The sequence below is a fragment of the Argiope bruennichi genome, chromosome X2 (genome assembly GCF_947563725.1).
Source record: "Argiope bruennichi chromosome X2, qqArgBrue1.1, whole genome shotgun sequence".
Taxonomy (NCBI): Eukaryota; Metazoa; Arthropoda; class Arachnida; order Araneae; family Araneidae; genus Argiope; species Argiope bruennichi.
In genome coordinates, this window is record NC_079163.1 from 44,851,793 (window position 1) to 44,995,971 (window position 144,179).

The window sequence follows — 144,179 nt, forward strand, 5'->3', positions numbered from 1 at the left end:
ATCGCCGGTGAACGGACGCCAGTGTGACATCGCCTCTTGTACATAAATTCGCCTCCCGGGATGAAGTAAAACGATGTTTAAAATTCGAAAGTGTTTTCTCTGTCTTCAGCTACGATTTTGCCTAAAAATTTATGTTTACATATATATATATATATATATATATATTATTATACCACATTTCTTCATAGCATTCACTAAAATGTTGCGAATACTATGTATACTTCTCGTAACCTCCAGAAAAATAAGATTTTTACTGTATTAAATTTTTTCATTTTTTTTAATAGTCTTGTTCTACTACATTATTCTGTAAGTTTACCATAGAAGGATTTAGGGTTTGAACTTTCCTCACAATTTTTCTATGGGCTAAATTTACTGCTGCATTGCCATTAAATGAATGTATATATTCTTTTGTGTTCATAAAAATAAAGAAGAGACTAATTTGATTTTAGAATAAAAAATAACTAAGTAAGAATCTTATATGATGTACAAATGCATTAAAATTCAATTATAACAAATGGTATTATACAATAAGCGACAAATGAATCGATCTGTTCATGATGAATCTGAGAAATTTTTGTTGATAAATTCTTGAGATTTTACATAAATTAAGAAAGATATTCTTTAGTGACCATAAAGTTTAAACGCTCAGTGACTCTATTATCAGTAATCATATTATTAAAAAAAATGCTTTGTTTCAGTAAAAAATATTATTTTATTAATTGCAGATTAATCATTTACACTTTAATTTAAAGCATAATTTCTACGAGGGGTAACAGAAAATGAGAGAGATACATATCACGCTATAACTGAAGGCCTTTATAATATTATGAGTAAATTATATATCAAAATTTGAAGTTTTAAAATATTTTGCTGAAGAATCTATTAAAGTTGAAATTGCGTAAAATATTTAATGGTACGACCGGAGTTTTATCCCCTCCTTGTCGAAATTTTTAAAAATCGCAAACAACGGCCTTGCGAAATGTTCAAAAGCAAAGAAGCAGATGTTCAATTATAGTGCATAATAAAGATTGCCAGCTTTGGTGCGTTATCGCAACTTGCCGAAGAAGGGGGTTAAACTCCGGTTCAACCTATTTAATTATTAAAATTTAAACGAACATTAAGATTGGCGAACCGGCTGGTCGCCAAAGGCGGCTAGTCTACAATAATCACAATCAAGATTGGTGAATCAAATATATTCGCCAGCGGTATTCAAAAGAGATTCTTAAAAAATTATTAATTTAAAATTTATTGAACAATAAAATAAAATTATTCAGATTACAAGTTTTTATTTAAAACAAAAACTTAAAATGACGTAAGAAGCAGAAAACAAAATAAAACTGCAGATATCAGAAAGAGTGGTGTAGAAAAAACATATTCAAGTCTCCACATGTGTTTAGTAATTGCCTATTTAAATTAAAGATATTGATGCTCTTTTTTCAGAGAGTGATTTTTTCCCAGAAGTGGAGTCATAAAAGGTGGTAAAGGGCCGAATAAACTTAGGTTGAGGACGAATAAAGGGCGGACCTCCCAAACACAAAACATCTGTTGATTTTCTATAAACTTATACACGCGCCGATTTCAATCAGTGGGCGTTTTGAACGTTGCGTTGTTTCATAGTTAACACACTTCGAAAAACAGAGGGGAAAGTATCTGGATGAAATTTCATATGAAATAATATTTTTTTTATGATTTTACATTTTAATTCTTATAGAAAAATTGACATGTTTTGTAGAAAATTGATTTAAAAAAGTTTTTTTTTTCTATGTCATTTAAGAAGGCATTAATTCTCCAAAAAGGAAATTCATTTAATTTAAGAAGTAATTTCAGTTTTTTTCCAAAACAATCTCATGGGTAAACAATAATTTAGTACGGAAATATTTGTACACATAAGAAAGCTAAGAATTACACTCGCGTACATGTGTGCACGAACAAAGTATTTTTGATTCAGATTTATATATATATAATAAATACATTGAATAAAATTATATATATTCATAATAACATATAAAATAATATATATATATATTCAGAATGAAATATCCTCATCTATAATAATTAAAGTCTGAAATCTTTTAAGGAGAAATTATTTGTATTTGTATAATTATTTAAGAAGAGATAATTTAAATTATTTGAGACCAAACAAAATTACCTTTACTTTTTTTAGAGTAGCAATGTCCATTCTTTTTTTCTTTAGAAGCGCACTTCTCAATAAGAAATATTCAGAAAATTTGATATTTGTCTAAGTAATTATGTTTCAGGTATACAGTTTTTTAAATCGGTATGAAATTTTCTCATTTTAAATCAATACATTATAAATTTTATTTTCGTTATGAAATTTTTTTAAGACATTTTTATCGGCTATAAATTTAGAATATAACATTTCAAAGCATTCCATTTGCACAAAATAATTTCTAAATGTCTTATGAATCTAATTTATCATAAAAGAATTTCAAAGTCATTGTTTTGTTTTTAAACTCTCAAAATTTTTATTCATTAATATGCAAAATCCGAATGAATGCCACATTTTTTCCACGCATTGTTTTATAAACGAAATTTTATTTTCTTCCCTTCATTTTAGATTCATTTTGATTTCTTTATGAACAGTACGAAGTAATAGAAATAATTCATATGCTTGAAAATTCACATTTCTTTTAAACTTATAAGCGAAACTAAAAATCATAGAACGTGAAAATTTTATTGCAACAATAGCGCCTTTACTCATATCACTGATCTGAGGCGATTTCAGGTTTTCAAGATGTTCTCTAGGGAATTACAAATCTCTTGACAGTGATTTATCATCAATCATTGATATGCCGTTTCGTCAACTAATTCTATGGGAACTCAAAAGGATCGAACTCGTTGGAAAACGTTCAGCCGATCAGATGAAACATTTGCCAGAAAAAAAATATAAAAAGTAAATTACTCGATATTTTGTGCTTTTTATAATAGCAATCAGGAATGATTTAATTTATTTTTTGTTTAAGGTATAAAAAAAAAAGTTTTAGCTTTCTGTAGTAAAAAAAAATGAAAAAAAAAAAAAAAAAAAAAAAAAACTTTTTTCCTATTAATTTTTTACTAATCATTTTTTGACACTGACTAAATCGGATATTTGAGGGGTAAGAATATTTTAGATGATACTCTTTTTCTGTTGTTAAATTAAATTAAATTACTGACATTTTTTTTTTGTTTGTTTGAATAACTTTCAATTCTTAGTAATCTGCATAGGAACAACAAATATAGACTGTATTAATGTATTTAACTAATCGGATTTTTTGTTAAGTTTTCTGAATATTATACGAGAACCAAATCTGGGAAATACTTATATTATTTAATTTATATACTAAATTAGGATAATTTTATGTGTTATGCGAATCATATACACGTATCGAGATAATTTCCGAAGGGTAGAGTTAACCGGAGGACGTATTGGAGGATCAAGCTAGGTTCCAATTAGTGCCTGTAGATGGCGACAGCAGTCTAAAGCCATCTATAGGCGCTAACAAGAACTATCCCAATTGCAGGATTAGCTATAATAGGGGTTATAAGATTTGGCAAATAAGCACATTTGTGGCGAATTATGCCGATCTTTTTCATTTCCTATTACCCGATTTTGTTTTTTATTTTATTCCGCCAAAACTTGGAATCGTCAAACTGTTTCGTTTCTTTTACTCTTTCTGAAACTTTACTCGTTTCTTTTACACTGTTTCAGAAATTCATCTGATAATTTTTTTATTTTAAATTGATTTTGATGTAAAAAAATTCTTTATTATTATTAAAATGTATTTATTTATTAAGATTTTTTTAAGTCATTTGTTAAAAATTATTATTTATTAAATAACTTATTGAAAATATAAATGTATTTATTTATTATTTTTTATTTATTTTATTATTGTATAATTATTTTTCATTTGAAAGAAAACATCTCCAACAGTCGAAAATAATAGAAATATTTTCATGCGAAATTTGAATAAATAAATGCTTTTATGTTATTGCGATTCGAAATAACATTTGACTGCAAGGACTCTCCATATAATATATATATAAATTTTTTACTATATGCAAATTTTTTTTCTAATAAAAGAGAACGTGCGTGTGTGTATGCAGAGAAGAATACAGTAGACTCCCGATTATCCGCGGGCGGGTTATCCGCGCCTGCCGCACAAAGTTTTTTTTTTTTTTTTTTGACTGATTTTTTCAAAAAGGTGTAGTTTTACAGTTATGCTTTTGTAATTACATAATACATTACAGTATTAAAACAGTACATATGTATTAATTTTTCTGTGCATCCCTGACGCCTCTCGTAAATACAAAGCACTTTTCTGTTTTCATGAACAAAATGCATTTTAGGTTAGTTTTGAGTGATATACTAAAATATTAAGCGTTAGTTAAGCATTTCCTGCTGTTTATTTTACGTTTTATTGTACATAAAACGATTTTTCAAAGTTGGAATGACTGTTTCCTTTTTTGCTATACCCGTTTTTAGCTTTTTTCGGATTATCCACGGCGGCCTCGCCACCCAATTCCGCGGATAATCGGGAGTGTACTGTAAATATGTTTTGGAGGGTAGGAAAGTGTAATGTTTGGTAGAGCAATTTTTTAATTTTTATTATTTAAAAACAGCGAAAAAGTTTGAAGTTTTTCTGCAATAACTTTCGAAAATGTTTCCAAATTAAAAAAAGATTTTAATTCATCTTTAAAATAAAAGTATATTTAGATATATATCTTTTTAAGTATAAAATCTTATGATATTCTTTATTTTAAGAAATTTTGATTTTCAGCAATATCGTAAATGAAAGACAAATCATTTTCATTTTTCAATCAAAGCTGAACGATTTTTCTTTGTTGAAAAATATGAGATAAAATTATTCATACTTTTAATATAATAAAATTTAAAGGGTGGCATGCTATCAATAAATTGCATCTTTCGAGGCAGGTTGTTGGACTTGGCTGGCAATTAGCTATTTCTTAGATAGCTAATTATTAAGAAATCTTGTTTCAAAAATTAAATTAAAATTTTAATAAAAAATTAACAAAATTCCAGCATTTTCTTTATAACTTCGAAATATATCACTGACCAAAAACATTTTAAATTAAAAAAGAATTAGTTTTTCAGTTATCTTTTTTTTTTTAATTCAATATTTTTCTTCTTTGATCTTAGTATTTTTCAAAATACTTTTAAACATATTTTTCAAAAATATTTTTCATTGGTTTAGTAAGCTATACTTCTACATGAGCACATTGCAGTGATATTCAATACAATTTTATGCGCATATTATTGTCATTTTAATTTTTTAAAGATAATATAAAACTAAACAATTAAAATGTACAATCTTGGCTTTCTATAATATTTTGGATGAAGATTCAAATCTACTTTATTATTTTCATTTCTATTATTTATTTTATTTCATTTATTTTAGGTTAACATAAAATTAGAAATTAGGTATAACTGGAGCATCATCTTTTTTTTTTTTTTCCCTAATAAAATACAGTTGATTTTTTTATTTGACCTGCTTTTTATGGCTTTTTTCTATCATTTAATAAAAAGCAATTTTAAAAATGAACTTTCGATTAGTTTTAATATATTTACTTCTTAGCTCAATCATTAAATAAGTCTTCTATCAACTGCAAGATAATTCTTTTCGAAGGTTATGTTAATTATTTATATATTATAGTTTGCTTAAACAGTAATTCTCATAAAAAACTAAGAATTAAAGAAGAATTAAACTAAAATTAAGTATTAAAAAAATAATTCTCAAAAAAATTCTCATAAACAGTATTTTTTATAATAATTTACAACTATATATAACTTGTTATTTTTTTGCAATTCATACATTAATTTAACAAAATTAAATTTATTGCAAATACTTTAATTGACATAATTAAAGTAATACTAAATGTATGATGGACAGACCAGCTGGTCACCGAAAGCAGCTGGTACATCCCTAATTATTTCGATTTCGTTTCCAAAGTATACATCTAACAATAATCATCCTTATAATGTAAATGTGTTTTCAATGTGAAACAAAACAGTCTACTTATATCATTGGGGCTACTTATACCATTACTTATATCATTTATTAAATAGTTAGTTAACATTAGAGCTCATGTTTCTTCTTCGGCTCTAGCCATGTCATACATGGAATACCTGCTTAGTTATGCACCGACTCCTCTTAAAATCCAAAATTAATATTTATTGACTGATTCTGTATTTAGCATTTATGTTCAGCTGCCGGGTATGCGCCTATATTGTCATATTAATGTTGAATGTGTAGCACGGACCTTTAATTGTTCTATAAATTTCTACATATCTTTTCTAATCAACTGCTATTCTTTGAATAATCTACATTTATTCTCTGAAAATGTAATGAACTTGTTTGTATATTATTTGATGAAAATAAGCTGGAATTTATAAACCCCTTCAAACCCATAATGGGATTTATGATATTTGATTTTATCAAGTAAATTCTTCCAATCAGACTTCAAATCTTAAGAAATAAAAAATTCAATTAAATTTGCATCAAAAACTATTGTTATGACTTTTTCAAACGCTATCAATAGAAGGATATTGGAAAACCTATCAGGAAAAATGATAGAAAAAAAAACCATGAAGGAGCCCGAAGTGGAGCAGTTCTCTTAGTTTTCGGAAAGAGGATATCCTACAATGGCAAATTTTCAGGCACTGTGTTTTAATTTTGTTCAATTAAATCCTATTACTCCTTCCAATGATTAATACATTAATCTTATCCGGTATCAATGACATCATGTAATTGATCTTGACCACTTGTTATCTGCTAAGAGAGAACAGATTAAGGAAAAAAATGTCTTTCACGGCAGATCAAAAAGATCCTTATATTTTCTATAGACTACTTATATTCTCTTTTCAAATTTATCACAGAAATTATACAAAAGATAAATATTAAGGTGATTCGAACCTTTAATTCGAAATATCGTAGTATAATAATATTTTAGGTTTCATTTTAATCTATCTTTATATTATTCTTTTCCCTTAATTACAACAGCAATAAAGTAAATAAAAATGGTGTTTAGTATCGACAATATCAAACACATTCTTGAGTATAAGACCAAGAATTAAGCAGGATCGGTCTTTAGTCGATTGCTTCCAATTGGGCGACGTTCATAAGGTCTCTTTCTTATTTCCTGCATACAGGGTTAACTTTTCTTCCGCCTTGCCATGGACCTTAACAAACATAAAAGAATCCTAGTAGTCTTTTTACAAAGGGTATTGTATGTTCGTAACATAAAATTTACAGCTACTTTGTCTATTTAGTAGGGAAGAAAAGGGGGGGGGGGCACGAGAAGGGTATTGGGACCAGACATTTCCGTACGAGTCAAACGTCCAATAAATCATTCTTAGCCCATTGAAAAAAGGACTAAAAACACATAAGCCTGCTGGCAAGAATGTTTAGTGAGAAAATGTATTGGTATTTTAACTAAATTTTGATACTTAAACATAAGGGAAAAGCTTCTGTCTGTACATGTGCTGACTTTACAAACGAGCCTTTTTGACATGTATCAATCAAATTTGGCAAATATTTAGTTTGGTGGGTAAAAATGTGCTTTTCAGAGTGATAAAAATTTTTTTTAATTAATTAAAAATTAAGCGAAATATTGGTCTTTATTCGGGATAACTTTTAAAAAGTTTACAGTAGAAAAATAGTTTTTATAGCATTATAAAATTAATATATATATATATATATATATATATATATATATATATATATATATATATATATATATATATATATATATATATATATATATATATATATATATATATATATATCCTTTTAATGATACCAAATTTGTTTATCATACAATTTTTCTTACAATATTTAATAAATTTTTTGAAATATATTTTAAATGTATTTTGCAACAATATATGTTTCACTGTTGAAAAAAAAAGCTGAAAGCCGTTTTCAATGTTACTACTTATTTTGTATCAGTTTTTTTTTTTTTTTTTTTTTTCCCCATCATTGTTACCAGTTTTTTGTCTATCATTATTTCTATCTTTTTTTAGAATTTACGATTTAGAAGAATTCGGAAAGTTAAAACTCTTCAGCAACGAAAATTAACTTCTTGTCCACTTAACATGCTATTTACTAATGGATCTGTGGCGAAACTTTTCATGAGCAGAAAATAAAAATTTCAAGGCATTTCTTCTTTAAAAAATAATTAGCATTTTATGCATTGGATTCTGGTTCATTATAAAAGTGGTGTTTTCTATAAAATTTGAATAAAGGAATTTTTAAATAAAAGCCTTTTAACTAGGAAATGTGAATTTATGAAATTATTATTCTGCACTGAATTTATTCAAAAACAAGATATTTGTTCTTAATTCGAATTCTCCTGTAATCCTGAAGGGTTATTTTTAAGAATTTTATTTTAACTTTTGCGAGCTCAAATGCTCACAAAAATAAGTATTTTTTTTAAATTTTTAAAACTTTTTTCCTTTATGGTAGATATGGATATTCTATCAACATTTTTCTTTATTAATCACCATTTTAACAAGACGCATTTATCCATATGTCATTAATGGGAACATTTGGAATAATATAGTTTTTTTCGTGAAATAATTTGCAGAAGGGGAAAAAAATCCCATTCGATTTCTTTTTTGAATGAAAATATGATAGTTGAATGCTTTGTGAGGAAATTGAAGAATGCCTTTGGAAATAAAATAAAATTTAAAAAAAACCATGAAAATTTTGAATTTTTGGCTTGTGATAACAGATAAGACGCATTTCAAATTTATATATTCATCTACGGATTCTCTTGACAATTTCAATTTCTTTAGCATTTGTAGAAAGAAAGTTTTCCAACTTGAAATTAATTACGATCATTAAATCATTAATTGTAAAACAAACTTACGATCATTAATGCAGCAAGGACGCTTAAATTGTTGGGCAGTTATATCGATTGGATCTGAAATCAGCTGGATTTCGGATTTATATAAAAAGTTCGCAAAAGGAAATAAAAACAAGACAAATTGCTCCCTAATAATAAACGACAATAATGATCTATGAATTTTCAATTATTTTTTATATAAGTCCTAAAGATTATTTATTTCCGACAATGTTCTTGCATTTCCATTTTCTTTTTGTACCAAATAAAGAATTTTCATAAATCTTTGTTAAGTTACTGAAATAAATAGTATAGTGACCTATTTACTTATTACAAATTTTTGTTCATTTGTTGGCTAGCTTATGTGCATTCATTAATTTAAATTTAAAGCATATGTTTTAAAGTATATATAAATTTACGAGTATGTTTGGTTTATTAATCAGTGTGAAAAACACGTTTTAATCATTTTCTATTTAGCGTTAATTTCTATTTGTGATTTCCATTCTATTGCTGAGTTATATCTATAGCAACATCTTATTTAAGACTAGTCACCGACCAACTGGCTAGCCAAAGTTAATGGCTGATTTTTATTTAAATACTTTACGTAACTGGGTCTTAATAGCTTCTTAAGCAAATTATTTATAAGCTTCAAATTTTGATAGATAGTCTATAATAAATATTATATTAGAAGACTTCTATGATTCTATTTATTTTACTATGCATTTCCCTTATTTTCTGCCAACGCCACTAACCATCGTGGATGCACTTTGATATTTTTAGTCTTTTAACAATACAATCTAATTTCTAACCTAGAGCAAAACAAAAATTGGCATTTTTCTTCATATTAAAATATTTTAAATGTAAATTTTTCAGATTTTTTTTTTTTTTTTTTTTTTTTTTTTTTGCAGAATTAGATAATTATATTGCTTACTTTCCTGAAATCAGCTTTGCCAGTCATAATTTTTGTAAAGAACAGAATAATAATTCGCACAGTAAAACGAAAACTGAACATTTTTTTGCAAATTTAATAATAACTTTGGTGTTCATCAAGAATTCTCATGCTTTTGTATAATTATTCTTGATACGCTTAATATTTGCTCAGAATTCTTAAGATTTTTGCTGGAAAATGGGCCTAAAATATTTTTAGAAAATTGATTAAATATGAAAAAAATATTTATACTGCAAAAAATTACAATCATTGAAAAAAAATTTCTGAATATATAAAAATAACATTTATACTGTAATATTTTCGAAAGTTATCGAGGAAAAAAAACATCAAGAACTTGCCTAATTTTTAATTAATTAAAATTCTAAATGAAATTTTAAAAAATTGCTCCGAAGTGCACATTTTATCCGTCCAACATAGTAAGTGCGTACTAAGTTTGGTAGCTATATGTCTTACGGTTTGATTAATAGAGCGTCAACACCCAGATATACAGACGCACAAACACATATTCATCTTTATTATTAGTAGAGATCGCTCTACTAATAATACGCTTTATTATTAGTAGATAATGCATTTCATGTTTGTAAAGATGAAGTTTTGTTATGGAATTTTTATTTACCCTCTCAAGTGACAGAGTTCAAAATTGCACTACACGTTTGTATTCTCTATGACTATACATAATTTTGCTAGAAATTAACTTGTCAATTTACTTAATTTTTAATTTGACATGAGTAGTGTCATCAGGTACTGAATATGAGAAAAAAACAATTTATTTTTAAATTACATAATGTATATAATCTACACTAATTATAAAGATAAACTTGTGTGTGTTTGTATTGGTACTGTACAGGGTAAATCATTTGATCTATAACAACCAAATTTTGCACATATATTCAGTGCGGAAATTTGAAATTTCGGTGTTTTTTTTTGAATTTTCAGTTAATTAAAATTTGCGAAATTTTGGTGTTTTTGCAATAATTTCTGAAAATATTATAGCAGAAAAACAATTTATACAGCATCTTAAAATTCAAAACATCATCTTTTTAATGATGAAAATTTTTTTGCCATATAATTTTTTTTTTAATTTTTAAAAGTATTTAAGTTTATTTTACAACATTGTATTTTATTACTGAAGAGAAACTGAAACCATTTACATCGTTGCTCCTAATACCTCATCTTAGCCTTTTCCCACTGATATGACCAAGATATGAAGGTTCGGTTTATTTTCCCATGTTGAGTTGACTTAAATATGAGGCATGCTTTTAATATATTTTTAAATATATTTTTTCTATATATATTTTTTTATATTATATAAAAAGAAGTTCGCCCTTTTGTGACCAAAACTGAGTGAATTACTAGTATGACAATTTGAATGCCACTGTTTTATAAAAACGCGGAACTCCATTGACTGCCTCGAAGATACAAAATCAGTATCTTCGAGGCACCCTGAGTTTCCCCAAGATTGATCAATCTAAAATAATTACATTTTTAATTGTCCTAAAATAAGGATATTTAAGGCTTTATAACTCGGTCAGATTTGCCGCAAAGATGGAAACGTTAGATGGTCAAGATTATTTTACTGAATAGGATTCCTAGATGTGAAGGATCGTATAAAATTTAGACTTCATAATCGTTTACAGAAGTACTTTTTTAATTGAAAAAAAAAATATTAAGTCATTTAAATCCTTTAGAAAGCAAAATTGAAAATAAAATTTTATGATGAGGCCAAAGAAAATATTATTGAATAATGTTTTTATTTAATTCATAAAATATTAAAATATTCTGTAATACAAATTAGATATTAATTCTGAACTCATATATTTTTTAAAGACGTGTTTGGTTTTTAAAAATATTTATTGAAGTTTTATCAATTCCGGCTTCAATTTCAAGTTCACATTTTACGGGAGCTCATAGAAAATTAGAGAAAGGCATCGAAGAACGAACAGAATAAGGAAAGGCTTCTATAATAGTATCGGTGATATGTTTATAAAAATTTGAAGCTTAAAAACATTTTGCTTGAGAATCTATTAAGAGAGCAAGTTACATAAAATATTTAATTGAAAAGCAAATGTTAATTCTGGCAAACCAGCTAGTTGCCAAAGGGATATAGTAACAATGATTTAAAAAAATTAAAAAATCAATTAAAATTTTTAAAAATCTACTTTTAATTCACTAATTAGAATATCTTTTAAAGTGTTTTTTTACAAAAGTTATTTTATATCACTGGTAAAAATTGTCTAGAAATAGGTATTATAGAAAATAGTTTCAGATTGGGTCTCGAGTTTTCTAAGACCGACCCTGTAACAAAGGTACTAGAAAGTATTATTATAAAATATTCTTTAAAATATTTTCAAATATTTAATTAAAATATGAAAAGAAATTGCACAGAAATAAAATTGATATCTCTGAATAATTAATATTTTGAATTTTAAGATGTAAAGTAAGGACATCTGGGCAATTAGTGCGGGTCCAGATAAAGCCGCGGTCCAACGGCCGGATGGTCTTCACAGATGTGGTCATAAAACTGTCACCCTTCCTTCGTGGTGCCACCCCCGCCTGTGGCAGCGGACCCACGACCAGAGAAATCTTCAGACGGCACGCGTTCCCCTTTCGACCGCTCAAAACCCTCAGTTTCTTTGACTCACTTCCCCCCCATAGCCCAAACAAATTTTCCGGCTCTTTGATGTTTATCCATCTACCGACATTTTGCGGGAAACTACAGGCGTACCACGGACGAAGGGGGAGTGTGGTCCCCCAGTGGGTTGGATGTCAGATTTATGACCAAATCCGTGAGGTGGCAGGTCGTTGGACCGCCGCTTAAGAAATACTTCTCTGAAAATAAGCTTTCTTTGAGAAACTACATTTAAGCAATTTTATTTTGATGATTAAAATGCTAAAGAAGAAAGGAGGAAATATCAAAATAATGCTTATTAAAATTATTTGATAAAAAAAAAAACCTTCACTTTTAAATAGAATAGTAGATGAATAAAAATTTTACAAGATGCTGCATTCCAGTAGATATCAAATGAAAGAATGACATTAGGTCAACATACAGATATGCAATTGTAATTTCAATCTTACTGAAGAAATATATAGTTGTTCATATATATTTCTATACTTTAACATGGGTTATAAGACAGACTGCCGACTCCAGAAACTGAAAATTTATCAAACATGCTTTAAAGGTTGAAAGCGTGTACTTTGATGCAATGCATCGAAATTTCCAGGTATAATTTTAACTAAACAAAATCTTGATGTTTTCCTCTTATAATTCCCAAAATATATTATTGTACAAAAATGATACTAACACCATTTTCCAAACCTAATATCAAAATCCTTTTATTGATATCAATTTCATTATCATACAATTGTCTTTTTAATATAAATAAACTAAAAAAATTTTCTACAATAATTTCTACAATATAATTTTTACTACTACTACAATACAATACTATTTTTACTATTACTACTATATAATATATACTACTATAATTTTTACAAATATTTCTACAATAATTTTTATTATTGTAATACAATTCATTTCATTAACTACTCAAGTAAAGATGAATTTATTCTTTTGTCATTAGTTTAAACTTGTTTTTTCTGTCACTCAACATTACACGTTTGTTTGTATGCAATATATTAATTACAAAAAAAAAAAAAAAGTATGACAGCAATAATATTATTTGATAACAATAATCTTTGAAAAAAAATGGAATATTATGTTTGCAGTAGTAGCTGAAAAATCTACAAACGAGGATAACAATTCCTTATGACATCTTGAAACAACACAATTTATCGTACCCTTCAAGATATTTTATTTGTTTAATAAAAATGCTTAGGTAAATTAACACAGCCATATTCGAAATTTTGTTAAAATACCATTTTATCATTCAGATTTAGTATTTAAAGCTTCAAAAAATACATTTGGAAATTATGAAATTTTCTTCTGAAGCATTAACAAAGGTTTCTTTTATTCGCAAAATAATTATTTTTCTTCAAAAGTAAAATTTTCTTTTAAAAAAATGCTGTAAAGAAATTTAAGTGTGAGTTGATTAGTGATAGCATTCAGGTATCTAATTTTAAGGATAAATATCCAGAATGGATATCTATTTTTCAATTAATTGTATTCATATAAAAAAAAACTGTATGATCTTATATGCTAATGTTATAAAGAGGCAGAAAAAGTATAAAGATAAAAGAGAGAAAGGGAGGGAAGCATATGAATTTTTTTTATTTTATAATTTTTTTAAAAAATTAATAAAAAAACAAATAATAACACATCATACATTTTACATACTTGATTTAAATTCTTTTTAGTTACAATGAACAATAATGAGATAGACGATTTTTTAAAAAGTAATTTTAACTAAATATAAAAGAAAGATTTTTTTTAAAAAAAATTATATTGGAAAAAAAAGTGAAGGATACTGTTTACAGTTTTTTTCCTCCAAATTTCAGGCTGTGGTTTAAGCATTAATAAGAATCATGTTTTAGAGGTAGAATTTGAATTTTGAGAGGAGTTGCATAGATTATCAGCTTTGATACAATATCTTGAGAATATATTATATCATATATTCCACTTGTAAATGATTGTACTTTCTCTTTGTTCATTAATTTTTTTTTTTTCCTGTCAAGTTCTCTTTATCTCTTTAGAAGTTCCCAATTATATGATACATATCCAAGTTCAACTGCTCTTTCATATGCTAAAAGATTTCTTTTTTCTTCTTTTGTGAATACAATGGCCCAAGAAGTTCTTTCAGTTGCATTTAAAATGTACAAAAAAAAAAATGTTTTAAATGTTTGATTTTTAAAATACTGGTTTCATACAAAGTCCTTCATCAAAACAATGATCAGAACATATTTTGTGATCCTTCTGATATTTTTCCTTCTCTGTCCATCCTTTTTTCTGTAATGAATAAAATCTGTCTTCAGTTGATTGCCATCTATTTTCTTTTATTGATCCAATTGATATATGTAAGTTAAACCACTCAGACAGTTTTAACCTACTTGTGTCATTAGTTTAAAATTTTTACTGAAGGTGAATTGAATCAATACTAAATTATTTTTAGAAATTAGCCTTTCTTCACGTTTTTGTAATGGGGACAATGGAATTTATTTTAAAGTCTCCAAGTTATTAAATTCCTATTGAACAAATGAATTCACAGATAATTTGATTCAGAGATTATGATTATTTTTATTATTGATTCTAAATTGTAAATAATTTTTTTCAATTTAACATAAACAGTGTTAAAATTCATTATTCCATTGTAATTATCATTACTTTAAAACAATAAAAATTATTTCCCATTTTATTTTTCTAAAACATTTTTTTTTTCTATGTCCTCATAGAAATGGTCTTTTTTAATAATTTAGTCAAATCCTTAGTTTAAAAAGATTAAAGTAGGTATATAAACTATATAAGTTTTATAGGTTTTAAGGATTTTCATCATCCTTTATAATTTTTTTTACACAATATCTCAGAAATATTCACCACTCAGTATTTATCCCCTCATTTGAATCAGTTAAAACAATATTAGTATAGCATTTTTTAAGGAGGAGTAAATGTTTCTTATTTTGTAATGGTTTGGTTAACTAATATACATTTGTATATTACAATAATGAATGCTTGTGAAGCAAATCACTTATTTCATGAATTATTATTGAAAATCAAAATGAGAAGAAATTAAGCTTCAAAAAAATAAAAATTTCTTGAGAAAATGTAAGTGTTGCATAAAATATGACTTAAATATTATGCAAAAATTAACAAATGATATTTTACAATTTAATTGAAAATTCTATTAACTAATTTAGAATATACTAATATTTTTATATTAAATTAAAAAATAATTTTTATTTTTTGAAATTAAAAATTACCTTCCAAATTTTCTTTAAAAGTTTTAATTTCTGTGCATTATTATAAAAGTAGAAAATTCATCATCTAGAGCAAATTTATCCAAGATATTAGAATTTTTAATAAAATTTTTCTTTTAAAATATTATTACACCAATCGTATAATTAGAAATAATTTATTCTATTACCTTTTCAAATTTAGTTTGGCTACTTTCAATCAAAATTCTGATTTTTAGCATTAAAAGAAGAATTAAATTGCTGTATGCATAAATAAATGTATTAAGCATTTATGAAAAAAATTAATAAATTAGAATAAGAAATATATGTATTGAAAAAGTACTTTTTAAAATCATGTAATATTAATCAGCTTATGCATATAATTTTTAATTCAATATAAATCTTATTTTAACAAAACAAAAATTAGTTTTTATTAAATAGAAAATATTGAATATTTTGATAATTCCTTTGAGGATTTTTGGTTATCATACTTTCTTAACAGAGAATAAGCCATATTTTATCAAAAACTTAACTAAAATTATATACATCTTTACAATGCATATTTTTACAAGGATGAATTATTCAATTTGAAAACAAATTTTAAAGATTTTTTTCATGCACATTATCAACATTAAAAAAAAAAAAAAGAATGGACAAAACTGCAAGAAAGAGATTACAGATTTTTTATTATTGCAATTTTTAGACCACAAAATATAAATGCTTTATTGCTACTATAAATAGCAAATAACAAAATCAAAGCATGCCTGCAGTTATAAAAAATGTTTTAAATGTTCTATAACACTAATTTATTACCTAATTAGGTAAAAATATATATATAATTTTTAAGAAGCATCATTTAAAAAACACTTTAGCTAATTTTTTAAAAAAACATTTAGCTTTGTACATTAAACAAAATATGAGCATTAAAATTAATAGTATAAAAAAACTAAAATACTTTCCAATGAATACAGTCAAATTGCAAGAAGTAAAATTAAAACTATATCCAATTTGTATTCCGAATAAAGCATCAATTTTAGCTTCCATTAAGAATTTAAATGAAACTTGTAAGTTCATTCCATTACTTTGTGAAAACTTTAAATTTCATTTAACAAACCAATAAAAAATAGAATTTAATTATGAGTTAACATATTAGTTTCTTGCCATTTAATTAATTATAAATAGAAGGCGCCTGTAGAAAATTCAGCTTTCCCAAGTTCCCAGCCACAGTCAACATTCATTTCTAGTGAAAAATTAGATTCATAAAACGTAATTATGTCAAAAAAAATATATTATAACACGGTATTATTCTTTTATTAAGAAAGATTGTGCATAAATAAGGTCTGCCTTCATCATAGATCCGACCGACAGTCCTCCACACGCCACCCTAGACATTCCAAAAATGCGCTTCATTCTTGGCGTGTAAATAAATTTTCACCTTTTGGCGAAAAAAGCTTTTCCGTAAGCAACCATACATCGATTTCCCCATTTCCATCACTACCGGAATGAAATCCGTCCTGCAGTGCTGCTTCCCCCCCCCACTGTTTCTAATGCTTCCCCCCCCCCACTGTTTCTAATGCTTCCCCCCCCCCTTTGAACTTCTAATGGGGGGTTCAAGCGTCCTCCGGTTAACGAGCCTCATTTCCGAAGATTAGTTTGTTCAATCAGAATTGAATTTCTGATCACTTACATAATAATATTCTATATCCCCAGGCTTTTATTTCTTTTACATTTCAAGCAAAACATTTAGATTAATTTTTACAGTTAAAATTGCCACACAAATATCAGACATCTGGAGTTTTATATATTGATTGTAATTGTAATCGTCCGGCATTCAAAAGGCGGCAGCCATTGTACGTGATCCGTTGGTGTATATCGAATTCAAGTTCAGCAAATATTTACTTTGTTAAACATGTTATTCTGCAGTGTTTGAGGAGTGAACAGCACTTTTTAAGAAGTAAGTTAGCCTATATAACAATTACATATCAATTTAATCGTTATGAGCTTTATTTTATTAACTAAATAATTGTTCCACTACAATGACGAATTTTGTGTGTCAAAATTTTTTGTTTATATGCGTATCCTATAATTTATTTAATGTGTAATTGCCTCGTTTCAAGAATTAATTTATCATGCATTTCGTAGAATTACTTACTTATTTAAATTTTTTTTTTTTTCATCTCGTATTTAGACACAATTTCAATTAATTTTATAGAAATCATGTTGGCTGCTTACTGCATAAAAAACATTTTTTTGCAAGAATGGTAGTCGTGAATAAGTACATACACATTATTTTCCGTTCTGTAGAAACAAAAATTTTGCATTTAAATTATTTATTTGCAGTAATGTTCAGTTAGTTGTATTTGGTTTCTTAATTCTTGATGAAATTAAATATTTTACTCGTATATGATTATATTTTTTTATTAGAATCATAGATTTAAAAAGTAGCAATTTCTTCATATTTTACTTACTTCAGAAATTTGGGTCATACATTTCCATTCATATCTAGTGAAGGAATAATTACCTCAGTTGAATTGATTTATTTTCCTGGATACATATTATTCTAATATAATTATGATAATTTTTAGAATTGTTTCAGAAAATAGAGGGACACTTCTTCAACTGTTCTAATTTTGAAAGTTAGTGATATCATAAGCAAATTTTATAGTACGGTTTTTATACCCTCTTTTTTCATATTATGGCTGTCTCACTGTATAGTTGTGGAGAGCATGTAATCATAATCAGGAGGAAACAAGGTAGCACGTGTATCATGACCATCTCAAGGATGGCCATGGTACAAAACAGAGTTTCCTTTGTATGTTATTTACATGACATTCCCATTTTTAAATGTTTAGGCATGCAACAATGTTTGCCTTCTTTTTATAATACTGGTCAGGAAACTTGCTAACCTTTATAATCATTTGATTTTAAGGCACTTGACTTTGATAAAACAAAGTTCTTAATTATTATTATTGATGGATTCTAAGAAAGATTACATTTGGGACTTACTCTTGTTTAAAGATATATTGGTTCTTTACCATAGATCTTACATTGAAGGTGCTAATCTGAGTGACTTTTTTATCATATTTGATTAGTTTTCGTCAAACTTCAATCTGAAAACTACACAAAATTTTCCCATAAAGAATATATATAATGTATGCAATTAGTATTTTTGAAAGTATAATTTCTTTTAACTTTTCTGGAGTACCTTTTTACATAAATGTTAAGAATTGGTTAATATTAATTTGAATGCGAACCGTATAATTTTCCTCGCTAAGGAGAAATCCACATTACACTGAAAATGAAATTGTTATAATAAAAATTTTAACAAACAAAGCTATTTTCTTTACCACACTGCCAAACATACGACTGATGATGTATAAAAATCATTGAGGCATTTAGATTTTGTTACACATTAAAAAGAAAGTATTTATGTATGGATGAATTTCTGTGCATCACCCAAGATGTATTTAAATATCTATTAAGTGAAATTTATCAGTAGCATTTTATTTAAAATATCAGTTTTATTTTAAAAGGACTGAAAAATAAATCATACATCTGTTTAAAAAAACTGGACATTCTCTGTCGGCTGGGAATTGTCATACTAACTCGGCGCAGACAATTTCATTATGTGAATATCAAATTGTTTCATTCATAGAAAAATATTAAATATATGACATTGTTATATCCATATAAGCTTTATATCCATATAAGAGATGTCACATACAGAATTTATTTTGCAGCATTGAATGTCTGAAGAAACCTCTTCAAGTTGATGCCCAAACATGTGAAATTTCAAAAATGAATCAATAAAAAAAGTAATATTGCTTTGTAACATTTCTTTGTTAAGGTTCATCGTCGAACGATTTGTATCGTAACAAAAAAGTTTTGTATTTTATTTCACCTGAAACCTTTATTTTGTGACTTACAGTTAAAGAGCATGAGAAGTAATAATTCCCCCTTCCCTTAATATATAAATTTTGTTGTTAAATTCTCGATTAAAAATATAGAGTAATTTTTTTGTATGTAAGTATAAACCATTTTTAATATGCTATTATTTCAAATAATGTTAAATTGTTGCTTCCTTTCCTTGTTTTTTACACTCTTTAAATTCATATTGCATTATAACTTGTTCATGAGTATTATTAGAGTATTTCCACTTATCTTGTATATACATACAGGGAAAAAAATTATCCAGATTTGAGTGCCAAACTTGCTTATAACAGGGTGCATAGCATTATCAGCAGTTCTTAAAATGTGTGTATTTTTTTATCCAAGTGCTTATATTTTCCTTTTTTTGGGGGGTTCCTGTGTCGGATCTTTCTGTGAATCTGGACGTTAGTGGGAAAGGTTTTATCTCAAATTAGAGAAATATTGATAGAATAAGGAAAATATATCCTTTTCATTTATTCAGCACCCTACCATTTGCTTGTTTTGATTGGGAGAAAAATCCTTTCTTCTAAGAGATGATTTTATGTATTCACATAAAAGCACTAGAAAAAAAAATATACAGTAGACTCCCGATTATCCGCGCCTGCCGCACAAAGGTTTTTTTTTTTTTTTTGACTGATTTCTTTAAAAAGGTGCAGTTTTACAGTTATGCTTTTGTAATTACATAATACATTACAGTATTAAAACAGTACATATGTATTAATTTTTCTGTGTATCCTTGGCGCCTCTCGTAAGTACAAAGCACTTTTCTGTTTTCATTAACAAAATGCATTTTAGGTTAATTTTGAGTGATATACTTAAATATTAAGCGTTAGTTAAACATTTCCTGCTGTTTATTTTACGTTTTATTGTACATAAAATGATTTTTGAAAGTTGGAATGACTGTTTTCTCTTTTGCTATACCCGTTTTTAGCTTTTTTCGGATTATCTGCGATTTTTGTTATCTGCGGCGGCAGCGCCACCCAATTCTGCGGATAATCGAGAGTGTACTGTACATTATGGTTGGTTCTCAAATTTTTAAGATAAGATTAGTCTATGCATCCCTTTTAAGACTGCAAATAAAATTACTAAATGTAGTTAGTTATTGCAGGAGGAAATTTACACTTCCTATCCCAGCTATGATGTATCTTTTTCATTATTGCACTTATAAAAATCAAATACAAAATTTTTGGTCATGCTGTGCTTTCCCATCAATATTGGCATTTTCAGAAATAATGTATCCATCTAAATGAACTGGTAATTTTAAGAAATGTTGATAAAGTCCTTTCTTATTAATCTTATAAAAGTTTACTGAATTTGTTGATATTGATAATTTTATCATTTTTAAGGTTTTGCTGGGGAAAAAACACCATTAGTTTTGGATAGAAGACATTGTGTATATTCAGAAATATGTAATTTTAAAAAAGACATGCTTAAAATTAACAAAACTTTTAATAAAAACTGTACATTGTTATAGAATAGAAAATATTGTATGGTTAGAAAATGTGCGGGTTTTTGTATGTATTCATGCATGTACAAATATGCTTAATTTTTGCAGTAATTTCTCACTAGGTGCCCTGTTATAAATTATAGGATTAATTTAACATTGCACTAGTGAATGTATTAATTTTAGATTTTGTTTCTTTTTAAGAAATATTAAACAAGATAATTAATTTTTTATTTTAAGCCTTTTCATTGAATTTCTTCATCAACCAGGCTAAATTGCTTCATTTATTGGTTTGCATCCTGTCTTAATTGATGGGAAAAATCATAAATGTATGAAAATTAAACTAGTAATTTTTAGCTTATAATAAATATATACCAAACTGAACTACCCATTTTGCTCATTATATTTTTCAGTTGTTTTGAATTAGCAAATTTTTATCACTATTAATAGCACTATTGATGTAATTGGTATATTTAGATATGAGCAATTAAAGAACATTGCTGAACTTATCATTTTTTAAATGTTTTTTTTACTCTTAAATTTGAACAAAACGGAAGATGCAAGACCTTGAACAAAACATTTCATTGTTTCATTAAATGGATGTGTTAAAATTTGAAGTAATAAAAGTTGTTTTATTTCTTAGATATTCATATAAAACAAAAAGTACTGTAAATATGGAAATAAAAATATTATTTGAGGGATGGCCATTAAAATCCGAAGAGGGGTTGAATTAAATTTTTACTAGTGTTGTAATTTTAAAACTTTTTGAAAAGGTGACTTCTGCTATTATATTTTTAATCTGTGAAATATTTGCCTTAGTTATTTGTATTATCTTAGTTATTTGTATTATTGTATTATCTTCATTCTGTATTTTTATTACAATTTTTTGAAGTTGGATATATTCTGAATGGTTGAAGTATAAAAAGTTAACTCTTTTCAACTGTATGCTAATTTTCAGAGAAAAAGAAATTAATGAAATAATAGCTGTATTTTAAAATTTATTATGGAAATAACTAGCTTAAAAGATAAGATTTTTTGTAATATATCGCATGGCGGGAATTTTACATTGTAGTGAGAAAGTAGAAGTTCTTCCTTGCTGCACATCTTTCCACACTTTATCTGGCAAAATTGTTAAATTGCAGATAAATATTTCTCAGAAAAAAAAATGAGGGCCCAGCTCAAAAATTTCTTCCTTGTCTGACTCTTAGTATACAAAATGAAAATGCTTATTATAGCTACATTCAAAAGCAGACTATGAAGTGTCAGTAGTCATACCAATGAAAAATGTGTCTGAAATATGCTAGTAGGGTATATTTATTGCAATTTACTGGCTTTTCCTCAGACTTGTTCTTATATATTCCGAGCAAGAAATAACTTTCCAACATCAGGCACTTTAGAATGCATTCCATTAGTCCAAATCAGATAAAATTTAAGCTACAGATTATTCAAATGATACGCTTAACGTTTATTAAACAAAAAATTTTAACATGAAAATACGCCAATAAGTGGTAATGTAAATACACTTTAAAACATTTATTATGCTTTTTATAAATGTTAAATAACAGACAAAAAAAATGTAGCATTAAAACTACTCAAGATGTCTTTCTTCATATTCAAGAATGTACTCTGATCATAGAACTAATTTGCGACATCTGACTGCATTAAGTCGCTTGGAATTTTAAGAATATAGTGCTAAATTTTGTCCATCAGATCTGGCACAGATACTGATCTTTCACAAACCAACATGTTTTACTCCGCCTTGGACTTTTAGGAAACCTCACAACCAAAGTTGCATGGGGTGAAATCCAGCGAACAGAGAAGCAATGTAATTGGAAAATGATGGCTAATCACTCACGAATATATGAAATACTGTTGTAGTAATTGTTTTCCTGATGATGTGAGGATGTGTATTATCTTACAAAAATAATGTAATAATAATGAATAATGTTTATACATCTTTTTATTTTCTTTGTATTGGTTTTTGTATTTGAATATTATAATTTTTTCATCACTATTTCTATACTTACAGCATTTGTTCATCTTTTTAATAGATAAATTGGGAAGTAAAATGAATAACTATGTTTAAGCATTATGAATTGCTATTAACTTTTTTTTGTTCATTTCTTTATGTTTATATTATATGCAGTAGTATTTCTCATAAAACTGATAGCATATTTTAACTATTTATCTATGTAAGTTTTCGATTATTTGGGCTATAATTGAATTTTATTAAATTATCAAATTAAATAATTTTCAGTATTTATGTGTTGTTGCCTCATGTTACTGCAAGTATATCAAACTGAATTCATCTATGTTTTATTATGTCCCAATTTGTATAAATTCTGGCATTTTATAAAATTGAAATGCCAACTAAATATTTTACTTTAACTGAACTTATAGTCTCCAACAAATCTTTAAAAGCATTAAGCTTTTTAAAAGTATATCATCTTTAATAGTTGCTTTGTTAATAATTTTTAATAAACACTAAAAATTTCTATATACTCAACAAATTTCTCCTTCTAGGGAACGAAAAACACCTTGAAAAAGAACTTAAGAAATAGAAGATATTGACTGATATTTACAAAAGGTAAACTGATGTTTCGTTTGCCATCCATTCAGTGAATTGGACTGAGCCTAGGTTTTGTTTTCATATAAGTTAACACTTACATGAAGCAATTGCTTTTTAAAATTTACACTGTCTCCCTAATGAAAGGGGGGGGGGTATTCATTATTTTGCAACTGTATTATCTACATATGCTTATTAGATTTTTTTAAATATCAATTTATATTTTATTCTAAAAGGAAAAAGTACAGTACACTCCCGATTATCCGCGGAATTGGGTGGCGCGGCCGCCGGGGATAACAAAAATCGCGGATAATACGAAAAAAGCTAAAAACGGGTATAGCAAAAAAGAAAACAGTCCTTCCAACTTTGAAAAATTGTTTTATGTACAATAAAACGTAAAATAAACAGCAGGAAATGTTTAACTAAGGCTTCATATTTTAGTATATCACTCAAAAGTGACCAACCTAAAATGCATTTTGTTAATGAAAACAGAAAAGTGCTTAGTATTTACAAGAGGCGTCAAGGATACACAGAAAAATTAATACATATGTACTGTTTTAATACTGTAATTTATTATGTAATTACAAAAGCGTAACTGTAAAACTGCATCTTTTTAAAAAAATCAGTCAAAAAAAAAAAAAAACTTTGTGCGGCAGGCGCGGATAACCCGCCCGCGGATAATCGGGAGTCTACTGTATAATTTGAAAGATGGCTATTTTCAAATTTATGGCTTCTTCTTCGAATTGGCTCTCATGAATGCCAGATTCTGTTATTTTCCAAATACTATCTATTTAAATTTTAACATAAATAAATTTACACATGCAGAAGTTCTGTTTATAAAGTATGTTTAGAAGAAGAATAACTTGTCAGTTTCTTAAACTGGAAGTATGCCTTAAATTTATTCACTTAATGATGTAAAATATTACTGAGTTCTCTTGTTTCGTTTATTCTATCACAGATATAAAGACAGTAGGCTTCTGACTGAAGATGGCGGCCAAAAAAGATTTCAATATTGGAGATTTAGTTTGGGCAAAGATGAAGTGTTTTCCTTTTTGGCCAGCCAAGATAGTAGAACCTCCTTCAGATACGAAATCTACTCCTAAAAAGGCACGTCGTTACGTATTCTTTTTTGGAAGTCAAAATTATGCATGGATACAGGATGAAAATATTGTACATCATTCTGAAGAAATGCTACAGTCTACTTCCAATAAGAAAAAATCAACCCTTCTAAAATTGGCAATAAAACAAATCACCGAAGATGCACCCAAACAGGCTAAATCGCTGCTCAAAGAAAAGGAATCTCCTGAGAAGTCTCCTGAAGCATCGACAAGTGGTACTCAAAACAAAATTGCTAAAGTACAAAGAAAGAAGGTGAAAACTGAAAGCCAGAAAGTTCGAAAGAAGGTTGTACCTAAACGACGTGATATGGATGAATCAGAATATGAAAGAACATCTCCTCCTCAGAAGTTATCTGAAAGGCCTGCTGAAGATTTCTCTGATTTAATTAATAATACACCTCCTAATTTAAACTATAAGCGTATAGCTGTTATCAGACCATTAGAAGAGCATCCTCCTACTACTACTCCTACTCCTTCTCCTCCTTCTACTCCTTCTCCTAGTTCTACTCCTTCTACTCCTTCTCCTCCTCCTACTACTACTTCTACTTCTACTACTACTATTACTCAAAGTTCTTCTTCAAGAATTAGGAGTCGTGGTTACTTTGAACTTCTGCCACTTCCTATTGTTGATATATATGTACCCAATGAATCCGTAAGAGCAAAAAATGTCATACCATCAAGTAAGGAGATAGGATTTATTGGTCTCGGAATGATGGGTCAAAGGCTTGTTAAAAATCTGCTTATGTGCAATCACAAGGTCACAGTTTGGAATCGAACCCCTGAGAAATGTGTACCTTTTACTAAAATTGGAGCTGAGATTGCGCAGACTCCAAGTGATGTGGTTGAAAAATGTGACATAATTATCTGCTGTGTTTCTGGTCCTTATGCCTCAAAATGCCTGGTTTTTGGAAACTGTGGCATTCTATCAGGTCTTGACAGATCACCACCTGGATCAAAAAGTTATGTTGAAATGACTACATTGGATCCAACTACATCAATAGACATTGCAGAAGCTATCAGCCGTAAAGGTGGAAGATATCTTGAAGCCCCAATCAGTGGATCTAGGAAAATGGCAGAGGATGGAAATCTGTTAATTTTGAGTGCAGGCGATAAAGAAGTTTTTCTCTCTTGTGAGAGTGTTTTTTTTACCTTATCAAAAAATGCATATTATCTTAGTTCTGATATTGGCAGTGGTTCTAAGATGAACCTAATTGTTAGTATGTTAATGGGTGTATCATCTGCTGCCTTGGCAGAATCCATGGCATTTGTTGAGAGTTGCAATCTTTCTCAGATCAACTTCATGGAAATTATAGAACTTGGACCAATATGTTCGCCTCATCTTTTAGAAAAAGGACAAGCCATAATGTCACGTTCCTTTGACACTAATAATACTCTTAAGTATCAGCAAAGAGATATATCTTTGGCTCTTAACCTGGATAATGACCGTGGGCAACCAATGTCAGTCACAACAGCAGCAAATGAAGTGTTCAAACGTGCTACACTTCGAAATTATTCTGACCATGATGTATCTGCTGTTTTCTTGGGAGCTGAGTATTAGTGTCAGTTCATTGTTTTGCTATACTATGCTATATGCCGGAAGGGCAAATATGCTTTTTATCCAAATTCATTGTAAAATATTATAAAAGATTTCATAATCTATTAAATATATCATTCATACAATTTTATTTTCAATTTAATAGTGTCTTTTTATTTTTTAGTCTTAAACTTTTATATTTTCATTTTATCATTATTGCTCATTTTATATTATGAAACCAGAGCAGCTTAATTATTAAATATATTGAATAATAATAAAGCACCTTCTTTCTTAAAATTTGATTTTTTATGTTTATTTAATTTTGATTAAGAATTTACTTACACGGTTTCCAAAATTAGTCCATGCATTGTTCTAATCTGAAGAAAAGACTTTAATTCTTAAGTAATAAATTATCTTATTGCATATAAATATCCCCTCTTCCCCCATTGATCCTGGTAAGGAAAGAACAAAATTGTAATGCAAAATTTGCTTATATTATTCATAGACTATTGCTGTTAATGAATTATGGAAGTTTTTATTTGTGTATTTTCCTTATGAAATGCAAGAATTTTGATGCTTTATGCAGTTTGGGAGTTATGTAGTTGCAAAACCAGTATATTAAAACTTAAAAGAATTGTAATTGAAATTGATAATGAATTTATTTGGATTGCCTGTGAATCTAATGGCTATTTAATCTCTACAGTTGCCATGATCTTTATATTTCATAATTACAAAAGACTAAATATCTCTGCAATCTTCTTGCAGTATAGATTCTGATCAAAATATATTATCACAAATTGTGCATTGAAACCTTGGTAAATAGGCTCATATTTGATTGGTCTTTTTGTCCCATTTTAATGCGATCCAGCTTGTTTGAGATTCTGTCATCAACACTTGAGTCATGATGACTGGGCTGGTTATCTCATTGCTGGCAATTCAAGTTGCATCTAATGAAGTGAGTTTTTGATTGAAGTGAAACTGAAAACATAGGATCAGTGACATGTAATGAAATTTCTTTACTGAAAATCTCAAAAGTTATAAATGGCCATTCATCAGTGTGAACAATATTTTTTATAGGAAATATTAATATATGAATGTTTTGAGAAGCAGTTGGGCCAAACTTATTTGTTTACAGTAATGTTCTTTTGTGCAAGTCAGAATTAGTAAACATTTATCGAATGGATGAAAGCCACATGGGAAAGCTCCCAAAATACTTTAGTTAACAAATTGCTATCAGGCTCTCTACAGTACAGAAGGTAGGAAAAATACTCATTGAAAAACATGGTGAAAAGTATGCCTTTTTATTGCTCTTGTATATTATTGACATTTATTTTTGTTTGCATTTCTTCTTATGTTAATGTTGCATTTTAAAATATGTTGTGGTCATCTTGCATGTTTGTCTATTAAATTATTCATTTTCCATATGAATTTTTTTTCAATCCAATGTAAAGTTTGGATCATGTGTATTTTAATACATTATTGATCTCATGTAGGTCGTTAGTTTTGTCACTCAGTGCATATTAATGTATTTACAGAAATGAAAAGGTATATATGAAATAAAATTATGGAAAAAAAGAAATTAGAGGCATGTTTGTTTTATTTGCAGGTTTTCTTGCATATATGCAAATCAGTTAAATTTTAAATTTCGAAAAATAATAAACCATCTCGCCATGATTTCAGATTATGTTTACATTTATTTCCAAATTTATCTTCCTTTTTCTATAAAAATAATAATGGATTAATGTTTTTAAAATCAATTAGATTCCTGTAAAATTAAATGGATGAAAGCATGCTAAAATGTAGAGTCGAAACGGCGTATACACGTAAATTTATATCGTGATTTTTAGGTGGCATGTACATTTGTTTAGAAACTAATATCTTGTAATCAGCTGACTTTTCAAATTTAATGAAACATTTTAAGTTGTGAAGGTTCTGTGTACTCTGCCTTTCTCTGCAAGAAAAACATTTCTTATGAATACCATAGACAGTACCACATTTTTTTTTTATTTTCAAAGTATACAATATCCATCTGTACATTTTTGCCATTTGAATAGTAAAATAATTGATTATCAATTTGCCAAAAATGCTTCAATTCCCCCCGGTGAAGAAAAGGGAAAATTTGTCTTCCGAACAACGCCGAAGCGAGAGCATGTACTTTTGTTTTCTCTCAGTTTGTTGTGCTTGCGTAGAAGATTTAGAAAATGCCCATGTCTTTATAAATGTTAAAATACAACATGAAAAATCAACTGTTTCTTCAATTGATGCAATTATCGTACACTGATTGTGTATTGTATCCTGGACGTGATATGTTGAAATTTGGAAATTTTTAGGAATGCGCGACAATTTGGAGGAAGAACGGTAAGGAGTTGAAACAAGAGGTGGGCACTATTTTTTTTTTTGTGTGTGTGTGTAATGATTTGGTTTAAAAATGCATATCAATAGAATAAAGAAGGAAAGGATTACGAAATATTTTCACGAAACATCTGACTAAAATAAAACATACCTTAAGTTAAGAAATTTCTGATGAATTCACAAAAGAAACCAAACTTACTGAGCTTGTGAGTTTAAAAGCTCAGCTGACGAAAAAATTAAAGGATTTAATTAGCGTGGATGACATTACAATATTAAATATAGATCTAAACGAAATGACAGGCCAAAGTGAGTTATGCGAAGACTAGAAAGACAAAAAATCGATCTAACATCTAAGCTAGAAAAACAAATAAAAATTTGAGTGATATTCCACAAATAAGGACAAACAGTCCAATTACAAATAACGCGGAAAATGTTATCCCCTTAAGAAATCTAAGTGTTAATTTACCAAAATTAAATATACAATCTGTTCAGGGCGATTGCAGTCAATTTATCGACATTTTGAATTCTTTCGAAGTTGCAATTCATAAAAATGATTCATTAACAAAAATAAACTGAGCAAAATTATGATGCTTCGATACAGTTATTAAAAGAAAGATTTGGCCAAACAGGCATAATCATATCTTCTCACATGCATATGCTTTTATTGACTGAAAAAATAATAACTTGCTCAAATGGAACAGGTTTAAGAAAAATATATGATGCAATAGAAACTCAGAGTTTTGCAATCATTAAATGTAGCTACAGGTACTTATAGTAACTTGTTGTGTCCTGTAAATACTAAAAACGCTATCCGAAGAATTAAATTATAATCGTCAACGTAAAGCAGGTGAATTATTTGATATTACTAATTTAGTAGAATTCATAAGTATTGAAGTAGAATGCAGGATGACTTCGTTATTATTAGCAAATACAAAATTTTCTAATGCAAAAGAATATTCATTTAGATACAGAACTGATCAAGGTTTCAAATATGAATATTCTTCGTATACGAATGCCTTAACTACACACGCAGAATTATTTCAGCATAAATATGAATCAAATCGTAAATTTAATCAAAAGAGAAACTTGTATCCTTCTTCCCGGGACAGACTGAGTAATCAAAATAGCATCTATTGTACTCAAAAATGAGTCATGATCGCTCACTTAGTATTAATGAAAAGAAAGAATCATTAATGGCTAAAGGAAAGTGCTTCATATGTTTTGAAAATCATATTCCGTAAAAAATTGTGTAATAGTAATTGTCAAATTGTAAGCTATGTGGTTCGCTTTCGCTTAATTCTATAATTTGCGAAACACCGCAATCCGTAACCGAAACTAAGAATATTCCCGATCGTGCCGAATTCGTGACTTTCATCCCCAAAGAAAATAATCCCTCTTCTACCAAGATATCTCTTAACACCGAATCAAAAAAGAAAAAATGGCGTCCCTGGGTCAGTGTTATTACATTTTCAGCTTTAGTGAACGGGAGAAGTGGAAGGGCGCGCTTGGTTGAATGTTGGATTCCGGGGCCAATACTAAAACTATATTACTATAGTAAGTTATTCATCTTGAGAGAGGTGGTCGAGGAACTGGAATTGAAAACAGTGAACGAGGAAGTTTTAGCTATTCACACTTTCCGAAGTGAAACTGATGAGCGTCGTGTTTACAATATTGGGGAAATTTCTTTAAGGAATGTGCAACACCCAACTCAGTGTGTTAAAATACAAGCAGTTGTTTTTTGCTCGATTACTTCGGCGAAAATTCATACTCCATAACAGTTTGTTAGAAACATAGCGTTGGAAAAGGGAATTGAGTTAGCAGATTTTAGTACATCTGAGAGAATTGGTTTTGATTGATCCGGATTTTTTTCAGAGATTTTAGGTAAAAGGAATATAAGGATTAGTAAAGATAAAAAACTGTCAGCCAATCGAATTCTTTTTAAAAGATCCCTTTAGTAAAAGATTGATTGTAGCTGATAGTATTTTCGGATATTTACTAATGGAAAAGGATGAGAGAATTGATTGTTAGGGGATATCTGCTAACCATTTAATCGTCGAGAACTTTGATAGGGTATAAAATTTGTGGTTATTAGAAACCATTAGGATAAATCCGGATAAAGAAATGTCTATCAGGTAAAGAAACTTTAAATTCGTTTGAACAAAATACGACGTACAGAAACAAAAGATATGAAATTCGTTTGTATTGGAAATAGGATAGTAAAGCATTAAGCAGTAATTATAAAATTACGAAACGTCGTTTATTCGATTTAAACAAAACATTAAATGAAAACAAAGAATTATTTGCTAAATATGATGGCATCTGTTAAAGATATATATATATAACGGTTAGGGATTCTAAAATATTTAGAATCAGCCGTTTGACATTAGAGTAGCTGCAGTGGAATAATGACAAATAGAAGTCTCCAAATATTGTGTCCGACAAATGAAAGGTTTAAATCAAAGACAATTTACTAAGAGAAAAAAAGAAACGAAACACATGATGAAATATTTACAGTTATGATGAACAACTCGTTAATACATGGATGGTGATTACAGGATCTAAAGCTGGCATTTAACCGCTGTCACACGAACAGAACAGGAAATCTGAACACGACTCTGAAAAACATACAAACATAACGACATATATTTATACCATGTCTAAAATCTTATATTTACATATTAGCTACGGTTATTGGGTTGATTAAATGTCAGATACGATACTGATTGAATAACTATATGTTTGATGTCAAGTGAATGATTTACCCAAACTAATGACGCACAATAGCCGGTTCAAAATGCTTTGCATAATCTATACTTATAATAAAGCTCGATGTGTGTGTTGGCGCTCTACAGGCCAGATCATTTGACATACAGCTACCAAATTTGGTACATGTATACCTTAGAGGTCGGGAATGTGCACCTGGGGTCCCTTTTTTTTGAAATTTTAATTATTAATTAAAAACTAACTTTCCCGCCAAAAAAAAATCTATTTTCCCCACCGCCAACTTTTCCGCCAAAAAAAATCTTCCATTTTCCCCACCGCCAAATTAGTACGGCTTCAGTTTTTTTTTTCTCTCAACAGTAAAGAGGCTAGGGTTAACATTTTTCGGCGGATTATTTCAAACGATTCTGTTTATTTTCTTAATGTTTTATGCATTTAAAATTAAACATTGTTAATTAATCCATGTTTCAGATTCATTCTGAAGTACTTTTGAATTAAAATAACACAGAATAAAGGAAATTAAAAATGTATAATCTGCATAGCGTTACACCAACTGGCGTAGAAAAATTCACGCATTTGCGTTAGCGTAACTGGCGAAGAAAATTCACGCATGCGCATGGCGTTGCCATGACAACCATTATCAACGGATGATTTAAATTATTTTTAGGTTAGTTGCATGCTTTTGTAAGTAAATTGTATTTATGTTAGTTATATATTTTTTTTATATGCTTATAGTTTTAAGTACATCGTTTTTTAAGTAGTTTTTTTAAACCTGTTTTCGACCGATTATTTTAAACGATTCATTTTATTTTCTTAGTGTTTGATGCATTTAAAATTAAACATTATTAATGAATGGATCTGTTCATGATGAATCTGAGAAAATTTTGTTGACAAATTCTTGAGATATTACATAAATTAAGAAAGATATTCTTTAGTGCCCATAAAGTTTAAACGCTCAGTGACTCTATTATCAGGGGGACATATAGGAGCTTCCAATATTATAACATGGAGCTTACAAAATATACATAATATCTCCTGTGATAAAACGACGATGCATCCCTCAAAACGAGCCAACAAAGACCTAGGAGAAACTGGCCGATTACATTTTAACCTCCTTCAAAACGGTATTGGAGTCCCATCGTGCTCTTCGGAAAATATGTACTCGATGAAAGATGGCATCGACGTAGACATTAATTTCCTCTCATCCATATAGGTAGCATCACATGAAAATAGAAAGAAAAAAAATTAGCACAACATATTTACATTCAAAAAATTGTGCCACAAGGCAAAAAATTATGAAAAATTTGCCAATATACAAACTGGATTTTGACATTTTAAATCAAAATTTTATCTAAAAGTTTTGACAAAATACTTATAGCCAAAAGTTTCGTAAAAAGGTCAACAAAATTAATTTTAGTATTTATATACGTTAAAGTGAAAAGTTTTCCTAAAACTAAATTTCTGAGATAATGATATATCAATGTGTGTAGTACGCGAATTTTCTACAGAACATTTAGAGAGCTCAATTCCAGCTTGATTATCTCATAGAAGACAGCTAGTTAAATTAGCTTTTATTATATTATGATTTTCGAATTCCTTTAATATATGTATGATCCACACAAGTTCTTTTGCTGATTCACATAACGATATATATTCACTATCCATGGTGGACAAACTAACACATTTTTGTTTGAAAGTCCTCCAAATTACTGGTGAATGATCAATGAAAAGAATAAGACCTCCAATTGAAATTCGATCATCTCTATTAGCTGCGAAGTCATCGTCACTATAACAATTATATTTATATCATTCCTTTCAGATATTCTTAATTTATAAGTTTTAGTATGAACAATATAGCCAAGCAATTTAAGTCGAGTATTCCAATGTACTAATCCTGGATTACTTTGAAACTGAGATAAGATATTAACGGCATTACAAATGTCAGGTCTCGTCTTACCTGAAATAAACGATAAACATCCCAAAATATTTCTATACGGGAGTTTTGACATTTCCGTACTCTCAGCTTCAGTATTAGGACATTGTGTTTTAGAAAGAACTGTACCAACTGCAATAGGTAATGAAACAACAGGATAGTTATACCTTTTGTATTTATTGCAAACTTTATAAATATATTCCGATTGATGAATGAAAAATTCATCTCCCATTTCTAGAAATTGAATTCCAAGCAAAATACGTGTTTTGCCGACGATTTTGAGATTAAAATGGGTACTTAAACGATTTATTACCTCTTCCATTAAGATGTCGGTTTTTGAAAAATGAATATGTCATCGACATAAAGTAGCAATACAACATTATCCTGATATACATATACAATTTGTCCTATCCAATTTCTTAAAGTTTAAATTTTCTAGTACAGAGTGAATTTCTAAAAACCATTCCCTCCCAGATTGGTGCAAACCATATAATGCTTTATTTAAATTACATACGTGGTCAGGTTTATTAAGGTCAACAAATCCTTGTGGTTGTGTCATAAAAATACCTTCCTGTATTGTGGAATACAAATATGCACACTTAATATCAAGTTGAGAATTTTGCCATTTCTGTTTACATACCAACACAGAAAAACCCATCCTAATAATTAAAAAATTTACCACAGGATTGGAAATTTCATCATAGTGAATACCTTGAATTTGTCTGAAACCCTGAGCCACTAGTCTTAGTTTATATCGCACTATAACACCCTTTTTGTTGCGTTTTATGGTATAAATCCCTCGACAACCTATAACTTTGCCATTTGCAGGTTTTGGAACGAGATCACAAACTATTTCTTTTAAAACACTAATTTCCTCATCCATAGCTTTATACCACTGATCAGCCTGGAGGGTTCTCATAGCTGTATTAAAATTTACTGGGATTTGAACCTCTAGTCAATCTGATACATAGGCCTCTTCCATGTGTACAAATCCTGAATATTTATTTTTTCCAGAAAAGTTAAATAATGATTTTTCATACTTTACAGTATTACTCAATATCTTTATGACCAATGTAGGCTGCTCTCGAACCTTGAACGTAATAATAAATATCAGTTCTAGACTTATCTTTACGTGAAACAGCTTGTCTTTTCCAAATAACTTTATCGGAAATTCGATTGTTATTCGATATTCCCGTTCAGAGATCTGGTTTTGGGGTTCTAGGGATAACCGGTTGTTCAGATTCTTCCTTAGATTCGGTAATGGATTCAGGACTTTATTCGATTGACTTTCTGTTATGGTCCAGCTTAGCTCCACTGCTTTTTGGTTCTTGCACCCTATCATCATCAAAAGATACATTAATAGTTTCTACAATTTTTCTGTCATTAGGTAATCATATGCGACATCCCCGGGTTCTTAATGCATAACCCAACATTATCCCTTTCTTAGCGCTAATATCGAACTTTTTCCTTAGTTGTTTAGGTACACCTAAATAAGCTGTGCATCCAAAAGTCTTTAGATGTTTTACAGATAGTTTACGACCACCATAAAGTTCAAAAGGAGTTAAACTCTGGTTACCATGACATACAGGATTCCAAACATATACATGACATAACAATGCTTCAGCCCATAAAGCCTTAGTCAAACCACTAGTATTAAGCAGAACTTTTATTCCATCTACAGCAGTGTAGTTGTAACGTTCGGTTATTCCATTTTGTTGTGGCGAATATATGTTTGTTCTTTCAGTCTTAATACCCAAATCATCTAAATAGGATTCAAATTCTGCAAGGCAGAACTCAAGACCGTTATTGGTTATTACATTTATGATTTTTGTATTTAGAAATACAATGCATAATCCACGATTTTTTAAATAACAAATAATATTGCTATTGTTATTTTTAAATATGCGTTCCAAATATCTGTTATTTCAATCATATTATTAATTAAAAATTATTACTTAATGTTAAATATAAAATTTATTCATTGTAATTAATACTTAATTTACTAATTTAATTAACGTGTGATCGAATTAATTTATCTGTTTCAGCTTACTTCTTAAATTTTTTTTTCTCAAAACTATTTATTTAATTTATTTATTAGAGTGAAGCATTTTCTGGAAAAGATGAGTTAAAAATATATGTCATTTCTTTAAAATGTTTACTTTAGTCCTATATTCTACCAATAGATGGCGCCAGCAGTAAACAGAGTACATGTAATCAAAGTCAATCATGTCACGAGCAATTAAAAATGATCTGTATGGAATAGTGCATCATCAAATACGAATATCGGTCACTCCCGTAAAGTGGAGCGGTGACTTCGCACTTTCCAGTGAAATCACCGCTCCGATAAATTTCAGTGATATGCAATTCAATGATACGATATGATAATTCCAATAACCGGTCCGTTCACTTTTCAATCCAATCACAGATTTCTTTCGAGAGCTTCCATTGGACAGATCGTATCGATTGTTACTTTCCAGTGAAGTCACCGCTCCGGCAAATTTCAGTGATATCGTATCGATTGTTACTTTCTATCTTGATCCAAAACCTGTAATCGAAATATCACCAGTAAGATCGTATCAAGGATTTGAATCACACCCCTCTTTGAAAAGTATTGATCACTTGTATTTGTGACTTTTTGATATTGGTTACGTAATAACCGCTCTGAAAATATTCGTCATCCCTATTTAGAAACCTTTCTGCCCTTTTCTGATAGTTCGAGAAATGCTTAAATACTTCAGTTTTCTCTTTAATTGGGTACACAGTTACTTTTCTAGAAAAGTCGTTAATGATACTCAAAAAATATCGGTACCCGCTAATAGCAACATCAGGAAAAGGACCACATAAATCCATATGTAACAACTCAAGTAGTTTACTGGATCTAATTTTACCAATAGGTTTGAAAGATTTATGACGCGATTTAACAATCTTGCAGGGTTCATATTTTAAATCCATGTCCTTTAATGCGGGCATTCCGTTTACACTTATGTTCTTAGTATTATGTAGTTTTTGTTAATATGGCGCATTCTATTATGCCAAACAATTAAATTATTTGCATTGAAAGTGGAATAGTTTTAGACTTTTGATTTAATCTTATATACATCTCTATATTGGGAATTTACCTTTACATTTTTATGATCTGGATTCACTTCAATTTGGAGATTTACACAAAAAAGACAATTAACCTTTATGGCTACAAATTGTTTGCGACCATCTTTAGAAAATACAGTGATCTGGCCATTTTTACACGTAAAAGTCGATCCCGCTTTATCAATAAGTGGTCCAGAGAATAGATTACGTCTTAATTTCGGAGAATACAATACATTCAAAAGATTTACAATTTCCAATTCACCTTATTCCAGAATATTATCTTACAGTTCCAGTTCTTTCTATATTAAACGGTACACCTCCAATGGCTAAGGACATAGTTGTTCCTTTCACTGGTCGATAGTTCTGGAGAAGACTTCGGTTTCCACAGAAGTGTGATGTCGCATCTGTGTCAAAAATACATGAGTGTCTTCCCTTCCTTGACTTAAGTTGGAATCTGCTATGAAGCTGCTTCTAGGAACATTTGATTTCCTTGACTTTTTCCTTGTTTGCTGGAAATTTCTTTTGTAGGTCGAATTTGGCTTGCTTTTCGTAGACTTCAAAATATTGATGCTTATATCAGACTGGAAAACGTAGGATTCATGGTCTCTTACGGCTTGCTTCAGTCTTGATTCTTCTGTAATAAGTCTGGGAGAATTTTGTCGAACTTAAATTCCGTGTCATTCCATCTATAGATGTTTTGAACGATACTGTTGAATTCAGGCGGCAGGAAACGGATAAGTTGAAAAGCTTGATACCAAGCACTTATTGGTTTACCAACATCTTTTAGTTGGTCAACTATTCTTCTAATTCGTGGTGCGTAAATCCCAATATCTTCCTGCGGGTTGATTCGGCAGAAAAAAAAAAAAAAAAAAGAAAAAAAAACGTCGGCAAGTCCTATTATTTGAGCACGTGAGTCCGGTTGAAAATGGTCTTCAATGCGTTTCCAGGCTACCACAGGATCCTCTATATTGGCAATTATACACCTGTAATTCTTAGATATGTTCAGGTATATAGCACTGTATGCTTTATCTTTTTTAGAGTAGAAGTCTTTTAATTCCTTACATTTTGTTTCATCGGGTTTAATTTCAGATCCAATCATGATCTGCCAACAATTCCTTTCCACCAACAACACCTTGATATCATCTCGCCATGATGAGTAGTTGTTGGCATCGAGTGTTCTATAGTTCACTCCATCTTTTATAAAGGAACGTCGGCCCGCCGTCACAATAGTCGGTTCTAAGTTTCCTCTATAAATTCCTTTAATTTATTCGTCACCATAAGTTTGACAACATGTAATCTGATTACATCCTTAATTATAGAGTAAGCATTACTAGAGAAATGAGAATGTTAGTAACATCAGCCCATTCAAAATATTGGCTAGTTTGGGGAAAACAGATAGCGAAATAAATTATTGTCAATGGCATAAAGAAAGCTTGATTTCTTGATCTCTTTGTGGGAAAAGAAATTGCTGAAATTAAATATAAAGTTAATGTACTTGATTGACTAGCAAGAAATTTTTCACTAGTAATAAAATATAATGTGTGTGGAAAAGTTATTAGTGAAAATTCGAACGAATTGAAAGGGTTTGAAAAAAAAATTCCTTTAAAAAGAAACACCTTTTTATTTGCATATTTAATAAAAATTAGCATGATTTTTTTATATTGCTAGATTTGTTTACCTTAACCTTCTTTCGAGGAATTGAATTTTTTTTTTTTTTTTTTTTTGAAGTAGCAATATAATAAATTTTTTTCTGTCTCACTTATGTAATCACACTACTATCAGTAATATAAATTAAAATATGCGATGAAAGTCTTTTAGTAAGATTTTTCAAAAGAAATTTATTAAAAAGAAATATTTGTAATAATTTAGTTTTAGTGTTTGTGAAAAAATATTCTGTAATTCATGGTACTATTTGATGTTTGTATAAAATTGTAAACTTACTTAGTTAACCCTCCTGTCGGCGGCTTTCAGATTTCTATACTTACCGAAAGCGGCACGCCTGAATAACAGGTTTACTCTTTAAAATGTCAGGGTTTGGTCAAAAGGATTGCTTTTCCCTTTTTGCGCGAGTTCAGCGCTGCAGGGAGGAAGTGATTAACATATCTCTTGTTGTGAGTGACAGGTGTTGCTTATTGCAGTCTTTCGATTTGTAAGAGCATTTTTCTTTCAGTGTTTAAGAAGAGATTGACAATACATCTATTGAAAATGCAGAAAATGTGATTATTTTTTCAGAGGTTTTTCGATTTCATAAAACTTTACATAAAATTTATGTTAGGAATAAATAATTATCATGTTTAATTTGATAAGAATCTAGTTTTTATAAATTGAAAGTGCTTGTCTAATATTTTTTTCATTGTAATATGTTTCTCAAAATCTTTTATTCCGTAGTACTGTGAAATTATTTCTCGAAATTACGTACAAGCGATTTCATTTTTAAAAAAAATTCTTTCAGCGCATTGCCAATTTATTTTTATATTTTAAAATGCGTGTTTAAAGCATTAATTGCGATAAGTAACACTACGTTACAATTTTGTTTCTTCAGTACTAAAAAAAAAAAAAATATTGTGCAATTAGAGAATTTCGTACGATATCTTACTTTCAGAGATATCGATTTTCGGTATTTATCTGCATAATTAAAATTTTCTAATTAAATATCTTTTTCAATATTTAATTGGCCAATTATTCAGTAATGCTGAAATACCTGGACTATGCAGCTGATGCGTCTTATGACTGCAACGAATAAAAATAACTGTCAAAATATTTCTTTGCAACATCCATGATACAAACAAATTTGGCCTAGAAAATTGACTCAAATAATACAGGTTATTTAGACTTATATTTAACCATTTATAACAGGAACTTTTTAAATACCTCTAAAGAAAGTTCTTACAGAATATTAAGAAATGTTTTAAAATAAATTACAATTTTTAAAAAAATCTCAATTTTAAGTTTTTTAGGTTAGAATCAAAGCTCTCAATATTTTGCTATCGGACAACGACATACTGTGGGGTAAACAAATAATTAAAAAAAATGAATTTAAAAGCTTTGCAAATACAGTTGCATGGATCTTTTTTACTTATTACTTCCCAGTTGCTTTTGGCGACCAACATATATGTCGAGGTTACTGGTCAATATAAATTTTTAATTAAATGTTTTCTTCAGCAAAACATCTTGAAATTTCAAATTTTGATAGTCATATAACTCATACCATTTCAGACGCATTATACCATTTTGTACTACATATTTTTTTTAATTTTCTGTCAGCTCCTCGATAGTAAATCCTTAAAGGGAGTGAATAAACTTCAATTAATGTCAAATCTTTTTTGTTGAAACCAATCAGGCTTATTAAATGTATAAATACAGAGAATAGAATCATTCAGCAATAAAGTTTTATGTATACTGAATATTTCTTTTGAATTTTTGAAATGTCTCAGGTGATCTCTCATATCTCTTATTCAATAAAAATTTCTCTCATTCAACCACAATTCATCTTATTATAATAAGAAAGCAATTTTGACTTGATAAGAACGATCATATACTGTTATACTTTTAATTATATTACAAAATTGAGCAACAATTTTTAAAAATGAATGCAACGTTGAAAAATTTTCTTCACTGCTTAGTTGTAAAATTAAATTGTGGTTCAATTACAACAAATTTCTAAAAGTATATTAAAAGCCAGTTTTAAAAGAAATATACTAATTATGGAAATATAAGCCATGTCTTTGTATCTTCATCTTGAACAGTGAAAAAAAATGTCCTTGATGAAATATGTGTAGCAATATTGTAAACGACTTGAGTTATTTTATAACAGTGAAATATATTGCTGTTAAAACGGCTTAATATATGCTTTTGAATTTATTACAAATAGATAAAAAAAAATTTTGAAGTACAAAACAAATGAATCATTGAAAAGAAAATCTTTTGAATTTTAAAATGATGCAAAAAAATCCTTTTAATCTGTAATAATTTTGAAAGTTATGATGAAAAACACTTCAAAATCTCATTTAATTTTTAATTAATAATTTTTAAATATTTTCAGAAGTAAAAAACCTATTATCTATAGTGCACATTTTAACTTTCTAAGATGTATATTCCACTAGGATATATATATGGAAGCTCTAATAGACGCCACGCACAAACATTCGTCTCTGTTAATAATAAAGATGAACGAGTGTGTGTGTCATTATTTATCTGTTTGTATTGGCGCTCTTCAGACCAGACAGTTTGAAATAGAATTACCACCTACATACTTTGGACAGTGGGAATCATTTCTTTAAAATTTTAATGAACCCTTTCAAGGGGCATGGGAAGTATTTTTCACCATCAAATTCATCAATTTTTGAATAAAGTTATGTAAGTTGGCATAAATTCTTCCGAGTTTTTCAGTAAGGCAGAAATTTAGAATTTCCAATTGTTTATTTCAAATAAAATGAAATGCCTTGATTTATTTCTTAGTTATTAATTTTCAGAATTAGTTAATTTTCAGATTAAATTGATCTAATAAGCTTACTGAATTACTTTTCCTAGACCAATCTCAATTCTAAAAACATTTTACTCCAACATGACTAGAAAAAAAAGGCCCTTCTTTTAATCAATGATACGAAATTTTGTGCCAGGTAATTTTCCTACTTTTAATTAAATTAAAAATATTTTAACATATTTCAAATAATATATTTTATTTTTGAATTGAAACTAAACATTTTCATCGTTATCCTTAAATTTCATTACGGCATTTTCCCATTGATGATGATTTGTTAAAAGGTTAAAAAGATCCATGCTAAAAGCAAAGGGTTAAAAGTATCTTTACTAAAATAAAAATAAACCATGTGGCTGAAGCGAAACCTCCATAATTAGCATGTCAATAAATAAGACACTAAAAGTTCAAGATCTTAATTTTACCTCAAAGAATGAATTTTCTTGGCGATACATTCAAATGTAAAAATAAAATTGAACATTATATAAATTGTGTTGTAATAATTTCGGATTTTATCGCAGATAAATGTTAAAATTTTATGTAATTTTTAATTAACGGAAATTCGAATTAAAATTTCGGAAATTTCATCCCGAGGTGTACATTCACAGTTTCCAAATTATATAAGGGCGAAGTGTGTTCGCTCTAACAGTTTGATCTGGAGATCGCCAATACGAACACTCATCTTCATTATAATTAGAGATATTCGCTACTTAAGCAGAAATATTCGCGAGCAGCCTTCATGTCTGGCAGCCTTGTTCAAACTAGTTCTGTTTTTAAGAGATGAAAATATGAGAATAAAGGTTATTAAAAATAAAGAATTTCAAATTGCTTGAAAGTGGGTGTTTCTGAAATTTTTTTACTCCAGTGATCGAAAATATCTTGTTTTAGTGTTACACTTTTATAGCATGTTAGAATAGATTTTAGAATGGCTTTAGTGCACTTTTGAGCATTTTAATTGCTCCTAAATTGTTTATATTTTGAATATTGCCAAGAGGAATACTGCACAAATTTCGCTTTGTTTTCTTTAACCTTTTTACAATAAAAGCATGTTTAGGATTTTCTTAATGAGTGAGACCCTTCGCAAAAACTTATTAGTGATTTTTAAATTAAAGCCTTTTTCTGTTATGAGTCATCTTTGGGTTTGCTATCCAGTGCACTGAGTACGATAAGGTTCCATTTCCAGAAAATCATGAATTGCTCTTTCCCTTTCTCCTCTTTAGGATATGTTGATGATTATACGAAAATATTGCATGAAATTTCATCTGTGGTTTTTACCATTATTGACATACTTTGTGGTGAAACATTAGGGGACAATCAGTCAAATGCTCTTCTGACATCATTTCGAGCATTTTTCTTGACAAGCCAATATTTATTATGAAATTAAAAGAAGCTCAACATTCTGTAGTAAGGAAAACTAATCATATTTGTCAATAAGTAAATATTAAAAGTATGGCTTTTAAGCTAGTGTGATAAAATATACCGGGTGTCCCATAAATTTGTAAATACTTTAAAAATTCATAAAAATTGAAGGAATGAGTATATTTTAATGCGGTTTTGCGAAATTGTTATTCTCATGAAGGGGGATTTTTTTCATACAAAAAAAAAGCTCAAAAATTTGTCGATAGAGGGCGCTAAACACAAGCAAAACATACAATTCTATGGGAAAAATACTTTTATTTGCATGTAAGCAATTGTTTACATGCGTATCACATCAGTACTACAGTACTTGTTCTATGTGTCCGCCATCACCACAAATAACAGTTTGGAAGCGGGAGACAACACTGGTAACTGCATCATACAGCATATCCGGATGAATGCATGAGATTTCGTGGAGAATGGCTTCCTTTAGCTGCACTAACGAAGTTGGCCTACGGCGGTACACCCGAGACTTAAGGTAACCCCATAGCCAAAAATCAAGGGGTGTTAAATCTGGTGAGCGTGGGAGCCATTCATGTGTAAAGTGACGGCTGATTATCCATTCTTCAGTAAAAGTTCTTCTCAAAAATGCCTTCACTTCAGTGTCGATGTGAGGAGGTGCCCCGTCTTGCATGAATGTCACTGTGTCAAGGGCATCGTGTTCCAATAAGGACGGTATCACTTCCTTCTGTAACATTTCCAAGTGACTTCTTCCATTAACTGAACATGTCTTCCATCCTGCTTTTTTACAGGGCTTTTCAAAGAAAAAACGGCCTACAATAATGGATGCAGTGAAACCACACCAAACAGTAACCCGTAGTGAATGCAGGGGCTTCTCATGTGCCCATATTCTACAGTTATGGGTATTAACTGCTCCATGCAAAGCAAAATGAGCCTCATCTGTCCACAATATTTTCAGCAGCCATCGCGGATCATCTTCAATTTTCGCCAAAGCCCAATTTGAGAATTCCAATCTCTTAGCTGTATTATTTGGTAAGAGCTGATGTAGCGATTGCAATTTGTATGGGTACAATTGCAATACACCATGAAGGATACGGTACACCGAAGTCTTTGGTATACCAGTTATTCGTGGCACTTCTCGTGCGCTACTGACTGCACTTGTAGACTGTTCCCTTAGCGTGTCCATTTGACTAGCGTCTCAATCGCAACGTCTATCCCTATGGGATGGGCGAATCCATCCCAAACCATACTTTCGACAGGTAGGGACGTTTGACCGAGAGGGGCAGCAGGGATAAACGTTGTCTTTTAAATGTTGAGTTGTAGCTCAACGCTTATCCCGCTTCAATTGAATCGTTTTCCGCTGGAGTGGAAGGATGCGTTTTCCAAGCAAGCTGTCGACATATTAGCTTTAAACATATTTTTCAGTGACCTTCATCTTATTCAATGGATATTTAATACAAATACCATTTATTTTACCAAAAGCAATATTTCAGACAATTCATTTTCAGGTGGCTTTTACTTGTTTTCTACTGTTTTTATTATTATTATTACTAATTCTGTTTTTATAGGGTTCTGAATTTCCTGATATTAATGAATCTTGAAATCATTTAAAAGTACATTTGACCCGCCGAATGTTTCCATTAATACATCATCTTCAAAACTGGTAATTTACTGATTTTGAAAAAAATTTAATTGTAATATAACATTCCTTTACAGAAAAATTTCTGAATAATATGGAAACATATTTTTCATTTACATCTAACATGTACTATTTCTGCAGTAAATAAAAAAGATATGCCTATTATATGATTGTATGGATATAATATCTTTATAGTCTGAGAAAAAAAATATTCTGCCAATGGTTATATTTGCCTTTACATTCCCAGAACAGTGTATATCTATTTTTTTTATAATTCCTAAACTTCACATTTCTATTTGTCTTAATATGTTACCATGAACTGAAAAAAAAAATGTATACTGCTATTTTTAAATTTAAAATATGACGTGAGAACATTTCAATTTTGTAATATAAACTAAAATTTGGATTTTTAAACCATAGATAGTCACAAAAGGCATTGACAAATTGAAGCATCTGAAATATATATACTTTAAATAAAATACGCTTCCTGATATAATCTTTCTGTAGAAGTATTTTCTATAATATGATTAGAATGTTGTTAATTCAGAATATAAACTCAAAAAGAATAAATTTGGAATGGATTTAGAATGTTTTCTGATATTTTGCATTTTCTGCAGTCCCAATTTAAAGATATAGCTGGCCAATTTTTTTTCTGAAATAAAAATTTCATTCCCAAAACTATATCGTGTTCTCATATAATAAAAACACAATTTAAGACATTATTTGGGAACTTCATAAGTCTTACATTTATTTTCCATTAGCCAGTTGCAGTTATATAGTTTCTAAAAATAATTATGCTTTGATAAATTCTTTTTAAAAAGAAAAAATCCAAGTAAAATATTGCACACATAGATTCATAGTGTCTCTTTTAGAATGTACTAAGTATTCAAAATCAATTGTAGTATTGGCAATTTGAATCTTGGAACGTTTTTTAACGATAAAATGCGACACATCACATGATTTGTGAGAAGATATACTAGTGTTTAAAATACTTAGGTAAATTTTTCCTTCTTGTTGCTTTCTTTACTTTATTGATCCTGAAACTGTAATTATGGTATCTATGTTTTTCAGTTGTAATATTTTTTTATATTATGCGTTGTTCTCATTCTTAATAAAGTTTACACATTTTGCTTAGCATTTTATATGTAGTTTGTGCATTTAATATGTGTCTATTCATTGCAAAACCCTCTTGATAATGTTAATTCCTTTCATTAAAATTTTACATTGTAAATTAGAGCCAAATATATCAATTCAATAGACAAAAAAAAAAATTCATATTAGTATTTCAATTTAGTTACAGGCTAAATAATTTGCTGTTTTTATTATTTGATTTTTGAAAGTTATATAGTAAAATATTCTACATCCAAAGCATCTCCTATTATGCAATATCAATGTTTGTTGGACTAACTCGGTCAAATATTCATGTATAAATGTTTTTCATTGTTAGTCTTATAAATTATGAGAATTACCTATATAATTCAGTAAATAAATAACCAATTATAGTTATTTTTTTTTAATCACTAACCACTTACCAAAGACATTTTTGGCAGGCATTCAGCTAAGTGTAGCCTTCTGTAACCAATCTGTAAATATTTTTACTATATTCTTTAACACTGTAACATTTCTATATTTTAAGTGAATAAATATTTTTCCTATATCTATAGCACAATTATGAAAATTACATATATAATGCACAATGGTTCCAATGCTAATTGAGAGTATATTATCTATGTTTATCAGCCATTCATATTTTGGTTTCCTTAATGATTTTGAAGTAAACCTAATGAAAACAAATATATTATTTTCTTAACTGCCTCACAAAAATGAGCTGTTATGTAAATATTTAAAACAAGTTTTAATCAAATTACTTTCATTCTGTTTACTTTGTTTCCTTGACTTTGTTTCTAGTGTCCATCCAACTTTATTTTGTGTTTATTATTTTTTTTATTGTAAAACAATAAAATAATATAAAATTATAGAAATATAATATTTCTTCTCATAGAAAATAACATATTTTTATATAAATAATAATAAAAAAATGGAAATAACTATTTTCATTATATTATTTTAATTTGTGTTAAGTTTTTTTTCTGCCACTTAAAGTCAAATAGCACAATAAGTTCTTCAAATGATGAAATATATTTTATGCTTTTGAAAAATTCTTTGTTTCTAATAAAACTACAATGCTATATTTTAATAATTAGATACAATATACCAATGGAGAAACTAAATTGCATTTGAAATTTTTAAAAAATCTGCCTTGAAAAATTTAGATTCATTTGTATATTAAGTAAAAAAAGTATTTCATTTCTTATTCTATATTCAATAAAGATAATAAAAAAAAAGTTGTTTGCTATAGAAAGTTTATAAAATATTATTATTTAAATTTATTAAATTAAAAGTTTCTATAAAATATCTATTAACTATCATCAAATTTATTCAATTCTTGAGAGCTGAAGTTCTACAGATTCACTAGTTTTTAGCATAATTATAATATATAAACCAAAATACAGTTTGTAACATTTAACCAAATAACAGAATTGCAAGTCATCGTGCACAGAATTGTTGTCTGTAGTATTTATGTAAATATCTTTTTTTTTATTGGTTAGATAATGCAGACAAACTCATTTATTGTATCACTTGCATATATATATATATTTAGTATTATTATATTTATCTATTTTATTTTAATACATTATAAAGATAAAAACGGAATCATTTTTTTAATCCACCCCATACATAACTTGCTTCAACGAACGAATAATGAAACATTTAATTATAAAAAAAGTGGAACAAATATATTTATATACTAATAATAAAGTTGAATGTGTGTATTTTGGTGCTCTACAAGCCAAATATTTGACCTACATGTATCAAATGTGACACATATGTAGAATGGTGGATGTGTGCACCTTGGATCGATTTTTTAGAAATTTTAAATAATATTTTAAGCTGAAATTCGCCATTTTTCCATAATTTCTGAAAATATCACTGCACAAACATAAATTTTACATTGTTTGAAATTTTTTTAATTATATCAATTGAATTGTAGAACGAATATTTGCTTTTTTTAAAAATATCCCCCTCCCCACATTTAATGTTACATTATTACCCTGAAATCCAAATCGTTTTCATTTTTTCATCATGTAATTAATCGCATGGTTTTTGCCCATTATTGAAAGTCAAGTAAAGAAGTATTATATTTAATATCTGAGCAATTTATAAAACAAATAGAAAAAGTGAAGTTACAATACCTCAAATTTAGAAGATAGATGAAAGGGTTATTTACATTTTCAACAGTGCCATGATGTCAAGTAACAGTCTCAATCAGAAAAGTTTATGATCACAATACACATAGTAAATAAGAATATTTAAGTAAGTCAGTTAAAATCACAATTTTAATGCTAAACTATTTGATAAGACTCATTGATATGAAGTTATATCTAAACAATTTATCCAAAAACAAATACAACCAATGTTCCTGATGAACAAACTGGTCACCTGATGTGACAAGTATGAATATATATACTATGAAATGCATAACAGAATGATGGAACAGACTATAACAAATATGAAAACAATGTCATGTTTCAATATTGCATAGTATTCTCTTTCATACTAATATTAATCCATTTTCTGTTTGTTTCATTACACAATGTTTTCGTAATAAATATATATTGCGTTTTTATTATATTTAACTTTATTACATACTAAACATTTTACCATTTGTGAGCAATGTCAGTTAGATTACATCTCAAAAAACAATTTGCTTCTGTAGGCTCTTCTAAATTTAGCTTTTAGTTTTCCTTGTTGTGATTCAAGTGAACTTGCTAATTATTATTTCTTTTTATCATGATTTCATATTTGGTAAGGATATCTTTGTATTTTATTTGATAAACAGTAAGATGAGAATCTCATTTTGTCATTGTTTTGTTATTAAAATAGTAGAAACTTTAGTAATGTGTAAACTTGCACTATCATTTCAATAAGATAAGCATTAAGATGAGATGAGATGAGAAAAATTTTGACAAATCAAATAAAACCTTTCTCATCATAAGGATTATATATATTATAGCTATTTCTTTTTATGACTCTTATAATGAAACCAACCAAGATTTTTCAAATAAATTAATAAGTATTGCAATTATTCACAAAAGGAAGATAACACGATTACTTCATTCCCAAACACTGTAAATATGATTTTATGTCACAGAACAACAATCTGAAAAAAATTACCATGAACACATTTATTTACATTTTATAGCTGTATAAAGCTAACAATCGATACATTATATTTTTCCTCACTCTAAAAACTGCCTAGTTATGACATTAACTTATTAAAGTTTAGTCAAAAAATTGTGTAATACAGTGCTATATATTATTTATTTTCTTTAGTAATTCTTAATTTGTTTATATTATACTGTTAAACCAATAAGAATTTGATATTTGACTATATTTCTATTTTTCCAAATGTTATTGCTTAATTCAAAATTAGCTTGTTATTTAATTGTAGAATTTTCAGGATATTATATTCATACTCCTAAACATGAAAAAAATAACTGCTGCATGATTTAGCAGGTAAAATTAATTCTTTCCTAACTATAATTTTTTTGCTCCAATTTTTACTTTTTTTAAATGAATTTTTAAAACTTCACTTTGCCATATTTCAAAAATTTTGTGTAATTAAACTACAGGGTGACCATAAAATAACTTTCCCCATTTGGAGGCATCTACGACTAAATAGAATGAAGCCAAATTCCACTAACCCTCTTTAAAAAAGTTTTCACATGGAGACATATTGGTGCTACTAGAAATAGAACATGTGACATGCTGAACATTCAGGCTTTCTATATTTGTATAATATATTAGTTCAATATCACTTCTTTTTCAGTTATTAACAGGAAAATTTAGTAGTTTCATTTTTTAAAAATAGAGATTTATTCCTTTCCTATATTCAGAATGTCAGTAACAGGCTGCAATATTGTGAATATTCTGAACATCTTTTAAAAGACCATTATATTAATCTTTCAAGAATATTTATATTTTGAAATATACTGAGGAAGTTGCAAGTATGAACATGAAACTCTATATAACATGATTTCTTAATAACTAGAAAAACAAACCTTAATTTAAAGAAAACCAGTATTAAAAAAAAAAAAAAAAAATTATATCCTCCGAAATATTCGCAGGGAGTTACATTTTAATACTTTTATGTAATTGAAAATAATCTTATACTTGTCATAAGAAAATTGAATTTAAATAGTCCTATGTTTAAAAGAAATCACTATAAAATACAATTCTTTGCAACTTTAAATTGCTAACAGACATTATTAAAATGTTATTTTTCAAATAATACTAATTGAACTAATAAAATAACTTCATCAAATGAAAATATTTTAAATATATTTACAATTGTGTCATTTATGTAGGACTAATTTGTTACAAAAGAACTTAAATTATCAATAAAACATGAATTGAAAATAGTTTTATTTCATGCATTAAAAAGGTTCATATTTTTATAGCTCATTTAATGAGATTTATCTGTTAAGTAATAAAACTCAATTTGTTTTATTTATTGAGAAGAGGAAAACAACTTGTGATAATAAAAATTTCAGAAATTTATAATATAGTAAAATAAATCTCACTCAAACATTAATAAAATCAGAATCCTTTTAAGAAAACTGTTTCTTGAATAAAGGCTTGACTTGATATACAATAAATATTACAATATATACCTACTCAACATGCTATGTCTTTTATTACACTATGAACCCCGAGTAGGAAATAAACTTTGTGCTAAAGTTGTTTTTACAGTAAGCACTTTATAAAATTATTTTTCTAAATTTGTGTAAAAGTTATTTAACTTATTTTTTTAAAAATAAAGATGACCTAGATCATTAAGTTTTGGTTATATGTCTTCTACTCACAAAACGTGTTATTTAAATTCAATAAGTTATTTCATTCCTGTTAGTTTATTACCTTTACAAGAATTTAACATGCATTTACTTAAAACTACAAAGCACAAAAGTAATATAATGGCAAAAAAAAATCAAGTATGAAAATGAAATGGTTAATGATTTGCTTTATTTCCATATTACATACTGAAACTTAAATATCAATATCACATTACCTCTTCATTCACAATGTAATTTTATACATTTCTAAAAATTATATACGATCCGTTTATGAAATGCAACACAAGAACAAATTTGTAAACATTTTCAAAGATAAGAAATAGTGATTTAAAAATAGACATTTATAGAGAGGAAAACTATATCCACATTCACATGCTAAAGTAATGACAACGTATTCCCTCGTGATCAATGAAAAACGATTCAAATGAACCGGGATAAGCGTTGAGCTACAACTCAACATTTAAAAGCCAACGTTTATCCCTGCTGCCCCTCTCGGGCAAACGTACCTACCTGTGAAAAGTACGGTTCATGATGGATTCGCCCATCCCATAGGGATTACGTTGCGATTGAGACGCTAGTGTCCATTTGCGAAAAGACACCGAGGGTACGGTCTGTTGTTAAACGAGGTGCAACACTGCGTGGCCGATGACACAAACTTCCAGTTTCTTCGAAACAGCGTACTAGGGAAACAAGTCCAGCAGGAGTGATCGGACCTGAACCTTTCTTCAATCTTTTCTGGGTCCTAAACTTTCGTAAGGCTTCAGCCGCCGATTCATTGCTGACATAAAACAACTTTACCAATAGTGCTTTATCCACTAGTGTCAACATCTTAATACAAATCTTATGCAAACCTTTAGAAATGATGTGTCATTCACTCACTCTACCTTTCATAAGACTTTAATTTGCATATTTGCACTGATTTGCTTGTGTGCAGCGCCCTCTATTGACAAATTCCCTTGAATTATTTGTTTTTCTGTATCAAAAAAAAATCCCTCTTCATGAGAATAATAGTTTCGCAAACCGCATTCAAATATACCCAGTCCTTCAATTTTTATGAATTTTTAAAGTATTTACAAATTTATGGGACACCCAGTATAATGCTGTCAAACTTATGAAGTAAAATACAATTTCATTCTGCAAGAAACTCAAAAAAAAAAAAAGATATAATATACATTAGATACATTAAAAATTTAAAGGTCTAAAATATGTGAAAAAAATTAAGTCAAAGTCTTAAAAAAAGTGGCATCAATTTTACATATACCAACTAGTATATATAAAATACCTCGCCTTGTTTTTCTCCTTATTTTTATCTGTTTTTATCTATGTATGTAGTTGTTTCTACTTACTTCTGTAAGCCTTGTGCTGTACTTTGTGGTGCACAAGGATTGCCTTATAAATTACAAAAAAAAAAAAAAAAAAAAAAAAACTGAATTAAAAACAAAATACTACAGTACTGATATCTATTCCCAAATTAATTTCGTCAAAGTACGCATCTAATTGCCAAAGAGAAAGATAAATAGCCAACAGATTTCCCATGCATATAGTTTGAAGTAGGGTTTGACGGTTTTCAAACCCGGTTTTAAAAAACCGGTTTTTTAAAGTAAATTTGTCACATTCGAAAACCGGTTTTTAAATTAAGAAAACCGGTTTTAAGAATTCATATTATTATGTAAAAATTAATTTTGAACTTATTTGATTTGTTATTCATTCTATGCAACGGGCAGAAAACGCATTTTTTTTTCAACGTTGGAGGTTGCGTTGGCCAGTGCTTGTGCATTGCACATTTGCCCCTCGAATTCGTGTTTTTCATGAACATCCCTTTTCACATTTTTTTCTAGGTGAAACAAAAGTTTGATAAAGTTCATCACTTGCTTCTTGTCGTATGTTTGGTCTATCGGTATGAAGCCGGTGCTAATAGAAACTTCAGCAATTTGACTGACTCGTTTCGAAGAACGTGTGAAAGGAATAAATAATTCCCCGTTTTCTGCTTCTTGATCACAGTATTTAATGATATCATATAAAATTTTCTTCGTACCACTCCTGAAAGCTTTTTTACACCACTTGAACTAGCCATATCAATACGAAATATTCAATTAAAATAAAATGCTGTCAGAAATGACATAACACTCACATACACGTGAAAAAAAGAGAACTAAAAAAGTATCTAATGTGAGAAATCCACGGTCAAATGAGCTCATCATTCCGCGTCTCACCCCTTAATGAAATGAAATTGTCGAAATGTGGTCTCTAGTCACGACAGGTTTGCTTAATATTGTGAAGGTGAAAACTGGAAACAAAAATATAAAGTTGTTATATTTGGTGAAAATAACGTAAGTATTAAGTATGTTTAATTTTTATGTTTTTATTTTCTATTTTACATTTTAAAATTTAAATTTTGTTATATAAATTTCTTCTGTCAAAAATTAGTGTAAAATAAGAAGTTTTGGCTTCTGTTTAATGGAATTTTAAATGAAACACAGGGTGTTAAAATATTCCATATTTTCTTTCCCAACGTTTTAACATAAATTATGTCTTTAGCAAGCATCGGAATTAGATTACAAAATGCTTTTTTTTTTTCAAAATTCCTAGAAAATGTGTAGATAAGATTATTTTAAATTGCATTAATATTAATAGTTAAAATAATAAAATTGTAAAATAAACGTCTAAATTATTTATTCACTAACTTTAATTTCATTTTTAGATAAAAATGAGTAATTTGGAAGTTTGGGATAGTTTCAAAGAGTTCGGGATAGACAAGGCAATCTGAAATCATTTTAATAAAATGTTGAGCTGCAAAGGATCATCTACGAGCAATCTACATAATGATTTGAAAGCAGTTCATAAAATAATTGTTGGAAATAATATAATTGTTTAGTTTCTTGAAGACCCTGAAGAAAAACTTACAAATCCAAAGACACTGAAAGCTGAATTTTTATTATTTGAACAATCGAATAAAAGAACAAAAAACTTTGATTTGTAATTTGATGCCAAACTCAGTAACTAGTGAACGAGTATTTTCAATTTCAGGCATTATTGTGTCCAAAATAAGAACGAGACTTAGCCGCCATTCAGTGGATATTTTATGTTTTTTAAAATCCTATTTTCTTAGGAGAAATTAAAATTAGTGAAAATAATATAAATATTATTTTAAATTTTTGTTTGAGTTTTCGTTATTTTGTGAAAGTAATATGTATATGTAATCTTTAATTTTGTTTTTTATATTTTGACTTTGATATTGATTTCGTTTTTTGTTATTTTATATAAATTAAATTAAAATAAAATAAAAAAAATAGAATAGGGACCTAGGAAAAATTGAATAGAACCTATTCAATTTTGTTTTGACAAAAATTCGAAAACCGGCTAAAACCGGTTTTTTTGGTAATATCGAATTTGAAAACCGGTTTTTCAAAAAGTCGGTTTTTGTATAAACCCTAGTTTGAAGTCATGTGATCTAACAAACCAGTGAGGTTCGACTTATGTTCGGGTGTCTCCTGAGATTGAGGCACCTGTCATCGATCATTCATTGAACGATCCATTGTTTAGCAACCCGTTTTGCATGCTCCTGATTATTGAAAAAAATTTATAGTCCAAACTGATGCGTCGGATGTAGGGATGGGAGTTGTAATGTCTCAATTAAATTCCGAAGGCAAGGAACATCTTATTTTATATCTAAGTAAGAAATTTTCAGACGCGGAAAAGAAATATAGCACTACTGAAAAAGAGTGTGCTAGTATAGTATACGCAATAAAGAAGCTTAAATTTTATTTGGATGGCCAAGCACTTCACTATTGTTACGGACCACAATCCGTTAGTTTGGTTAAAAACCATTGCGGGTAACAACCCTAGATTGATGAGATGGTCATTGGCTTTACAACCATACAACTATACTGTCACACATAAACCGGGCAGTAAGCATCAGAATGCTGATGATTTGAGCCGCTGTGATCTTTAAAAAGGGAAATACAGTGATAATTTTTAATGTGTAAGCGGTATTTTAATGCGAAAATAGTGTTTTAATGTAAATTGTTTTTAAATGTATTTGTATTGTCTAACTACCTCTAAGAAGGGATAGTTGGTTCCACGACCCGGTAGTGACTTTCGTCGAAGACTGGACAAAAGTCCCCTTTCAAAGGTGGGGGGGGGGAGAGTTGTAATGATTCAGCTTCTTCCCTGCTTGACCATGGTGACGTTTCTTTTTCCCACGCTCCATAATTATCATCCAGACAGCAGTATCAGCAATGGCGACGCCCTACCGCAGTGTAAGTGCTTCCAGAAGTGCCAGGTGGTCAACCCCTTTAAAGTAAGGACATCTGGGCAATTAGTGTGAGTCCAGATAAGGGACCACACATGCAGAAAACGGGTATTTGAAACAGATGTAAACCTGCATTCTTTACATTGTGGAGGGTGACTCTTCAACGGATTCCCACGGTCGACGGTAGACCGATGAAGTTGTTGCTGAACGATTATTGGATAACCGGGAGCTAAATGGTCCACTTCATGAGAGTAACCTTGACTTTCCGATATTCGCATTTGATGATGTCAGGGGTGTTTGTGCTCCGGGGAAACCCCGGAATTCCGGGGATTTTGAACTTCGATCCCCGGAATTTCCGGGGATCATCGTTCAAAAGGAAGTAGGAATAATAATGAATTATTTATTTTGATCTGGGTAATTTTGTTTGCTTTTAAAGCAGAAAACGCAAGGTCAGTGTGTGTGGTGAAAACTTTTCCTTTCTTTCTCCAAAGGCAGTGATAATGCGTGAAAAGGGGGAAAAAACTTCTTTTTTGTTCTTTCCTTATTGCAAGTTATGACTCATTCCCCCGGTTCTCTTACATTCTCTTCTGGATTCTTTTCGGCATGTAGGCGCGGCAGAAAAAAAAGGGGGAGACTTCGTTCGACCAGATGTGCGATAACGTGACTCTGGGTTCGAAGGTCTTATCTCTACTGGCGTGGCGCCAATAAGTAGAGAAGGGGGATTTTTCGCCGTATTAGCTATTTGTCATTGATCGCTTCGCAACTTTTTTTTCTCCGCTGTGTAAAATTTTAGTTTCATTTATTGATGCACGTGTAAATTTTTCGTTTCGCTTATTGAAATATTTTTTTATTTATGTACGCAAGAGAATTTCATTTAGAAATTTCAGCATATGAAACAGAAATTACCCCTTAAAAATTCATATCTAATTAGTTTTACAGCATTAGATCCAGAGCTAAGAGGTAAAACCAGTACAATATTAGCTTTTGAAAAATTATCATCTTTTATGTCCCACATTTTTAGTGATAATGAAAAGTCAAAAGTAGAAGCTGAAATAAGGTTATACCAGAGTGATATTGATATCACCAAAGAAATGCTCTACACATCTGATGAAAGTGGAAATCAAGTCAAGTGTACAATTGATAAATATTGGTCTAAAGTTTTTAATTTAAAAGATGATTTTACAAATGATTATAAGTATCCTACATTGGCTAAATTGGTCAAAGCCTGCCTTAGCTGCTTCCATGGCCCATTAGTGGAAAGTGCATTCAACTTAATGGATACACTTGTCACTGACTATAGAACCTCTCTTAAGATTGATTCCCTAGATGCAGTGCAGACTATTAAATATGATTTAATGGCTTCTAAAGAAACCTCATGTGAAAAATATCAGAAAATAAAAAAAAGCAGCAGAAATTAGATAATTTTTTTTAAAAGAATTAATTCAGGTAATTTAAAATATTTGCATAAAATGTAGTAGTTTATATGTTTAAAAATTTATGGTTATTAATTTTGCAAAAAAAGTAATTCATTGAACTTTTATAATTAGGTCATTCAATACTTCATAATTGTAATTTTTCATTTCTCCCCCCCCCCCCTTCTTGAAACTCCAAAATGCCGGTAGTAAGTCCGTAAAAGTTTCAGGGGATTTTTTGGGGTCCCACAAACACCCCTGTGATGTACTATTCCATACAAATCCTTTTTAATTGCCTGTGACTTGACTTTGCATATATTCCATTTACTGCTGGCGCCATCTATTGGTAAAATATAGAACTAAAGTAAGCAATTTAAGTAAATGACATATATATTTAATTCAAATTTTTCAGAAAATGGTTTACTCCAATAAAGGAATTAAATAAATAGTTTTGAAAAAAAATTAAATTTAAGAAGTAAGCTGAAATATATAAATTAATTCAATCACTGGTTACTTAATTTAGTAAATTAAGTATTAATTACAATTAATAAATTTTATATTTAATATTAAGTAATAATTTTTAATTAATAAGATGATTGAAATAACAGATGTTTGGAACAAATATTTAAAAATAACAATAGCGAAATTATTTGGTATTCAAAAAATCGTGGATTATGCATCTCTAGGTTCGACTTGTGTTCGGGTGACTCCTGAGATTGAGGCACCTGTCATCGATCATTCATTGAACGATCCATTGTTTAGCAACCGGTTTGGTGAATACGGCCTATCTTTATTTTTTGTATCTTATTTCCGATTGCCACAATCGCGCACTAAATACAAATTTTATCAAAAAATAAATAAAGGTAACGTTATTTATATGACATGCATAATACCCATTCGTAAAATATTCGACATCCTTACATTATGCATCTCTAGGTTAGAGGGGGTTAAAATTCACCCTACGGTTCTAAATATGCACAGACGGTCACATTTGCACTTCAACCAATCACATGTACAATAACTTTACACATACACGTATCGAGATAATTTCCGATACGTGTATAATCACTTACATAATAATATTCTACATCCCCAAACTTTCATTTCTTTTACATTTCAAACAAACCGCAGATAAATTTTTTACAGTTAAAATTGCCACACAAATATCAAACACCTACCGTTTAGCACATTAATTATAACCGTAAACATCCGGCATTTAGAAAGCAAGAGCCATTTTTCATTATTTTGCGTATGTCAAATTAAAGTTCAGCAAATTTTTAGTTTGTTAAACATGTTATTCAGCACTTTTTCACAAGTAAGTTAGCTTATGTAACAATTACATATCAATTTAATCGTTATGAGCTTTATTTTATTAACTAAAGAGTTGTTCCATTACAATAACTTGAATTTTTTTGTCGAAACTTTTTTGTTTGAAAGCATGTCTTAATTTTATTTAAAGTGTTATTTCCTCATTTCAAGAATTAATTTATCATTCATTTCGTCGAATTAGTTGCTTATTTTAATTTTTTTCCATCTCTTATTTAGACACACATTAATTATTTTTATAGGAATTATGTTGGCGGCGTACAGCGTAGGAAAACGTTTTTTTGCAAGAAATCGCATATATATAATTCTCATCTTATGTTTAATGAATAAAAAGTTTATCTCTGCTTCATCAATGTTAGCTATGTTTTTCAGTGTAAAGAAAAGTATTCATGCTTTATTTATTTTTAGAGATGATGCAGAATTTAATTCATGATAATTTTATCCACTTCAGGAAATAAATGCTTGCTAAAATGTATCTGTTCTGTATTTGTCTTTTAGAATTTTGAAAAGAAAATGTGCTTATTCCTTCTTTTAAATTGGGTGGAATTGGTTACTTAATTTTGGTGGGTTTAAATTTTCTTGACAGTCATGAATAAATATATACACATTATTTTCCTATCTGTAGAAACTAAAATTTTATATTTAAATTATTTATTTGCAGTAATGTTCAATTAGTTCAATTTGATTTCTTAATTCTTGATGAAATTAGATCTTTGAATCATATATGATTATATATATATTTTTTATTTACAAGCAGAGATTTAAAAAGTAGCAATTTTGTCATATATTACTTACTTCAGAAATTTGGGTCTTTAATTTCTATTCATATTCAGTGAAGGAATACTTTCCACAGTTGAATGCATTTATATTCTTGGATATTATTATTCTAATATAATTAATTATGATAATTTCTAGAATATATGCCTTTTGTTGTTGTTTTCCATTGTTGTTTCAGAAAATAGAGGGACACTTAAAAGATTCTATCAGCTGTTCTATTTTTGAAAGTTAATGATATCATAAGCAAATTTTATAGTAGGGTTTTATACCCTCTTTTTTCGTATTATGGTTGTCTCACTATATAGATGTGGAGAGCATATAATCGTAATCAAGGGAAACAAGGGCGCCCTTCTATCATGACCATCTCAAGAATGTCCATGGTACAAGACAGAGTTTCCTTTGTATGTTATTACTGAACATTCCCATTTCTAAATGTTAGGCATGCAACAATGCTTGTCTTCTTTTTATAATACTGGTCAAGAAACTTGCTAACCTTTTTATTCATTTGATTATAAAACACCTTACTTTGACAGTTATATTAAAACAAAGTTATTAATTATTGTTATTGATGAATTCTAAGAAAGGATTATATTTCAAACTTACTATTGTTTGAAGATATATTGGTTCTGTACCATAGATCTTACATTGAAGGTGCTAATCTTTACAAATCTGAGTGACTTTTTTGTCATATTTGATTAGTTTTCGTCTAACTTCTGTCTGAACACTACAGAAAAATTTCCCATAAAGAACATATATAATATATGCTATTTATTAAAACATCCAGCTTATATGGCACCTACTAATTACATTTTTTTAGCTGTTTTGAAAGTATGATTTATTTTAACTTTTCCGGAGTACCTTTCTACATAAATAGTAATAATTAGTTAAAATAATTATTTTTTAATCTGTGTTACGTAAGCATGTTGCCCCGCCTCTCACTTGTAACGCCCTCTAGCGGTATATGCAAAAACTGATGAGCCTTTGTAACATCATCGACGTAACAGCACGCCGAAAGGCAAAGCTCAAACCAACTCCCAAAAGCGGAGAAACAATAAAATCTTTAAATTACAAAAAAGGTCCGTCATCATTATTGAACCTCTCCAATGTGAACCGTATAATTTTTCCCGCTTAGGAGAAATCTACATTATACTGGAAATGAAATTAATATTATAATAAAAACTTACAAATTTTAACAAACAAAACTATTTTCTTTACCACACTGCCAAACATACAACTGATGATGTATAAAAATCATTGATGCATTTAGATTTTCTGTTACACATTAAAAAGAAAGTATTCATATATAGATGAATTTCTATGCATCACCCAAGATGTATTTAAATATCTATTAAGTGAAATTTCTCAGTAGCATTTTATTTAAAATATCAGTTTTATTTTTAAAAGGACTGAAAAATAAGTCATACATCTGTCTAAAAAAACTGGGCATTCTCTGACGCCCGGGAATTTTTATACTAACCTGGTGCAGACAATTTAATTACGTGAATATCAAATCATTTCGGTCATAGAAAAATATTAAATATATGACATTGATTATGGCTTTATATCCATTTAAGGGTTATCACATATGGAATTTATTTTGCAACATTGAATGTCTGTAGAAACCTCTTCTAATTGATACCCAAATATAAGAAATTTCAAATTTGAATAAATAAAAAAAGTAATCTTGCTTTGTAACATTTTTTTGTTAAGGTTAATCATCGATTGATTTGTAACATAACAAAAAGTTTTATATTTTATTTTACCTGAATCCTTAATTTTGTGTGACTTAAAAAGAGCATGAGAGGTAATAAATCCCTTTTCCCTTAATACATAAATTTTGTGTTTCTAAATTCTCGATCATAAATAAAGAGAAAATTTTTTGTATGTCAGTATAAACTTTTTCTAATATGCTATTATTTCAAATAATGTTACATTGTTGCTTCCTTTCCATGCTTTTTACACTTTAAAATCATATTGCATTATAACTAGTACATGAGTGCTATTTGAGCATTTCCCTCGTATCATGATTGTACATACAGGGAAACACAAGGAAATTTGAGTGGCAACCCTGTTTATAACAGGATGCTTAGTATTATTACGAGTTTATGAAAAGTGCTTATTTTTTATCCAAATGCTTATATTTTCCTTCTGATGTGGTGGAGGAATCCCTTATGCTAGATTTACCCGATTATAGACTGCTTTTTCTTTTCTATATCGAATCTTTCTGGGAATCTGGACTTTAGTGGAAAAGGTATCATTTCAAGTTAGAGAAATACTGATAGAATAGGGAAAATATATCTGTTTCATTCATTGTGCTCCCCACTATTTGCTTGTATGGACTGGGAGAAAAATCCTTTCCTGTGAGAGATAATTTTATATATTCACATAAAAGCACTAGTTTTGATTTTTAGCAGCGAATCGGTGTTTTTCTACACATGATTCCTTATTTGTGGAGCATTTATTACTTATAAGAGAGAAAGAAATGTGATAACCAGAAAATTGAAACTTTCGGTTTCGCCCAATCTTTCTGATTCATACCTCTGAATAAAAATTTTTTGAAGGGTCTATGAACAGAATAACACAAAAATATTTCTTAATACCAAATTTGCAGATTTATTTCAAATTTTGAAAGAAATCCATTTCCATTGTTTATTTATTTATATCTGTTTATCCAAGTACAACTTCAAAGCACTAACTACACAGGTAATATTAAGCGCACAATTTTAGCATCTAATGAATCATTTATCAGTCTTTATGTTCGCATGCATGTAAATACCATAACAGAGAAACACTGTAATTTGAAATAAATGAAATTTGATAAGTAATCTTCTTTTTAAAAATTGTAGCGCTATCGTAAATTTGGGGTTCAGTTGGCTGACGAAAATATTATGAAGCATATTTGTTGCTCCCCCTCTTTTCTTGTTTTTTTTAATACTATACTAGACCTCTGAAAATAAAATATGTTTGTACTCTTGACTTTCATAGCCTTGCCTAAGGTCCCTACTTTTTATGCTGGAAGGAGAGGTAATGATATCTTTCTTAGAAAGTATGCAATGAAGTATTGGACATTTTCAGCTGATTTATATGTGCTACAGAGCGTATTAAACCATTTTTTTAAAATGTGTCTGAGTCATTACCCACCTAGAATGAAATTGGCTTTTTATGTATGTGATATTTATAAATTAATAAAACTATCATTGTATACTTTAAAAGAAAGTTTAGGGAAGAAAATTTATGTGTTAAAATTTTTTTCAGTAAATTGCTAATGTCAGTGTCATTTTTTAATTAGTGTAAAATTCATAAGAGAATGCAGGAATAAGAGGGAACAAATTATTGCAAGTCATACATTTCACAAAAGAAATATCCAACAGTTATATGCTTTTTTATTGGGATTGTTCATTAACTTATTTAAAAATGCCTTGGAATACATAATGAATTTATCTGTAGTAATTTTTGCAATGATAAGAATTTATGTTTTAGCAATTTTTCTTTACACAGTTTTGATTTTAATGTCTAGAATGAACTAGCTATTTTAACGTTTAATTGAACGATCATAAATAATAATAATGAAAACTAGAGTTTAAAACATTATTTTCATTCTTTCTCATGAAAAATCATCTGTTAAACGAGAATTCAGCTTTAATAAAAGTATTGATTTGGAAAGTTTGAATGAAAAAGATTTTGCAACAATGAGTCTCATGACTATATAAAGCAGTCTGGCAGAATCCACTCAGTAGTCATTAATAAAAAAAAGTTGAGAATTTTAGAAATTCAGCCCATTTAAAATGTTGTTTATTTTTGTGGATGGTAAAAGAAATAGTCAGTGGCATGAAGTTAGAATCTGATTTCTTGATCTCTTTATGATGAAAGAAATTTCTCTTATAAAAGGAAATTGTTCAAATTGAATATAAAGTTATTTCACTTGTTTGGCAAGCTAGAAACATTTAACTACTAAAAAATTCTAATGAGATGAGAAAAATTAATTTCATAAAATTTTCTTGAATTTTATATTATAGTTTTGTTTACTTATGTTCTTAACCTTTTTTCGAGGAATTGGAATATTAATCGGGTAGGAATATAACTTTTTTTTTAACCTAATGGAATTACACAACTGTTAATAGTATGATTCAAGACATGTGATGACAGTCATTTAATAAAATTTTACGAATGAGATTTACACTGACAAATGCTTTAAATATCTCAAAGTATGCAAAAAAATATATTTGATAATTACTGGTAATACTCTTTGTTTATATTTCTATAAAATTATACATTTACTTACTCAATACCTAACTTAATGAATTTCATCAAACACATAGTCATATATATAGTTGCAAAAAAAAAAAAAAAAAAAAAAAGGTATATTATGGTGGGTTCTTAATTTTTTAAGATAAGATTAGTCTATGCATCCTGTTTAAGACTGCAAATAAAATTACTAAATATAGTGAGGTTTTGCAGGAGGAAATTTACACTTTCAATCCCAGCTATGTTGAATCTTATTTATTGTTGCACATATAAGAATCAAATATAAATTTTTTTGTCATGTTGTGCTTTTCCATCAATATTGGCATTTTCAGAAATAATGTATTCATCTAAATGAACTGGTAATTTAAAGAAATGTTGAAAAAGATTACAGGCCTTTCTTATTAATATTATAACAGTTGACAATTTTTTGGTATTGAGAATTTTACCATTTTTATGTGGTTTTGCTGGCAAACAAAACAAAACAAAAAAAAACCCCATTAGTTTTAGATAGAAGACATTGTGTATATTCAGAAATATAGAAATTTAAAGAATACGTATTTAAAATTAAAAAACTTTTCAATAAAAACTATGCATTATTATAAAATAGAAAACATTCTATGGTTAGAAAATATGCAGGATTATGTATGTATTCATGCATTTACAAATATGCTTAATTTTTGCAGTAATTTATCACTAATTGCCCTGTTACATATTACAGGATTAATTTAACATTCTAATGGTGGATGTATTTATTTTAGATTTTCTCTGCTGAACTTATCATTTTTTTAATGTTTTTCTATTCCTAAATTTGAACAAAATAGAAGATGCAGGACCTTGTACAAAAAATATGTAACATTTCATTGTTTGATTAAATGGATGTGTTGAGATTTGAAGTAATAAAAATTGTTTTATTCTTTAGAAATTAACATAACACAAAATGTACTGTAAGTATGGAAATAAAAATGTTATTTGAGGGATGGTCATCAAAATCCAAAGAGGGGTTGAATTAAATTTTTTATCTGAATGCTTAAAATTAAAGTATTCAACTATATGCTAATTTTCAGAGAAAAAGAAATTAATGGCTGCATATTAAAATTTATTAAGCATGGAAATAACTAGCATGAAAAATAGGATTTTTTTTTTTTTTTTTTTTTTTGTAATTTATCACATGGTGGGAATTTTCCATTGTGGTGAGAAAGTAGAAGTTCTTCCTTGCTGCACATCTTTCTACACTTTATCTGGCAAAATTGTTAAATTGCGGATAAATATTTCTCAGAAAAAAAAAATGAGGACCCAAGTCCCAAATTTCTTCCTCGTCTGACTCTTAATACACAAAATGAAAATGCTTGCTATAGCTACATTCAAAAGCAGACTATGATATGTCGGTAGTCATACCAATGAAAGATCTGTTTAAAATGTGTCTGAAATATTCCACAAAATTCCATTAACATTAAAGAAATATTTGCTTAAATATGCTGGTAAGGTATATTTATAATTTTCTGGCTTTTCCTAGTACTTGTTCTCTTATATACCAAGCAAGAAATAACTTTCCCACAACAGGGACTCTAGAATGCATTCCATTAGTCCAAATCAGATAAAATTTGACCTACAGATTATTCAAATGATACACTTAATGTTTATTAAACAAAAAAATTTACATGAAAATCTGCCAATAAGTGGTAATATAAATACACTTTTAAACATTTAATATGCTTTTTATAAATGTTAAATAACAGACAAAAAAAATGTAGCATTAAAACTACTCAATATGTCTTCCTTCATGTTCAACAATGTGCTCTGATCATAGAACTATATTTGCCACATCTGACTGGAATAAGTCTCTTGGTATTTTAAGAACATAGTGCCAAATTTTGTCCATCAGATCTAGCACAGATGTTGGTCTTTCACGGACCAACATGTTTTAGTCCACCATGGTCTTTTAGGAAACTTCACAAACAAAAGTTGCTCGGAGTGATATCCAGCGAACAATGAAGCCATATAATTGGAAAATGATGGCTAATCACTCACGAATCTGTGAAATGCTGTTGTAGTAATTGTTTCCCTGATGATGTGAGGATGTGTATTATCTTACAAAAAATAATGTAATAATAAATAATGTTTATACATCTTTTTATTTTCTTTGTCTTGGTTTTTGTATTTGAATATTATAATTATTTCATGGCTATTTCTATACTTACAGCATTTGTTCATCTTTTTAATAGATAAATTGGGAAGTAAAATGAATAACTATGTTTAAGCATTATGAATTGCAACTAACCTTTTTTTGTTCATTCCTTTATGTTTATATTATATGCAGTAGTATTTCTAATAAAACTGATAGAATATTTTAACTATTTATCTATGTAAGTATTAGATTATTTGGGCTATAATTGAATTTTATTAAATTATCAAATTAAATAGTTTTCAGTATTTATGTGTTGTTGCCTCATGTTACTGCAAGTATATCAAACTGAATTCATCTATGTTGTATTATGTCTCAATTTGTATAAATTCTAGCATTTTATAAAATTGAAATGCCAAGTAAATATTTTACTTTAACTGAACTTATAGTTTCCAGCAAATCTTTAAAAACAATAAGCTTTTTAAAAGTATATCATCTTTAATAATTGATTTGTTAATAGTTTTCAATAAACACTAAGAATTTCTATATACTCAACAAATTTCTCCTTCTAGGGAAGCCTATCGCCTTGAAAAGAAACTTAAGAAATAGAAGATATAGACTGATATTTACAAAAGGTAAATTTGATTTTTTATTTGGCATACTTTCAGTGAATAGGACTGAGCCTAGTTTTTGTTTTCATATAAGTTAAAACTTATATGGAGCAATTGCTTTTTAAAATTTACACTGTCTCCCTAATGAAAGGAGGGAGTGTGATTCATTATTTTGCAACTGTATTATCTACATATGCAGTTAAAATTATAATTGGTAGATGTGGAATGCTTTTGAATTTTCTTTATGTAAATTGTTAGATTTTATTTAATAGAAATTTATATTTTATTCTAAAAGGAATTAGTATAATTTCAAGGATGGCTAATTTCAACTTCATGGCTTCTTCTTCGAATTGGCTCTCATGAATGCCAGATTCTCTTTATTTTTCAAATGCTAGCTATTTATATTTTAACATAAATAAATTTACACATGCAGAAGTTCAGTTTATAAAGTTTTTTTTATAAGAAGAGTGACTTGCAAGTTCCTTAAACTGGAAGTATGCCTTAAACTTATTTACTTAATGTTGTAAAACATTATTGACTTGGTTTGTTTTGTTTGTTCAATCATAGATTTAAAGACAGCAGGCTTCTAACTGAAGATGGCAGCCAAAAAAGATTTCAGTATTGGAGATCTAGTTTGGGCAAAGATGAAGTGTTTTCCTTTTTGGCCAGCCAAGATAGTAGAACCTCCTACAAATGCAAAATCTACTTCTAGAAAGGCACGCCATTATGTATTCTTTTTCGGAAGTGAAAATTATGCATGGATACAGGATAAATTTATTGTACATCATTCTGAAGAAATGCTACAGTGTGCTTCCAGTAAGAAAAAATCAGCCCATTTAATTATAGCAATAGAGAAAATGGCCGAAGAAACTCCCAAACAGGCTAAATCGCTGCTCAAAGAAAAGGAATCTCCTGAGAAGTCTCCTGAAGCATCGACAAGTGGTACTCAAAACAAAATTGCTAAAGTACAAAGAGAGGAAGGGAAAACTGAAAGCCAGAAAGTTCGAAAGAAGGTTGTACCTAAACGACGTGCTATGGATGAATCAGAATATGACAGAACATCTCCTCCTCAGAAGTTATCTAAAAGGCCTACTGAAGATTTCTCTGAATTAATTAATAAAACACCTAATAATCCTATGGCTGTTATCAGACAATTAGATGAGCACCCTCTCCCTCCTACTCCTCCTCCTCCTCCTATTTATACTTTTTCAGAAATTACCTTGCGTAATAACTTTGACCATCAGCAAGATCCTACTTTTGATATAGATGCATCCAATAAAGCCTTATATGCAAAAGAAGTCCAAGCAATGGATAAGAAGATAGGATTTATTGGTCTCGGAATGATGGGTAAAAGGTTTGTTAAAAATCTCCTCGACTCAAGACACAAAGTCACAGTTTGGAATCGAACCCCTGAGAAATGTGTACCTTTTATTAACATTGGAGCTGAGTTTGCACAGACACCAAGTGATTTGGTGGAAAAATGTGACATAATTTTCTGCTGTGTTTCTGGTCCTGAGGCCTCAAAAAGCGTGGTTTTTGGAAGCTATGGCATTGTGACAGGTCTTGAAAAATCGCAACCTGGATCAAAATGTTATGTTGAAATGACTACATTGGATCCAACTACATCAATTGACATTGGAAAAGCTATCACTTATAAAGGTGGAAGATATCTTGAAGCTCCATTTAGGGGATCTAGGAAAACTGCAGAAGATGGAAGTCTGGTAATATTGGCTGCAGGCGATATTTACCTTTTTAACACTTGTTCGAGTTGCATTCACGCCATGGCAAAATTGGGATATTTTCTTGGCAGTGAAGTTGGCCTTGCTTCTAAGATGAACCTAGCTGTTAGTTCGTTCATTGGTGTGTCATCTGTTGCCTTGGCAGAAGCCATGGCACTGGTTAAGTGTTGCAATCTTTCTCAGGCCATCTTCTTAGACATTTTAGGTTGTTCAGGAATGTGTTCACGTCTTCTTATGGAAAAAGGAGAAGCCATAATGTCACGTTTCTTTGAAACTAATATTTCTCTTAATTATCAGCAAAGACATATGACTTTGGCTCTTAGCCTGGATAATGACCGTGGACCAATGTCAGTCACGACAGCAGCAAATGAAGTGTTCAAACGTGCTAAACTTCGAAATTATTCTGACCATGATGTATCTGCTGTTTGCATGGGAACTGAGTATTAGTGTCAGTTCATTGTTTTGCTATACTATGCTATATGCCAGAAGGGCAAATATGCTTTTTATCTAAATTCATTGTAAAATATTACAAAAGATTTCATAATCCATAAAAGATATCATTCATACAATTTTATTTTCAATTTAATAGTGTCTTTTTATTGTTTAGTCTTAAACTTTTATATTTTCATTTTATCATCATTGCTCATTTTATATTATGAAACCAGAGCAGCTTAATTATTAAATATATTGAATAATAATAAAGCACCTTCTTTCTTAAAATTTTATTTTTTATGTTTATTTAATTTTGATTAAGAATTTACTTACACGGTTTCCAAAATTAGTCCATGCATTGTTCTAATCTGAAGAAAAGACTTTAATTCTTAAGTAATAAATTATCTTAATGCATATAAATATCCCCTCTTCCCCCATTGATCCTGGTAAGGAAAGAATAAAATTGTAATGCAAAATTTGCTTATATTATTCATAGACTATTGCTGTTAATGAATTATGGAAGTTTTTATTTGTGTATTTTCCTTATGAAATGCAAGAATTTTGATGCTTTATGCAGTTTGGGAGCTATGTAGTTGCAAAACCAGTATGTTAAAACTTAAAAGATTTGTCAGAATTGTAATTGAAATTGATAATGAATTTATTTAGATTGCCTGTCAATCTAATGGCTATTTAATCTCTACAGTTGCCATGATCTTTATATTTCATAATTAGAAAAGACTAAATATCTCTGCAATCTTCTTGCAGTATAGATTCTGATCAAAATATATTTTCACAAATTGTACATTGAAACCTTGGTAAATAGGCTCATATAGGATATTTGATTGGTCTTTTTGTCCCATTTTAATGTGATCCAGCTTGTTTGAGATTCTCTCATCAACACTTGAGTCATGATGACTGGGCTGGTAATCTCTTTGCTGGCAATTCAAGTTGCATCTAATGAAGTGAGTTTTTGATTGAAGTGAAACTGAAAACATAGGATCAGTGACATGTAATGAAATTTCTTTACTGAAAATCTCAAAAGTTATAAATGGCCATTCATCAGTGTGAACAATATTTTTTATAGGAAATATTAATATATGAATGTTTTGAGAAGCAGTTGGACCAAACTTATTTGTTTACAGTAATGTTGTTTTGTGCAAGTCAGAATTAGTAAACATTTATCGAATGGATGAAAGCCACATGGGAAAGCTCCCAAAATACTTTAGTTAACAAATTGCTATCAGGCTCTCTACAGTACAGAAGGTAGGAAAAATACTCATTGAAAAACATGGTGAAAAGTATGCCTATTTATTGCTCCTGTATATTATTGATATTTATTTTTGTTTGCATTTCTTTTTATGTTAATGTTGCATTTTAAAATATGTTGTGGTCATCTTTCATGTTTGTCTATTAAATTATTCATTTTCCATATGAATTTTTTAAAATCCAATGTAAAGTTTGGATCATGTGTATTTTAATACATTATTGATCTCATGTAGGTCGTTAGTTTTGTCACTCAGTGCATATTAATGTATTTACAGAAATGAAAAGGTACATATGAAATAAAATTATGGAAAAAAAAATTACATGCATGTTTGTTTTATTTGCAGGTTTTCCTGCATATATGCAAATCAGTTAAATTTTAAATTTCGAAAAATAATAAACCATCTCGCCATGATTTCAGATTATGTTTACATTTATTTCCAAATTTATCTTCCTTTTTCTATAAAATTAATAATGGATTAATGTTTTTAAAATCAATTAGATTCCTGTAAAATTAAATGGATGAAAGCATGCTAAAATGTAGAGTCGAAACGGTGTATACACGTAAATTTATATCGTGATTTTTAGGTGGCATGTACATTTGTTTAAAAACTGATATCTTGTAATCAGCTGACTTTTAAAATTTAATTAAACTTTTTAAGGTCCCAGAATGCTTTAGTTGACAAATTGCTAAAGTATGCCTGTTTATTGCTCCTGTAGATTATTGACATTTTTTTTTTTTTTTTTTGTTTATGTTAATGTTGCATTTTCAAATATGTTGTAGTCATCTTGCATATTTGTCTATTAAATATTTCATTTCCCAGATGAATTTTTTCACACCCAAAGTAATCTTTGGACTCCTGTTTTTAGACCATGTGTATCTTAATACATTATTTATGTCATGTAGGTCGTTAGTTTTGTCAGTGCATATTAATGTATTTACAGAAATAAAAAGGTACATATGAAATAAAATTATGGAAAAGAAGAAATTAGTTGCATGTTTGTTTTATTTGAAAGTTTTCCTGCATATGTACAAATCAGTTAAATTTTAAATTTCGGAAAATCATAAACCATCTCACCATGATTTCACGTTCTGTTTACATTTGTCTTCAAATTTATCTTTCTTTCTCTATAAAAATGATAATGGATTAATGTTTTTAAAATCAATTAGATTCCTGCAAAATTAGGTGGTTTTTCGGATATTTACTAATGGGAAAGGATGAGAGAATTGATTGTAAGGAGATATCTGCTAACCATTTAATCGTCGAGAGCTTTGATAGGGTAAAAAATTTGTGGTTATTAGAAACGATTAGGATAAATCCGGATAAAGAAGTGTCTCTATCAGATAAGGAAACTTTAAAATCGTTTGAACAAAATATGATGTATACAAGCAAAAGATTTGAAACTCGTTTGTTATGGAAGGGTAGTAGGGCATTAAGCAGTAATTATAAATTGCAAAACGTCGTTTATTCAGTTTAAACAAAATATTAGATAAAAACAAAGAATTATTTGTTAAATATTGTGCCATCATTATGGAACACTTAAGGGGAGGTATTGTAGAACGTGTATATTTGACTTTTGACCAAAATATGAACACAAGTTATTTTCTTAAACATCATGTTGTAGAGTGTGAACGGAAGGATAGTAAAAGGTTAGGACTGTCTTTGATGCATCATCAGAGGGAAAGTGCCCGTTATCGTTAAATGATTGTTTAGAGAGTGGATTGAACTTAATTCTGATTTATTTGAAATCTTGTTACAGTTCAGGTTGCACAAAGTTACATTCTGTGAAGATATTCAGCGCGCTTTTTTAAAAGTAGGGATCACCGAGGAAGACAGGCAAATTCTGAAATTCTTGTGGATAAAAGGGGATTGTCCTAATCTCGGTCTCAGCCCTCATAATATTGAAACATTCCAATATAATAGAGTCACCTCTGGCGTGAAATGTAGCATATTCTTACTTGCCGCAGTCATTAGACTGCATTTAGAAGAGTCCGAAAGTGAATATGAAGAAGCTTGTAAAATTTTGTAAGTTTAATTATTGTAATTGTAAATTTAAGGAGTAGATAAGAGATTTGAAAAGAGGTAAGAATGTTTCAAAGAAAAGTAAACTGTCAACTTTAAATGTATTTATGAAGGAAAATGATGTTCTCAGAGTGGGAAGCAGGTTAAAAAATTCCGAATTCAATGTTTATTTAAAATATCCTATTGTACTACCATTAAATCATATTTTAACTTACAATATTTTAGTGCATCATTGTAAGAAATATTTACATTTGGGAGCACAGACTTTGTAGTATGAAGTACGTCAGATATTCTGATTAATCAATGGCAAACATAATTGTAAGAAAGTTATATTTCATTGCATTACTTGTGTGAAAAACAAACCTGTTTTAATATCCCAATTAATGCGTGATCTACCAGCTGATCTTGTAACTCCTCTCCTGTATTCAATAATTCTGGTATTGACTTGGCTGGCCCGTTGTTCAAAAATTAGGAGAAAGATATATTGAACAAAATTTATGTCGTAATTTACGTGTGCTTATTTACTGAAGCTTTACATCTCGATTTTGTAACTGATCAAACATCTGACTGTTTTATCGCAAGTTTAAAGCGTTTCTTTGGAAATAGAGCAAAAAGTGCAAAAATTCTTACTAACAATTCCAGAACATTTGTCTTTGCAATCAAAGGAATTGAAAGGCTATATAAACTTGTCAACTCTCCTGATCCTGAATTTTTAGTTTCTACCTAAATCACCGAATTTTGGAGGTATTTGGGAAGCCGGTGTAAAATCCTTTAAATTCCACTTAAAACGTGTTCTTGGCAGTCAAAAACTAACCCTTGAAGAATGTGTAACACTTTTGGCTGAAATTAAAGGCGTCCTAAATTCTAGACCCCTTACTCCGCTATCTCCAGAATTCGATGATTTTGTTACATAGTTGTTTTTTGATTAGCAGACCAATTAATGGAATTCCCGAACCATTATAAGTTGATATAAATGAAAATAGATTGGCAAAAAATTACAACTTTGTTCTTCAAAAAAATTAAAACAGTTCGTTGAATAAGATTCTTTATTTGATGAGTTTCTTTAAATTTTTAAGCAATGCGATATATTGTCGCGTGCAGGCTTATACTTTTAAATAATGCTTCAACTAACATTTTTTATTTTCATTTTGCTCCTAACTACGGAACTGGCTCTTTTATAACTTCACGAATTTGTTTTCTTATTTATGGAAACTTGAAATTGGTAAAGCATTTTTATTTCTTCTTAAAATATATAATCATATTTTTCTGCAATTTTTAAAAGCTAAAGTAAGAATATATATATTAGCAGCAGGCATTATATACAAGCAGGGGTGACGAGCAACACACACAACACAGAAAGGAATGAGGGAAAAGCGGTTGAACATTTTTATCCCCGGTCTTATATAACCAGAGATTTTGGATAGGGAAAATATTTCTTCATAGTGCTAATATATAATGAGATTTCGTTAGGGATTTTCGCTACACGCGCCGACAAGGCAGGGGAAACACAGGGAGGTTTTAAAAAGAATGTGCTTACTGGACATTTTTCTAGCCTTCACGCGGAGTGTGGGAAAGTTAGGCTTTTAGCCGATTCACCAATTTTACAAAGCTTCTCTTGAATTAATTAAATATAGAAAGTGGATCAAGAAATTAGAGAATATTTTAGAATAAAGTTACTATGGGCTAAATAAATTAAGATAAAATCTTCGAAATTAATTAAATTGAAATTAAAGTTTAAAATATCATTATATATATATATATATATATATATATATATATATATATATATATATATATATATATATATATATATATATATTAGTTAAAAAGCATGTTTTTATTAAATTTTCGGAATGCGAAAACGTTTAAAAAAGTTCTTTACTAAACTTTAGAAGTAAGAAGCGATGAAACAATTTTTTTTATAATCTGAACATTTCTGAATGTTGCTATTCTTTTCTATTAAAATATCGATTTAAGAAATTCATTTAGAACATGGAATCGTACTGCCGTCAATTTCATGACAATTTTGCCAATATTATGATGTTAGCCATTCCGAAATGCTTAGCTTTTAGGTTTATAAGGCTCCAACTAAAATTTCTAAATATAATTTCTAAGTTAGTACAGGAGGAAATTTAAACTTTTTATCCCAGCTGTGTGAAACCTTATTTGTTACATATATGAAAATCAAATACAAACTTTTCGGTCATGCTGTGCTTGTACATGATGTATCCATCTAAATAAACTGATCGTTTGTTAATTTTAAGAAATACTGAAAAAAAATCATATTTTTATTGTTAATCCTTTAAAAGTTGATTTAATTTTATTTATTTATAGTGTTTAATTTTTATAATCGTTTTTGTTTCCGTCAAAAACCAAAATGTCATCATTTGTCTTACATTAGAAGATGTTGTGCAAATACGGAAATAAATTTTAAAATTTAAAAAATACACATTTAAAATTAGTTTTAAAAAAAATTCAATAAAAGCTATGCATTACTATAAAATAGAAAATATCATATGCTTAGAAAATATGCAGGTTTTCATATGTGTACATGTGCAGAAGTGTTTATTTATTTTTTTGGCTAAGAAGATTACAATTTTGTTTCTCACTACGCACACTGTGTATTCATTCTGACTTTCCTGTTAATATAGCCAATAATGAAACACAATTACCTTGTTGAGGACACGTGTGTTAATGTTCTTGGAGGACCTTAATACAAATCTACTTGCCGGTCATTATGCTTTGAAATTGTTTTATTTTCTCTCTTTCAAATCATAACTGCACATATTTTGTACTTATTTTATTATATAATAAATATCAGAATATAATGAAACATGAGTGGCAAACATAAAAGTGTGATATTAAATATTAACATTAATAAATTTCATTGAAAAATTTTAGATTACATTTTTTTTTTGTATGTGTGTGTTATAAAATAGAGCCAATATTTTAATTTGTTATATAAGTTAAAAATACATTTTTCATCTATTACTTAGAAAATAATTTAAGTAGAATATTAATTTTAAAAAAATTAACTTGTGAAGATCGAGATTAAAAAATTTTAATACTTGACAGTTTGCTTGGTAATTTATATGTGGTTCTTTAAAAAAGAAAAATTAAAATGGTAGAATAATTCTGAATAATGAACACTTACTTTTCAGTTTCTGAAAAGAAATGATGCGTTGTTTTTTTTCATGGCCATGAAAAATTCTAAAATTTATTGATGTAACATGCATGCTCAATGCCTCATGTTATTTATAAACTATTTATATATATATCTAAAAAAAACATCTAAAATGTCCATGATTTTTCTATTGAAAATTCTTTGATAAATTTGGATGTATCAGTATTATTTATACATTCTCTATTTATTAGCACTTCGATAATTTTTAACTTGCTGAATATTAACTAAAAGTGCAATTTTTTAATAATTTCCTCTCTTTTCAAGACAGAATGAATCTATCTCTGAAGTATTAAAGACATAATTAAGTCCAGAATATTGTTTGATAGGATATTCAATGTATAAATATCTTGTCAATCATGTAAAATATGTGCTAGTCAACAAAATCAAAATGAAAGAATATTTTATTTTGCAGTAAATACATACTTTCTTACATGCTGCCAATATATATCCATGCTAATTCATGGATAAACATGCCTTTATTTGCATATTTATCCATTTTTGGCAATTTACTTTAAATGCAAAAAAAGATCAAATGTTTATAGGTAAGTAAATACAAATAATTAAATGTTTAATTTTTTAAAACATTTTTCATAATTAGTTTAGTTTTTGAAAACAAAGACCTGAAGTATTGTTTAGATTTATTATGTTTTATATATTAATATTAAAATCTTTGCATGAATAACAAATGCAAACTGTGTTTAAAATATTTAATTTATGCTTATGAATAAATAAATAAGAAAGCCAATTAAGAAATATTTTTGACAGTTAATGCATTTTATTTAATAAGATAATGAATATAGAACCAAAAGATCTGTCTGATGAAATATTTACTGTGAAATATTATTCAACAGCAACGTATTTTTTTTAAATGTAACCAGAATAAAAGAATACATATAACATTAAAAAAACATGTTTTTCCATTTTTTTGGCAATTTACTTTAAATGCTATCAAGGATAAAATGTTTTCGAAGTTAATATAAATTATTAAATATTTAATGTTTTAAAACATATTTCTCAATTAGTTTTGTTTTTGAAAATATAAAGAGCTGAAAAACGTAAAAATCTAGCTGTGTATGTAATAAATAACTCAAAATATATTTTCATCAAATATAGTATTTTATTGGAAATATGAAAATTTAAACTGATTTTTGTTCTTTTTATTTTAAAATTATGTTGAAGATTTCACATCGTCATTTTAGATAACATTCTTAAAGAAATAAAAAAAAAAAAAAGAGATTCAATATTTAATTTTTGTAGGTGATATGTATATTTTTTTATTTGGTGAAGTATTTTTTAAGTTTAAATACTTTTATACATTTGTATTAAAATCTTTAATTTATGTCAATAAATACATTAGAATACCAATTTAAAAATATTTTTGACAGAGTTGCTGCACTTTATTTGATAAAACTACGAGTAAAGTGTCTAACTTTTGTAAAATTTATACATTTTGTTTCTGAAATAAAGTAAGTTTATTAATTGTGAAAAAGTTGCCTGTTAAACTTTTTACTGTCAAATATTATTCAACGGCATTTTCTTTTTTAAATATAACTTTTGTGATGGACAGAATTGTGACCATTTCCCACTGTAAAAAATTTAAAAAGAAAAGAAAAGTTTAAAATTGCAGTTTTTTAATGAAAGCAAATAAAAAAAATCTAAGTTTATTTTTCAAATTACTGCATTGTAAACTTTGAACAACATGTCTTCTAAAATGATTTGTAACTTCAGCACACTGCACAATTTCACACGTTTATATAATTAAGTTGTGTATTTCATCTTACTGCTTTTCTTTTTCTTTACGTTGCGGTTTCGGATCTTTCAATGTTTAACGGGTTTAATAAAATCGAAGATCATTGGAAAAGGTTTTATTTCTGCTTAGGTAAATACTGATATAATGAGGAAAATATATCCTTTTCATTTACTTGACTCTTCTTTCACCTCCCTTAGCTTGTCTTATATAAGGAGGGGGGGGGGGAGAAATCTCCTTTTTTTTTTTTCTTTCTTTTTTTTTTTTTTTTGAGAATTTTATCTATTTATGTAAAACAACGCGTGATGATTTTCAGCAGTAACTTCAGTGCATCATTGTATTTCTATATGTGATTACTCGCTGTCGAGCATTTATTAGTTATATTTCAACATCATTTAGTAGCTCGCCATTACTGAATTATTTAAGTAGTTTTACTTCAATTAATATTTATGAAAAATGTAAAACTTTTTAACAATATGCCAGAGAATGTGTATTTCATTTATTATGAAGTTCCATAAATGAATACACTGAATGGTTCAAGAAATCCAAAAATAAAAGTAAAGCAAAATGTTTGATGCTCTAAAGTTACTTATAAGTCTTTTGCACCTCTTGCTAAAAGATACCAAAAATAAATTAATACCTATAAATTCTTTTTTACACGAATTATTCAAACATAGAGAATTTTGATGCCAAAAAATTCAAAAATGCCAATGGTTTTCCATGATTCAAACCTGTGAATAATACATTTTTGAAATTGTCTGTTTCTGAACGCGATTGCTGAAAAATGCTCAATACCAAATTTGCAGATTTCTGCCAAATTTTTGACAAAATCCATTTTTTTTTATGAAGGTTTTTTTTTTTCTTCTTTCCCCGCTGCTATTTGGTTTGCCCGAGCGCAAGTGAACGGGATAACTCCAAAACGCATATCCCTACATTGGTTAAATTTAACACAGAATTTTAGCATCTAAAGTATAGATCCATATCAATATTTTGAACCAAATCCGTCAACAAATTGATCATTTGTCGGTCTGTATGTTGACATGCATATAAACAATGTTAAAAAAACGCAGCAATTTAGATAAATGAAATTTGGTATGCGTCTTGTTTCAAAAAATTGACACTGTCATAAATTATTTAATTGGCGGATCTAAAAGTTTCGGAGCATAATCAATTGTTCCCCCTTATTATATTGCGATTCTAAAAATAAAAATCTGTGTATTTGTGGCATTCACGGCCATGTTTAAAACACCTAATTATTATGCCAGAGTGATGAGCGAAAATTAGGAAGTAATTTGAGAAACATTTTCAACTGGGTTCACATGTGCTGCAGAACGTATCAAGCCATTTGTTCAAATGTATCGGATCGACGATCCACTTTTGTCTTTTTATGCATCTGATATACATAAATTTGTGTGTGTGCATTAAACATACACATTTTTTAAGCAGAGTCGTGGCCGAAGAGAGAGAAGACACTTTCAATTTTGTAAACTTCGTTTTTACCCCATCCCGGCAGGTTTATTTTATGTACAAGAAGCGAGGACGAACTGTCGTTCGTTCACAAGCGATATAAGAGCAGAACATTGAAAAGAGCAAAGAGCGACAGAACTACAATATTTTTCCCAAATATTATATACCATGAGATTCCGATAGGGATTTCTTTACACGTGTCGATTTAGGTAAGGTAAAATAGGTATCTTTAAAAAGAATTGCTTGGCTTGACAGTTTTCTATCCTTGCACTCGGTTGTTGTTGTTGTGTGGTTTATTGGCGCAAGAGCCATTTTTGGCTATACTGCGCCAAGCTTACGTTATAATCAGAACAGACATTTAAACCAACACGATTTTAAAAGTTAGTGTAATTAAAACCATTTAAAAATTTCGATACATATATTATAAAACAATTTTAATGAAAGACAATGTAATTAATGTAAATGCAAAATAATCATGTAATGAAGACGTATTTTACATAAAAGGAAAAACTAACAGACGAAAAAGGTGTTAAATACAGTTGATAAAACGAATAGCTCTTAAAAATTTAAAAATATTTGGGTGGTATTTCTCACTCACCAGGTCTTGCAAGTTAAGAGAAGACGAGTTGAAAAAATTATGACGATGAGCATTAAAATCAGGACATTCAATTAAAATATGTTTCACACTAAAAGCAATATGACAAATGGGGCAAATTAGCACCCTTTCACCCAAGACTGGCATCCTTTCACCAAGACCCCTTTCACTCGGAGCGGACTAAGTTAAGATAAAAATTAATTTAGATTTAGAGATATCATTATATATATCTTCTACAAGCAAATCTGACCGAATTACGAAGTTTTGAATATCCCTATTTATTTCGGAATTTTTCATAATTTTGTGGTTTTTGGTATCGTAAACATCCATCATATCAACGGGCAACGCTTGCGGGTATTGCTAGTCTTTCAACATTTTTTTGTTTGCTAACAAATCAGTGTAAGAAGAATTAAACTATTCTCGCGATCTCTTAATAATCCTAAAACTAGTGAAAAATTTAAAATTTTAAAGTAGACCATTTTTATTCTCTGAAAGAAATTATTAAAAATGACATTTTCATAATGTGCTTTCCTTACTCTTTAGTTATTGAAAATTAAATTACTGACTTGTGGATTTCATTTAATGTTATTTTCTCTTTGAGGTATTTCAACTTTTAATACGCAACACATTTCATACTTCATATTATAAAAAGAAACTGAATTCTTATTCAACTTTTAACACGCAACACATTTCTTACTTCATGTTATAAAAAAAATAACAATAGGACGATTCGGAAATTTCGTTTTCTGACAGAGTGACTAGTATTGTTGATTCTCGGTTTCGGAACCTCTCTACGCTTTTGCGCATGCGTCAGGTGGTGTCTATTTTGTCAAAAAAGGAATGATAAAAGGAGATGTTTATATTTATCTGTAGAATGAATTATTCGAGGAATTAAGAGGCGAAATAACGTCTTATCTCTCCGCTTACCACTCCTTGGCATTCGAGTCGAGTGAGTTTGGGATGTTGAAGTGAGAGGACGTGCCTTGCCTCAGCTAAGATCTTGACCAGACCACCCTGATTTCTGCCAACCCTACAGCGATAGCTCGGCCCGACTCGTCCTTTTTAGGATCAGTTATGGAAGGGCCAAAGGACTTAGAGATGATGGAAGAAAGTGATGACGAAATACCAAAGGAACTTCCCCCCGAAATTAAAGAAATCATGAGGATTGATAAGAACCTCCAGGCCAAAATAGACGAGATCCTGGACCAGATGGACATGAACAGAAATATCGAGGATAAAGATGAAGGCGCCCTGCAGCCGATACTACCTACTGACAAGCCTGACGACTAACCTGGGTGAGTGGTATTCACTTATGTTGAGCATCCCCCCTAGTGCCCATGATAAAGATTTCTTTAACTTTAAATGCGAGGAAATTAAAAATAGATTAAGAAAAAATGAAATAAATGGAGCAGAGCTATTTAGAAGACTCAAAATGAATACTGGAAAAACTGATACTACCCCAAAAACCAAAAATTTGACCCAGTGCAGACAGCCCTCTAGAAGCGCAATTAAGATACCAGCTGCAGGCGGTAAAAATAACACAGAATTAAATGCTACTACCCCTACGGGGGCAGATAAAAAAGTAGAGGAGGAAATTAATATTGTAAAAGAGGTAGTTTATGTAAAAAATAAAAGTGAAGATGATGAGTTCCAACTCCCTAAAAGGAAAAGAAGCCAAAAAGCAAATAAAGAATTTCCCCCAAATAAAAAACCAGCTGCAATCGAGCCAGTGAAAACACAAAATAAATACGAAGCACTAATTAATTTAAAAAATAGTGATGATCCAACTACAGGAATGAGTAGTCAACCAGTAATTCCGCCTATTATGCTACGCAGAACGGCGGATTACAAAGAATTGATCAAAAGGCTAAACACTGTGCACAAAATCAATTGACAGGCAAAGGTGGCCGGCGAATTTATAAAAATATTTGTAGAAACATCCGACGACATCAGAAAACTAACCAAATATTTGGATGATTTAGATAAAGAGTAGTTTGTAATCGCGAACAGGACAGAGAAACCCATAAAAGTAGTGATAAAAGGTTTACCTGTTAACACCGAGTGCGAGGAAATCAAACAAGAATTAACAGAAAAAGGATTCCAAGTTGATAAAGTAAATCAACTTAAAAGATTTAAGACCAGGGACCCCCTCCCCATTTTTCAAATTCACTTATTTAAATCAAACAATATTCAGGAAATATACAAACTAAATGACCTAATGTATTTTATAATCAGAGTCGAAAGATACGTAACAAAACAAAATCACCAGTGCTTTAATTGCCAGTTATGGAACCATGGCTCTAAGGGCTGCAAGCTTAAACCCAAATGCGTTATCTGCGCAGAAAGCCACATATCCAGAGACTGCCTTAAAAGGGGAAAAGAAACAGAGGTCAAATGTGCCAATTGCGGAGGGTCCCACACCGCGAAATATATAGAGGATGCCCCAAATACCCAAAAGTAGCTCAAACAAAACAACCCGGCCAGGAACAAGCTACGCAGAAAACAAAAATTCACCCCCAACCAGATCGCAAAAGCGAGGCAACCCCCCTCCCCCCCAGGAGACGGGACCCAAGAATGTAAACAAACAGATGGCAGAGGAAGAATCGACCTTTACTCCTAAGGGAAATTTGCAGGAAGTCTTGGCGCTAGCCGCAGAACTAACTCAATAAGATAATTTCTGTCATAACTGTTTTTCCAGGAACCATTGCAGCAATGCAACAAAAAGAAAATGTTTCGGAAAAACTGATGATCCTCGCCGAGGCACTCAAATCCCCATCAACTAATAATTAAAATCCTTAAACCTTGACCCCGCTTCCCCAACCGCCAATGTGATTACCTTACCTGCCGATAGCCAATTAATACTATAGGACAAATAAAAAAATCTACTCCTAGAATTATTTAATCCTTTTTTTTTTTTTTTTTTCTAATTCCCGTTAAGTTATTTCCCAAGTTTTAACTACATTTAAACCTATCTGAAGGTTTTATAAAACCCTAAAAATGTTAATTATGCTCAATATTCATGCTCAGCATAAGTTGTTTGTTACTCATTCATCATTTCAGTTGAGCGGAAGATTAAAGGCCACAGAGCCTAGGCGCTTCCCAACAATCCCCCATATCATTGGCACTGGCCACTCCTTGGCGAAGTGCAATCATCGAAAAGAAAAATGCTCGTCTCGGAATCTTGAAATAAACAGTGCTATTGTCGAAAAATCACGAGGGAAAAATTACGTGAATTTATGTAGCATTCAAAATATATCATACGATTTTAAAAGTGATATATATATATTGGATCCGGAAAATAAGGTTATTTGTTAAAGTTGAATTTCAATTTGCATGGTATGATGAAACATGAAAACCTTACAGGGGGGGGATACTTTTATTAACTGCTAAGTAGTTGCTGTAAATTTAAATATATAATATGTATGCAATAAACTCGATTTATCCACGTTCTTAAAATTATTTTTTAATCGCATAAATTTAAACCACCTCTGAATTGTGCGTGTTTTTTTTTTTTGTTTTTTTTTTCACTTTTCTTAGAGTACATCTAGAATAAAGAGTATATCAGTCAAATTTAAGGCAACTTTCTTTTTAAAACCATATAAGCTCTGAATACATTTCCACGCCTTATGTATCTTGTTATCTCATTGCTTTGCTCAGCGTATCGTTCACTGATCATGAATAAACAAAGAAATTCTTTATAATTACTAAAAATTAAAGTCTTTCTTTAACAAGGAGGGAAAAAAAGGAAGATGTGATTTCCAGTTAATTCATGGTCTACAGCTTTTCCAGTAACGACACTACATATATATTAGATACTATTTAGTACCGTGTTTTCCAGTTTTAAAACTAGCTTCAAACAAGAATTGCTTTCTTTCTTCTTTTCTTATTTAAAGTGTTTTCCTTTGTTATAGATTTCTTTTTCGCACTAATTCTTAAAAAAAAAAAAAAAAAAAAAAAAAAAAAAAAGCAGGTAAATGCCTAAAAATGCGAATAACTTAAATATTTCCCCATGAAAATCTTTATTATCGATGTCTTGCAAGAAAAAAAAATTATAATCGGAAAACTGTAATTACTTAATGTAAAAAATTACTCAATTAATGTATTATTTTTTCAACCTTTTGCAAATATCTTCTCCGTTTAATTTGCGTGTGAGCTCTCGAGATATTTCGTTTTTAATAACGGCGCGATATACAGGTCAGCCTCAAAGAATGAGTCCTTACAGTAATCGACGGACGGCTGGCTAGGTGGCACAGAAATCGCCCTTATTACTTATTAATGAATGGCAACAATCAAGTGTAAATAATCCATCGCTTCACTGCGTCATTGTACGCTTTTACCTGCATTGAATTCAACGTTTCGAATAGAGCGGCAAAATATTATTAAAAATGCTATGGGAAAGGTTCGCCTTGTTACCAAAAATTCTATTCAATCGGTAGTAAGAACATATACCACGAAAGGCTTCAAGCAGAACATTTAATCTAACCCAAAAGTAAGCTTACTCGTCTCCAGATAGTTAATAACTATGACTGAACTACGAAAATTGATATTCGTACTTTTCAAAACAATTATCTTACAAAAATTATCTTTTTGTGTTAAGACTCAAAAATTATTTTTCTAAAGATAGCAATCCATTTTTTTTTAGTTTTCCCCCCTTAATTTTAATATTTTTAAATTAAACTTAAAATGCTATGTGTAATGTATGGTTATGATAGAATTCAAGTTTATCCATGAAAACATTCAGTCACGTGTTTTTTCCGATCATTAACATCGTAGTAATATTTTCACTTTTTTTATTTCATAATACGTACACTTTTTTTTATTTCTGTAAGCTTATTCAATTGAATATGTTTTTCAGTCGCATCAATAGCTTAGTAAATTTTTTTAAAAAAATCATTTTTATTTTAATCATATAACATTATAACAACATTTCAAGCCAATAATCTGTGCAAAGAAACTGGTCGTCAAACACTGCCAGTTTAATATATTTCATCAACACACATCGTATAGAAGGGGCACTCTCTTCATATATTTGTATTAATAACAAATGTCACTCCATACAAAATACCTTCATGCATTAGATTACGACTGTCTGTATTCAAACCTAATTTTATAAAATTGAAACTCAAAAGATTGAATTTAACATGTTTTGGATTTGAATAATAGATTTTCATGGCTGACAGTTATTTCAGTGCTGTATTCATCAATTAGAACGTGAACTCATACTCGGACCCTTAGAGACTTCTTCCCTAATAAGAGTATTGTTCCCCCTCCGCCCCAAAGGAAAAAAAAAAAAAAAAAAAGCTTTATCCTTCATTAGGTCGTGAACGCAATGAGCGCTCAGATTTTTATTTTCAGAGAACCACACGAGTATTTTGTCCTTCATAATCAGAGCTGCCACGCTACCGGAAGAACCTGGGAAACCGGTAAACACAGGGAATTTAAAAAGTAGACTAAAATAACAGGAAAATTTGAAAATTTTCATTGAAACAGCGAAAATTCTGAGAATTTTATGCTTATTTATTTTTTTCCCATCCAAAGAATGCCGATCTCTAAAGATTGCAAGAATAAAAGATCGTGGTCATCCCTTCCAAAAATGAAACAATACCATTCGCGATTGTGTACTGCGGAAATTTGCACACCTTTTCTACTTTCTCTCACTTTTTTCTGTATAGACCAGTCCAGTTTCGATTAGTGAGATAGTTGTTCTTTTTCCATAAGATTCTCCAATTGCAACTAATGAGCATGCGCGAGACTTCTGTAACTGTGTGAAAGATTAGAATACATTTCTCTGGAGGGAATAGCAACATTCAATCTGCGGACGCATAGCGGTGGTATTTAATCACTCACACGTGAGTTTATTGAATGATTAGCTTATCATTTGAGAAATTGTGAGCCTATTCAGAGTATATTATTTAAAACTGTTAGCTACTCAAAATCCTAATTTAATATGAATTTACGAATAAAAAAATCAATCCTGATTTTTCTGGAAGGATTCGAGAAGTTTCGCAAAATCTATTTATTGCATACTCCTCGAGTTGTTAGAAAATAAGTAGCCGAAGAGTCAAAAGAAAGAACTCGAAAAGAGGTTGGTCGGTTGAAAGAGCCGGTACTTTTGAGTATTGAGTAGTTTTGTACTGTTATTTCTGAAACAAAAGAGTTTGCTCCTTTTCCCTATGTTTTATTAGAAGTTCTGTTTTCAGCTGGTGTTAGATATAGTGCATTTAAGTCAGATGAGACCTGTACGTTTTTTTTTTCTTTTTTTCTACTGTTTCGAAACTTAGGAAAGCTGAGCTATACAAAGGTTTCTGTAGTGGAAGAAAATGATATTTGCTATTCTGTAAACGTGATGCAATCCTCAATTTCTGAAAAATTCTTCTCGAGTGGAAAATCCACAAATGAACTGATTTTACGTCTTGGGCAAAATGAATACGAAGAAATTAATATTGTAATGTCAAATGCCGATTCTAAATTAAGAATTCCCCAAATGAACCCTTTTACACTACAAGTTTGCATTAAAGAAAAAATCAACAGTCATGCAAACATACAAAACATGAAATTTAATCGCAAGGGAAAAATCATGTTTACAACCTAGGATCCTGTTTGTGCAGCCCAATTACTTAATCTAGTCCTCCGGGCGACTAATTTTTCTGAGTATGGCTTCTCTAAAATTTATCTCTGTTCAACAAAAGATTACTTAAAAAAAAAAAAAAAAAAAAAAAAAAAAAAAAAAAAAACATCAGCTTCATGCTAGAGAGTGTTTGAAAAAGAAACTGACATTTTCCCCTCCCTTCCTTCCCAATTGTGGGGGAGGGGGTGCAGTGGGATCAATTCACGCTCACGTGACAAGTACCAAACAAACCACTTTTGTTCAATTTTCAACCGTTCTGTGCATATCGAGTTGTCTGCTGATAACGTTGATGAAAGCGTTGAAGTTCAATGTTACGCTAGCCGAATAATTATTAAAAACTTTTGATTTTTTTAAAAGAAATTAATATTTTGAAATATATATTTCTCCAAATTTTCGCCGTGGTGAGAATGGGTTTCTTAACAATCTGATTATCTTATCTTACTGAGTGACAACTTCTCTTCCCCACTCTTCTCTTTCCAACTTTCTTCGCACATTAGCTATATGTAGTTCCAAACTAAACTCTTATCCGAATTAGAGTTTAATCTTTTTTTTTTTTCTTTTTTTCTATATTTTCACAAAATTCACCCTATGTCACATATTATCTTTTCATTAATAATATTGTATAAAAACAAACAAAAAAAAACATTTAGAAATATTAACGCTCTAAAATTATGCTTCAGATTTACACTTTTTCTGTAAAATTTATAAGTAATATTTAATGCAAATAAATAATTTTTTTCGAACGTGTTATTAATTTTCAAAATCTGTGTGACCTATATTTTATTTTTCTGTTCTAGAGCATTAATTTAAGACATCTTTTGTGCTGAAAAGTGAAAATTTTACATCTTATGATGAAACCTTACCAATTTATGCCTTTGTCATTTTATAGAAGAGAATATACCTTGATCATTCTTTGACAAACTTTTTAAAAAAGTATATTCAAGTTTTTTAAATAAAGAAAGTGTCACATATGTAATGAAAAAAGTTGACATGTTTCTCTATTTTTTATGTTACCCTTTTGCTAGATTAAAAACAGTCAGTGCAGAGCTCAACATTCCAAAATTGACTGTGTAGAGAATATTTCAACTTTAATAAGTGGCATTCATACAGAATACAAGATCGCTGTCTAAAATCAAACAAATAGGCCCTTTCTTATGCAAAATCAAAACTTTCTTTTCTGAAAAATGTTGTTTGGAAAGACGAATGTCGCTTAGATCTAGATAGAAACATTAATTAAAAAATTTTTTTTTTTGGAAAAGTGAAAATAATTCTTCGTGAAAGAAATTCATCATCACTCGCAGTTTTCTGTTCATATGTTACATGCTGCTTTTTTTAGAAGTTCTTTAGTTGGTCCTATTTTCTACAAAATATATACTTATGGTACCGATAGATTCAGTTAATTTTTATTGGAATTATATCTGAACTAAGAACTGAATTAATTTTATCAGTGGATATTTGATAAATCTTTGCTAACTAACTCACAAAGGCCAGTCTTTATATCGATCACATATGCCCAAGTATTATTAAGGTAATGCAATTCTGTATAAGTGTCAAAGGTGTTAATTTGGAACAAATTTTTAAGCACTTTAATTAATAGAATACCAGGATATTTTTTTAAAAAAAATTAATGAAAGTTAATCAATATGTTATATGCTTTAGTAAAGGAATGATAGAATTTAAGCCGCTTGAAATTAAGTAACAAAACATGATAAATCCTTTGAAAGTAAATTTTATTGCCCACAGTTTAGTACTTTATAATTTTATTCAAATACTTTAAAGATAAGGTTATGTTATTCTTTTTTTTGGGGGGGGGGTAGTTCCTTCAAAAGAAGCTTAAATGGGAATTAAAATTATTTTCTGAATCTGATGTTCAGATCAAGAAGTCTATATTAGCTCTCAGAAAGCAGTTATAATCATTAATTGGAATTGGAAAAAACTGAAGCAAAAAGATAATAATTAATATAAAAAGACACCAAAAAATAGAAAAACTAAGGCTGTGTGCTTTTATATCTTGAGGAGCAAACGAATAAAAAGAGAAATGCTACAGTTCATAAAATATCAAACTTGAGTTCTGATTTTATATGCTGATATGAACTTGAAAATCAAAACCTATTTTGCATTATTGAGCTTAAAGAAATTAGCGATGTAATTTGAGGAGCCATTTTCTTTAATTGAACCGATGAAGCAATTTTAATAAACTATGTTTTATTCTACTTTAAAGTGTATTTCTCCGGAAGTTTATTCCATTTTTAAAGGAAAATAAACTACAAAAATGTAATGCTTCTGCTTTATTCAAATTATTGTAGTTTTCTGTTTGTTTTACAATTTTTAAAACCAGTAATTGAATATTTCAAATCTCATTCGACATAACAATCGTTTTATCGCAAATCCATTACAGAACAGAACGCCGTTTCATACCCCCGTATCCGTGACCATTCTGGTCACTGAACGGTTTGGTGGGCATGTTACGGGAATTTTATCTAATTAACAAAATATTTACAGTAGGAAAACGAAACAAAACTATTTACAGAATTTACAATTTTATAAGAAATTATATTGAGATGAGACCGTTTACATAATTTTTCAACTTAGAAATATAATTTGTAGTAATAAACTTAGAAATATAATGCTCAGAGATAAAATGTGTTAAAATATACGTATAATCTGTGTTCACTTATTTTTTATGAAATAGTAGATCATAATGCAGTTAAAAAAAATCAGGTGGAAAACTATTTGAGAAATGGAAATGAAGAGAATCTCTGTTTGATTGAAATGTGTGACAGGAGACTGCGGTGCTTGTTTTTTCCCTTAGTCTTTTTTGGTATGAGACTCGGTGTTGAGAGCTATGGAGGCAAGAATAGGTCTCTATTTTCACTTATAAATTTGATTATACTGTGGATTTTTTGCCTGGAAAGGAAGTTGCTGGCGACTCTTTTCAGCCATTCCTGTTCATGGCTTGGTGATGGTTTTTCCATATGCCAGGAGATTGTAAGGATGCATTCCGTAGCATAATGAAGTGCGGTGCCTATCCCACCACAACTGCACTGGTCACTCTCAGACAGATTGAACCTTTTGAGGTAGGCAGGAAAAGGGCCGTGTTCTGAGAAGAAAATAGTATCCTCTCTGATCCAGTTAGTGGGATTAAGGTTGACTGAAGGCAGGATATTAAAAAAATTTCTGCCTGTGACACCATTGCTCCAATATTCTTGCCATTCCTTAAGCATGTCTTTCCGCAGGAGGGCTTTTATATGTGGTTTAGGAAGCTTTGTTTGCATTTAAAATTGCCCATTTTGCGTTGCGTCCTTTGCCAGTTGATCTGCTTTTTCATTGCTTTAACTCATGAAACTTTTACTGTTGGTTTTGAGAGCAGGACACCAAAAATTTCTCTTGCTGTTTGATTTGTGCTCTTTGGATTTGAACATGCCATGATACTAGCTCTATTGTCGACATGTATTTTAAAAGTATTGTTGTTTGAAAACTGAGATGTGTATTTTACTGCTTCATGAAGTGCGGTGAGTTCAGCTTCGAAAACAGTATTGTTGTCATTCAATTTGACAGACCAGTGGTAGGACCAGGAATCATTGAACAGAACACAAAACGCAGCTCCAACTCCACGTTCTGTTTTTGAGCCATCTGTGAAGATATTGATTGATATTGTTTATTTGAGATAAATTTATTCCTTCATTTTCCAATGAGATTTGGTTGGGATTGAGATGTTGTGAAGGGTGAGTAGAACAACCAGTTGCTTTCTTCTCAAGCTCTTCTGGTTGTATCTCTGTTATATTATGCGGAAGATGGATTCTTAGGCGATATATTGTCGTTAGTCTGGCTTCAAACTGTAATTGCATTTGCAGGGGTGGAATGCCGAGAATGGTTTGTAGCGCTGCTGTTGGAGTTGTGCGGTAAGCACCTGAAATATAGAGAAGAAATTGTCTCTGAATGGTGGAGAGTTTCCTCTTCATTCTATATGTTGGGTTTAGACACCACGCTGATGAACCATGAGCGAGCATTCTCTCAACTACTGTCTTGTAAAGAACTCTTTTGTGTTTCTGAGAGATTCCCCATGTGCTGCCAGCAATTCTTTTGAGGTTTTGGTGCATTTTAATGGCCTTTTCTCCTTGTTTTTCTATGTGTTCTAGCCAGTTTAATTGGTCATCAACGTGGACTCCTAGATATTTAATAGATTTGTTTCTCTTAATGATGTCTCCATTCTATATGATTCTGGGGCCTCTCGCCATTTTGTTGAATAAAATATGGGTTATTTTTTTCCGTGGAGATGGAAAGTTGATTATTTGAGCACCAGGAGTTAAATTTGGCTATTGCAAGTTCAGTTTCTCTTTCCAGGCTATTTTTTGTGTCCGCTTCGATAGCCAGTACAAAATCATCTGCAAAGGTTTGGATATGTACATTTTCTGACCAGACTTGCTTGAGAATTTCGTTGGCTACGAGATTCCATAGAGCGGGACCACTGCATGATCCTTGAGGGCAGCCTTGTTTCTGATCTTTCATGACCCTACCTTCTGGTGTCATTAGGGTCACTTTCCTAGTTTGGAGGAGACTGAAAGAGACGATTGATGTTTAAAGGACAGGGACTTTCATCCAGACTCTTGAGAATTTCTTTGTGTTGCAAGTTGTCAAAGGCTCCTTTTATATCAATAGAGAGCACTAAGACATGCTTGCCCTCTCTTCTTGCAGCTTGAATTTTGTTTATCAGCTCATGGATGGTTGTGTCTACTGATTTACCTTCCCTAAACCTATGTTGACGCTCGCTGAGGCTATTAGTGGTCTCAAGATGGTAAGTTAACCTTTGGGTCATCAATTTCTCTAGCACCTTCCCGATTGTTGGCAGGAGAGAAATGGGTCGATATGAAGATGCCAGTCTCTGATCTTTTCCTTGTTTTTGGAATAAAATAATATTTCCTGTTTTCAAGAAATCTGGGAAGCAACTTAATTCTAGGCACTTATTAAAGAGAGTTGGGAAGATATTATGAACGCGCTTGTGTATAATTTTAAGAAGGAGGTTGTCAATTCCATCAATACCGGGTGCTTTACCTGACGGGGCTGTCTATAATCATTGAAATTTCTTGGAGGGAAAATGGAAGATCAAGTGACTGCGTTGAAGTGTTTAACTTATAATTAGTTGAAATAGCAGGAGATGGGAAAATCTGGTCCAAGATGGTTTGCGCTGCTTCTTTCAGACTTCCTTTTGGGCCACTGTTTATCAGGTATGGGATTTGTGATGGGAAAACAGATTTCCGGAAGGCGGCTTTGTAATGCTTTCCATATGGGTTGGAGGCTGAACTGCAGAAATTTCTCCAGCCCATATTTTTTGCTTATTTAATATGTTTTTTTGTACTCTGTTTTCTCTTTCTTGAAGATCTGGTATCACCACTGCTTTTCAATTTCTGGTGCCCTCTGTGCTCTCTTTCTTAGTGCTCTAACTTTCTTTTTATGAATTTCTAATTTCTTTGTCCACCAGTTTTGGTTTCGTTAACAAAAGCTGTTTTTTGATCTTAAAGGTTTTGTTGCAGGCATTAATAATAGAGTTTTGAAGAACTATTGCAGCGTCATTTAGCTCTCTGGAATTTCTTGCTGTTGCTGTTTTATTTTCTAGATAATAAATATCTTTACCAAGTATATTGAGAAATCTAGGATGATTCCCATGGCGTGTCTTATATCTTTTGTAGAACAATAGGTTTGTAGGTTAGCTATAGTGGATGCTATTGTTGTTTGTATATATCTATGGTCACTTAAGGAAATATCATCCAGAACCTCCCAGTTAATGGAAGAGTCTATAATTGATTGGGAACATAAGGTCAGATCTGGCCAGCCAATGCTGTTATTTCTTTGGAAAGTTGGTGGGGCATCTATTTAAGATGTATAAATTATTTTCTAAGATAAAATCCAAGACTTCATTGCCTCTATTGTCATTGGATCTGTACCCCCAAAGGGTGTTGTGTCCATTGAGATCAGTACCGATGATAATCTTTTCCTCCGGGAGGCTGGTAATGATCTCTTGGATTTCTTGGAGAGTTGTGCTGACATCTTGTGCTGGTGAGGAGTAGGCAGAAATTATTGTGATGGGATATGAGGATGCTTGAATTTTTACAGCTACCAGGTTGACTTTTGTTGCCAATAGAGCACGTTTTATTTGGGCTGAAGGGATGAGAATTGCAGCTTTCTGGTTAGTGGAACTAAACGTTTTCCATGATTTTGGAATTCCAGGGATTTCGTTGTTATAGTGGTATTGTTTTTGCACTAGCATGATATCCGGTTTAATCGTGCTTGTTGTCAAATGAAGCTGGTTGGTGGATGCTTTAGCTCTAGCTAAATTTATTTGGAGTATTTTTAGTGGGTCTTGAGTAGAGACTGTCGCGATGTTAAAGGGAAAAGAAGAATTTTCAAAATTAATACGGTCCATGCTAATAATAGTCCCTTGATTTTTTATAAGCTGCTACCTCTTTTTGGTAACAGGAGCATTGATTGTCGATGGCTTTGTGCCTCACGTTGAAGTTAGTACCTCTCAATCTGTTGCTTTCGGAACAGTTAATGCAGTTGGAATCCTCACTTCTGCAGCTTCTGCTGTGGTGTCTATAACTACAACAACCACAAAAAGGCGTAGTGAACTTGCATTCTTTTGAAAAGGCTGTGTGGCCATAGGCTTGACAAGTCGAGCACCTCTTGACATGAAAGAATTCCTTCATCTGGTACATGGAGCAGTTTATAGGAATCTTTGAAAGTTGTTTAAACGTAGGGAGAATCTCCCCGGGAGCTTCCAGAACCCAATGGCTTGTTCCTTCTCTGCGACCTTTTGAATCGGAGTCGCAGATCCTCCTGCATATTAGTGTAAGCTTTCAACGCCGTTTGGACATCTTTATTTGTAGTGTCATTGGGCAGATCGTATATTATTAGGCTTGGTAATCTTTTTCCTGGCAATCTTACAGTTATATTCTTTTAAAGAGAATCATTAGATTCTATTTTCTTCTTCAATTGATCAAATTCCTGCTCCTTGTCACATACAATAGCCTTTATTTTGAAGTTTTCTCACCGCCCTAATTTTGAAATTGGGCCCGTCCTCCTTCAATTCTTCTCTTAGAATTGATTCAATAGTTTTGTCGTTTTCTTCTGTTGGATAAAGGGGTATTGTTGGTTTCTTTTTTCTATTTTTTAATTTAGCCACCTCTGCATAGGAAGGCTTCTTTATGGCATTTGTTGATAACTGCTTATCTCGATGTAATTTTTCCTTTTCTTTTCTATATTCCTCCTTTTCCTTTATATGCGTTAGGGAAATTGTTGCCTGGGTTGCCACTTCTATACCTTTTCCCTTTTTATTGATTATTGAGATTCTATCCTACAGAAGGTCTAGGATTTGGTTAGCTTCCATTTTAATCGATGCTGGCAAATGAGAGCGCATGCCATCTGATGGGAGACTGTTTATTAAACCGCGGAGTCTCTGAAAAAGTTCTTTCATTGGAATACTTTTATCACCAGTTGGAATATCTTTTATAATATTTGATGTTGTTGGAGATATAGAAGTAGAGGATTCGGTTCTTCTAAGTGGTAATAAACCGATATCAGCATCAGGTGGAGGGTCTAACATCATAGAAGGTAACTCATCTGTTATTGCTTCCATTATTATTGCTTGGAAATATATGGATTTTTGAAGTAAAAGAGGAAAAAACAAAAAATAAGAGCTGGTAAAATAATTGATGCAAAATCTATTCAGAAAAGGCTACTGGGGCAGTTATTCCCCTTTTATCCGACCAAGTGTGTGCCGTGCAATACAGGTCTATGAACCGTCTTAGTGCAACTATTATGTAATTAAAAATGTACTAGTTTCCGGAAAAGAAATTTCATCTTACTCATTGGTTACAAGCAAATATATCTTTTCTAGATTATCCTTTCCCTTTGGGGAATTTAAAACTGCGAAAAAGAGAAGGAAAACGCTTCCAGGCCACGAATGAGGAATTAAAAAAGACAGATAATTTACTACCAAATCCTATTTCTGCCGTTACCTTGAATTATATCTTGCTTTCCCCTTTTTCCCTTTTCTCCACCCTTACCCCTTTAATTTTAAGAATTTTGATATGGCGATGAATTCAATAGCATTAAAAACCCATTATTGTGGAAACTGATTAGGAATGGAAAAAAAAAATTGCATGAAATATTTAAATATAATTGTGTTAATGTATTATTATAGCTAATGGCTAAAAAAATAGAAAAACTCAAGTTTAAGAGATTTAAAAAATAATACGGAAGGTCATAAAAAGATGAATGATAATGATAAATCTTAACAAAAAAAAAACTTTAAGAACTTTTGGTAATAAGAAAACTTAACTTTGATAATATGGCAAAAAAAAAAAAAAAAAAAAAAAAAAAAATCTTAGTTGAAAACTTAGATAAATTTTAATAAAATGTTGATTGGATTTGGATTTCTGGCGCAAGATCCTAATATAGAATATGCTGCGCCGAAGCAGTTTAAAATTTTCACAGCAAGATAAAAAGTAGTTTATCGTTGCAAAAAGTGTAACTGACAGTGTTCAAATTAGTCAAAAGTTAAGGTAAGAAGGTATTAAAACTATAAGTTAAATTTCATGGATGATATCAACATCTTTAATGTATGAAAAAATGTTTGGATGATGCGTCTCACCCAATAAAGAATCTAAGGTAAAATTGTTGGACTTAAAATGCTTGCAACGAAGATCAGTAAAACTTGCGCATTCTATTAAAATGTGACGAATTGTTAAAATATCTCCACAATTAAAAGATACTGGTGGTGGCTCGGCAAAAAGTAAAAATCTATGTGTCAAGCGAGTGTGACCAATGCGTAGTCGGGATAAAATTACATCATAGCGTCTGCATTTGATATTTATATAAATAAAAACTACATTTATCATGCAAAATGATCGTACTTAAAAAGAAAGTGGAGAAAATTGATTTGTAAACCCATATGTAAATTAAGTTGTAAATAAATAAATAAATAAAAAGAGCTTTCTTAAATATGCGTACTCATGCATGTAACATTTTAAAAAGGGGGGGGGTGTAATTACTTTCTGCTACTAATATCATCATAATTTCCTGGCTCAACTGAATGAAAGATTTCTTGCGCTTTGGCTGGGTTATTTATAATTAAATGGTATTTAAGAAAGTTATAATTGCCAATTTACTTATAATTAGAAAAATTGTTAGAAATTTGTTGTGAAAAAAGAGCGAATATTTCTTTAAAAGCAACTTAAAAAGAAATTAGTTTATCAATTTATTTATTTTTACAAAAATTATTTAAACAAATTTCTTGCCTTAGAAGAAGTGTTAAATATTTTTAGTATTTTGCTCCTTTCCGCCACTTTGCCTCTCTTTTATATACATACATATAATATACATGCATACATATACATGCATACATATACATATACATGCATATATATATATATATACATACATACATATATATACACACAGACATACATATATACATATATAAATATATATAGACGCACACATACATATATACACATACACACACACATACATATATACACATACACACACACATACATATATACATATACATATACACACACACATACATATATACATATACACACACATACATACAGATATACACATGATCAAGGAGAGAAAAGTAAGACGATTAATGGATTTAAAAAGAAATTGGATAACATAAGTACTATAAATGAATAAAAAATAAAGTAAGGTAAGAGCGACAAACATTAAAATTGAGCTAAGGCAGAAAGGTGCAGTCTATAAGAAGGTGAAAAAAAAAAACTACTACTAATAATAATAATAATAAAAAATAAATAAAAAAAAGAGCGCATTCCCAGAGTTTGTCATTCTTTGACCTTGATTTCCACCCTATTAGATATTTCTCTGTTAATTTTTTCCCCTCTCCCTTCTCTTTTCTTATACTTGTTCGAAAAACCGTTAGGGGTATAAGAATCCGTTGGCACTCATCTAAACAACTAGTATAACACGATCGTTGTCTAGACAGATTTAGAATGGAAGAGAGAGAGAGAAAAAAAAAGGTGTTTCAGAGGCAAGGATATGAAAGAAAGAAAATGATACGTGACTAGTATTTTCTTTCACTCGTAGGTTACGTTAAGCGGCGGTCCAACGACCTGCCACCTCACGGATTTGGTCATAAATATGACATCCGACCCACAGGGGGACCACACTCCCCCGTCGCCCGTGGTACGCCTGTAGCTTCCAGCAAAATGTCGGTAGATGGATAAACATCAAAGAACCGGAAAATTTGTTTGGGCTATGGGGGGGGGAGTCAAAGAAACTGAGGGTTTTGAGCGGTCGAAAGGGGAACGCGTGCCGTCTGAAGATTTCTCTGGTCGTGGGTCCGCTGCCACAGGCGGGGGTGGCACCACGAAGGAAGGGTGACAGTTTTATGACTACATCTGTGAAAATCCTCTGGTCGTGGGTCCGCGGCTTAAAGGTGGGTTCAGACGAGGCTTATTATTGCGCGCAATAGAAGGTCACGCCTACTTCAGGAAAATCACGTGACTGCAACGGGACAATGGCAAATGGTTGTCCCGTCGGGACAACTATTAGCCATTGTCCCATCAACGTTGTCTCAACTGTTCACACGGGGACAATAGAGGGACAACAGTAGAAAGACAACGATTGCGCGCAATAAAAAGCCTCGTGTGAACCCACCTTTAGAGAGAAGTCATCGCCCCTCTCCCCCAAAAATAAAACAAACAAAGAGAAAGTTGTAAACAGCGCGGTAGTGTCCCCTGCGCTCCCTCATCACTATGAGAGGAGAATAGAAGGGGAAAGAAAGGAAGGAAATGTGTTTAAGTACCATGCAGGTGGTATCTGGTCAAAAGAGGGAGTCGCTCTCATTCAGCTGAATGGCGATCGATAAATTTCCCCCTTTCCGCTCAAGTGTCAAGCTACCACATTATAAACTTTATCTTTGCATGTAAGATTTGGCGATTTTACAATGTACGCCAAATGGTAATCAACTCACTATGAATGAGAAAGATACTCCTTGTCTCTGATAACGAAACGAAACTTCCTGGAGAAAAATGCTGATGTCCCTTACAACGTTTCAAACGAGTGTTGAATATAATAAATATAAAGTGTGAGAAATTTGCTTTAAAAATGTATTTATTAAAAGGAATACGTTTATAATTTTCCCACACGGAAGACATTTATAAAAATTATAATTCTGATGTGCATAATACAAGTTTAATCTAATAAAATGAATTATAATTTTTAGTTTTATGAGGATTTAATCTTTATATCTCTTACGGTTTAACTTTATTGAACAAAATGAAAAAAAAATACATAGAAAGGTATTCTATGTATTTTTAATTCAAAAATTCAAATTTAAATTTAAATTTAAATGGAAAAAAATTAAATTCAAATTTAAATATTCTTTAATTCAATTTAAATTCAAATTTAAATGGATATCAATAATGTTTAGTTATTTCTATATGTATGTATGCTTTTATGTATATACATTCCACAAACTGATACTTGAAATGAGCTAATGTATTTTTTATGTTAAAGCTGTTCAAATAAGATGTTTTTTTTTGTTTTTTTTTTTTTTTTGCAAAAAAAAATAAGCTTTTTGGCTGGCTAAAATAAATGATAGAAATCATATAAATAACTTTAAAAACAGCTGCTGGTTAATTCTCAGGAGAAAAAAAAAAACATTTTCTATTAGAAAATGTTGATAATTACTGAAATTCCTTCAAATCTGAAATATATTACTTCATTTTCTAGCTTATTTTACTGTCACATTTAACTATACATAATCCAATGTACCGCAAACGACATTTAAATGCAACATCTAAACGTGCTACATTAAAACGCTTAATTCTCAAATACAGTATCATGAGCTTAAATTTTATTCGCAAGTAATGTAGTAGCAAATTTCTGCCTATTTTCTTAAAAGCGCTGCCAATGATTTATTACTAATTTTCAATTTGTCTTAAATCTATGCACGAAAGAAAGCTAAAAATAAAATATATTACTTTATATTTTATTCGTTCTTTTGTTTTTTTCGCCCCTGAATTTCTTGCCAAAAGTATAGATTTATATCGATTGGACCTTTATCGTAATCAAAATTGAAATTACTATGGTAAATATTTAAATATTAGGCCTTGAGATAAAAACTAATTTCACAACTATGTAAACATGGTTTCTAAAGTCACTTTTTTTTTTTTTTTAAATATTGCATCTAAACATATTTCGAATTACAAAATTTCATTAAATAAGATAGGCAATTGTACAAAAATTGCAAAAATTAAATTTTTTTATATCCATCATAATTTCAAGAGTGAATTAGTATATATTTATTCTTATTTTCATCTATACAAAGTTTCACATTTCTATCTAGAACATTTGTAGGGATATGCTTAGTTTTAAATTTCGAAGGACTGGCCACAAATGTGGAAAAAAGCGTTTATTTCGGAATGCAATTAGTACATCATCAAATCATTATGGCTTTAAAAAAATCTGATAATAACGTTGTTCATTTTCACTCTTCGGCAGTTGCACTATCGTCTTAAGAAGGGAAGAGAAACTTGGGGAACTGAACATTTAAACCAGCGGTTCTTAACCTATGGGTCGCGACCCAAAATTGGGTCGCGCTGAGTCGAACCAAAAAAGTTAGTAATACACCAAATTTCAGACATTTTAGAAATGACGACTTGAATAAATATCAACAATCGAAAATGAATGTATTCAAGCACAAGGTTCTCATTAAAACTGTATGACTTGCATTTTAAATTTAAAAGACTTAACATATGTATTGATATTTCTTTTTTTTTTCTTTTTCTTTTTTTTTTTTTTAGGAATAAGTTAAAATGTCAATTATTTTCAAAAAGTTATAAATATATTTTAATTTGGTCAATAAAAATTATTAAAAACACTTGATTATTAATTAAATTTTCCTTGGATCGAAAAGTACTTTTGTTTATCTTTATTATTAAAAAAATAAATAAAAAATTTGTAAGTTAAAAAAAATAATCGTCGTAGGATTGAAGATTTTTTTTATATATATTTCTCAAATTTGGGGCGCGGCTTAAAAAGGTTAAGAACCACTGATTTAAACCATCTCAGAGACTTACTGGAATACTCAGCAAGGAAAACATTGTTTTTGTTGTAATGCAAAATCAAAACTTTTTTTTTCTGAAAAATGTTATTTGGAGAGACGAATGTTGCTTTAATCTAGATAGAAACATTAATTTGAAAAAATTTCACGTTTGGAAAAGTGAAGACAATTTTTCGTGCAAGAAATTCATCATCACTCGCAGTTTTCTGTTCATATGTTACAACTGCCGTTTTTAGAAGTCCTTGAGTTGGTCTCATTTTCTACAAAAGTATATTGTATGGTAACGATAAATTCAGTTAATTTTTATTGGGATTATATCTGAACTAAGAAATGAATTAACTTTATCTATGGATATTTGATAAATCTTTGCTGACTAACTCAAAAAGCCAGTCCTCATGTCACATGAACTCAATCACATATGCTCAAGCATTATTAAGTTAATGTAATTCTGCATAGGTGTTGAAGGTGATAATTTGGAACCAATTTTTAAGCACTTTAATTATTAGAATATCATTCTATTTTTTTAAAAAAATGTAATGAAAGTTAATAAATGTTATGTTTTATCAAAGGAAAGATAGAATTTCAACCGTTTGAAATTAAGCATGTTATATCCTTTGAGAGTAAATTTTATTGACCACAGTTTAGTACATATTATAGTATAATTTTATTCAAATACTTTAAAGATAAGGTTAGGTTATTTTTTTGGGGGGGCGGGGGGGGAGGTCCTCCAAAAAGGGCTTAAATTGAAATTAAAATTATTTCCTGAATTTAAAGAGGTCTATCGTAGCCCTCAGAAAGCAGTTATAAACATTATCATTAATTGAAATTGGAAAAGACTAAAGCAAAAAGATAATAATTAATATAAAAACCCACCAATCAATAGAAAAATTAAGGCTGTATTCTTTTATATCTTGAGGAACAAACGAATAAAAAAGGAAATGATATCGTTCATAAAATACCAAACTTGAGTTCAGATTTTATATGCTGATATGAGTTTGAAAATCAAAACCTATTTTCCATTATTGAGCTTAAAAAAATTAGTGATGTAATTTGTGGAATCATTTTCTTTAATTGATCCGATGAAACAATTTTAATAGGCTATATATTTTTTCTACATTAAAGCGTATTTCTCAGTGTTTATTACATTTTTAAAAGTAAATAAACTACAAAAAATTTACTGTTTTTCCTTTATTGAAATTATTTTTCTGTCAGATTTCATTAAAAACTATTTTGGTGATTCAAATATGACAAACTTCCCTTATTTCTACTATTTTGAAAATACTCCTATTAAAGTAAGCAATATCAAACTAATTTTTTTTCTTAACCAATAAATTTAATTACGAAGGAAACAAAATCTATAAAATGATGTGGAACGCACTAATCATTCTATTTACTGGCCAATTACATTAGATTTTTTGTTGTTGTTGTTAACTGATATAATTGTATCGCTAAAACCTGAATTTGAAGTCAAAACTTATGTCTTGTCGTAGCCTAAAAATTCAATTCCCTGTGTATTAAATATCCTATTCTATCCAAGATATAGTATTCAAATTTCGTATGTGAAAATGTCCTCTTTAGGCATCTATTTTCTTTATCGTTTTTGTAAAATATAATTATTTATCAGATATAAGACATTTCTTTGCGTAAAAGCAGAATTGATTTTGTAAATAGAATTTACATGATTTAAAATATTTTTTTAAAAGAATATTTAGCAAAAAAGGGAGTTGAAATAAACAAAAGTAGGTTTTTCCAAATTAATGTATTGAAAGAAAAAGAATTCTTGAAATCTATAATATAAAACTGGCAGATAATTGGCAGAATCCCATGATCAAATTAATCCACTTATGTACAGTTTTTTTTTTACTTAAATTTCTTTTCCATTACGAATCTAATTTCAATAAATGTTAAGACAATTTTACTTTATGACATAAAACATGAGTACTATTGAGATTAAAAAACATAAAATGACATAAAAGCTAAAGAGATTAATAATTTTTTTGGCACTTTTATATCTACAGCAATTATTATTCTAAAAATTTGATATATCTATAGTTTTTAGAGCCATGTTTTCAAACATTATTTCTAATTTCTTTCGGTTATATTACAAATATTTGACTAATTAACAATTATTATAAAAATTTGCTTTTCTAAAATTATGTATCTATAGTTTTTAGCGACAATTTTTCAAAGATATTTCATTCTTTTTTACTATATTACAATCGGGGTAGATATTAAATGAATTTTTTTCAATATTTAGTATAAATTATAGCTTTGCATCGTATAATATCCAAAAAATCAAATAGTTCGAAAGGAGCGGTTATAAATGCAATAATTATTTTATTTTCATTGCTAAACATTTCAAATATTGATAATTTGGACATTTTCTTCTCATACGTTTATATGAAGGGGGAAAAAAACTTTGTTTTATTTTCCGCTGAAGACAATTTTATTGAACTTACATAGATTGTTATAGAATTATTCTATTTATAAGAAAGTCTCTATATTAAAAATATTTTCTACAACTGAAATATTTACGGACTATTTTAAGAATGAAATTCTTTTTAAAAAACGTGAATGCTGTACAAATTTAGAATTTACGAAGAAATAAATATTATAATTTTATGTTGATCATTTTAGAATCATTAAAATATAATATCTGTCAAATATTTTAGCAAATGAGCGTTAGTAATAAATATTAGAGAAATGCGTTTACTTAAGTTTCGTCATCATCTTTTATCATAATCTTTAAAATATTTTTTACAATACTTCAACATTTGAAAATGGTTATGCTATATATTAATAAAAAACGTATAGTAAAGTATATGCAAATAGTTTATTATGAAAATGCTATTATTCGAATATGTAACACAAATCAAGTAAATTATTTGAATTCAACAATTTTTGAAATACAACAAAATATTATCTATCATACTGCTACTTAAATGCCATTTTAAGCAATGATGGTAAGTTAAAAAATTAATACAAGGAAAAGTAAGAATTAATAACAAATACATGAAAAATAATTCATAGTACCTAAAAGTATTATATTTTTTTAAGTTTACACTTGCTTAGTTTTTTCAATTACATTATTTGTTGCTTTAAAATACTTTTACAACAATTTTGTTGCATTTGCAAGGGTTACAAGGCAGCTCTTTAAATCCTTATCAATAGAATATTTCAATACTGTTCGCATTAGTCTATTATCAAGATTTATATATTTTTCCGCTCTGTGTTTTCCCTCTAAATTTAATTCTTTCCGTGCTGCTAAAAAGTCACTGTACTCAGCTTCCCTTTTTAAGAAGCGAATCAGCTCCTCTATTTTTGGGTGTGATTTCTCAATAAACAAGTTTATTTTGTTGTGCCATCCTTCTATTGCATTATTTGTTCGATGAAGTCTGTTGTAATGATTCCACATGTCAACAGTAATAGTGGAATTTTCAAACCATTGGTCAACAAAATAGTTATAAAATTTTGTTAAAAGACAATGTTGAGGACTGTCTTCCATGATTTTTATCCATGTGTCATCTAAATCTTCTTCTGGTAGAAAAGCCAAAGCAGCACACATGCGGACATGGAGTCTAATTTCTGCATTGGATTTGTAAACTTCCGCCAAGCCGATATTTTGAACTTGTCTTCATAAGCATTGGTTGAAATGAAAATTGCAACCTTTTATTTCTAGCGTAGGAAATACAATTTTCGGGCCTCTTATAGCAGCAGTTTCAAAATCCGTAGTCAAACACTGAGGATTCCAGTTATATCCTTTTAAAATACTGAACAGTTTTTCGTAAGTAGTTTGTTTTTTATCAGGGAGAAGAGCGAAAATAATTGGAATGATATTAATTTCTTCTAAATTACTTCCAATATCTGCGTGTAAAGAGTAGACCTGCAGAAATTGCTTAGGGCAGGTTTTAAATGTTCCGTCTGAATAGAATTTTTTACATTTTTGAAGAATGTTTTTGCCTTTTGTAGTCCCAAAGACAATAATTCTTTCATTTGACTCATTTATAGCCATATTAGCAAGCAAAAAACTCGATGAATCATGCAGTTTTAACAGTTCCATAGGAATTCGTATTTCGCTTGCTGTAGTGGCTTCGTTGCTCATCCCTTTCTCTTTTCTTCTCAATCTATGCAAAGAACTTTTGATGGAAGATAAAGTAGGAATTTCCGGCAAAAATTCACATCCCCTTTGAAAAAGAGGAGACATTTCCTCATGGTAAATTTTTAGTCTCACGAACTCTCCTTTTAATTTGTACTAAATGTTTCCTGACCTCGATTCGAGCTTCTTCCGATCTACAAGAATGAGGCATTTCAGAGAGAACACAATTGTCTTTTGTCTTCAGCAGCCCTTTACATTTTTGAGATTTTTCGTTAATGCAGCGCCATGTTACGACATTTTCAAGGTTGCAGTCGTATTGTCGATATTGATGTCCATTACATACAGCTGATGGCTTTCCTTTTGATGTTAGGAAAACTTCATTGTCATTCATATTTAAAATTAGATCAAAATAACAGAGACAAATAAAAAGCAAATACACCGAGCACCTAATTCATTTATGAATAAGGAAATCCCTTTCAGACATGTTAAGAGTGCCATATACAGAGAAAGAAACCCGATGTCGACGAAAGCGCCACCTATCGATAGGGGGGGATAAGGCGGTGACCAAACTAATGACGGAAGAGGCTTAAAAGGTTTGATTGACAAGCTGAAAACACCCAACAAAAAAAAGAATTCCTAGTCCCCAGGAGATATTGCTGTGTGAAGAGTGTGACACTCAGAAGGTCAACCGACCCACTGAACTGGCCCCAATAAAACTTTCCCTTACTCTTTTTCGAAAACCGACAATGTCTTTGTACATCACGAGAGGGGTTTGGTGGGGTTAATGGAGCCACCCCAACTTGTTTGGAAAAGATACTCTTTGAGTTGGATATTTTAGATTTTCTCTGCTTGCACAGAAAATCGTACTGAGGGCAGCGTGAATGTTAGGACTCTTGGAACACAGAACTCAGCACTGATTAATTACACCAGCCTGCAAAAAAAAAGAAAAAAATTTTTGTTTGTAAAATTTTAATTGATTTATATCAGCAATGATGATGTCATTCCAAAATGCAAACTAAATTTTATGTAACACGTAAGGATTTTTTACAAATGGCGAGGAAAAAATTAACAAAATGCAATATAATGCATACAGTTGCAACTGTAGTTACTATTAACTAAACACAATAATGCTGTTCATTTACAATATTATGATAACTTTTTTGTTTTTCTTGAAGTCAAGAAGCTTCTTTTTCGAGTTTTTCGTTTATGGTCCACATCACTGTCTCTTTTTAAAGACCAACAGTAATCGGCCATCATGTTAACATCCCACCGTCCTTGATATCTGCGTTCCATCTCCTTTATATCCTGGTGGAGTCTTTCACCTTGCTCGTCACTCATTTTTCCTAAATTGTCTGGGAAGTATTCCAAATGTGAGTGAAGGAAGTGAATTTTAATGCTCATATTGCACCCCAAAAGACGATAAGTATGTAATAACTCAGTTACAAGTTCTTTGTAATTCTCTTTTCTCTCATTTCTTAAAAAACCTTCTACGGCATCTTTACATGCAACTCAAGCCTGCTTCTCTCTATTTGTCATTCATTGTTCAAAATTGGAATCTTTAACTAATTTCTTTATTTGTGTTCCATCAAATACACCTTCTTTAATTTTAGCGCTAGACAATTTTGGGAACTTCGATATAAGATACTCAAAACATTTTCCACCTTTATCCAAAGCTTTCACAAACTGCTTTATGAGTCCCAATTTTATGTGAAGTGGGGGCAATAAAACATTTTGTGGATCTATTAAATATTTATTTAAAGTATTCTTCTTACCAGGAATCCATTCTTGTCTCTTCGACCATATCATTTTTATCCAATGACTTTCTCTGTCCCTGCTATCCCATTCACAAATAAAGAACGGAAATTTAGTAAATCTACTTTGTTGCCCGAGAAGCAGACCTATAATCTTTAAGTCACCACATATTGCCCATTTGTGTTCAGTGTATTTTATTTTAGTGAGAAGCATCTCCATACTTTCATATGTTTCTTTCATGAAAACGGAATGTGCAACTGGAACTGATGCAAGTTTAGATTCGTTATGCAATAAAGCTGCTTTTAGACTCCTCTTTGAGGAATTTATAAATAGTCGCCAATCATTCAGATTATAAGGAATATTATCTTCTAATTCATGTAACAAACCAGGTATGTCAGCACAATAAACCAAGAAATTATCAGATTTGAAAAATGATAAAAATTGCTTTTCTCGATTCCTGTACCAACTAAACGGCGTATGTGTCGTTAATAAATATTTCTCTTTTATCGAGAGCCTAATAATTCTGCATTTTCTTTAGTTAAACCTAAATCACGAATTAAGTCATTTAATTCGGCTTTATTAAATTTTTCAGGTACTTCATTTTTCACGGTGAAATCCAACTGCCATCAATGTTTTGAATTTTAAAATAAAAGTTTTTTTTTAAATACAATTATAAGTATTTATTCAATATAAATGTATTATTTAATTTCAATGAAGTAAGAGGTTTTCAGAATTTATTTAAACAAATAAACATACATACTTTATTAATTTATCCTATGCAAATCGCAAAAAATCTGTGTATTTTTACTTATTTAAAAAATTTATTTTTTCAAAAAAACTGTACGTGATGCGTAAAAACTGATATTATTTTTGAAATAAGCATGCGAAAATACATAAAAAACAACTATTACTTTTAAAACAAGAAATTGTTGCAGGCTGGTGTTATTGAAGTACTTCGATTTGGGGACATTTAATTGCTCTTCATAATTCTGTTATACTCTGTTTCACCCTAACTTGGCAGTATTGTAAAAGGTAGAAAATGTGACGCTCCGCGTTGGGAAAGAGTTCCCCATCAATTCCGACTTTAAAATAGTTAAAATGCGCAGAAATTTATCAAATAATATCATAAATTACAGAAATCCTTTTTTTATCAATATGTATTTAAAATTGTTCTCAAGTTAGAAGTGCTTATATGTTAAGTATTTTGTAAATAAAGCGAACGAATAAAACTAAAAGATTGACATAATGAATTCCACTTTGGCTAGAACCGGTCTTCAAGGTCAAATATTTGGCGCGCTTTTCTTTTACGTCTCCGCCAACTCAACTTCATTCAGTTCGCAACTATTATCATCTTTCGTACTTTTTTATTCTCGCTTTTTTAGCAGCTGATATTTTTGATACTATTAATCGCATTAGTAGTTATTAGTTTTGTTTGGTAAATATTTATTCGATCCATCATTTCTATTAACTTCTAAAATGTTTGAAAAAGAGAAAGTGTTTTCACCGACTACGCTGTGCACACTTCAAGACGAGTGAAACCAACAAAAAGTGCAACATGTAAAAACATATTAGATGTTTATTCTCGACTCCGAGAAAACCCTTAAGATTCTATCAATCAAATCGTCGATAAAGTTTCGCATTTTCCAGATATTTCGCAATGAACAGTTTTCCTTTTGAAAAAAGAAATAAAGGCATCCTATAAGTACCCCTGGAAAGAAGCGACCAGGCTCAGTAGATAAACATTCAGGTCTTGTAAAATATGATGATTTTACATTATTCTGTATTTGACGAAAAATCCAAGCATTTTTTTCGCAGAAATGAGATCCCAACATTAGATAAAGTTTTAAAAGATGTGAACGATGATACAGATATCTTTTCGAAAAACATTAGCCGAACTACGCTTTACAGAATATTGAAAGATATATTGTTTTCTTTTAAGAAACGGTGAAACGAAATGAAATTACTTTAATGATTTATTAAAATAATGTGTCAATAATATTGAAAAAATAATGAAAATAAGGAAACAATTAATTCTCCGATAAAGTGATAATATGATAAGTAAATTAATATTTACTATTTGGCGAAAAATTTGCGAGATAAAGTTTCGCCAGCGATCTGCATTTCTAGTAACTTTGTACTTTAAAGTAACCCTGTTCCCCTGACGACGACTGCGATTCGGCATGCCTAGAATATACATTACTGCCAAGTTAGGGTGAAACAGAGTATAATTAATATTAGAGAATCCTGAAATTTAGAAGGAGTAATTGAATAACTTAATATTTATAGTATTTCGTTTGACACGACTTCATTTTTAACAATAATTGCGTTCATTAATTTTTCAATCCAGGAGGATCGGGCAAGATCTATGTGCCTATGAAAATGTAAGACCACGAACTCATCCCCAAAGAATGGGTTCAATCCTTTCTCTTAATAGTTTTAGTACTTGCAGCGAATTTTAATAAAATGTCCCCAAATTTTCTTTAAAATTTTATAAGTAAATTATTTATTTAAAAAATATTAAATAAGCTTAAATGAGGAAGGAAACGAACAAAATTAAGGTGAATTTTTCAACTCATGAGACGTATTTGATGTGACCTGGTGTTTCTGTGTAACTGGAATGTTCCTAATTTCTGCCTGATTTTCGCAAAAAAGAGAATATCCTAAATTTTAATTAAATGACTCATTTGTACCATATTAAAAAGAAAAAATAAATATAGTTATTTTGAAAATAATGTTAGGATAAATTCTATTAATTAGCTTTTCTAAACGTGGAATATAACCAACTTAATATGATAATGTACATAAATTAGAAGAAGAAAAAATAATGAATTAAATTGAAAATGCATATATTAGATTAAATGTCTCCTGGTTTTTGAAATTTTTAAACCATTAATTGAGTAATTATTTCTAAATTTATTTTGTTTTATTTATTTATTGGATTTTGCAAGTACCACCATTCATCTGCTTACCCAAGATTCTATATTTCGTATTAAAGTTCTGGAATATTTCAGACTGAATATTCATCTAGGAATTGTTATAATTTTTACTTATACATAAAAAAATAATATGAAAATAATAAAAAGTTGAATTTTTAAAAAAATGAATATAATTTCTAAATAATTATTTTTTCAATATGCATTCACAATATGCATAATATGGTCACTTACATTTAACAAAAATAAATAAAGAAATAAATAAATAAACTAACTGCAAACATTTATCTCTCTAACATTCAGCATAGTCAAGACTGTTCCGCATTTCTGAAAGCTTATCAGCATTTTTTGTTCATTTGTATGTAACTAAAATTTTAAAAAAAGTTTTGAGGGATTCAAATGAATAACTTGGTAGTAATGTTGCTTTTTTCAAAATAGAAATTATGATTACTCCTATATAACCATGAATTGAAGAAAAATAGTTGCAAAATATATTGTTACACAAATGCTAATACACATTAAAAAGCATTTTTTAAAAAGTTTTTATGAAAGCAGTGGCCAACTTAGTTTTATAATTCAGATTTATGGTTGCTAAAATTTACTTAACTTGTCATTAGGGATTGCAATACCGGTATACCGGGATACCGAATACCGGTATTTTGAGCCATTTGTACAATTTTGAAATACCGGTATTCACAAGTTTAAATACCGGTTTTTCGGTATTTACTAGAAATTTTTAAAATTGTCACCACTATATGTTCAGGGATCGCGATTATAGCAAAATGGTATACGTTTATAGCAAAATGGTATACGAGCGATTATAGCAAAATGGTATAGAGCAACAGTTATGAAAAAAGTTGGAAAGTTGATTGATGCAAATCAGCAATTGAGCTATTCACATGGAATTCAATTAGGAGTAATAGATGTATTATACCAAAAAAATAAAGAACAGAACAATCCAAATACTGTGGATATAGAAACTTCGGATTCCAACTTTGAAGAGAGTAAGAGTGAGAGTGATATTGAAAATGAAGATAATGACGATGCAATTGTTGAAGAAAATATTGCTAATGAGGATGAAATATTAACCTATCAAGAATTGCTTCCTATAATTTATAAAGTTCGAAAAATTGTTAAGATATTTAAACGTTCCCCTATAAAAAGGATATATTACTAAAATATATACTAACTGAAAATAAAACAGAATATATGTTAATATTAGATTCTAAAACACGTTGGAACAGTTTACTCCTAATGATGGAAAGATTTTTGAAACTGAGAAATCCAATCCAAAAAGCAATAATCGACTTAAACCTGTAAATTAATTTTTCAGATAGTGAATTCGACTTAATATCCAGAACTACGAGTATAACAGCTCTACTTTCAATAAAACTGACTATTGAGGCATTATGTCGGAGAGATTCTAATTTATTAACAGCTAATGCAACAATAAATTTCATGTTGCAGTCACTGATAGAACAGCATACATCACTATCTGAAGAATTATATATTGCATTGAAAAATCGCACAGAAGAAAGGTATACCGAAATAGAAAATGTCTTATGGTATTTGCGTAATTATAATGATTTTACAAATGAAAATGAAAAAGAAGAAAATAAAATAACCAACTCAAATCTGATTAAGTTGAGAGTAAATTTTCTTAAAATTTTTTACCCACAAACCCATCCACATTCAGAAGAATTCGGTTCAATGATCGAAGATTATGATGTCACTACTGTCGATAGTGAAAAGGAATTGTCTCTTGAACAAAAATTAGAATTAGCGATAATTAAAAAAATTTCAACGAACCAGAATACAATACAGAAATCAGCTATATCCTAAATCATCCGATGAGAAATCGATTTATTTGAAGATAAGGGATTTAGAGGTAAATACTTGGAGAAAGTATATCGCGCATTGCTAACAGTACCACTAACTATCGTAGATGCTGAAAGAGCGTTTTCGACAGCTGGTAATTTTTGTACAAAATTACTTTCACCAAAGACGGCTAGTTTCTTAATTAAGATATTGCTAAGTGAACTATTGTAATATATATACATACACATACATTTTTTCCCTTTTATGAGTAAAGATAATAGCGATTTTGAAGAAAATTCATTCAGAAATATGAGATTGTTCAAATATTAGTAAATAAAACAGCTATAGATTCTCTTATATCTTACTTCTTTTTAGATGCATTTAATTCCGCTATTTATTTTTCTGATAAAAACAGTCTTACTTTTCTATTAATAATAGAATTAATTATCATTTATTGCAAGATATATTAATAACATGAATGTTTGTACAAGATCTCGTAAATGAAAGATCAAATAAAATTTTTACAAAAATTATCGGCATTCCATTATCACCAATTAGAAAATTAAAAACCGTCACCCGCGCCAAGTTTTCTTGCCAAAGGTCCAAATCCCAGTAAACCTACGATGCAACAAGGGTAGGGAATAATTTATCGAGCGCAAATGCTCCATTCCCGAAGGAACATTGGTTGGTCTTAAATTTACAAAGGAGTTGGAAGTGCTAGTTATAACTATTTCTACTGTGAGTTTGTGTTGATATCCATCTTGAAAATTCTTCCCTGCGATTGGAGACGAGGAAAACGTTTAATGAGGGTTGCTTATAACATTTTAGTTCAAATATTTATTAAAAATCACTTAATAAAGTAATTGAATCGAGTTTGACTTTACTTGATTTCAAATACCTTGCTAATAAAGGCGATGAAAGAGCTACATTGATAAAATATTTACTAAAGAAGTTATTAAGGCGTAAATTCAACTTACAGAAATACATTCGACAGATTATTGAATTTGCAGAGAAACAATGATTTATAGAATTATTTAAAAATAAGCAACGAAATAACAAAAGTATATAGATGATATTTTAATTTGAACCCTTGAATTCTCTAACATGATTAATTTAGATAGGGTTTATGGGCGTGGAAGGACGTTGGGAAGAGGAAAATAAATTTTGGAGAGAGAATAAAGTCTACAAGGGTGACCGGTAATGTAACTAAATTCTTAAATATTTTTTAAAAAAAATGACCATAGGAATTATAAATTAGATTTACAAATGTATCTATATTGCATGACACACACTAAAAGTTCAAGATATTTAGGGAACACTTACCCCATTTGCCTGTAAAGGTCTTAGCCTAGCATCCTTGAACAGCAATAGATACGAGAAAATTCAATTTCTCGTATCTATTCCAATCGACTCATACAATAGCTCTAAGGTACAAGATTTGTAATGGTCGAGTAATGAATGATCTTGTGAGCAGGCACAAAACACTGTGCATAAACACTAGAATCACTATCGAAGTGTAGAAAGAATAACGGAAGATAGATTGCAATCTGAAGTTCACTAATTGAGAAGATGATGCGAGACTCAAGTACGCTCTTTGAGGAGAGGACAGTAAGCACAACCGCTCTCGTTGACATTACAGCAAAGCAATCTTTTTGCTGATTTTTCTGCTAACAGTAGAATCGAGCATGAGCCGATTCCACTTGATTACACCGAAGACCGCACTTCTTGTCTTAATACTCCTATTCACCTACAGGAAGTCAGATACGATATAAAAAAACAAGGAATTCTACACCTGGTGCTGATAGTATTACATCATATTAGTTTAAAAAATCTTAGCATCACATATCTAATAAACATCACATCAGTCTTTCAAATTGTTCTTACAACATCTTTTATTCCGGAGGAATGGAAACATTCAATCATTGTTCCAGTTCCTAAACCTGACAAGGAGAAAACAAAAATCTCTTCACATAGATCAATAGCTTTTACCTCTGCTTCCTCAAAAACTTTTGAAAGAATTTTGATTCAGCTTATTACCCTCATTTGAGAGAAAAATTCCTCTTTTGTTAATGGTTTCCTTCCCCTCAAGGACAATCAGATTGCAGTATATAAAATCTACACAGCCATTACAGAAGCCCACAACCTAAAGATATATTTTAATGGAATTAGTCTAGATATTAAAAGTGCAGATGACTCTGTTAACATTGATGGTCATATGCTGAAATGCCTTCAGCTTGGTATCAAAGTCAATATTTCAAGGACATGCTCAACTTTTTCCAAAACCGAACTTTTCAAGTTCGTTAAAGAAACTCTCTTTCTAGGAGAAAACCTTTTCAGAAATTAGTTTAGTTATATTAACGTCCCGTTGTAAAGAAACACTAGGGCTATTTTGGGACTGCCCTCGTAATTTTGAACCGCGGTCAGATGACGAGGATGACATCTGAGCTGGAACCCCCCTCTCCACACCACACCAGCGGGAGGACGTATGGCATGACGGATTTAATGTGCAACAGACCCCCTTACACGACGGCTCTTCGGTGGAATCGGTTCTCGAACCTGAAATCCTACGGCTCACAAGCCGAGACCTTACCACCAGGCCACAACCTTTTCAGAAAGGTTTGCCTCAAGGTAGTGATGTCTCATCCATACTCTGTGTAATTTTTCCTTTGGATTTATTTGAAGCTCTTGATGTTGGTGTGGAATGCTCAATTTTTGCTGATGACATTTTTTATTTTTTGTGCTGAATATATCTTTAGATTACATTTCAAAGAAGTTTCAGAATACAATGGGAAACGTCCACAAATGGTGTAATTATTGGAAACTTAAAATAAGTCCCAAGAAATGCTCTACTGCTGATCTATATAAAAAGAAATTGCAATCGACTCCTCGAATTACATATGCTGTTTTCTCTATCCCTTAGAAACAATATATTAAATATTTTGGCATCAGTTTTCCCAAAACAAACCAAAATGGGGTTATATTAAAAAATATTCGAGCTAAATCACTTAGAAAAATTAATGCTCTAAAATCAATTGGGTATGAAATTTACGGCCTTAGAACAGCGGACCTCGTAAATATAACCAATAATAGCATTTTAAGTCTATTTTAATACAGCAGCTCAGTTACCAATAAATGCTCCGAAACTCAATACAAAGCCAGCTATTCGATATAAACTATAGCTCTTAAAATAGCAATTGGACTGCCTAAATAGACCCCAAATATTGTTCTACTGAAAATCGGAATGTGTTAGGAAGTGCTATCGATAAAAATTAAATGATTAGCTGTGCAATTCTTTTTCAAATAACTTGCCAATGGCACTCAATCGCCTATTTATCATCATAATTCCAATCCTGGCAACAAATTAGTTAAAAAAAAACGAAGTTTTAATTGAAAATTTGTTTGCGAACCTGAATGCTTCTACAAATCGTATTATTACTCTGCCAGACCCCTTCGTCTCCAAAAGCAATTTTTGTGAAATTCATCTTTTAGATTTTAGTTTTCAAAATAAAGCTCTTCGCAGTTATATGATCAAGGATCTCTTTGAAGAAACTGTATGCAAACAATTTCAAGATTATTATATTATTGCTCCGGGCGCATCCAAATCTCAATCTTTCACTTCTATTGCTGGTATCTCTAACCATCAATCTTTCATCTATAGAATTCACTCCATCAGTTCCATATTTATAGCGGAAGCCTTGGCACTTTGTTAAGTTCTGGATGAATATTCAGTTACAGGAAAAAAATCTGCTTTTGTTAACAATCAGCTATTCAGCCTTCAAGCTTTAAAATGCCTAACAATCAAATCTTCAAAAGTCATTCACAGATTAGCTGGCAAAATTCAAGCACGGGGAAAATTAGATCAGAAAGTATGCTTAGTGTTGTCCACAGGACATTCACAAATATATTAGAATGAAAAGGCGGATATAGTCGCAAAAATGATCACGGAGTCGCACCCATTGCTGGAGTGGATTGCTTCAGAAGATTTAATTTCTCATTATCAGGAAACCTCGCTACAAAAAACGAGTCACATTTTCCAAAATAGCAAATATCAAAAGTGCTTCTTCTCGTACACGTTTCAATACATTTTCTACAATTTTTTTAGAGACATCACAATGCATTTAACTGAATTAGGGATAGGATTTTTGATATCTGTATTAGTTTACGAGAAAAAAAATGTTGCTCAAAATTTTGTGAAATTTTTTGGAAAATATGAGATTTTTTCATTTTTAACATTTTTAGAAAAAGTTGAATCAAAATTTTTAAAAATCCATCCCTAATTCTATTAAGTATGCATTTAAGGGAGAGCAGAAAAAAATTCATGCAATTGCAATGAAATGTGATTGATTTTTAACATTTTGTAGTAAACGGAATTTTGGAAAAAAGCAAACTGAGATAAACAGATTAAAAGTTTTCAACATCATAAAATTGTTATAAAAAATGTCATATCAAGCTGATTTTTTCTCAGAGCAATAATGTGGCATTTGTAAGTCCAAATACTATATATATATATTTTTATCATATATTGGGTTTATTGGAAAAAAAATTTAGAAAATTTCACTTTTTTTTATAATTTTTTTTCCGTTAAAATATATATTAAATGATCTGCATTCTGTTTATAAAATATTTATTAATATGCAGCAAAAGTTTTAGATCATTTGATCGAAATTCAAATGAAATTAGTAATTGTGAAGATGATTATAATAACTAGAGAGAAATTCAATCGAAAAGAAAAGCGAAAACAGTAAAACTATAAACAAACAACGATTTAACCATTACAATATCAAACAACCGTACTGCTTTTTATTTCATGGAAAAAATTCAGCAGTTTGACTACTTGCTCATGAAAAATATTTGATGTAAACACTGAAAGTGGGGCGTGGCACCTGATATCGCGTTAGAGAAAATAATTCCATATCTCATTAAATACTTATCCGATTGTTTTGAAATTTTCAGATTAATAAGTCAATGGTTCAAGCATCATTTTTCACCCAAAATTGGGAATTCGATACATTCGTCGTTTTTCCGAAATTCTCAGGGTACCGAGTCCTCTTAATATTGATCTTCATTCTTATTTTTCATACAAAGCGTTTAGTTAAAAAGCTGTTTCTAATGAACAGTATCTTCAATCACTGAAGTTTTTTAATTTCTATTGAATGCACTCTTTTGGCATTAGGGGATAACTGCCTTTGTTGCCAAAATTCCCATTTTCAGCCCATTTCAATCAATCAATTAATCAATGATAAGCCTAAGTAATGGGAAAACTGGCAGTTATAGTCATGCAAAAAAAGCGAAACAAAAATGCGCGTCAGTTCAAAAAAAGTCATATTTAATATTAGACTGCATCTAAAGGAATGGAGGAGAAGGTGATATGTCAAGTCCGAAAACGTCAACTTTAACCCGAAAATACACCGATTTCAAACTTTTTAGTTCAAGAACAATAATTTAAAGCTCAATTTTTATGGGTATTAAAATCTGTTCCCGTCAGATTCACGCTTTAGTGCATTCAATAATATATCTGAAATATTTTCACATATGTTCACTGAAAGTGAAATAACTAAAAAATGTTCCTTAGGCCGTAAAAAAAATGTCGTACCTTATTTGTTAAGGATTAATTGCATGAAACTGATGGCTGCAGAAATCCATGTCCAAATACATGAATTGGCAAAAATGAATGAATTTTAAAAAAAAGTAATCTTGCTTTGTAACGTTTGTTTGCTTGTTTTGTTAAGAATAATCATCAAACGATTTGTATATAGCAAAAAAGTTTTGTATTTTATTTCACGCCAGTCCTTGGCCCGTGGTGGCCTGGTGGTAAGGTCTCGGCTTCGGAACTGGAGGGTTTCAGGTTCGTGACCCGATTCCACCGAAGAACCTTCATGTAAGGGGGTCTGTTGCACGTTAAATCCGTCATGACCAAACGTCCTCCCGCTGGTGTGGTGTGGTGTGGTGTGGTGTGGAGAGAGGGGTGCCAGTTCAGGTGTCGTCCTCGTCATCTGACCGCGGTTCAAAATTACGAGGTCCGTCCCAAAATAGCCCTAGTGTTGCTTCAAACGGGACGTTAATATAACGAAACGAAACGAAACCACGCCAGCCCTTACTTTTGTGTGACTTACTGTTAAAGAGCATGAGAGGTAATATATCTCTCCCGCCCCCTTAATTTATAAATTTAGTCTTGCTAAATTCTACATCATCAATAATTTTTTTTTTTGTATGTATGTGTGTGTAAGTATAAACTTTTTAATATGCTACTATTTCGAATAATGTTAAATTGTTGCTTTCTTTGCTTGTTTTTTCCACTCCTTAAAATCATTGCATTATAACTAGCACATGAATGCTCCTCGAGCATTTCCTCCTACCTTGAATATACATAAAGGGAAAAACCGGGAAAACACATGGAGTTTTTTTCTCCAAATTTGAGTGTCAACCATGGCGCATTCGTTGAAAGTGTAAAAAAGCAGTTTATATGTAGATGCTGCATGCTCTTGAATCATTGATCAGTATCACATTCAGCTTGATATAGTATTCACAGAATCATGCTTATAAAAATCTGTTTTACATTTAAGAAGGTATGATGTAAGAAATAAAACACACACTGAGTTGATTCTCTGTTTTTAAAATTTCAGGACTACTGTTGATTTAAATTAAGGATTTAAACGACTTAGAATCAAAAGAATGTATAAATTCTGGTCGGATTCAAATAAAGGAATATGAGGACTAATAAAGAAATGACTCACCTCATCCAAGTCTCGATATTTATTTGGCAGCGATTCTTGGGTAGCCAGAATAAGAATGAATTACAGATTTAAATACAGCGAATAGATTTTGTGCATACAGCTTTCTAATTACACATTTTCGAGCGCGTGTACAAAAAGCACTCGTTTCATCCAAGCATCCCCTAAGAATGCCAGTCTCTAAAACAAAAACAAAAGTTCAAAGCTCAGGTTTTTTCATTGCGCCATCTGTTGGCGTTCAAGTGAATCACCATCCTTCGGGGAGCGGCATGTCGGCACCGGTAGTGCAATGAGTCTGTTAATGGCTCTTTTGGCAGGTCCTGATGAAGTACGAAGCAGGGCAACTCTAGGGATACCATCAGTTCCGGGGATGATCTCCAGGATACGCGCCAGTGGCCAGGATAATGGGGGCATGTTGTCAGCTTGAATAAGGACGAGATCTCCGACACTCAAAGGAGGACGATGTTGATGCCATTTCCGTCGGGCTTGCAAATGGTGAAGGATATCTATAGTCCATCTACTCCAAAATTGATGTTTTAACTGTAAGAGACTTCTCCACCTGCAAGAAAAACTAAGATTTTGATTAGTGAGATCAGTTCCTTCAGGAAGCTCAAGAAGAGGTTCAGGAAATGCCCAGGGGTGAGAGCCCTGAGATCAGCTGGATCATTGGAAAGTGGTACTAAAGGTCTTGAATTAATACAGGCCTCTATCTGACATAAGGGACAGTTCTTCAAAATTAAGCAAATGTCCTTGACAAGTCTTAAAGAGATGTCTTTTGGCGAGTTTGATGGATGACTCCCAAACACCACCGAAATTGGGAGCATATGGTGGGATGAATTTCCAACTGATGTTTCGCACAGTCAGGAAATTTTGTACAGACTGGTCTTGGACAAACTTGAATAACTGCTTAAGATAATTATCTGAACATATGAAGTTCGATCCATTATCTGACTGAATATTAGTGGGATGACCTCGTCGTGGTATAAATCGACGAAGTGCGGCTAAGAATGCTTCCGTAGACATACTGGACACGAGTTCGAGATGAACTGCTCTAGTCGCTGTGCATATGAATAAACAAAGGTAAGACTTGAATTGGGTAGCTTTTCTGAGATGCTGACATTTTGTGACTAACGGTCCTGCGAAATCTACCCCAACTCTTTCAAAAGGACGAGATTTTGTTATTCGACTACTTGGCAAATCTCCCATCTTAGGATTCGAAGGTTTAGAATTTAATCGACAGCAAACGATACAACGATTGATTTCTCGACGAACCGTGGAACGACCATCAGGAATCCAGAATTTTTGTCGAATGAGAGATAAAACCAATTCTGGTCCAGCATGGAGACTGAGTTGGTGAAAATGTCGAATTATAAGGGGAATTATATGATGCCTTTTGGGGATTACTATTGGAAATTTTTGATCATAGGGAAGAGTCGGATGTTTAGAAAGCCGACCTCCCACTCTGAGAATCCCATTTTTGATCCAAAAATATATTTAAAGGGAGTAATTTACTGGATTTGGGTATGAGTTTGTTCCTCTTGAAACATTTAATTTCCTGGTAGAATTCAGTTTGCTGAATGAGTTTAACGAGATTTTTAAGTGAAGACTGTATTTCTTCTGCTTGAAGAAGCCCTACTGATTTAGAGGTTGAACAGGTAGCTTTACAATTTTGAATAAAACGTTTAACCCATGCCAATACTCTTATAAGTTTGGTGTAAGATGAAAATTTGAGTATCACGTCATTCAAAGGATTTCTGTCCGCCTTTACGGAAGTAGGTTCCGGCACGGAGTCTGGTTCATCTAAGTTGGTAGTTAGCACTTCAGTCAGTTGATAATGTCAGTTGGTAGTTAGCACTTCAGTCAGTTGATAATGTCAGTTGGTAGTTAGCACTTCAGTCAGTTGATAATGTCAGTTGGTAGTTAGCACTTCAGTCAGTTGATAATGTCAGTTGGTAGTTAGCACTTCAAGAGGATGAAAATCTTGTTTTATCCAATCAGGACCATTCCACCAATAAGATGCATCTTTGAATTGCTCTGGAAAAAGTCCTCGAGTAGTAAAATCGACTGGATTGAGTTTACCAGAAATGTGATATCAATCAGACACTGAAGTTAAATTTAAGATATTATTAACTCGATTTTGAATGAAAATATTCCCTTTACTTGGGGGTTTATTTATCCAACTTAATACGATTGTTGAATCTGTCCATAAATAGCGCTCTTTTATGGGAACAGATAGGGCTTTTTCGTTGGCAGTTATTAGCTCAGCAAGTAGAAGTGCTCCGCAAAGTTCCAACCTTGGGATAGTAAGCTGTTTTATAGGAGCAACACTAGTTTTAGCACTTACGAGAGATATTTGATTCTGTCTAGATTTCAAATAGACAACGGCAGCGAATGCTTTTGTAGATGCATCGCAGAAACCGTGTAATTGGATGTCAGAATTATTGTCGACTACCAAGAATCAAGGAACTGAAATCAAGTTTAGCTTATAGCTTTGTTCTTTAAATTTAGTCCAGGTTTCTAGAATGGTCAGAGGAACAGGATTATCCCAAGCGGCTTTCGATTTCCATAGTTCTTGCAACATAATTTTAAATATGATTATAGCAGGCGAAAACAGTCCCAGCGGGTAGAATGTTTTAGCAATAACTGATAGAAGTTGCCTTTTTGTATTTACGATTTCTCCATCAGCAATTCTAACGTGAATCGAATCGGTTAAAAGATTCCAAAAAATAACCTAATACCCGCTGTTTCACTTCGTCATCGCACAATGAATGTAAAGATTCTGTAGCTAACAAGGATTTATCCAAATCTTTCAAAATAATTTTATGGCTACTAGACCATTTTCGAAGACTAAATCCCCCTGATTTCATTAGGTTTTGAATTTCGGCAATAATGGCTTTAGCTTCTTCTTCAGTGTCGGCTCCTGCCAACAAATCGTCTACATTCGGAGGGATCTTTTCAATTGACCAGAATTTATGTGACTGATTACACAAAGTTGAATGCATAATCGAGTCAGGCATTTGTGAAGTATAGATTTTTCCAGTTAAAATGTATCCCAGTTCAGTTGAAATTGCAGTTGGAGTTCCTAAAGGTCCAAAAATGGGAAGTCAATCCAGGAGGAGTGCATAAATGTCTGCACCGAGCAAAATGTCAATTGGTTGCGAAATATAAAAAGTTGGATCTGCGAATATAAGATTATCCAAATGCGGCCAGTTTTGAATTTGAATATCGAAATTTGGGAGAGGTGAAGAGCATTAAGATTAAATGATTTAGATGAGAAATGAGGAGTGAATTCTATCTGACAACTATGTAATGAAGTTTCTGCACTAATCCCATTAATACTGGTTAATTTATGATTTGTATTTTTAACGGTACATTTAATTGATCTGATAACTTTTTTGAAATTAATGATAGCTGTGATGCATTGTCAATTAAAGTTCTGCATTTAATAAATTTACCCGAGTGATCATTCACTTTTATTACAGCCGTTGAGAGAAGAACAGAACTATTTTGCTGATTTGTTTGAAGCTGAAGTCCATTAGAAACAGCTACGACATCCGGATTACTGTCCGTCTCAGTTGGAAGATTTACGTTATATTTATGAAGTAACGTGTGATGTCGATTTTTGCAAACCTTACATCCGATATTTATTTTGCAGTTATCCATCTTATGGTTTTTGCGAAGACAATTCTTACAACAAATTCCTTTATTGCTTTCAATCGTTCTTCGATTTTCATTTGATTAAAAGCAGGACATTTATAAAGCGGATGATTTGAATCTCCCTGACACAAAAAACAAGAAAAAGAATCGCTTTTCCCCTCAGTTAAGTATGAACTATCACTTTTCTTTTCTGGTCTGCCACCTTTCGACGAAACCGGTCCTCCCTTCCAGTCACACAACATTTTCGGCCATCTGGAAAGAATTTCTTTTCAGGGGGTTAGGTTCCCCCGCATTTGTTTATGTTTAGCTGAGCTACGATTGTCTTGAGATCTCGCCTCCCTCTCCATAAAGGCTTTAAAGGAATTCAGCGTCGGAAACGCATCAGGGTTCAAGGTCAAATCCCAGCGGTGAATTATCCCGTCGTCCAGTTTCGAAACGCAATGATTGATTATAATCAGCTCAGTTAATTCATTTACTTCTAAACCCAAAACACTTAAATTTTTAATACATTCATTACAATTATCTAGAATCACGAATAGCAGTTTAGATGAATTTCCGTTTTGTATTTTTAGATTAAACAACTTATTAATCTGGCAATTAGCTAACTGACTTTTGTTTTCAAATCTTTCGCCTAACAATTTCCAACAATTTTTTAAATTTTCTTCCCGAATTGCGAATCCACGAATTAATTTTACGGCAATACCTTTGGTAGATGCGAATAAATAAGTGTTTTCCAAAAGCACAGCACACTCAAATAACACATCCTGAATTTCCAAATATTTTTCAAGTTTCTCCTCACTATCATTAACATCTAAATTCGAAAACGAATTTTCTAGTTTTTGCTCATAAGTATTCACTTTCGATTTTAGCACATTGAATAATGCATCTGAACTATCTGTGTTTTCAACTGCATTTTTAATTCTCTCTTCAATTCTCTCAATTTCTTTACAGACATTACTGAAATTTTGAATTGCTATTAAGATTTTCGATTTGGAAGTCCATAGGGCTTTGCGGCTAACGACGGACCAAAAATGTTGATTTAAATTAAGGATTTAAACGACTTAGAATCAAAAGAATGTATAAATTCTGGTCGGATTCTAATAAAGGAATATGAGGACTAATAAAGAAATGACTCACCTCATCCAAGTCTCGATATTTATTTGGCAGCGATTCATGGGTAGTCAGAATAAGAATGAATTACAGATTTAAATGCAGCGAATAGATTTCTTGCATACAGCTTTCAAATTACGAGAGGCGGCGGTAGAGATTTGCCGACGAGGGGGCAAGGCAACTCCGACAGGGTGGCAAGCGCAATTTCTCGTATTTGGCTTCAAAATAACACATAATAATTAATTCTACATTAATTAATTACATTGATTTTATTAATTTTACATTTAATTAACAAAAAATTAAGTATTATTTACTAAGTATTATTATTTTAAATTAATCATTATAATTTTTTTATTCAGACGCTGACCCTTGCTTTCACTCTAAAAATTTATAAAGATATTTGCAAAAAATATTCTCAATATTTTTTCCCCTGACCATCAAAAGATTGTTAATATTTGAGTCTATTTTTTCTATTTAGATTTAATTTCTCTGAGATCTAATTTATTTCATTCTAGATTTTGTATATAGATAGAAATACAAATTGTGTCAGAATGACATGTCACGATTAATGAACAAATGCATGCTCTTATCATTTTATATCGGAAGCAGTATGAAATGATTATTGAAACTAAATTCAAAAAGTTTTATAAAAGAAACTTTTTTAGAACAGAATAATAATTAAAAAAAATATTCGATGTTTTCGTAATTTTTTTTTTTTTTTTTAACGTAGTCCTCTACCTAAAATAATCTTTAAATAAGGAATGGAACAACGGGCAGGAATTCAGATGCATTTCGAATCCGTACAATGTATTTCGAATTAGTGCGTGGGTTCAACAAAAATTTACTCTAATTCGAACATGAACAATTTAGAATGCGGGAAAGATACAATGATGTTGTTTCTTATGAAGATTGGTAAAAATGTTTTGCAAATATATGAACGAAATATTTTATAAAAGAAATGAAAAGGGTTCTTATGAAAAATTTACTACTCAAACATTAGATTCTTCATCTATTTATTCTTCAGTGTATATATAGACTTGACAAACCAATGCATTTTATTAGGAAACAATTATATCTTGAATAGAACACCCCTATCTTCATGCATTCTTATGGTTAAGTACTCCCCCCCCCCCGAAGTTTTGTAAGTGAGCCCATAAGCCTCTCAAAAAGTTAGTTTTATCCCCCCCGCACCCCAGTTACATGTGCTGATTTTTCTTAATCCCTTCATATACAATGACAAGTCTGACTCGCGCATATAATTGCTAAATTTTTAATTTTAAATCAGCAATTAAATGAAAGTATTAAGTAATTGAAAATGCACAAATCACTTGAAAATCTGACATTACCTCAAATACCTTTATATTATTCTAGGGATTAAAATAATAATAATTGTCCCCAAAACGATGTGCCATTTAATTAAAAAGTTAAGTAAATTCGTGTATCAAGGGGTTAATATGTTATATATAAATATTCTATGAATGACTATTTTAATCATTTTTTTTATCAAGACATCCTTATCCAAAGTCTATTAAAAATTTAGAAGAACCTGTAATTATATAGTCTTTGCCACGAAAACAAAAAAAATTGGAATTTTTTTTTAAAAAAAAGATACACTCCCCAATTACATAGTTATAATACTGAATGCAAAATCTGAAGAATTTAGATAGTAATTTATTTAACAAAATTAATGCACAATTGAATAAATTTTTTAGTGTAGCTAAAAAGCTATTATACCACATATATTTATTTTTGCCGTCAATTGAGGTCGGTTTTATTTCTTTAGTGTAATAATTTCAGCCTGATAAATTAGACTGCATTAAACAGATATTTTACTGTTAAATTAACTTAATTTACACTTAAGCAATTTACTTATTCCAGGAATTTATATTGAACTCACATAATTTGGCTGCAGTTAAATAACTCTACATAACATGCATATGCACAAGAGTGTCGAAAGAAAAGAGTGCTTTATGAAATTTAATTTAACCATTAACTAGATTTTTGTCAGACAATTCTCATAGAGAAATAGATAAAATAATCACTAGTTTGTTACCGAGGAAATAACAATTAGACGAAAAAGATGACGATTTATTTTAGAACTATGAATGATGAGTCAGGAAAACCAACTCTATCGCCCTATTCATGTGTAATATAAAAGCTTCAATTTCCCTTATAATTCCACTGGCAGGTAATCGGACGCTCGATGAAAACAATTTTTTTCTCCATAACCTATAACATCTTAGCCGAAAGATAAAAATTAGTAGAAAAAAATGCGATAACTTATTCACTTGCCAGTTTATTAATTATTCTACTAAATATAGTACAAATTATAAATTGAATGAACGGCATTTAAATCAGATGACTGAAAATTTGCGGACTTAACATCGTCGACATCCCTCGCATTGAATTCTTAGTCGACCGATTAAAAAAAAATGTTTGGTAAAATGCGATATATTGTTCACATGTCGCCTTGTCGGTTATATTGCCAAAAGTAGTGCAAATTAAAAGTTTGATGAACGACATGTGAATCAGGTGTCTGAAAATCTGTGGATATAATGCTCAACATTCATTGCATTCAATTCGTAGTTTGCCGTCCAAAAATTGTCAGCGGAATGCAAATATCTTTTTCACTTTGTCGGATAAATTATAAGCTCGTTGAATGACATTTTAATCAAATATGTGAAAGTTTGCAGACTTACATCAACAATCACCGCATTGAGTTCATAGTCGACCGACCAAAAATTGTCCGCAAAATGTGTCTATAATCTTGTCGATATTTTATTCACTTGTTACCTTGTCGGTTGTATTTCCAAAAGTAATGCAAATTATAAGCTGAATGAACGATATTTGAATCAGATGCCTGAAAATCTGCGAACTTAAGGTCTCAATTGCATTCAGTTCTTAATCGGTTTATCAAAAATTGTTTGCAAAATACGTCCTCTTATTGACCTGGTACCCTGTCGATTATTTTGCCAAATATAGTCAAATCGCTTTAACCATTTTAACCACTTTTTTTATATAGTCAAACCACTTTAACCATTATTTTATTATTTGGAAAGTTTACACTAGATTAACTTTAAGGTGGTTTTTAAATAATCGTGTTCGATGATGCGCAACTCTCTACAATCATCCTGAAGTGGTGAAGACTTTTACCGACAAAACTCGCAATCTCTCGCCGATGCGCGGGCAAGAGACTGCCGACAGGAGGGCAATTGCCCCCCCCCCCCTGCTACCGCTGCCTCTGTCAAATTACACATTTTCGAGCGCGTGTACAGAAAGCACCCGTTTCATCCAAGCATCCCCTGAATGCCAGTTTCCCCACTCCCCAGTCGGCTAAATCACAACACGCTGTGTAGACGGACGAGTCCATTGATAGACGAATTTTTTCGTAGGGACAAGGTTTAAGAGGAAGAGACTAGTTTTCTTTTACAAAAACTGCAGGAGTTCGCAAATTGTGCAGACAAAGGATACCGACGTGCTCTAATTGGTAGATTTCTTTCTGACAGAATTTTCTGTGCTGTATTTGCTGCAACCAATACGTGTTGTTTTGTTTAGTTTAGTTTATGCGTACTTTTTCAAAATAGAGAAAATAAATCTAAGTATAAAGTAATTGAGATGGATGAAAATTTGGCTGTTTTCCGTATTTCCGATATTATAAATAAAGAATTAGCATGAAGAATTATTAAAATAAGACTTGAAAATCAAGCTTTTATAAGCTACCATAAAATATCTATATGCAGATATACTATATTTATTAAGATATTTCGATGACATTAAACGGTTTAGAAATCATTATAATTCTTATTGAATATCCATGTGCAAGAAGAGATTTATTTTTTAATTTTATATTAAAATTATTACCATTAGATGTATATCTGCAAATGCATTATATTTATTAAGATATTTTGGATGAAATTAAATGGTATAGAAATCATTTCAATTCACACTAAATATGCATATAAAATATCACAAGAGGAGACATATTGAATCAAGAGAGATTCAAAATAAATGAATTAAAAATCAAACTATTTCTTTTGCTGATTTTTTGAATTTAAATACAATATTAAAATTTATCTATGTTTATTTGAAAACAAAATATATAACTTTATGAAAAAAAAAAGTTCAAATTTAGATAAAATTCTTACTTTTGGCAATAAAAAAATTACTTCACTTATAAATTCATATTCTAAAATATGAAACTTTGATGGTATGTATCAAGAAACAGAGAGCAGATAAATGTAAAGTGGTGAGCACCAGCTACTCCTCGAATATTTCAACTCTGTTATGGATAAAAATCACAACATTTCTGACTTATCTTGCAACGAAGAAACAACATTCCCAATGGTTTCATTTTTTAAGGATTGCCCAGAGATTTCTGACTTTTCTTTGAGCTTTAAAAGTTCTTTTTCAGCAAACTGGAATTTTCAGAAAACAGAGAATTGAATTCTGTTTAGTTATTATCTTAATATTTAGATTTATAAATATATAAATAGTTTATATATCTCTTTTGAATACTTATTGCTTGCATTTTTGTAACACATATTTTAGGAATGGATTAAGAATATGAACAAAAATCAGAAACAGTTAGGCGTGTTCAGAGAACACACAAATCAACTGGGCGCCTTAATGTTTATAAATGTGACTTAATATGCCAGCACAATGTGCGACAAGTAATAACTAATATTTCATATTTTATTGCTTCACATATGTGATTTTAGACACTTTTTATTTTATTATTTAGATAATAACAAGGTTAGATTTAAAGTTTATTTGTATGTTGTAAGAGACATATTTGTATCTGTCTAGCTACAGATATATTTAATTGCAGCAAATTTCATTATGATAAGTATTTGTATTCATGTTTTTTAAATTGTTTTAATGTTACTGTGGTGGTAACATCATAAGCCAAATAACAACTTACGGAAAAGAGTGTACACTTTTGTCTAGTGGCTTTGTTACTCGGCTGTGAACCCTAACGTTGCAAGTTCGAACCTGAAACTTGCACAGTTACAAATTCTTAAAAGTTTTAGAGCTTCCATACTCTGTACTGTATATTGACATATATTTTTAACCAGTCTGATCTAAAGTTCATTTTGCTTGAGGCATGAATGATATTTGGTGCCTCCCTTGTTACACAGCACTTAGCAAATGGTGCATAGTTTATATGCATTTTCCTTGTATGGAAAAGTTTTTTCTTTTTATTCTATTTTCAATTTTCTGATCAGTTCGATGAACAAAAGAAAATCCAGTGACTTTTTTTGTGTTTGCTGTTATTTGTGATCTTCACAACGCACATTTCATTAATAAGAGCACATTTTATGTTAAGAAAACATTTTAAAAATTTCAGATCTGGACCTGAATTGAATTTAAAAGCTGTACCTGATAGGCCATTTGTAGCCAATGAAGGGTTAAGAATTGAAATAAAATATTGATTTATTTATAATTTTAATAAATTTATGATCTTTAAACACATTTGAAATATTGTTAAAATAAAAAAAAATAAAGACTTTAGATTGGTTTATTATTAGTTGAAATTTTTAAAACTCTACTTCATACTTTATAAATAATATTTATTTTCTTCTACTGAAATTCATCCATACTTAATGCTCTCATTATTAATAATTATATGAAAACTATTTTTACTAAGAAAGAAAGTAAAAATACTTGATGCTTTGCAGTTCTTAAAATTACTATTCAAAGGTAAGTTTTAATTATTTAAATTTGATTTATAATAATAACAAATAATATATATAATAATATATAATCAAATATATGAAACATTGATGGTATTTATTGAGAAACAGATTGCAAATACTTGATGTACAGTGGTAAGCACTGGCTTTTGAACTCTTGTTATAAAAAAAAAAAAAAAAAAATCATATTTCTGCTGTGTCTTACAATGCAGGAACAACATTTCCATAGTTTGGCTTTTTAAGAATTGCCCAGGGATAAGGATTAAATTTCTGTCTTTTTTTTTTTTTTTTCAAACTTTTATGTAGTACCTTTGCAGCAAATTTCAATAGTTTCATAATCCAGTCTTATCTAATATTACATATCTTAAATGCAAAACGAAATTCCTAACTAAAAAGAAATTCTGAATTATTTTAATAGCTTACAAATATAGATTAAATTCATAAGCATAAAACATTTCAGATTTGTCATGTAATGTATATAATCTGTACATGAAAAATATTTTTATTTTCATAACTTTTAACTAATGGTTATCCTATTCTATAGACATTGTGATCTAAGCTTCTAATATAAAACTTCATCACTAATTAACTAATGAATTCATTTTTATGATTAAATCTGTGCTCCATAGAAATAAAATTGAATTTATTATACATTTTTATCATGAGTTATCAAAAGATTGAGATAAGAAATTTGTATTTAGTGTGATTGTTGGATTTATTTGTCACTTAGTTACTTATAAAACTAATTTTTAAAAAAATCAGATTACATTTTTCTTAATATGTGTTAATGCCTAATATCTCCTTCATTTAATTAATTATTTTTCAATATCAATAATTATTTCTTATATTTTCAATAATAAGTTTTTATCTCTAATACTATTATGAATTATATTTTGAAAAGCTTAAATTTGCTTTGCTTTTATTTTTGGAATTTAATATATCCATGTTAATATATTCTAATTGTTTAGTTTACAGCTACTTTTCACTATCAAAACACAAAGAACCACTTCCAGAAGTTGTAGAGTTTCCTGCATTATGCGAGTTTCTCTATTCGCATAATCATTTGCTTGATAGTGCTGCTGTTAAAAAGTTCAAACCATTATCAGAGCTAACGTGAAAGCATCTGATAGAGTTGTTTAAATTAGGGTATACCGCAGTCTCTGCATGACGGATGTTGCAAATGGAATTAGAGCTTCATATTAATGAAGATTATGAAGAAGCATGTGTGGACAGTTCTAAACTACCCTCATTATCTGTCATAAATCACTTGCTGAATAAGGAATTTACGAAAATCTATGGGGGTCACGAAAAGAAAGTGATATCATCAGAGAAATTGAAAAATATTTTTTTCTTACAATCAACAGCCATTCTGTAAAGCTGCTTTTTCAAAAGAAAAGAACAGTTTAGCAATTGTTGTAGTGACTCTGATAATGAAGTGAAGTATGGATTTTCTTGGTTCAAGATAGATAATGGTTGATGCATCTGGCTACATGGACAGATTAAATTATCATGTTTACTTTTTTGTGTCTCCAGGCGTAATTGGTGGAGTACATATTGGGTGCATCATCACAAATACAGAAGAAACTATTGTTTTTCATGAAGGAGTGGAACTTCTTTGTGAGTGTTTTCCTGAAAAATGTTGTTTATTTGCAAAATGGGCCACTGATTGTAATGACAGATGATGATCTAAAAAAAAGAGAACTTAGTTTGTTAGTTTCATGTGCTGAAAGCAGTCTGCCGATGGCTTATGAACAGTGAAAATAAAATTCTAAAAGAGCACACCGTCAAGAAATGTATTTTTCATTTGAAGCTTTGATGTGTGCAGAAACTGGAATGCAGCTGAAAGTGTTGCTTCAAAATATATTGGAGAACAGCACGGTCAAGAAATATGATAAATGTATCACATATTTGATTAAATTGTTCTCCAAAAAACAATTATAGTGCATTTTTCATAGAAAAATGCTTTTAACCAGGGGCAGCAATACAACAAACTATGTTGAAAGTTTCTTTAAAGTTTTAAAAGAGACCATACTTGGACGATTTCGAAAAGCATTGAAGCATTTAGCTTAGTTAAGTTGTTGGACTACATCGTCACAAAGGTTGAAGTATTTACATGTTTAGTGGAAGAAAGTATCAAATGGAAGTTTGAAAACTCATACATTCATCTTTAATAATATGCTAGAATCTATTCTCTAGAAAATTCTATAAGATAGTTTCAATATGAAAAGGGATTTTGTAAGTGGCTTTCTTGTATTTTTATACATTCTAAAGCTAAATTTCTTTAATTCCTTCAAATGTCATGTAGGACTTTCTTCCACTAACTTCTTCATTTGTATGATGAAAGTTGGGAGAAAGTTACTTAGATTTCTTCTTTTATTTTTCTCTCCTTTTAGAAATCTTAACTACTTAAGCAGAGTTTTGATGTGCAGCAGAAAGAGAGGCAATCAAATACCTGTCCAACCTATAGCAATTGCAAAAAGAAAATCAATTTATAGTGGAAGAAAAACTAAAGTTAATGGAAGACCAGTGAAGCGAGTACTATCACCTGCCTTAAAAGAACATGCATGTGGAATTTTCTTTGAGTTACCTAAAAAAACATCCAAAAATAAAGCATAGTTTGACACATTGTGTTAAAAAGAATGTATCTCTTCCAAGTTAATTTGTACTTTTAGCTAATTTACTTATTTTATTACTATCATGCTTCAAAAATATGTTTGTTAGTTGTAATTTTTTATAAATGCTTTAAAAAAGCACTAGAACATTCCAACAGGTTTTGTATGGAGTTAAAATAATTTGTATTAATTTGGCATAAAATTTTAATGCTATTATAGTATTAAATAGCACTTATTTCATGAAACTATTATAAGTTATATATTTTTCAATTTATTTATTATATATATATTAAAAATTTAAGTAGTTGAAAAAAGTACTTACAAGTTGCTTTTTTGTGTATAGAGGCATTTTCAGAAGACGAATAACCTCATACCTTTGAAGCCAAGGAATCCTGATTCTTTTTTATTGATGTTATATGTATTCACATATATCAATCAAAGTTTTCATAAAATCAAACTTGAGTTGTTATTTGATGGAATTTGAAGTTATTCTCTATATGTGTTTTCTAAAACTTACTTCTGTGCATTGAAGTCATTCTTCCCATGTGCATTTTTTTCTCTCAGTTTTTATTATTTTCTGCAACACTCTTCAAAACTCTTGAATAAATGGTTTTCAAAGTAGATGGTCTTAAGTATAGAAGAAAGAAACAAATAACAAAAGAAAAAAAAAGACTTAGTTTATGATTTTTTTAATCAAAAAAATAGTTTAAAAATTATTTAATAGGGACGGAGAAAGGGCATCGAGTAGCACATAATATCAAAAGACTTTCATCTTCCTTTCTGGCTGAAAATGGAAGCAGTTAGTGACATAAAACATAGTTTGTGCTTATTTAAAATATAAAACACTAGATATTTATGATTAGACATCTATTTAATGTAATTGGTGAGAGTTCTTTTTAATTCTTTTTTTATCCTTATAATTAAATTGGCTAGCCATGCCAAAGAATGAAAGGAGAAGTGAGGAAGGGATTTAACAAAGTGCCTGAATTTAAAAATGATAAGAATATTTATATTAGAATATCAAAAATTGATTTTTTTTAAAAATTTCAAATTTAAGAAAAAATATAGGAAGTATTTATAGTTTTTCTATCTTCTGTAAAGCTGTATTAATATATCCGTCATAAATATATCAATTAAACAAAGAGAGGAAAAGCATTAGGGAAAAATGTATCCGTAATTCACAAAATTTTTCAATCTAAGAGTTGTAAAAATAATCAGTGTTATGCTATTATTACGAGATATTAAAAAGTAATATTTTCATATTCATTATATTTCATATTCATTATATATATATATATATTCATTTCAAACATATTTATTATATTTGTAAAAAATTAGAAAAGAATGATAACTTGCAACAAAATGTAGATAACATTGAAGACAATTTAATTATACATATCGATAAAAAAAAGAAAAGCAAGTTTGTGAAAAAAATGCAATAGTTACAACTCTTCAAATCACTGAAGACCTAAATATTAGGAAAAACAGAATGATTCAACATTTAAAAGAACTGCAGTCAACAATATTAGAATGTGACACATTACATCCTCTTCCAGACGTGGAAGAAAAAATGAAAGCCATAAAAGCAAGTTTTCAGGTAGCCACTGCTTCGACTAATAGTTTTCAGGAAAGGAAATGTTAAAAGTATCCAAAGCTCCACCAAACAAACATATTAGCAAACAAAGAAAATTTATAGTAAAGAAGAAAAAATCAAAACAAAATCATCAATAACAATTTTTTAAACTAATTATTATATTTAAGTTAAATGTTATTTTAAATTATGTTAAAACTATTAGTCCTTGAGAGACTTTAATAGAAATTTTGGAAAATGAATATTTCTGCATAAATGTGTATATTTTTTCTTTTTTATTTACATATAAATAAAGTATTTCTATTTTTTTATTTTAAATTTTTATAAATTTACAAGGACTGCCTAGTTATTAATTTCAATTTTTCTTTATTTCATTTAAAGGATTGCAAAATAATAATAATAAAAAAACATGTTGACATAGAATTAAGTAATTGAATGAAAACAAGATAATAGATATTTGAATAGACAATACAAAAACCTTGAGTTTCATTACAGTAACAAAAAATGTGATACTTATGAATTAACAGAGAAAGACTGGCGATAATACGATTTTTTTGTATAAACAGCACATATAAATGCTTGTTTTCTTCTCGTAATTTATCGCTCATAGGTTGATGCACTTTGGTGTTACATTTGGAGATTTTTGGCCCTTCCGTTGTTAATTACTATCAAAATATACTTAAAAGGGGAAAGTATTGAGTAATTCTTTAAAACATGAAAAATCAATGAATAATATAATTCTTGTATGAAAACCCATATGATATTTTAAAAAAAATAACATCTTAATAGCAGTTTTTAATAATGGAATAAAAATTTTTTAAAAAGCGATTCAGTGAAATGGTTTGAGTCCTAGTCCATCAACAATATACATAAATATATACTTCTTCAACGGTAAGGGGGAAAAAAATCTTCGTAAATTACTCGTAACCTGAAAAGAAGTTTAATCCACAATTAGAATATCTGTAAATAATATTTAAATCGCAGAAAGAGCACCTTTAAAGGGTATTTAATCAGTAGGTAATGTACCTGTAATATATATTTTCATTCAATCGTAGCAAGTTATTATTAATATAAAATTTAATTCACTACTTAAATTTTAATTAATTTTCTATTTTAAAATTGTGTTGGAAACATTCACTAAAGTATTCTGATACAGATAAAAATGAGCTGGTAGAGCAAATTGTAAATTAATTTATAATTTTGAGTAGCGTTTATTTGATAAAGTGATGGAAAAAACCCGGTTTCGTTTTCGGATGCAGTATTTCTATAAAAAATTACGTAACTTGAATTCTATTATTCATAAAAAAATTAAGAAAACACAGATGTGGCGATCCAAATAAATAGACTTTAAAACAAAACAATAAAAAATTCAATCTTGAAAATAAAACCCAATCTGCCTTTTCAGTGCAGTGATCTCAGGTTTTTTTCATTGCGCCATCTGTTGGCGTTTAAGTATATCACCAACTACTCCTCACTGCAATATATAACAGTCTTTAATGATATAGAAGAAAGTGTTGTATAATGTTCACTTAACAACCATTTAAATGTGTGTTGACATTTAAGTTCAAAATACTCATAATGTATAAGAAGTTTAAAAATAAAAATCTGATAACTTAAGACATTTCGAAAAGGTGATATTTTTTGTGAGATATTGCTAAATGTCTCTCCATAGCTAAATGCTATGTAAACTTTATTCACAAAGACAAAAAATATGAAAAACCATTCAATTTTCCATCTTCATAAAGATAGTGTCCTAATTGTACCTTTTTAGGATGCAAAATCATTTATTTTATCATGAAAATTATGTTATGCCATATATTGTGATGTTTAAATTTTAAAGCTTTATTATGATACTGAATTTTACCCATCACTTTTTACAGCAACACTCAATAAAATTTTTTAATGAAATAATTCCTTTAGGTAATTTCGAAATTTTGTGTTCTTTTAATGACTTTTATTGAATGATTATTATTGAACATTTTCGTTTGAATTTAAATTATTGATATTCCTCTTTATATTTATGTCATTTGCTGTAGATGGGATTTTTTATATTTTGTGTGACTTTGGTATTTCAGATGAGGCTTGTGGATTTCATTCAAGAGGTATCTGTTGTATTTTGAATATTGGAGTGTTGTAAGTAGCATATTAAATTTTACATACTTTTATTTCTATGTGTGAAATTAGCAATTTATATGTAGTTGCTGTATCCTGCATGCTCATTTAAATCCCAGATAGCTGTTCATATATTTCTGTGTTGAGTATTGTAAAATATATTTTCAAAGAACTAAATCATTTCTTTTTCACATTCTAACAGAATTCTTTTAAAATGGCTTGCATCAATGATCAGTATTAAATCATGTAATAATGTTTATAAGAATCATGTAATATTGCTTATAAGAATCATATAATAACGCTTATAGGAATCTGTTTAAAATTTAAGAAGGTATCTTCAATGTATAACGGTCTTTAATTGTACAAAAGAAAGTGTATCATTTTCACCTAAATACCATTTAAATGTTTGTTGTCATTTAAGTTCAAAATACTTATTATGTATGAATAGTTTGAAAATGAAAATTTCAGGTCTCAGAGTTTTTGTAAAGATGATATTTTTTATTTCAGATTGCTAAATATCTCTCCATAGCTAAATGCCCTGTAAATTTTATTGAGAGTGACTAAAAAGTTTGAAAACCATGCACTTTACCATCTTCAGAAAGATAGTGCACTAATTGTACTTTTTTGGGAAGCAAAATCATTTTTTTTAGGAAAATTATATTGTCACTTGTATTGTGATGTTTAAATTTTAAAGCTTTGTAATGATACTGAATTTTACCCATCATTTTTTAAAAAAACACTCAATAAAATTTTTATATGAAATTATTCCTAGTCAAAATTTTAATTAACAGTCAAGATAAAGTCAAAATTTTATGTTTCCTTAATAACCTTTATTGAGTGATTATTATTTTTCATTTTTGTTTGAATTTAAATTCTTTATATTCATCTTAATAATAATTTCATTTGCTGCAGAAGAAATTATTCGTATTTGGTGACATTGGTATTTCAAATGGTTGTGAATTTCAATTAAGAGGTGTCTGTTGTATTTTGAATATTGGAGAGTTATAAATAGCAAATTAAATTTTACTTATTTTTATTTGAAAGTGCAAATTAGCCGTTTATACATGGATGCTATATGCTACATGCTCCTTTAAATCCCTCTTAGCTGTTCATATATTCCATGGTTCATTAATGTAAAATATATTTTAAAATAACCAAATCTTTCCTTTCCATATTGTAACAGAATTTTTTTAATAGGCTTGCATCAGTGATTAGTATTAAATTCAGCTTGATATAGTGTTCATGGAATAATGCTTGTAAGAATGTGTTTTTAATTTAATTAGGTATGATGTAAGAAATTAGGCATTCACTGAGTTGATTCTCTGTTTTTAAAGGTTTCAGGACAATTCCTTGCTGCAATGTATAACAATCTTTAATGGTAAAGAAGAAAGTATATAATTTTCACTTAAGAACCATTTAAATGTAAGTTGTGATTTAAGTCCATAATACTTATTATGTATAAATAGTTTGAAAATGAAAATTCCATATCTCAGTGTTTTTAAAAAGATTATATTTTTAATCCGAGATTGCTAAATGTCTCTCCTTAGCTAAAAGCCATGTAAATTTTATTGAGGGAGACTAAATATGTTCAAAACTGTGCACATTTTCTTCGGAAAGATTTTGCACTAATTGTACTTTTTTGAAAAGCAAAATCATTTTTTTTCCTAAAAATTATGTTGTATCTCTTATTGTGATGTTTAAATTTTAAAGCTTTGTAGTAATACTGAATTTTACCCATCATTTTTTACATCAACCCTGAATAAAATTTTTATATGAAATAATTCCATAGATAATTTCAAAATTTTATGTTCTTTTAATGACCTTTATTGAGTGATGATTATTGATAATTTTCGTTTTGATTTAAATTCTTCATATTCATTGTTATAATTATGTCATATGCTGTAGATAGAATTATTTATATTTTGTGACATTTTTATTTCAGATGTTGCAAGTGGATTTCATTCAAGAGGTTTCTGTTGTATTTAGGATATTTGAAAGTTGAAAAATAAATGTTATCTATTTTTATTTCAATGTGTAAAATAGCAATTTATATGGAGATGCTGCATGCTCCTTTAAATTCCAGATAACTGTTCATATATTTCTGGGTTGAGTATTGTGAAATATATTTTCAAAGAACAAAATCTTTCCTTTCCACATTCTAATAGAATTCTTTTAAAATGGCTTGCATCAATGATCAATATTAAATGCAGGTTGATATAGTGTTCATGGAATAATACTTGTAAGAATCTGTTTTTAATTTATGATATCAGAAATATGGCACTCGCTAAGTTGATTCTCTGCTTTTAAAGGTATCATTACAATTCCTCATTTCAATGTATAACGGTCTTTAATGGTAAAAAAGAAAGTGTATCATTTTCACAAAAGAACCATTTAAATGTGTGTTGTTATTTAAGTTTAAAAGGCGTATTATTTATAAAAAGTTTGAAAATGAAAATTTCATAAGTCAGAGTTTTTGAAAATGTGATATTTTTTTTTTTTTTTTGAGTTTGCTAAATGTCTCTCCACAGCTAATTGCCATGTAAATTTCATGGACAGAGACTAAAAATTAGAAAACCCACACACTTTTCCGTCTTCCGAAAGATAGTGCACTAACCGTACCTCTTTTGGAAGCAGAATCATTTGTTTTATCATGAAAATTATGTTGTATCTCTTATTCTGATATTTAAATTTTAAAGCTTTGCAATGATACTGAATTTTACCCATGATTTTTTCAGCAACACTCAATAAAATTTTTATATGAAATAATTCCTTTTGATAGTTTCAAAATTTTATGTTCTTTTAATGACCATTATTGAATGATGATTATTTGTCATTTTCGTGTGAATTGTAATTCTTTACATTCATCTTTATAACTATGTCATTTGCTGTAGATGGAATTATTTATATTTTATGAAATTGCTATTTCAGATTATGTGTGGATTTAATTCAAGACGTGTCTGTTGTATTTTAAATATTGGAGAGTTGTAAGTAGCAAGTTAAATTTTACCTATTTTTATTTGAAATTCTAAATTAGCAGTTTATAATTAGATGCTGTTTGCTGCATGCTCCTTTAAATATCAAATAGCTGTTCATATATTTCTGTGTTGAGTATTGTAAAATATATTTTAAACAAAAACTTTCCTTTTACACATTCTAAGAGATTTCTTTTAAAATGGCTTGCATCAGTGATCAGTATCATATTCAACTAGATATAGTATTCATGGAATAATGCTGATAAGAATGTTTTTTTTATATTTAAAAAGATATAATGTCAGAAAGAAAACACTCACTGAGTTGATTCTTTGTTTTAAAAGGTTTTAGACAATTCCTCGCTGCAGTATATAACAATCTTTAATGCTAAAAAAGAAAGTGTATAATTTTTACTTAAGAAACATTTAAATATGTGTTGTTATTAAAGTCGAAAATACTTTTTATGTATAAATAGTTTGAAAATGAAAATTTCATATCTCTTGAGTTTTTGAAATGGTAATATTTTTTATTCGAGATTGCTAAATATCTCTCTATTGCTAAACACCATGTAAATTTTATTGACAGAGACTAAAAATTTTCGAAAACCATGCACTTTTTCATCTTCAGAAAGATAGTGCACTATTTGTACCTTTTTGGGAAGGAAGCAAAATCATTTATTTATTGTGAAAATTATGTTGTATCTTTTATTGTGGTGTTTAAATTTTAAAGCTTTGTAGTAATACTGAATTTTACCCATCATTTTTTACATCAACCCTGAATAAAATTTTTATATGAAATAATTCCTTTAGATAATTTCAAAATTTTATGTTCTTTTAATGACCTTTATTGAGTGATGATTATTGATAATTTTCGTTTTGATTTAAATTCTTCCTATTCATTGTTATAATTATGTCATATGCTGTAGATGGAATTATTTATTTTTTGTGACATTTTTATTTCAGATGTTGCAAGTGGATTTCATTCAAGAGGTGTCTGTTGTATTTTGAATATTGGAAAGTTGTAAGTAGCAAATTAAATATTACGTATTTTTATTTGAATGTGTAAATTAGCAATTTATAAGGAGATACTGCATGCTCCTTTAAATTCCAGATTGCTGTTCATATATTTCTCGGTTGAGTATTCTAAAATATATTTTAAAAAACTAAATTTCCTTTTCACATTATAATAGAAATCTTTTTAAATAGCTTGTATCAGTGATCATTATTAAATGCAGCTGGATATAGTGTTCATGAAATAATGCTTGTAAGAATCTGTTTTTAATTTAAGAAGGTATGATCTCAGAAATAAGGTATTCACTGAGTTGATTCTCTGTTTTTAAAGGTTTCAGGACATCTCTTCGCTGCAATGTATTACAATCTTTAATGGTAAAGAAGAAAGTGTATAATTTTCACTTAAAAACCATTTATATGTGTGTTGTAATTTAAGTTCAAAATACTTATTATGTATAAAACGTCTGAAAATGAAAATTTCGTAACTCAGAGTTTTTGGAAAGTTGCATTGGCCTTTAAATTCCAGATATGGGTTCATGCATTTCTGGGTTGATTATTGTAAAATATATTTTAAAAGAACAAAATCTTTCCTTTCTGCATTGTAACAGAATTCTTTTAAAATGGCTGGCGTCAGTGATCAGTATCATATTCAGCTAGATATAGTGTTCATGCTAGTATGCTTATAAGAATCTTTTTTTAAATTTAAGATGTAATGATATCAGAATTAAAGTACACACTGTGTTGATTCTCCTTTTTTAAAGGTTTTGGGACTACTGCACTCTGCATTATATAATAATCTTTAATGTTAAAGAAGAAAATGTTGTATAATTTGCACTTAACAAAAAATTAAATGTGTGTTGTCAATTACTTTATAAATGCATATAATAAATGCAAAGTTTGAAAATGAAAATTTCATAATTCTGAGTTTTTGAAAATGTTCTGTTTACCATTGGAGATTAATAAATGTCTTTCCATACCTAAATGCCATATAAATTTAATTGTCGTTGTCTATAAATTAGGAATACCATATACTCTTTCATGTTCATTAAGATAGTACTCTAATTGTACCTTTTTTTTAATGTGAAATCATTTGTTTTATCATGAAAATTATATTCTGCCGTATGATGTGATATTTAAATTAAAATTTTTAAAAAATAATATTGAATTTTATTTGCCATTTTCTACAGCATCATTGAAGAAAATTTTTATTTCAAATAATTATTTTCTATTAAATTCAAAATTTTCTTTCCTTTGATTGACCTTTATTGAGTATTGATTATTGAATATAAAGTTTCATTTTCTTTTGAATTATTCTTGTAAATTGAAGTTGCTCAAAATATATTTTGTTTCTGAGTTCTTGTAATTGTTAAAATAATGTTTTTTATCGCTTGATATTTTATATGCTAGTAAGAATTAATTTCTACTGCAATTGCTTGCGATGAATTTAATGTACTTTATTTTGAAAATTTTTTTATATAATCATATTTGGAGATTTCTCATAATTTTTATTTCTATTTTTCATTTTTTTAAAAATTGCATTGCGTATTAAATTTATTTTATGATTTTTTTCTGATTGTCTATTTAACTTTTTTTTGCTTTTTTCTGAATAAATAAATACAATTTTATATTTACCCATATAAAGAATCAAATGAGGATCAGAACCCTTCTTCTGCCACCTTCAGCAGTGACTTAATTCCGGATTTTTTTAAAAAATTTATTTTTTCTTTTTAGGAATATAGTAGGTCTTCTGTCTGTTTCGTTCTCTTTTAATTATGGCAATATATAACTCATTTGATGTTTTATTTCTAAATTTTTGAATGAATTTTCATCTTGAATGTCTTATTAAACTGAAACCCCATTAGTAAATCAAGTACTTTGTGTGCATGAAAAGATTGTATGACATGAGTCTCATTCCACTAACTGTAAATGAGATAAAAATATCTTTTATTTAACAGCTGTTAAGCTCATGCTTAAAATTTATATTTATAATTATGTCATTTTCTGTTAATGGAACTATTCATATTTTGTAATATTTCTGTTTCAGGTGGTGCTTATTATATTTGACTCAAGATGTATCTGATATATTTTAAGTATTGAGCTGTTCCATTCAGTAATTTTTTTCTGAAATGTTAATGATGGTCGCTTTCATTTGGACTGTTGTGCATCCATGCCCTTTAGAAACCCAGATATTTTATGTAAATTCTTCTTGTACATGTATATGTCATATGCAATACCATAAAATATCTTTTAAGATATAAATTTTTTTACTTTTCTTAATATAATGCAATTCTTTCAAAAAAGCTTGCATTAGTGACAATTTTCACATTATGTAGGAAAATTTGAATGGAATAATGCTTATAAAAGTCTGTTTTGAATTTAAGAATGAGTGATGTCAGAATTAAAGTATGGTAATCATGGTAAAGTAAAGTAAAGAATGTAAAGTTCGTCTGCATCAGGAGGTTGTAGAACTTTCTCACACTGCTAGATATAATATTACTTATTTTTAAATAACAAACAAATTCTTCATAATTTGTTTTAAAAAATCCATTTCAATGCTGTTGTCATTTACTGTGTAAATACTCATAATGAAAAAAAAAAAAAAAAAAAATACTGAAATAAAAAAAATCTTCACCTCAGATTTTTTTAAAAACTGTTATTTTTTATTAGAGATTATTAAATGTCTTTCTCTAGATAAATGACTTTTAAATTTAATTTTCAAAAAGGTTTACAAATATGAAAATCCTTGTTGCTTGCCATTTTACTAAGATAGAGCAATATTTATCCAATTTTTTTGTTGTTGTTGTTGTGAAGATGTAAAATCATTTTTAGTGATCGTGACATTTTTTTGCATTGCATTTACATGTCATATCATAATTGATAATTATTTAACATAATTTTTAAATTTCAGAAGTTCTTAAAATTATTACTTTCCATTGGAGATTGCTAAATGTCTTTCTTTAGTTAAATTTAAAAAGAATTTCATAAGCAGATTGCAAAATATTTGAAAAGTATGCTCTCTGGTGTCTTCACAAAGTAATATTTATATAAAAATGTTTTCTGCAATTCATTGACATGTTGTTTCTTAATTGATGAAATGATTTCAAAATATTTGAACTGTTCAGTCATGAGTCAGCAACATTTGATAAAATAGTTATTTCAAATAAATCTTTTTTAAGTTAGGAAGAAAAAAAATTATTTTAATAACATATTGAGTCTCTTTTAGGTAATGTAGTGTTAAATGTTCTTTTGAATAATTCTTGGAAATAGATTGCTCTCAATATATTTTACCACTTTTATTTTTAAATGGTGTTTTTTATTCTTTCATATTTTACATGTGATACATAAATTAATTTACTTGTACTTGCTTTAAATGAAGCTATTTCTTTTTTTCCCTCAGATATATCAAAAAGGTTATCTTCAGAAATTATTGATTGCTTCCATTTTATTATTGTATATTTTTTATAGTTCATCAATTGTAATCTCTCTTAAATGTATTGTTATGAATAGCAAGTTCAAATATTGCACCCTTAATGGATTTCTCTTCTGATGTTCAAAAATTCCTGGTATTTGTTTTGTGATTTTTTTTAATTGATGTTTCTTTCAAAGTAAACAATTATCTTTTGTAATTATACATATTAAGATGTAAATGCTCATTGCCAGCCTTCCTTTGCCGTATAATTCACTGACTTAGCATCTCGTTAGATCAGGGAAATAAATTGATTAAGGAGATGTGTTCTTTGAACAGATAATTTGATAGCAGATTGGTCCTTTGAATTAGTTTTATTATGATGCAGCACCCAGAAAATTTGTAGTATGTTTTATACACACACACACACATACACAAAAGCTGTACTACTTTTTAACAGATGAAAGGAAAATTTGTATTTAAATAACTGTGGACTTTTAAAAATGTATTTATTGAATGGTTTAAAGTTTCCAAAAATAAAATAAAACCCAAATGTTCACGATGCTCCAAAATTACTTGTAGGCCATTTTTTATTACTCTCGCTCAAAATATAAAAAATAAATTAAAGCAATTTTTTTTTTTTTATTCCTTCTATACGAAGAAATCAAAGAAAAAGAATATCAACATAAAAAATTTCGAGTTCCAAATTTTGCCCTATGTCTTTACCTCCACAATTCACAGCTCTGAAAAACAAAAGTTTGTAATCTGCATATGATTGTGAACATGGAAATTTAAATACTCTATGATTAATGAATGGATGAAATTTGATATATTGTCTTACTGCCAAATTTGCAGATTTTTTATCAATTTTTTTTATGAAATCCATGTACATTTTTTTTTTGTCTATCTGTCTGATTGTAAGTGAGCACAATATCTTCCAGATATATATCGATAAAATTTGATTTTAAATTTTAGCATCTAAATTATGTATAAGTATGAACCGAATGCATCAACGAGTTGACCATCTGTCGGTCTGTATATTCGCATGCATATAAATATGATATTTCAAAAAACCCAATAATTTGGATTAATGAAATGTAGTAAGTAATCTTGCTACCAAATCGTCCTATTTCAGTGACCAGCTAGAAAGCTTCCAAAATGCTTGCTTGGTTTTCTATACTACGCTGTGAAGTACAAAACGCTCATTTGGGGCACTCTAAAAATAAATGTTTGAGTGCTCTTTGCATTCACTGCCTTGCCCAATTCTACAAAATAATTTTTATATTATATTTATTTGAAGTGTATTATTATTTCTGTATAATCCATTACAATAACTAAATGCTCTTATTTGCATGTAAGAAAAATTATTAATTAATAATTATATTGCTTTAGTCCATTTTCGAAAGATATGCATATTAAAATAAATATTTTGACAAAAATTCTAAATTACAAAATTAAACTAAAATAATTCATGTGGAACTGAACTAATCACAGGGGGCGTAGTGTCATTAAAAACTGCTTATTTTTTATCGTCCTTATATAAGGGCCTTAAAAATGCTTATTTTTTACATTGGTGCTTATTTTTCTTTCTGAAGATAAAATTTTCGGGAGGTTTGATTTGCCCTAGAATAGGAATACATTTTCTTTGTTTTGTCTCATCTTTCAATGAAAAGTGATGACCATAAAGAAGGAAGTGATGCTGGTTGCTGATTCATTTGCATTGAGTTCAAAGATTGAAAAAAGTTTCTGCTATGATACTATGTATGCATGGAGAAAAAATATTTCTTTCGTTGACTTAAACTTTTTTTAAAAATCTCTTTTGCTTACACCGGTAAACAAAAAAGAAAAAAAAAAAAATTCAGGGAGGATTTTATGTTTTGGGCGGAAGTACGTATGGAGAGTTGGTTTAGTGTAACAATCTCATTCTTGTACTTTTGTTCCGGGGTTACTATTTTCAGAATATTTATTATATCAATAAATTATTTATTATCAATAAATTATTTAAATATTTTTTCTGCATGTAATTTTAATGCAAAAGCTGTTTTTTTTAATACAATATGCCGAAAAAATGTGTACTCAATTCATTGTGGACATACAAAAGTGAATATACTGAATGGTTAAAGGCTTCCAAAAATAAATATAAAACGAAATGTTCATGGTGCTCTAAAGAATTTAAAATTTCTGATGTGGGAAAAGCAACTTAAACCTCGGACACGGATGGCATGTCCGCCCAGCCATAGCCGTCTAGAAATAAGGCCACAATTAAGAATTTCTTGAAAACTCTGAAGTCATATCCTGTAGTTTTGTTTCCATGATTTTTTTTCTACTAACTTATGCTTCGTTCATTTCCCGCTTTGATTTAGTGTGAAATCTTACAATTTTGTTTTGCGTTTTTTCACTATTAGTTTTGTGAATTATAAAATGCCATTTACTTTTTGTGTACCCAACTGTAAAGGAAATTATAATACTGTGCCCAAGGTTTCAGTTTTTGATTTCTCGAAAGTTGGGAATCTGAGAAAACAGTGGATTGTTGATATTCATAGAAAGGATTTTGAACCCAGCAAAAGCAGCAAGGTATGTAAACTATTTCGTGAATTTTATTAATATATTCTTCAAAAATGAGATATCGAAATAGGTCTTACTTTTTAACAGAATCTAGTGCTAATGAGATTACTTTCTTTATGAATTATTTTTGCTCTGTTTGATTATTGATTGATTATTTGCTGTATATTTGTTTTATATAATATACATATATTTACCATTATCAAGTTTGGAATGCTAATAATTCGGAATTAGGGCTAATGTATGTTTGCAAATAATGTGTTCGAGGGTACTATTGATAGAAATTAACTCCCTTTTTTTTCATTAGCACAATAATATTTAGATTCCTTTCCCCTTGTAAGGATAGTAAGAAATTTATATCTTAAATTTTGCAATTTTATTTACTATAATCCATTTTACCTAGTTCCTGTAAATTTTGTTTCCATTGTAAAACGAAAGTAAACATGCAGCATTATTTTGAATATGAGCATTATGACTGCATTGTTATAGCGCAAAGACTAAATTTCAATTAGTAAATAAGAAAATAAATTCTTCATTTATTAAATTAGTTTCAAAAGTTCTCTAAATTATATGAAAAGAGTCACTTTGTCTTTGCATTTCTCTTAATTTAATTAATGTAATTTGCATACAATGCAGCTATGTGAGAATAAAGATAAGAAATTTATCTCTTACCTATTGCTTTATTATTTGTTTTCTTATATATATATTTGTTTTATTTACTATAATCCATCTTGCTAGTTTCTGTTCATTTTACTTGCAAAGTAAAACAAAAGTAAACATTGAATCATTGTTTTAAATTTGTAGTTATTATTATGTTTGTGTTATTGTTTCAAACTCTAAAGTAATTTTTTTTAATATTACAAATTGTATCTAAAAAAATTCAATTTCGTTTACTTAGTTTAGATGTTAAAGTTACAATAAAGGAATTAAAATTCCCTATGGTTTAAGAGATTTTCCTTGATTTCAATAGTTTTCTTTAAAGCAGAATTTAGGATTCCTGACATAATAATCTGATTGTTGTAAATTCTTCGTACATACATTATTTCTTACTCAGAAGACATGTCTATTATGTAAGAAATTACAGTACATCTTTTATGTAAATTTTTCTTTTATACAGGAGATACTTGTAGTTACATATTCTATTTTGCTTATGTTTGCTGCTGAAAGAAATGTTGTCCCAATGGTCTAGTTTAAATGGTAGACCAGGCATATCTGGCTTTCATTTAAGCTCTAGTCTTTTAGGACTTTATCATTTCTATTGCCATCTTCAAATACTGCACAGAAGTTTCTGGCTTTCTGAGAAGTGAGTAAATTTTTATTCTCTTATATTATTAAACTGTAGATTTTTTTGTGAAATGTAAAGACAGTTTATCAATATATTTACAATAAATCTTTGTGTACTATGAATTTTCTTTTTTTTGGAGAAATTTAAGTAAATGTGTTTATTTAATTTGCTTTTATTTTTTAAAGAGGTTAGTAAAAAAGTTATATCAATTTATTGTCACTGAAGACCTTGTGTTCGTGAGGAAAAAAAGAATGTTGACATTAGAAATAATTTAGGAATGTTGCCTATTGTAAAATCAATGAGAAAATCTAAAATCTTTCACTGATGTTTTGAAGTTAGTAAAATTATGCTGTAAAATTTTTCACTTATGCATTATTTAAGGCATAACATTTGACATGGGGAGGAATAGAATTTGCATGGATGTCATGATCTTATAATTTTAAATTGTATGATTTGTTTTGTTAAGCATCTTATAGGAGTAATGTAAGCAAACACTTCTGTTATTTTTCTTTCTAGATCTTGGTCTTTTATTTGATTTTGACTCTTAATCACCAATAATTTAAATATGGGTATCATATTTATAAATATTTTCTCCGGAAAAATACAATTGAAATCAAATAAAATTTTAACAATAAAATAGAACAAATATTTATAATAATTTTTAGTTGTCAAATTAAGTAATTGATAGGGAAGAAATTTATTATCTTTCCCCCTCCAGAAAACCGGCAATATTACTTAAATGCATTGAAGGATGTGCAATTTATATTCTACAGAGATAATTTTACCAGAAATTTTTACTTTAAAAGATTAAAAATATCCCCTTTTCACTTAAACAATCGGAATATTAAAGATAGATAATAAAAAACACCCATGGTTGGTAAAGTTCAACGTAGGTTTGATTTCTATTTACTTAGCATTTTTAATATCAACGAAAAAGGAACGTTATGTCGGCGTCCTGGCATAGGGGTAGCGCGTCTTCCCCGTGATCTGGGCGTTCCGGTTCGGGCAGGGTTGTTCTTCTGTGTTCTATCTGTGAGGTGTGTGAATGTGCTCCTCTGTAAAAAGGGATTGTGCAAGCGAATGTGACGTATGAAGTAGCTAAGTCGTACTCTTGGCCGTAGTTGGCGCTACTGAAAAAAAACTAGAGGCGCTCACGCGGCTTAAATCGCTGGCAGATAACTGTCAGCGGGCTTGTAAAGTGCCATAAGTTACAACAACACAGGAACGTTATGATTTTAGTATATCTCCTTTAAACTTAAAAATAAATTTTGAAAATAAAAGGAAATGAATCCCCATCTAAAATGGGGACAAAACAATTTATGCAAGAACTCGCCATTCCCGAACCGGTAGGGACTCGCCGTACTGATGATGGCGTCGCGAAGCAACACTGAGGCTTGTCTCTCGACGGCCATGGCTCAGCTGGGGCGAAATTAACGGAGGTGCCGGAACCGTTGCGTCGATTCATCTTGTTAGCCCCTCCCGTGTATTTGCGTATAATTTTAATTCTTTAATAATGTGAGTCTTTTAGCACAGCTAATTATCTTATCGACTATTTAAATGTAAACATATTTTAGCAGTTACGTGGCCGAATAGAAGACACTTTTAATTTTTAACTTCGATTTATTTCACTACGGGAGTCATTTTATATACAAGAAGTGCTGATAAAACTGACTTCCGTTTACACCGAGACGCAAGAGCAAAAGAGACCAAAATTTTTCTTTACGGTAATTTTACTATGAGATTTTGATTGGGATTTCGACACGTATAGTCTTAGGAAAGGAAAATTTAGGTATCTTTAAAAGAATGTGGTGAACATTAAGGATTGTTATCCCTTCACTCGGGGCACGAGAAAATGCTGAAGTGAGCAGTTGTGAATAGAGCGCGTGTGGAATTAATGAAATAAAAAAGTAGAACTGGATAAGGAAATAAGAGACTATTTTAAAATGAAATCAATATCGGCTAAATTAGGATAAAAATTTGGAAATCAATTAAGTTTTAAATTAGATTAAGAGATGCCATTACACACACACACATATATATCCGACAGGGATTTCTTTGACATATGTCGATTTAGAAAAGGGAAACTTAGGTATTTTTGAAACAATTGCGTAGGCGCCTGGGATATTTATCCCTTCGCTTGTGGCGTGGGAAATAAAGAAAAGGCAATTTTTAGAGC

The 144,179-nt window shown here is 29.7% G+C and overlaps 2 protein-coding genes across 7 annotated transcripts; one reads left to right on the forward strand and one right to left on the reverse strand.

Annotated features, from left to right (window-relative positions):
- Nucleotides 1–17,282: 17,282 nt before the first annotated feature.
- On the forward strand, nucleotides 17,283–68,880 carry LOC129959964 (cytokine-like nuclear factor N-PAC). 6 transcript variants are annotated; one of them, XM_056072894.1, is made up of 4 exons: nucleotides 17,288–17,609; nucleotides 19,396–19,470; nucleotides 23,553–23,616; nucleotides 24,554–27,812. In XM_056072894.1, exon 4 carries the CDS (start codon nucleotides 24,583–24,585, stop codon nucleotides 26,269–26,271), a length of 1,689 nt encoding a protein of 562 aa, XP_055928869.1. In that variant the 5' UTR covers nucleotides 17,288–17,609; nucleotides 19,396–19,470; nucleotides 23,553–23,616; nucleotides 24,554–24,582; the 3' UTR covers nucleotides 26,272–27,812. The 6 variants fall into 6 exon arrangements, with proteins under 6 accessions (XP_055928874.1, XP_055928869.1, XP_055928871.1 ...); XM_056072899.1 differs by lacking the exons at nucleotides 19,396–19,470; nucleotides 23,553–23,616; nucleotides 24,554–27,812 and adding exons at nucleotides 64,455–64,517; nucleotides 65,061–68,880 and having other exon boundaries at nucleotides 17,283–17,609; XM_056072896.1 differs by lacking the exon at nucleotides 23,553–23,616.
- A 45,331-nt stretch (nucleotides 68,881–114,211) lies between these two features.
- LOC129959728 (uncharacterized) lies at nucleotides 114,212–115,201 on the reverse strand. The gene is made up of 2 exons (XM_056072619.1): nucleotides 114,696–115,201; nucleotides 114,212–114,554 (listed from the first exon to the last, which is right to left on the reverse strand). Exons 1-2 carry the CDS (start codon nucleotides 115,199–115,201, stop codon nucleotides 114,212–114,214), a joined length of 849 nt encoding a protein of 282 aa, XP_055928594.1.
- Between the last annotated feature and the right edge of the window lie 28,978 nt (nucleotides 115,202–144,179).

What these genes read in the sequence shown, in the direction of transcription:
- LOC129959964 (XM_056072894.1), top strand. Translation starts at nt 24,583, where the DNA reads ATGGCGGCCAAAAAAGATTTCAATATTGGAGATTTAGTTTGGGCAAAG.
- LOC129959728 (XM_056072619.1), bottom strand. Translation starts at nt 115,201, where the DNA reads ATGGGAGATTTGCCAAGTAGTCGAATAACAAAATCTCGTCCTTTTGAA. An exon ending in CTTATGTCAGATAGAGGCCT is followed by an intron (nt 114,555 to 114,695) that starts GTATTAATTCAA and finishes TTTTTCTTGCAG; the next exon opens with GTGGAGAAGTCTCTTACAGT.